The 144,179-nt window shown below is 32.6% G+C and overlaps 9 protein-coding genes, 1 long non-coding RNA gene and 1 pseudogene across 10 annotated transcripts in view; 8 read left to right on the forward strand and 3 right to left on the reverse strand.

Moving 5' to 3' along the window:
* Positions 1–5,323, forward strand: part of LOC133190168 (ras association domain-containing protein 2-like) — a 16,764-nt gene extending 11,441 nt beyond the window's left edge. Inside the window, exons 7-11 of the mRNA XM_061325651.1 lie at positions 407–508; positions 667–718; positions 1,226–1,440; positions 1,625–1,722; positions 3,463–5,323. Coding sequence (XP_061181635.1) covers positions 407–508; positions 667–718; positions 1,226–1,440; positions 1,625–1,722; positions 3,463–3,520 — 525 coding nt within the window. The 3' untranslated portion in view covers positions 3,521–5,323. The remainder of the gene's footprint in view (positions 1–406; positions 509–666; positions 719–1,225; positions 1,441–1,624; positions 1,723–3,462) is intronic.
* Positions 5,324–9,908: 4,585 nt separating this feature from the next.
* Positions 9,909–12,710, forward strand: LOC133190171 (uncharacterized). Its single transcript, XM_061325654.1, has 4 exons — positions 9,909–10,036; positions 10,259–10,435; positions 11,760–11,894; positions 12,240–12,710. The coding sequence occupies exons 1-4, from the start codon at positions 9,943–9,945 to the stop codon at positions 12,401–12,403; spliced, it is 570 nt and encodes a 189-aa protein (XP_061181638.1). The 5' UTR covers positions 9,909–9,942; the 3' UTR covers positions 12,404–12,710.
* A 3,032-nt stretch (positions 12,711–15,742) lies between these two features.
* On the forward strand, positions 15,743–24,423 carry LOC133190609 (uncharacterized). The gene is made up of 8 exons (XM_061326298.1): positions 15,743–15,930; positions 16,123–16,299; positions 16,505–16,639; positions 16,866–17,030; positions 22,438–22,537; positions 23,527–23,695; positions 23,866–24,022; positions 24,172–24,423. The coding sequence occupies exons 1-8, from the start codon at positions 15,837–15,839 to the stop codon at positions 24,345–24,347; spliced, it is 1,173 nt and encodes a 390-aa protein (XP_061182282.1). The 5' UTR covers positions 15,743–15,836; the 3' UTR covers positions 24,348–24,423.
* A 2,298-nt stretch (positions 24,424–26,721) lies between these two features.
* On the forward strand, positions 26,722–34,135 carry LOC133190172 (uncharacterized). The gene is made up of 4 exons (XM_061325655.1): positions 26,722–26,806; positions 27,053–27,229; positions 27,425–27,559; positions 33,715–34,135. Exons 1-4 carry the CDS (start codon positions 26,722–26,724, stop codon positions 33,882–33,884), a joined length of 567 nt encoding a protein of 188 aa, XP_061181639.1. The 3' UTR covers positions 33,885–34,135.
* A 4,112-nt stretch (positions 34,136–38,247) lies between these two features.
* LOC133190170 (uncharacterized) lies at positions 38,248–39,626 on the forward strand. Its single transcript, XM_061325653.1, has 4 exons — positions 38,248–38,347; positions 38,578–38,754; positions 38,996–39,130; positions 39,385–39,626. The coding sequence occupies exons 1-4, from the start codon at positions 38,254–38,256 to the stop codon at positions 39,546–39,548; spliced, it is 570 nt and encodes a 189-aa protein (XP_061181637.1). The 5' UTR covers positions 38,248–38,253; the 3' UTR covers positions 39,549–39,626.
* A 9,692-nt stretch (positions 39,627–49,318) lies between these two features.
* LOC133190169 (uncharacterized) lies at positions 49,319–50,948 on the forward strand. The gene is made up of 4 exons (XM_061325652.1): positions 49,319–49,416; positions 49,702–49,878; positions 50,130–50,264; positions 50,540–50,948. Exons 1-4 carry the CDS (start codon positions 49,323–49,325, stop codon positions 50,701–50,703), a joined length of 570 nt encoding a protein of 189 aa, XP_061181636.1. The 5' UTR covers positions 49,319–49,322; the 3' UTR covers positions 50,704–50,948.
* A 2,517-nt stretch (positions 50,949–53,465) lies between these two features.
* LOC133190757 (uncharacterized) lies at positions 53,466–54,987 on the forward strand (annotated as a pseudogene).
* Positions 54,988–56,148: 1,161 nt separating this feature from the next.
* On the forward strand, positions 56,149–58,358 carry LOC133190756 (uncharacterized). The gene is made up of 4 exons (XM_061326448.1): positions 56,149–56,274; positions 57,452–57,631; positions 57,891–58,025; positions 58,147–58,358. Exons 1-4 carry the CDS (start codon positions 56,181–56,183, stop codon positions 58,308–58,310), a joined length of 573 nt encoding a protein of 190 aa, XP_061182432.1. The 5' UTR covers positions 56,149–56,180; the 3' UTR covers positions 58,311–58,358.
* Positions 58,359–59,554: 1,196 nt separating this feature from the next.
* On the reverse strand, positions 59,555–69,181 carry LOC133190610 (uncharacterized). The gene is made up of 30 exons (XM_061326300.1): positions 69,157–69,181; positions 68,702–68,905; positions 68,277–68,407; positions 68,069–68,177; positions 67,770–67,921; positions 67,555–67,677; positions 67,228–67,339; positions 66,858–67,036; positions 66,578–66,682; positions 66,340–66,420; positions 66,133–66,256; positions 65,550–65,714; positions 65,159–65,392; positions 64,898–65,013; positions 64,523–64,562; positions 64,295–64,392; positions 64,085–64,196; positions 63,810–63,988; positions 63,450–63,560; positions 63,282–63,362; positions 63,058–63,181; positions 62,760–62,933; positions 62,452–62,676; positions 62,195–62,310; positions 62,005–62,068; positions 61,677–61,913; positions 61,276–61,512; positions 60,440–60,679; positions 60,133–60,228; positions 59,555–59,707 (listed from the first exon to the last, which is right to left on the reverse strand). Exons 1-30 carry the CDS (start codon positions 69,179–69,181, stop codon positions 59,571–59,573), a joined length of 4,131 nt encoding a protein of 1,376 aa, XP_061182284.1. The 3' UTR covers positions 59,555–59,570.
* A 4,230-nt stretch (positions 69,182–73,411) lies between these two features.
* LOC133190758 (uncharacterized) lies at positions 73,412–74,353 on the reverse strand. Its single transcript, XR_009721607.1, has 2 exons — positions 74,062–74,353; positions 73,412–73,736 (listed from the first exon to the last, which is right to left on the reverse strand). It is a non-coding gene; the product is annotated as an uncharacterized LOC133190758 (long non-coding RNA).
* A 16,414-nt stretch (positions 74,354–90,767) lies between these two features.
* On the reverse strand, positions 90,768–92,091 carry LOC133190759 (uncharacterized). Its single transcript, XM_061326449.1, has one exon. It carries the CDS (start codon positions 92,061–92,063, stop codon positions 91,041–91,043), a length of 1,023 nt encoding a protein of 340 aa, XP_061182433.1. The 5' UTR covers positions 92,064–92,091; the 3' UTR covers positions 90,768–91,040.
* Between the last annotated feature and the right edge of the window lie 52,088 nt (positions 92,092–144,179).

A 144,179-nucleotide genomic window follows, 5' to 3' on the forward strand; every position in this document is an offset into this window, starting at 1 on the left:
ACCATATCTATCATTCTCTATATTTGCCTTAGCATACACAAGATTAAGATATCATTTACCGGTATATCTCTTCCTAGTTACATGTGTGCTCATATGGCATGTAGGGATGGTCCATACAATATGTATAGTTCAATGATCTATTGAGATTTTACTTTTTACTTTCTTTGATTAAGGAACTCCATTTAGGAATTTTAGATATCTCAAGGTATACAGGTGTATGCATGTAACACATATGCCTTGTTTTACATGTAGAAATGGAGTGATAAGTTCCTACAGTTGTGATAGCTGTAGTTTGACTGTGATTACCACTTTTAGTCAGTGAAGCAATGTGTTGTATTTAATGATGTTTTAAACTTTGATGATAAGTTAACTATTATCATACTATTGTATTGTGTTTATGTCGCAGACAAGAGTCTTCACCCCCGTACTGGGCAGCTGTACTAGTGTTACAGTAGATAGTCAATGTACAACGTATGGTGCCATCAAAACACTGCTGGAAAAATTCAAGGTCAGCTGCTATACTTACTGTTTTATGCAAATATATGTCTTTTCTACTTGTAATGTAAAGTTTATAGTTAAAAAATCTTATGGAAGATACTCTTGATTATCATTATTATTTGAGAGATATATGTACGGTAATAATTTTAAAAATTTGGTTATTGGCAGATAGAGAACCAGCCTGATGAATACTCACTATATCTCGTATCAGAGACTGAAGGTTTGTAAAGCAGATTATAGATCTTCAATCCCAATAGTACATACATAAATCAGATTTGTAAATTAATCTGGGTTGATAAAGGGAAATGCATAGTTGAAGAAAAAATTTAAAACACAATTTTATCAAATAAAAATATCAACAGAAAAAAGGAAGTCCTGCGTCACTGATGACAGTTGATAAGACAAATTGAAAAGACACACACACTCAAAACAGGATATGTCTGATGGGGGTACATTACTCTAACAGCAGTATAAAGAGTTTCTCTGAAGGCAGGATGACCTATGAATCATTGTAGCTGTTAATTGTTCAAATTTTTTGTAGTGTGTTATCGTTGAAGGCAACATATGGTCTTTTTCTTAGCAGAGCACAAACACACATTTTAATTTGAAAGTGAATAAGAAAGTAGGACTAATTTTGCCATCTGATTATCAGTATAGGACATTAAATTACTTTCACAAAGTTTCCTGCATTAGAATGGTGTAAAATAAATTGATGTTCTCTTCCCAGGTGAGACATTGTTAAAGGAAACAGATCACCCTCTGCTGGAGAGGATAGCTAGGGGTCCAGATGAGACCTCCGGGGTCAAGATTTACCTGAAGGACCGTATACTGACCGTCAGGAAGAACTCGCTAGTGACCCAGCCTGTTGTCGAGGAGGAAGAGGAGGAGGAGGGTGTGATAGAACAAGAACCAGTCAAGGTGGAACAGAGTTTACCACACGAGGCAAGTTTAAAGTTTTATGTAAAGGGAGGCAACTACAGCTTTATAAATGAAGGTTTTAAGATTTAAATTTAGCAATAATTTCATTCTGCAAATTTTTGAGGGTGGTTTAATTTAGATATAGACATGATGTAAATTATTTTGTCATTTTTGAGTCTGTTTTTGAAATATACTGTACATTCCACAGGTTGAGCAGTTGATTGCAATACCAGAGCCTGTGTTACGCGGGATACTGCAGAAATTCAAGGATGATGAGGACAGGGAAATAAGAACGATACGAGCCAGGTATGATTTCTATCACTTCTCAATTATTGAAATTATACAGTCATATTACCTATTCCTAGTAGTGAGTTGATTTGGCTGTCAGTATGGAATAAGTAACATTAGAATTATTGCAAATTTTTCATCATATAAAACATTTTATACATGTACTGCAGGCAATGAAATACTTTGACAGAAATAAGAAGAACAGTAGCCCCCCCCCCCCCCCCCAAAAAAAATGAATTACCTTAATAGTTGAGATGTGCATGGCCTTGCCAAAATTAACTTGTTAACTTGATTTTGGAAAAGAATTCTTAAAATCCACTGATACACTTTATATGAGGAGTATTTGCTCATTTTATATTCAACCCAGTATCCTGAATAGGCAAATCTAATGCCCTGTTTACATGGAGATTTTGATTCGAATTAAATGTAACTTACTGCAAATTAAATCTGTCCAGCATTCACATGGAAAATTAAATGTTAATAAGTTTAATTCAAATTAATTTACTCTGAATTAGCTCCTTGTGAACGTTGAGGGAAGCTAATTAGGGCTCCGCTCTGCAGGCGCCCTATAGTGATCAGTCTGTCCGTCCGAGATCTCTTGTCCGGAGCATATCTTCTCTCTTCTTGGCCCAATCTGGCTCATACTTCACCCACAGAGTGTCTTTGGGTAAAGGGTGTGCAGTGACCTTGAACCCAGTTTCTAGGTCTAAGGTCAAGGTCATAGCAGAATTATATGAAAAATCCTTGTCCAGAGCATATCTTCTCTCCTCTTGGTCCAATGTGACTCATACTTCACTCACAGAGTGCAACTGGTCAATGGATGTGCAGTGACCTTGAACGAAGTTTCTAGGTCAAGGGTCAAGGTAAAAAATAGCCTCTCTGTTCAAAATCTTTGTTCAGTGCATGGTTTCTTTCTCTTAAGTCCAGTCAGCCTCAAACTTTACCAATTGACTTAGGGTACAGATTATTTGTGATTTTCCTTCCATATTTTGATATATATGCAACAGTTTTCATAGAGGATATGCAACATTTGTGATTTTTGTGCCGCTTTTTGATAGAGGGTATGGAGCACTCGTGATTTTCATGCCATTTTTTATTATAACAAGGTTGACATAGAAGCCCGTTAGACTCAAACAACACATCCCTTAATAGTACACAAGTGTTCCTCATCAAAATAAACCCTTTCAGCTACTTTACTTTTTCATGTTTGTTACTGAAAGCGGGGCCCTTTGAGATGGCCACCATCTCAATGATATCTAGTTTGAATTAAATTCTGACACATGTGTAATGGCAAAATTAAGTCACATGCCACGTGTTGGTGGTTAGATACATGTATGTACATGTAGGTATACTTAAGCTATTTTTGAGTGAAAAAAAAAATGCTTATCCCCAAAAATGTTTGCAGACACTATGAAATTAGGTCAAATGGATACTGTGCTCTGCATAAGGTGTAGTGATTTGCAAATGACATCGTAATAGCCTAAATGAATAGCCTTCCTGTAGAAAAAAAAAAAAGAAACAAATTTTTAATGCACATTAGTTTACTTCGCACTTACCGTTGTGTGAATGCAATGTAATTTGCATTAATTTAATTCACATTATTTTACTTTGTGCATTCATGTGAACAGGGCATAAAATTGCTAATTTACATGTAACAAATTACCGTATTATCTCAAGCAGAAAAGTTTTGAGCAAATGCTATATTTTTAAACAAACCGTTGTCAATGCTGTTGGAATAAAACTCTATTAATTTACCAGGTATGACCTCTCAAAGAGAAGATTAAAGGAGATGTTAAAAAACAAAGTGAAAATGTGACAAACTGGCCATATGGAATTAGTTGTGTTCCTTGTGTACGAACTTCAGTATTTGGAGTGTAACACGGAGAAAAATAGACTCTCATGATGCCAGCTGCCAGAAGTATGCCAGTCAGAGACTATGGCAATAACCCATTTTTGCCAGTTTCTATCAATAATGATTGATCAAGCAGCTATATCATTCATCCATACATACATGTAATTTAGGGCAGTGAAATATGATGCTCAGGTCCCAATTGGGTCAGAATCACTCATTTACATGTTTCATGCTAACTTGACCAGTTTTCCATCCTTCATTGAGTACATCGATGTATAGAATACATAATTGTGTTCAGATGTATTTACTTCAATTTGAATTTCAGATTTGTTAATGTACAGTGAAATTGTTGAAATATGAGAGAGAGAGAGAGAGAGAGAGAGAGAGAGAGTTTGAGCACTTGTATTGAATGACATTGAGAATGTACTGATGCATCTATACTGTAAAATATCTCCTGTTGGATCCACATCAGGTGATTGTTAACCTTGTGCGATAGTATTGAACTATGAACCCTACAGACAAGTAATTATTACATCTTTGTTCAGATACACAATTATCTAACATATAAAATGAATTGGAAGTTTGTTGAAATAATAACTTGACTGTATGATGTTGAGTTCAGGCAACATTCAAGTTTGTCAAGCAGTATATTGCATGCTCTAGCTTAATTAAGGCCTAATGTCCCTCTGTTTTAATTTCAAACAAAAAATTAACAATTACCAACATTGATTTTCATCAACACAAAAGCATTAGATTCAAATGGAATAAGGTTGAGGTATGAAGCAAGACTTACTTTTTCCAAAGTTAAATTTATGTTTAACCATGTTATGAAGAAAATTTTACACATTAAATAGAAAGAGCTCTAATTTATTATCACAGCATAAAATTAAAAATATTTAAAAATAATATTTAGTGTCATACATATTTTAAAAATTCATATCAGAAAACACAATGAAGCGTTGCTTTCTAAGTCGGAATGTATGCTTGTAAAAAAAAAAATGTGTTCTTCAGCAAGAGTTATCTTTCTTTAATCTTGTTAAGAAAAGTAACACTACTAATAAACAGCTCTGCATACCTGTAGTACATAATAAATTATGCAAGTTTTTTAGTTCTTGTAAAGAAATAGAAATATTTTAATTTGTGTAAAGAAAATAAATTGTGTGCAAATGTTTTAAGTTAGAAAACTATAAATAACTCTCAAATCTTCTAGCAATTAAATAAATACAAGTCAATGTTTGAAACATTTAAACTTCTTACCAAAAGGTGTAATAACTGTGTAAGAATATTACAGTTAATCAAGTAAACAGCTAAATAAGTTACACCTGATGAAACACATTTTCGGATATTTTTGGATTTATTTCTTTGTAAATTATCTCTTTTATCAGAGGGACATTAGATCTAAGTCCAAACTTTTTCTTGTGGAGGCTTCCATTCCATTTTTTTACTGACTGTATTGGAATGGTGTATAGGTAATTCATTGTAGGTGCTCTGACATGAAAACTGTAGATGAAGTACTTTTTTTTTGAGTGTTTAACATCTTTCTCCAATATTTCCATTATTATGAAAAACAGAATGTTGTTAGTGCTATTGTTAGTGTTATCATGAGAGAAATATAAAAAAAAAATTCCTGTATAAAATAGGGTTCTATACATTTTCAAACCTACATAATCCAGGCCACAGAAATCTTTAGTTTCTTAGACCAAAAAATTTCAAAATTAAATGTAGCAAGTTTTTATTTTAATTTTTTGTCTGTGATTTTTTAAAAGCAAGAGTTACCTTTCTTTTTCTTGTCTACTAAATCTAAACTTTTTTATTCTTGTATTAGTTGATATTCAATGAACTTCGACAGTGTTATACAAAAGTCTACTATAAGCTAATTGATAAAATATTGTTATAACAAGAAATACTGTATATTCAATTAGCTTTTTCTAAGTGGGCCAAGCATAGATGCACAAGAGAAATAACTCAATTTTCTTTGTAGAAAATGAGTTATTCCCCTTCTCAATACATGAATAAAATTGATCAATGAGGCAATGTTTGACCTAATGCGGCAGTGCATGGGAAACTTTAGATTAATTTTTTATGGCCTGTCATTGAGGTTATTTCATGAATTAACAAGTTCATACAAGCAAGATAGTGCAGTAATCTGGACTTATAAATTTTACTATTAAACAAGAAAAGGTAACTTTAACTTGAAAATGTGAAATGGAATTATTTAGAAAGCAATAATCCCTTATTATGCAAAATTAAGCAGTAACTGTGTAAATACAGCCATAGAAAATTAGATAAGGAATCAGGATGTGTACTTGGAACTAATTTGGCAGAACAAATAATCCCCATATACATGTGTGACTTGTTCACATTTTGCCGAGAGCGTTAGTGTTTACTGCTGACATTTTGTACCTATTAAAGAATTGAATGCTGAGCAAAAGCAATAAGATGGATGAATCTGAATGTTTGAGGAATGTTTGATAAAAATACTGAGATTTGTGATTGATGTCTTTCTGTTTTTTTTTTTTTTTTTTTTTTTTTTTTTTTTTTTTTTAATAAAATTTAAGAATTTGTTTCTGTAATATCTTCTCTTTGTTTATGTGTATTTACAGTATGTCCTCTCCTTACATTCCTTGTCACTTTTTACAGAACTCATTGAAATTTGGTAAAAAAAATTAAATCTCATAATCCCATTTCTCAAGAAAGTTGTATTAAGATTTTAAGTGTATTTTTTGCGACATTTATTGTTATTAATAGTGAAACAGTAAGCATGTTTCTTTCTCTGAAACTTTGTAGCTATAATCATATGCCTACATGCATCAGAATTGAACGTAGTAGTACAATGGCATGATTTATCAAGCCACCTGACATTTAGGATCGACAACCTTACAGATATCTTGATTTCATTGTAGTTGCTTTTAAAATGTTCTGACCTCAGACTGTGTGTCGTAGTCTGTCCTTTACCATTGTCTTTTCTGAGATTGCGTCCCTTTGATTTGTTATGTACATCTACCCTTGTTGCTAACAGTGAGAGCCTTTATGTATTGTTTGCAATATGGTGATATCAAAAAACTGTACGGAATAAAAGGCTTGCATCATTGTGTTATGAGAATAATAATGAAAAACAAGAATTTATTTTGTGTCTTGTGTTTTTACTAATCATACATTCTGAGTGCTAACTCATGATCACAGAAGAAACACAACAAACCAATGAAGGAAATATGTGGAGATAAGGAAGAGTATTAGAGTTCAAAAGTCCATTAAACATTACAAAATAGGAGCAGAGTAAACACGGACCTCTAAGACATCAGAGATGGGATCAGGTGCCATGGAGGAGTAAGCATCCCCTGCCAACCGGTCACACCCGCCGTGCTCCTTGTCATGATCGGGAAATAACGGAAAAATCCGTCGACAATTCAGTGTGTAAATAATGGCCTAACAATTAGTATGAAAAAATTCAGTCATGCAGCATTTGACTTGATGAAAGATTGTATTTACTGAAAAGGTCATTGTATCGACCATAGAACTTACGAAATGATGACTGTAATTCGTTTCATCAACTTGTTTATCAATACCTCGTTTTAGAAATTGTTCATACGTAGAGCATGCTCTGGCGTATCGAATCAGCTGAGAGATAGAAACTCCCTATGCAGGTGATAAGGGTATATTGCTGCATAAGTAAGTGAAGTTGACGATTGAAAAGTTAAAGTCATCACGTTTATCATAAAGCTTTGTTGTTAGATTACCATTAACGTCTTTTTCTAGTAAAATCTCCAAATATGATACAGATGTGTCAGACTCTGTGGTATCTTTTATCTCAAGCTCACCGGGATATAAGACCTAAGAATGGAAATAACCATTGTTAATTGACAAAACGTCGTCGATATATCTAAATGTCGAGTTGAAGGCCACAGCAAGTGTTTTCTTCTTTTCACTTAAAAGATTTTGAACAAATTCTGCTTCATATGAATACAAAATAGGCCTGCTTATAACGGGGCGCAATTGGTACCCATGAAAATTCCAACAGATTGTTGGAAGACCTGGTCTCCAAAAACCACATAGATATTGTCAATCAGAAACTCGAGCATCTTTTTAATGTCAACCTCAGAGTACTTGTGCATACAATCAGATTGTTTTTTAACAAAGTAATTTTGCAAATGACCAATGACAAGGTATGTAAATTTACGACTTCCATTTTTATTGAAAAAGCAGCTGTCAACGATGTCAGAAAGTCTGGACTTGAATTTATCGTGGGAAAAAATTGTATATAAAGTTGAAAAGTCTAAGTTTTTATGTTGTTGATTTTAGTAAAATTTTGTGATTTCAAATGTTCCAAAAGTTCCTTGGAATTTTTAGGTATCCACATCTAAAACGTTTAAATTCGGTAGGTTCATCATGTACATGTATGCTTATCATATTTTAGTGTCCTCTCTTTTTCTCTCGATTGATTTCTGAATATTCCATTTCTATTCAGACACGTTTGCATCACAATTGATATATATTTCTCTTCCTGCAGATAGCAAATAGTTTCATAATTGCCCATTTTACAACAGTCACATGAAGTGTATCCATATTACTGAAGATCATGTATTGAAGGAATAATAATCATGTAGTTTTTACATATGAAAATATGGGACAAGTAAATCCCCCCCCCCCCCCCATATATTATTATTTGGATTGGCATGAGCTTTCTTAAAGGTACAAATAGAAAGAATGATAGATATAAATGATATATATCAACGTTCCATGGAATAGTAGCCAACCCAGATTCCACAGAACGTCAGATCACTATCAGACAATTTACAATGAAAAATAAAAGTAAAAGCTGGCCCCAGGATCATGAAACGGATTTAAGTCAAATTTTCAATCGCCTGTAAAATGTTTATTAATTATTGAATTAATCACTAAATTTGCAGATAACAACACTTTTAAAGCAACATTGAAAATATTTTAATTTTGGTCTACGACATTTTAGTACATTAAGATTTTGACTAAAGCCTAAGATGTGTCATGATCCCAGGGCCGGATTTACATGTATCATATTGAATAAGATTCTGATCAAATATGGCCTGCCGTCAGTTTTAGAAATGATAAACTACTACATCAAGAACAAATCAAAGCTTAAATCTGAAGCTAGACAAGTGGTAGCATCGTATTGACACCAATAATTCGTAGAAGAAAAATAAAAATAAGGGCATTTAAATTTCTTGCACTAGAAAACATAAAACCTAGAAAACCACAGTTGGTGTGGACATCTTGTAAGCACAAGTCTAATGGAATGTTCATAAATCTAGTAAACAAAACGAATCGTGGACAGGGAAAAACAACGGACCCCTGAACACAAGAGGTGGGATCATGTGCCGAGGAGGAGGAAGCATCTCCTGTCGATCTGTCAAACCCGCCGTGAGCCCTATGTATTGATCAGGTATAGTAGGATTACTCCGTAGTCAAAGAAAGAGGGCGTACAAGGCGAGGACAATCCCCCGCTCTGAGACAATGTGTTTCTCAATTTTCAAAGTTCACGGAAAAGTTTCATATTTCTAAAATTATGTTTTCAGTAAAGTCATCTTCAACACTTTTGATTCATTTATTTTATGAAACGACTTATTAATTGATATTTTTTCTTCGTTGAAGTTGACAGTTAAGCATATTTAGTAGAAAATGGGTTTATTAAAGCCACAAAAAATGATTTTTGAATACGAATTCTAAATTATATTTGAAAATTTTCTACTCACTAAAACCCTAATGAGATGTCCCCTGTATATAATTATAATATCCCTTCTTGATATGTTTAAAGTTTTTACATTTGTAAAAAAAATTATATATTATCCTGTTCAGGCTACAAATAGCATGTTTTTTTGTATTTATTTCCACCTAGTAAATTCAAAATTTACATGATACAAATAACCCTTACTTTTACCCTTCTTAAATAACCAGTATATACATCATTGTTTTAACCAGAGACGTATTAGACGTATATTATACGTCTCTGCTTTAACAAACCTATAACTAACTTAACAACGGTTTTATAGAGCTTAAAATATCCTTTTGTTGCTTCTATTTGAAAATGTTTGAGATTAGTCTAATCTCAAACATTTTTGTGGCCTCTACTCCTACAATTTAAGGTACTTGGAAAAAAATACCCGATGTAGCATTTATCCGTTCGGAACATTTAACTTAATGACTTATTCGGAATACCTCGGTCTGTGTTTTCATTCACAACCAGGGTGTTTCGTCATACCTTACACGCTGGACATAAATCGTTTATCAAACCAGCATTTAAATATAACGTGTTCCTTCTCTAGTATATATAAAAAGACCAATCTAAGCGCACAAACTAAATAAAACTGAAGCTAACTCGACACATCTTAAACAGAAGGGAAATATTGGGGGCCATGGGTTTGCTTTTATCTAAATTAACGACTTTGTTCGAGTCTTTTTCCTCTGGATCACAAGCCAAAATTCTTATGCTTGGTTTAGATTCTGCAGGTAAGATAACAAAATTTTAAAATAAAATAATATTTTTTTTCTTTCAAAATTTTTGATGAATTAAAATTAATATAAATTACAAATTCGGATAAATTAATTCTTTCTTTCCTTACAAATGAAGAAAGTTTCATCTATTTAATTTTGAATTGAAATAGTAAAAAAAATACATAAATAAAAAATAAAAATAAATAGTAAAATTTAAGTAAAGGCATTTTTTTGTAGGAAAAACAACGATTTTGTACAAGATCAAGCTCAATGAGAATGTATGTACCATTCCCACCATAGGATTTAACGTGGAGACCGTGTCCCCAGTAAAGGGTGTGTCCTTTACGGTGTGGGACGTCGGGGGTCAGGGCAAAATTAGATCACTGTGGAACTACTACTACCAAGGAACAGAGGGTAAGCTTCTAAGAAACTTTATAGTTAGTACCCTAGATGCGCGCTTATTTTAGATTAGTGTTTTTTTTTTAGCTCACCTGAGCCGAAGGCTCAAGTGAGCTTTTCTGATCACATTTTGTCCGTCGTCCGTCCGTCCGTCTGTCCGTCTGTCCGTCTGTCTGTCTGTCTGTCCGTCCGTCTGTAAACTTTTCACATTTTTGACTTCTTCTCAAGAACCACTGGGCCAATTTTGACCAAACTTGGTACAAAGCATCCTTGGGTGAAGGGGAATTTAAATTGTTAAAATGAAGGGCCAAGTCCCCTCACAAGGGGAGATAATCAAGAGAAGACAAAAATAGGGTGGGGTCATTAAAAAATCTTCTTCTCAAGAACCACAGGGCCAGTAAAGCTGAAACTTATATGGAAGCATCCTGGGGTAGTGTAGATTCTAAATTGTTCAAATCATGACCCCCGGGGGTAGGGCGGGGCCACAATAGGGAATCAATGTTTTACATAGAAATATATAGGAAAAATCTTTAAAAATCTTCTTCTCAAGAACCACTGGGCCAGAAAAGCTGAAACTTATGTGGAAGCATCCTGGGGTAGTGTAGATTCTAAATTGTTTAAATCATGACCCCCGGGGGTAGGGCGGGGCCACAATAGGAAATACAAGTTTTACATTGAAATATATAGGAAAAATCTTTAAAAATCTTCTTCTCAAGAACCACTGGGCCAGAAAAGCTGAAACTTATGTGGAAGCATCCTGGGGTAGTGTAGATTCTAAATTGTTCAAATCATGACCCCCGGGGGTAGGGCGGGGCCACAATAGGAAATACAAGTCTTACATTGAAATATATAGGAAAAATCTTTAAAAATCTTCTTCTCAAGAACCACTGGGCCAGAAAAGCTGAAACTTATGTGGAAGCATCCTCAAGTAGTGTACACTCTAAATTATTCAAATCATGACCCAGGGGATAGGGCGGGGCCACAATAGGGGGAATCCCAAGTTTTACATTGAAATATATAGGAAAAATCTTTAAAAATCTTCTCAAGAACCACTGGACCAGAAAAACTGAAACTTATGTGGAAGCATCCTGGGGTAGTGTAGATTCTAAATTGTTCAAATCATGGCCCCTGGGGGAGGGTGGGGCCACAATAGGTATTACAAGGGGGGAGTCTGGTAATGAACAGCATGGCCAAAGTTACTCAGGTGAGCGATGTGGCCCATGGGCCTCTTGTTTTATTTGTGTTATGATATCATTCAAGAAAAAGTACAAACTTTGGACACGGTTTGGGCGAATGGATTTTACTATTTCATAATTTAATCTTCAGTTATCTGTTTTAGGTTTGGTATATGTGGTGGATAGTAATGATAGAGAAAGAATGAACGAGTCTCGAGAAGAACTTTTTAGAATCCTTCAAACAGACGAAATGAGAGGAGTTCCAGTTATGGTTATCGCTAACAAACAAGATCTTCCAAGTACGTCTTATCTTAAACTTTATAAACTTCATACATGTATATATCTATTATTTGTCATTGTATGTAAAAAAAATATAAGATTACTTAATCAATAAAATGCTTTCTTTGTTTCACGTTTGCGACCTTGCAGAGAATTTTTTTCTGCAATGATCATTACGCCCCGCAGTAAAAAGCATCGAAAGCCATTTCATTGTTTATATAGATCTATATAAATCATTTGTTTTAATAGTTCAACCCCTTGTTTAAAAATGTATTCATTCATTTTGTATACTTTATTATTATTCTATTAGTTTTCTACTTTATTGATAACATTTCTAACATTTGTACATTCATCTTTCAATGTAGACGTTCTAAGTACCGCTGAGGTGGCCGAAAGAATGTGCTTACATAAACTGACATCAAGAAAATGGTTCATCCAATCCGCATGCGCAACGACTGGAGAAGGGATTTACGATTCTATGCAAGAATTATCAACAATGGTCAAAGAATATAAGAAAGGACTGAAATGATCAAAACACGTTCAATTTATAAATGTGCCATCAAAAGCATCCACTGAAGTGTTCTAAGCAAGCCGTGTGAGTGTAACATGTATGTACGAAGACAGAAGGATGAAAATAAATGTTTTAACATTGGACACAGACTGATCAACATGCATTGAGCGTTGTGGTTCATTCTTTGGACCAGAAATTGCTCATACATGTACTAAAACGTTGTTGCACTTCGCCAGTACGATTTATACAAAAACAATGGTTGAAATGTACTTTGCTTCTCTTTTCCCATTTAACATGCATACCATTGGAAGAAATGTAAATTGTAGTCATCAAAAAATAATATTTATTATTTATATGTTTTGTGTTTGTAAAAAATATTTTATAAAAGTACCAATATTAAACTGTTGAGAGAATAATAATAGTACCTTTGAGTAGAATTTGAAATTATTTTCTACACATAACTGAAAGTACGATCAGCTGCAAATTTATTAATGGACGAGAAAAAATCAAATCGGGCAGAGATTAATGATAATAATTATAATACTGCTGTAGATTAAATTTGAGATATTTCAGACTTCCTTTTTCTTTTAAAAGTACATTCAATCAATGTTCCTAAATTATGTCTAAATTTGTTTAGGCTGAAGATTTCTTATTTGTATTTGTTTCAAAGCAAGACAAATAGACAATAAACTGATTTCATGTAAATGCATCAGAGAAAAATGAGATCATTCATTACATGTATATGATAACGTTGATTATTAAGATGGATTTTAATGGGGGAAAATGCTAATAGTTGAAGATTATACAGAAGTTGTTATGACTGATTGATTATATATTGTTTTACGTCCCATTCGAGAATTTTTCACTGATATAGAGACGTCACCAAATACCGGTGAAGGGCTTCAAATTTAGACCTTTACTCGACACTCAGGGCCATTGAGCAGTGGGGGATCTTTATGGTGCCAACGCCTGCCGTGACACGGGGCCTCAGTTTTTATGGTCTTAAAATAAAATTAATTGATGGTGTGACATTGTTGTGCTTCAGTTAAGGATTTTACAATGAGAAAGGATCATGATTTTTCTATTAACACCCACCCATGTAAATTATGATCTTCAATAGGATGATAAGTTGTTAAAATGTACAGCTGTATGGTAGTGGTACAGTAAAAAAGCTAAAATTTTACGACTTTTTCATTAGAAAAATGAAGGTCCTAGGCCAATAATTTAATTGAAATTTCCATTAATTTCAACAACATTCCCCCAAATCTGCTTGCCTGCAATTCTTATTAAATATTGTACCGCATCATTAATGAAATTATTTATATGAAGATACATGAACAAACATTACTAGTAATCATAGTCAAATGTCCAAATAAATAATACAAAGATCTAGAGAACACTGAAAACAGAGGCGGGATCAGGTGCCATGGAAGAGTGAGCATCTCCAGTAGACCGGTCAAACCCACTGTGTGACCCTTGTCATCATCGGTCAAACGAAAACAAATCCGTAGACAATATAGTGTGAAAAATTGAAAGATGTTAGTCAATATATTCGACCTAACGAAAGACTGTATTTGTGAACAAGGTCATTGAATTAGTCATAGAATATGCGAGATGTTCACTTTAAATGAGATTGTTGGTATCCTTGTAACAACTTAATTCTCAGTAGCCTGCCTCGTTTTAGAAATAATTGCCCGTACGTAGAAAATGCTCGAATCAGTTGGAATACATAAATCCCAAATGCAGTTGATAATAGTTTATTGCTACATAAATTAGGGAAGTTGACGCCACGATATAAAAGTTGAAGTAATCTCATTTATTATAAAGTTTAGATGTTATTTTCCATTATTGTCTTTCTCTAATAATACATCCAAATTAATACGAAACTGTTGTGTCAGACTCTGTGGTGTCTTTTTTCCTGAGTTCTTTATATCGAATCAACGTAGGAATGAAAATGAATATTGCTAATTCATAAAATATATTGTCGCTATATCCCAATTTCCATATGAAAGCCACAGCAATAAACTCCTTTTCATGTAGAAGATTTTGAATAAATTCTGCTTCATAAGAATACAAAAATAGTTAGTTATAAATACTTATAATGGGACACAATTAGCTCCAATGGTAAATCCAATAGATTTTGGAGACCTTGTCTCCAAATATTACATAGATTTGTCAATGAAAACTCAAAAATCTTTTTAATTTCAACCTCGGATTACCAGCGTGTAGAATCAGATTTTTTTTTAAACAAAATAAGTTTGCAGATGACTAATGACAGGTATGAAATTGCAGTCAGCTGCTGAAGATTCTGGGGGACTTGTGGGTGATGGCTAATACACATATCAACCTCATCCGAGAGATGCTCTATTGGCGATTGATCTGGTTTGTTTGGTGGTCATTCATATGGATCCACATTCTATGCATGCGGAATTTTACGACAGACAAGATCGAAATGCGACCAAGCATTATCTTGTCACTCGACGTGCTGTTAACCATAAGGCCCAGCTGGAGAAGGGAGACGACGTAGAGTGAATCTAGATTCGTCATGAAGAGAACCCTTCTTCATTGTTGCATACTGTAGCAAGAGTTGCATGACGCTGCAACCAATCAAATTGCGCCCTCCGTCTTACATCATTCAATGGTAGTCTCATGGTCTACTGGCTCTTATATCGAATTCTCGGAGACTGTTTTTAATGGTTCTCTCATTTAATTTAACTTCTTTGGAAATAGTTGCAGAAGTTACAACTGTCCTACCCCTATCACGCAAATGAGAGAGTCAGATTGGTCTATCTTCCCAGGGTGAAGTCATCCATGACCTACCACTTTGCAGACAGTAATTGATGTCATTGATTGTGTGATAGGCATTTCATCAATCATATTCAAGCATAATGTCCAAAATATGATATGTCTATGCGGGTTAAGTTTTGAAATTTAAACTGCAAAAACTTATGTTCAGTTGAAATACAGCGACCCTTTGCTTTTGCCAGCACCAAGTGTGTTCGAATAAAGTATACTTTTCGTGAAAAAATACAAAGAAATTAATTTCTGAAAATTGATGAACGATTGACTTCATCTGTGTTTTATCTCTAAAGATACCCTTGTCATGAACAAACTCTATGATACAGGTGGTATATTTGCATAATTAGAATTCAACCTCTGAAAAATTGATATACACCCGTATGCGTTTCTTTTTCCCTTTTAGTATAATGTTTCAGGAAGAAAGGTAACTTAAAAATCAATTCATGTAGAGTTTTTCTTCCTGATATATTTAAAATATATTAAAAGGGTGTATTCGGAATACCTCGGTTCTTGTGTCCATAATCACAAGGTCTTTCGCCATATCTTTCATGCTGGACAATGGATCATGTAAATGTTTAATCGAATATATGCACCAAGAGGGATATATAAATTTTGATATTTTTCTACTAATTTGACAGGAAATTAAAATAACATGGGTTTATTTGTATCGAAATTGACGAATCTATTCGAGTCTTTTTCTTCTGGATCACGTGCTAGAATCATTATGCTTGGTTTAGATAATGCAGGTATGATGAATTGTTGAAAGATTTTGTAAAATGTGAATTGTTGCGCATCTATATTTACTAAATTACGAAATTAATATATATTTTTTAAATTCATCCATTAGTTTTTACATTTTTTTTCTAAATTTACCTGTTAAATGTAAATTTTTCTGTTTATTTCCTGCTAAAATCGGAGATGATAATTTTTATTTGTAGGGAAAACGACGATTTTATATAAGCTTAAACTGAATGAGAAGATAAGTGATATACCAACTATAGGATTTAATGTGGAGACCCTGTCCCCTGTAAAGGGCGTGACCTTTACTGTGTTTGATGTTGGGGGTCAGGACAGGCTGCGGTCACTGTGGAGACACTACTACCAAGGATCAGAGGGTAGGTATAAGGACATTCTCTGTATTAATACAAAAAAATTACATATATGTGTCGTACACTTCCTACAAATTGAAACCTAACACTGTTAATTTTATAAGTTTGAAAGGTTAAAATAACCTTTTGGAATACTGACCGATAAGCAGGATTTATATGCCGAGAAATGTCATGAATTTAGTTTATTGATATCTCCTGTTGATAATTCAAGGCTTAGTGTATGTGGTGGATAGCAACGACAAAGAAAAGATAGCAGAATCAAGTAAAGAACTGTTTGGAATTTTACAAGATGACGAAATGAAGGGAGTCCCAGTGGTGATCATTGCTAACAAAAAAGATCTTCCAAGTATGTATTAATTTATAAACAAATTAAAAAGGAATCAAATCTCCATCAGAAATTTTATTTTTCGTTTTAATTAAATTTCTGTTTCAAACTTTTGATCAGTTTTTTTTAAAGTATGATAGAAATTGCATTTTACCATCGAAAACTAGCAAATGTATATGTTACGCTTAAAGCTATTTATACTCATTAGAACTAATAAAGTACACTGTAATCTTAAAACTACTTTAAGATGCTGTAAGTACCTCGGAGATGGCAGAAATGATGCGCTTGCACAGGTTGACCACACGAAAATGGTTCATTCAAGCAGCATGTGCAATAACAGGAGAGGGAATCTATGAGTCCATGAAGGAATTATCAACTATGGTCAAAGACTTTAAGAAAGAGAACTCTGATAAATCTTGATTCCCCTGATATCACATGTCTCAATGAAAACACCGCATTATCCTCTGTAGAGAGCTACCCATTATCAGCTGCTGAAACCATAATTGAAAGTATCATCTAGAATCCATAAAATTGTATACGGCACCAACAGAACATATCATGGATCAATTTTCAGCTTTAATTCATATATGATATCTCTATCATATTGATTATAATTATTAAATTTCAATACACGCTCCAAATTCCGCCAATGTAACAGGCCGGGAAAATAATACATGCGCAACAACAGTCATGTTCCATGCATACCATATGAGTGTAAAAAAAGCATAAGAATGAAATGTGTTTTAGATGAGATACTTAAACTGAATAATATGAGCGGCTGTGTCAGACACTCTCTCTCTTGTTGAGCTGGAAATTGCTCAGATCAATCTTGTTTGCATCTACATGTAACAATTATTCTGCAACTACAAATTAATGTCAACCACTACAGCGAAACATAACGATAACAGTCCTCTTTGTGTATTTGTTTTTCCCCAATTTTACGTTTGGAAGTATTGTAAATTGTGTTTTTAAAAAATATTCATTAAATTATATGTGTGTAAATATCTGATATCAGTATTGTTCGCTAATGTGTATTTGTCCTTTATAAAAAAACAAAAAACAAATAACTTCCTTATGTAATCTTAAACATTTGAGTGCGTTTTAACGAATAATAGATTTATCTGAGTCACATTTTCTACACAATCAAACCTGTCTGACTGAGCTTTGTATTTCTTGAGGCACTAATTTATTTAAACTCAGTCAAAGCTTCAAAAATAGTTAAATTTGACATTGTTTCACGATTAAGTGGACTTGAATAGAAGATACCACAGAGTCTGACAAATCTGATTCATATTTGGATATTTTACTAGAAAAATACGTAAATGGTAACCTAACACAAAACTTTATGATAAACGTGATGACTTTAACTTTACTAATGTAATTTCCCTTACTTATGTAGCAATATACCCCTATCACCTGCATATGAGGTTTAGATCTCCCAGTTGATTCAATACGCAAGAGCATGCTCCATTTATGATCAATTTCTAAAAGGAGGCAAGCTATTGACAAACACGTTGATGAAACAAGGATATCAACAGTCTCGTTTAAAGTCATCATTTCGCAAATTCTATGGTCGAAACAATGACCTTGTCAGCAAATACAATCTATCATTAGGTCGGCTGACTTTTTTCATACTACAGTTTAGGCTATTATTTAAACACTGAATTGCCTATGGATTTTTTCGTTTGCCCGATCATGACAATGTTCACACGGCAAGTGTGACTGGTCGACAGGGAATGCTTACTCCTCCATGGCACCTGATCCCACCTCTGATGTTTTTTCAGAGATCCGTGTTTGCTCTATTCCCGATTTGTATTGTTTCAGTGGACTTTTAAGTTTGATAACTGTTCGTTATCCCCATATTTCATATAAAGCGTTTCAACTAATCATTTTGAGTCACCTTGATTCTCAAAAGGTTTGTTTTACTAACAAGTTCTTATTTTGCATCAGATTTCTTAATACAGTTATTCAATATATAACAAGCAATTTATATCATAACAAATATATTGTACTTTAAATTACCTTTTGTGTATAGTAGATATTCGTGGGTAATTAGTTTAGTAAATTACTGATATTGCAAAAAATCTGATGCTCTCTGTTAGGTTACATTAAGATGAACATCACTATGAAATGTTCTTTGTTCAGAGTGCGTTACTGGAGTACCACTAAAGCTAGTCTCTTGTTAGTTATAAAAAATTACATATCTCAGTTTGTGCTCTTTACGTTCATACGTCTTCCAATGTTTTCCTTCTAATCACATGACTATCTCTTCAATATTCATGAATTGTGTGTTTTAAAGCAGAAAATACATATTTTAACCACAAGCCACGATTTATTTAATGTGATCATTAATGATTTTTTCAATTCTATGATCGATACAATATCTTTGTTTGTAAATAGTCTTTCGTCAGGTCAAATATTGATTAACGTATTTCATTTTCACATTGAATTGTCTACGGATTTTTCCTTTTACTCGATGAAGAGAAGGGGCACACAACGGTTGTGACTGGTCGAAAGGGGATGCTTACTCCCCTTTAATTTATTACTTGATCCCACCATACACCTATTTTCAGACGTTGCGTTGGCTCTGTTCTTAATATGGTTTTATTTCAATGGACTTCTAATAATGATCATTGTTAGTTATCTTCACATTTCAAAAAAGAAATAAATATCTCTTTAAATTAGAAAGATGTGCAATGTATCTTATTTCTTATAGATACTTCTTTTGACCTAAAGTGATATCTCTTAAACTTAGAAAGATTACCTTTAAATGTTTAAGTATAGAGAGAAATGTTTATAATCTGGAGCGGTATCTCTCAAAGAGAAGGAGTCTGTTCGTTCATTTTATTTATATAGTTCATACGGTTAGAAAACATCCCTCTATTATATACCGTTTACCTTAAACACCCAATTTTGTGTTAACGCCCCCAAAATCTACCTGGTTCAAGATCAATAATATACCGCCTGTCAATCATAAATAAAACAATAGCTACTGATCTGATTGACAGGCCAGCTACCGGTGCTACCTGATGTTCTGATATTGGATGTTTCGATAACAATTACCTGACTACGCGACAACCTCTTTTCTGTGCCCCGCTTGATTTGTCGCTTGGGTCCACAGAAACTCAATTCAGTAACAATATAGCGACACCCCCCCCCCCCCCCAATAAAATGAATCAACACAAAATGGAATAAAATAATTGACAGAAGATAATTAGACACTGATGGCATGAAATAAGTTTGAAAATTATGAAGATTCCTTTTAAATTATCACAGGTTTAATCTGTAAAAGCAGATGTTTAAAAAAAACTCACAAATGGTACACGTTACGTAAATATTGTATTTCGTGTACAATAAATTGGGGATTATTTTTAAATTGCACTATCTTCGGATGGTATTTATTTTATTGAAGAAATTTAGATTACAAAAATTGGCAATAATTCTTCACCACGTAGTGGAAGAAATGTCATAATCATAGTTCGAATTTCCTCTAAATTCCTTATTCGTAAATGAACATCATGGGCACCAGTGTCGGTCAGGGAAATCAATAATTTCTAGATTGTTAATGTACTGAAGAGAAATGGAACTTTTTTTCAATATTTACACGTACAATATACCTTGTAATTATTTTTTACTGACAATTAAAAAATCATTGATATGATTGCTTTGTAGCTTACAATCTAGTTTTTTTAATATAATTTTTAGTAAAAGGATATTTCTTTATTCATGATATTTTTTTTATCAAAATTTTCGATGAAAATGTTGAGATTATCAAGTTCGTGCAAAAGCATTATTTGGTTTCATCACTGTTTCACTCAGAATTAGACAAGAAACGTGTGTAATGTTGGCCATGATCACCATAAAGACTTCCTGTATAATGCAATGTGTATATGAATTTTTGGCATCTTGAGTATTAGGGCACTCCAGGTAAATAACATCTGTACTAATAAGACCACTCCCTCTTCTCAGGTAACCGTACGGTAAAAAAATTGGGTCTTCAAATAGCGTTTTTATTACAAATATACGAGGTAAATAAATTTGTTTTTGTTTGTTTGTTTATTGTTTAACGTCCCTCTCGAGAATTTTTCACTCATATGGAGACGCCACCGCTTGCCGGTGGAGAGTTGCAAATTTTGACTTATACTCGGCACTCAGGGCCATTGAGCAGTGAGGGATCTTTTTCGTGCCAACATCTGCTGAGACAAGGGTCCTCGGTTTATACGGTCTCATCCGAAGGGCCGGTCTCCACGTCCCACAGTGGAAATAAATTTGTTAGATGGTTGATATTTAAAATATACCCTAGCCTTTTCACAGAATCCGAACAAGAAGTTTCTGGTAGGCTATATAAAAATGAACATCAATACAACAGACAGGAATCGAATGAATGGAACTTTTTATGGTATTCATTGATTAAATGAGGTTAATAATCATTTGATAACTGAGAGTAATAAATCAGAAATAGTTGTAATTAAGTTGAGTTTTTTTTCTATATGAAAAACAATTATTAACTATAGCTTACTAGACGTTACGCGTGATGTTGGTGATGTTTGACGTTATTTTTTAGGATGCTACGGAAAAATTGACGTAACACTTTTCATAGTGTTACAGCTTGATTGGTACGCTATCTCTTTGTACTTTAAATAGGAGCTTAAAATGTAACGTGTTACACGCTTAAGATACCTTTTATTTGCGCTGTAAAATTCTATATTTTGTACAAAATTTATTAAGTTGTTATTTTATGACTGGAACCGGGTAGTTCTGTTCAATACCTATCGATCCAAACCAAAATTACCCATATTGCGTTTTTTTTTTTTTTTCTTTTGTTTTGTTTATTTGTTTTTTTGTGGTTTTTATTAAATCACTGATGGGTTTAGCTCTGGTACTAAAATTGTAAAATAGCCTCAACATCGCGAGTCCTTTTATTTAGTACATGTATTGGATTGTTGATGGCAAACTTACTTGTGTCACTGAAAGACCTCAGGCTAGGACGCGGCTTAGATACAGCAGCTGCCGTCGTCAAATGGTCGTTTATGGGCTTCTTGACTTGGATGCGCTTTGAAATTTCGTTTTCAATATAATTTCTTCTCAAAAATTTTTTTAAGAAAATACTTTTTCTGCACGCAAATGCTCAAAATAGGGAAGTATTTTATCGAATTCCTATGAGAGCTATCGTTCTTTGACAAACAAAACCAAATAGACGAATTTCCTGATTATGCCTCATCATTGTAAAACGGTTTTCCAGATATCTCAAGTTACAGTAACTTGTAATATCCAGTATCAAAATTTTGTCACTTTAACCAGATTTTACTCTATCTTAAGTATGCTGTTTATCTAAAATATGTGATTTATTTATTTATTTGGCAAATAATTATACTTCACTCACTTGTCTGACATCTTAAAAAGGTCGCAACCTTCACATTTTTTTGTGATCATTAATCACATTTAAATATATAAGTGGAAATAAATGCAGTTTTATACTTCGAATCCATGAAAGTGCGAGGAGATTTAAAATATATACAATGTATATAAACAGTTAAAATTTGACAAATAAATTTCGCTGAAAATAAATAATCTTCATATATATCTTCCTTCCGGTATGGTTAACTAGGGATTATGTTATTGAGACATTTATACGAACCACCTTGATCGGTGTTTTCATTCAGAAGCTGGTGTTTTGTCATACTTTACACGCTGGAAATAAAAAGTTCATCAAACCAGCACTTCAGTGTAAAATGTTCCTGGTACATGTATTTTATATAAGGACTCCAATCAATGCAATAACTAAATAAAGGTAAGATTTAAACCAACAATCTAATTACTATGGTCCATGGGTTTACTTTTATCTAAATTAACGATTCTATTGGAGTCTTTTTCCTTTAGATCACCTGCCAAAATTCTTATACTTGGCTTAGATGCTGCACTTTTAACAAAATTTAAAAATAATTAATGATTTTCTTAAAAGTTTTGTTCTGTGCTTAAGAAAATGTTTTTGATAAATGTAATTTTATGTTTTTGTTGTTGCTTAACATCCCTCTCGAGAATTTTTCACTTATATGGAGACGCCAAAACAAACCGATAGAGGGCTGCGAATTTAAACCTATGTTCGGCACAAAGGGCCATTGAGCAATGAGTGATCTTTTTAGTGCCAGCACCTTACTGCGACATGGGACCTCGGTTTATAAGGTCTAATCCGAAGGACCGATCTCCACGTCCCGCAATGGGATTCGAACCTGCGAAGTAAGGATCGACTCCTTATACTCTAGAGCAAACGCTCTAACAACTGCGCAACGTGGGCGACAAATGTAAATTTAAGGATCGATTTAAAATAGAGGCCTATGGCCCACAATGCTCATTTGAATCACAGCTTGGCCCTTTGAAGAAGATAAATATTAGAACCTCATTATATTCCTGAAATTTTTGGGCCTCTTATTGTGACTCCACCCTAGCAACAAGGTGTTATGACATAACACAGAACTCGAATCTACGCTTCATGGGGGATATCCAAATTTCAAATATGAGTAAAAGGCCTACTGTTCCTTGGAATTTTTTTTTTTGCCCCTACATACATTTATTGGGTAAAAATTAGGGATGGCAATCGAATACAGAATTACTAATCGGTTAACCAAAAGACGTTCCGACCGATTAATCGGTTAATCGTATCAAAATACACATTTTCTTTATATTTTATTTTTTACAGATTTTCTAACCGATTACCATCGTTCCGACCGAGTAACCGGTTAACCGATTACAAATTGCCATCCCTAGTAAAAACCCCTGAGTCCATAATTTGAAGAAAGACTTGACTTAACAAATCCTAGCAATATTTGCATATGAATACATTTTAATGTGCCCCTACTACTACTCTTGAGTAGAAATGAGTAGATAGATTTATTCATTTATTTGCTTGTAGGAAAACCAGCAATATTTTACAGACTTAATCTCAGAGACAACCAAACAACCATTCCTACCATGGGATTTGACGTGGGGACCGTGTCCCCAGTAAAGGGTGTGTCCTTTACCGTGTGGGACCTAGGTGGTCGAGACAGAATGAGATCACTCTGGAAGTACTACTACCAAAACAGAGGGTATAAGTTTCTAAGACTGATTTAGATTTATATTAACTCATAAAGATTAGAATTTTTAATGCGTGTACAAAAGGACACTTGGGAAAACAAAAATGAACTATAATAAATCTAATTTTGACAACCAATATAGGCGATCAATGGATCTCCTTGTTGTCGCGATTCAATACACATGTATCTGTTTTAGGATTGGTTTACGTGGTGGATAGTGGATATCGTGATAGAATCACAGAGTCTCGAGAGGAACTCTTTAATGTCCTACAAAACGAGGAGATGACGGGAGTCCCTGTGATGATTATTGCTAACAAACAAGATCTCTCAAGTATTTAGATCTTAAACTTTTTATATCTTTTTGGTATTATGAAAAGACTTATGAAAATTGGAATCAGATAATTGCAGGTATTACAAGAAAATATAAATCAATTCACTTACCCGTAGAATTTTAAACAATTGAAGATATTTTCAATGTAGATCCTTTAGGTACTTCTGAGATAGCAGATATGATGTGCTTACACATACTGACGCCCCGAAAATGGTCTATTCGATCCGCATGCGCAACAACAGGGGAAGGAATCTTCGATGCTATGCAAGAATTAGCAACGATGATCAAAGAATATAAAAGGGAGAGAGTAAAACAAGTTAAATGAATATAACAAATAAAATATGTTCTTGATTCAAGTGTACCAATCAATGTGAAGCTTATAATGATGAACAAAAAATATATTTAAGATGGGTGTCATAGATTTATACTTTTAATGTGAAATATTCAGTTCATTTTGATTATTTATGCCAATATCAATTGGACTAGTTTGGTAAATTATTTGAAGTTGTTAATTTCCTTCATAATTTATGTCAGAATGTTAAATAAATACTGTCTTGCTTGATTACCAAAGTTTTGTATTGTTAAAGTTAAGTATTGTTTATAAATCTGTTTTCCCCTTCATTTTAATTTTCATGTTACCCGTAGCTATGCAACTAGACACCTTATTGTAACTTACTGAATGCAAGCAAGCAAAATCTCGATTTAATAGATAGGGTAAAACAATATTTAAACCCTATATACTGTACGTGTACATAAATAGGCGTATTCAAAATTTAGCACAATCACTGGGTACATGTATGGAGTTGTTGGCGGTATTCATGAATTAGCGGTACACATACAGTATATATATATATATATATATATATATATATATATATATATATATATATATATATATATATATATATATATATATATATATATATATATATATATATATATATATAAATTGTCAAATTTTCGGGACAACCTGTCCCTTACTCAGGACAAAGAAAAAAGTTAAGAAGTCATAAAAACAAAGGAAACAGAGAAACAAAAACAACTAGCACTACTACTAAACTACCAAACACTTAATATTTACAGTGTTACATGTTTAATTTGAAGTTTATAAATCCGCAGAGCTATGAATTGCGTCCGGTCTATCGGGTGTACTCTGGTGTGAGAAAGGTGAAAAGCTTTTTTCGATCAGGGGAAATATTGAGGATGGAAATATTATTTGAATTTGATTAAATGGACAAAATGTACAAATGAAACTTTCTGAAATCAAAGTTAAAAACGTGTGACAGTACATAAACTATTAGACTGCTTGATAGTACAAAAAAATTTATATATCTATATCTATATCTATATATATATATATACTAGTATATGTTCTGGATCTTACAGCATTTGGAGAGAAAAATGTTGGGGCACTATTTTTTGAATAAATAACATCATGATTTTGGTAAAACTTACTTTGTCAGCAGTTTAGCAAATAGTGCAAGAGGTTTTCTTATTGGAGTTCAAAAAATGAATTACAAAACTTAAGTAGACATATTAAATAGGCAATAAAGGTCTTTAAAAAGATTGGCCGAACTCAAATAAACATGTAAAAGAAAACTGAGAAAGTGTGCAAAAGTTATAGCCTTAGAGCAATTCATAGACATCTACAGATATCCTACCTTATATCCATCAGCCCAATTCGATGTCATGAATTTCAATCTTAGAAAACATTTGTTCAGTATCAAGAAAATAATAATGAACAATTAGCAGCCAAACCTTATTCTCAACACAAACTACCAAAAATCAAGGCCCTATTACTAATTTCAGTTATTATCCCATCACTCTATGTGGTTATGATCCCTTAACATTTTAGAACAAAACCAATACAATCCAAAAGACAAATTATTGAGAGAAAAAAAATTGAAAAATATCCCTAGTTACAAAAGTTCTGGAACTTACTAGTATCAAATTAAAAGATTGGAAATCGACAATTACTCTCAATAATTCATAAAACAATTCTTAAACAAACTTAGACAAACTCTCATTTTGAAAGTTAGATAAGGGAATAAGAGGATATCAACGTTCAAGAGAATATAAATTTTAGCCATCAGCCTTATATCGAAAACCCAAAAGATTTTTGGTTGAATAAATTAAAGGGGAAAATTATAAAATTGTTTTTCAAGAGAAAATTTATATTTGGACAAAAATGTTAGTCGATACAATTCTAAGAACAAATTCCTGATTATGTAGGGCTTGAGAAAAGCCAAAAATTAGAAATCTGATTAAGAGTTTCTCATTGCAGATAAGTCTTGCAGAGGACATAGTTATTTCTCACAAATGTGAGTATGTAGATTTTAGCCCCAGCTTTGATAATAAAATTTTCATAAGAACCAAAAATCGATTGAAACCCTATAAACAAAAACGTGAAATATTGATTCGAAAAATCATTTTAAAGTATCTGAATTTCTCCTTCCTGATATACCTCAAGATAATAAAATATAGATGTGTTCATTCAGAACATTACTTCCTGTATGTTAGTGAACAAAAAGTTATTTTGTCATACCTTCCACGCTGGACAAGCCAGCGTTTAAATAATTTATGTAAATTATACCATGTGATAGACCTGGTATATATTTATGTATGGCTACAAGGATGTATGGATTTAGAGAATAATAATCTGAGATCGTCTATTATTCGACATAGGGAAATAAAAAAGTATGGGTCCACTTTTATCAAAATTAACGGCTCTGTTTTCTTCTGGATCACCAGCCAAAATTCTTATGCTTGGTTTAGATGCTGCAGGTATAATCTGTTTTCTTTTCTTTAAAAATTTTAAAACCACTTTTTTAAATTATAACATTTTAAAGCATTTATTCAATTTTTTTTTAAATCTAATTAAACTGATGTTTTAAATATTTTGTTTGAGAATTTCTATTTTATACACTAATTGATTAATTATTGAATACTTTTACAATAATATCTTCTTGGATGTTAAATTGCTGACCCCCCCCCCCCCTTGATTTAAGTAGAGGCCATTTTCATTTGTAGGGAAAACAACGATTTTGTACAAGATTAAACTAAATGAGAATGTATGCACCATTCCTACCATCGGATTTAATGTGGAGACCGTGTCCCCAATAAAGGGCGTGTCCTTTACGGTGTGGGACATCGCGGGACAGGACAGGTTCCGACAACTGTGGAGATACTACTACCAAGCAACAGAAGGTGAGGAACCGCATTTTATTATCCTATTTGATCCCTTAACGTTCTACGGAGGACTAATACATTTATAATCTTAAATTGGTTAATCCTTTAAAATTGCTTGTATACCGGCAGACAAACATGTACAATTTATAAGCCAAGAAAGACATTTCATTGATATACATTTGTAGCAAATAAATATCCTTTTGTTAAATTTAGGCTTAGTGTATGTTGTGGACAGCAACGATAGAGAAAGAATTGCCGAGGCACGCGAAGAACTATTTGGAATCCTACAATGTGAGGAAATGAGGGGAGTCCCAGTGGTGATAATTGCTAATAAGCAAGATCTTCCAAGTATATATATTTTTTACCTTTTCAGTACCTTTTGAATCAAAATGAGAGTATTATTTCCTGCATTTAAATCGATTTTACTTTCAAATATCCATTTATTAAATTTACCTTGCATCATTCATGTCATTATTTCATAGTACAACCTAACAAAACAAGGAAAATTGTAGCCAAATAGAATTTGGACAAACGAACCTGCCTCGTTTAACTAGCCCGATTGTAAATGAATCTTGAAATGCATAAAATAATCACTGGTACAAGGAACACATGTCCTCTACACAGCACTAACCCAAATCCAAATTATACTGCCCCAAGACCGGCGGGCCATCAATTATTTCAAGCCTTGTTTTCAACAATAATATCTATAGTTATTACTTTCCCAAAAGTAATTAATAAAAGCACTTTTTAGGTATGTTTACAGCTGTCTTTGTTTGCAAATGTTTAACAGGAACAGAATCATGTTAAATTAAAAAGAAAATCAAGAGGTCAAATACAGTTAATCATGACAGAATTAATACGGAGAAGGAAGTCTATTATATTTACTTTCTTTAAATAAAAATGAATTCATGTTTGTATAATTTTTTTCTGTTTATTTGTTATCGATCAACATCTACCATATCAACAAAGTTGCATTTTCATTTAGTCAGTTAATTAGGATCCAAAATTGAACAAGAGGCCCATGGACCACATAGTTCAGTTCAGTATTGAACGGGGGAGGGGGGTAATTTACACTACTTCAGGATGCTTACGTATCAATATTATTAATCATGGCTTTGCTGTTCTTAAACAGAAGAATTTTAAAGATTTTCCCCCATGTTTTCTTACGTAAAAATCTGATCTCTCATTGTACCCCCACCCTACCAATCCTAAATTTAAACAAATTTGAATCTACACTACCTGAGGATGCTTCCATAATAATAGGACTAATTATGGCTTTGCTGTTCTTGAGCACAAGATTTTTTCAAGATGATTCCTATATATTCTTATGCAAAACTTTGACCCTCTGTTGTGCCCCCAAACCCCTGGGGGTCATGATTTGAACAAACGATTCCACAATACCTAAGGTTGCTCCTGTATAAATATGACTAATAATGGCTTAGTTGTTCTTGAAAAGATTTTGAAGATATTTCCTATGTAACATGTTTGATCAGGTTCTTACAAGAGATATATAGGTTTTCCTTTAACTATGTCTGAGTTAATGATTGGAATGATTATTAAGACACCTCTGTCTGAGGGTATATCACACAATACTTAAATTTTCTCTTATCTAGAGACGGGGACAGGGTAGGGTACTACTTGCACCATGTTTCTCCCCTAAGTTCTCATTGATAGATAAGAACCGGATGTCTCAATCTTCTTCAGATTAACTACACCCAGAACTAAACATCAATTCCCTAGGATACCGGTACTTGACGTGGTTTTTTAAGAACTTTTATACTTTTGTTTTGCTCTTACCCTTGTTTTCAATCCTCAACCCTTAAATGTCCATCACGTACATAATACTCTGATATTAATTTAAAGTATTTTACAGTAGAAAGGATTTACCAAGAGAAAGTTTCAAAAATGTAATTAACTAAGCAGTAATTAATTAACAAAGATTACATTGAAGTCTGTGGGGACAAGCATTTTTTTAAAAATAAAAATCAAATAATAAGAATATCAATAAATACTCTGGTGGAAAGATGCATTAAAACATCAGAAATAGAATGACAATTGAAAACGATTTTATTTTTACCAGATAAGTTTTTTTTTAAATTGATTTTTTTTCATTAAGGAGGGATTCTTGTCTGGTTTCTGACTAGATGAAATATTAAAAGTATATTTGCTTATATGTTTTAAATATTTAGATGTAAGAGATTTAAAAGATGATATTTTTCTTTCCTCATCACAATTGTACAACTTTAATTAGAAATGGTAAACTGAGTTTGAAATCTAGCAGGGACTATACTTTTGACGGAATGACGGCGTATGAAAATATCTTCTTTTCTGCCTCTCAAAATAATTAAAGAACAATGAATTTAGTTATAATTTTTACACAATTGAAGACTTGGAGAAAATTTTTAAATGTAAGTTAAATTAATAATAAGGGACTAAAGTTTTAAAATATATCAAATAAATATGATTTTCCAAACAAAGTACAATTTGTTAGCTTTTAAAAGCTTCCAATCTAAGTTCAGATTTGAGCCAAAAATCCGTAAAAAGTGTTTTTTCTCTCTTAGTAAACGGTAAAAACATTTTGTTTTTATATTATTTTGAATCTTTATGTGACAACTTTTCCATATGTGAAAATAAGAAAAATTTAAATATAGGAAGCATATAAAAACAACTAAAATATCTTTAAATTTTAAGAAAAATAGAGAAAATTCGGATTAGCCAATATCCATTTTAGTTAAATTATTTATGTCAATTTGGTAATATCATCTAATAGATCCTATATGGTAATATCTCTTTATGCAAAAAGAAAAATATTTTATTTATTGAAATAGAAGTAGGCATCGCATGATTTGCAACAGTATTTTTTTATTCTTAATGTCCAGGGAAAAGGTACTGACCTTGACCTGACCTTGCCTCTAATATAAAACGGTCAAATTTAATCTAACTAATACCATCACTTAGTGATATTGGGTTCTTGATTCTCTGAAAATTATATTGATTTTTAAATATAAGAAATAAGTGTTCTTAAGAGAAGAATCCCTCCTTAATCAGAACAGAGGGAGATAACTCTTAACAAAATTCAAGGTCATAAATTAGGACACATCTCACTCTTACATGCTTATTGTAATAAATGGGAATTATGTCTAAATATAGTGAGTATTCAACACATACATATCTGTTATATATTCAATTTCATTGAATCTGTTGCTATTAGAGATGGAATACCTTAGCTTCTTTATTGCTGATTCAACATCCAAATTCATCAGCTACTTCTGAATGCCTGACTTTCCCAAAGTTTTGTCTTACTAGATGAAATCCCGCGCAAGCGCGGGGAATTGAATTTATACCACTACCGACTGAAAATATATTATAGTTTCTACTGACAGCCTACAGACTTATAGCAGGAAAACATATTTTGTTCAAAATCCCGCATGAAGTAGATGTACGTCTCCACCACCCCCCCTTTTTTAAAAACTTGAAAAATAACAATTTTATTAATTGACGTTTATTGTGAAACCTGTGTTATGGACATTGAACTTCAGATGCTCTTATTTCATTTCCGTCAAGGATAAAAGCAGCCAGTATGCACATTTTACTGATTGATTTTTTTTTTTTTTGGGGGGGGGGGGGGATTAACAGGTACTTGGGTCTTGGCTTATAAACATGTTTGTACCTTATTGATACGTTAAAAATGTACTTTAATTACTTTTCCTTTTTTACATATCAATAAGGTACATACATATTTATAAACCAAGACCCAAGTACCTGTGTAAAAATGAGCTTTTAACGCCCTATGAATAGGCCGAGTATTTGATACAAAAGACTGTATTCAGAAAAAAAAAACTGGAATGTATTGATTAAAGCACAAAATTTTACATCTTTAGTTGTATTTGAACAATATCTTATTCATTAATTTTTTTTCTTTTCATGTAAGCAAGTTTATTACGAAGTACAGATTGTACTTCGGGTTCGTTGCCATGATGCCCTCAGTAAGGAATATAGCCTATATATACAAATTTTACCGATAAATTTATTAGGAAAACCTACTACATACATGTATAATAATAGTCTTTCGATATATAAATATATTCACAACTAATAGTGTTATCAATGATTTACCATTATTTCAATGACTATTCACACAAAAGCTTTTTTTAGTTATGCAGTAGTAATCGCCTCGTTTTTCTTTTTAACATCGGGCTCGATGCTATATGATGTTCTAGAAGCTTCCGTCAATATTAAGATCAGTGAATGACGAAAATAATTTGCACGTTTCCCTTTATAATCGGTTATCACAAATTATTTCTTTTATATCATTTAAATTAAGTTTTGATTGAATAATTCAGTGATGACGTTTTATGAAATAAATAAACGATTGCTTGTTGTCAGTGTCATTAAAAATTGCCAGTAACTTAGATCCGCCAACCGGAAACGCCACCGTTCTCACGTTTTTGCTATTTCATGGCTGTTTATAGAAATTGAAAGTAGACTTTTGATTTAATGTACGATACTTACTATGCGAATGAAATCTAAATATAGTTTACGGACATCATCTTGTATCTAGTTTATTGTTAGAGGGGTAAGTAAAAACTCTGGTGTACCCGTTTCGGAGTTTATTTGCAAAATTTATTAATTTATAAGTATAGATACACCATTTGGTTTGGCTCGTCCATTCCAAGGGTTGTCAGGTTATTCCACTATATGAAGTCTTCAATGCGTTTTACTCAAATGCCCCTAACCATTACACCTATATATTCCTATGTAAAACTTTGATCCACTGTTTTGGCCCCGCCCTACCCCCATGGGTCATGATTTGAAAAAAAAACTTGAATCTACACTACATGAGGATACTTCTGTATTAAAGGGACCTTGACACAGTTGCATTGTTTGCATTTTAAATTTCTATGCCTCTTCAAATAATAAAACCAATTAAATGAATTGAAATTACATGGTTATTCTTAGAATGCAATGGAAATGAAATTCTTCTTTACATCACGTCAAATACCTGTTTTTGTAAACATGGCACGAGCTCTGTTTTTGTTAATGTTTACGTTTCACCGGGTGTGTTAAATTTGTTAAACTCTGCACACATCAATGAGCACGGACTGACAACACTGGTGAGTTGATTTTGCTTTCTCACACCTCTACTCTGAATCTTCTGGATTATAGTTTTATATTTTTCATTAATACACAACAAAATTTCTACTTTTCTTAGTATTAAGGATAAAGTTTACTTTCTGAAAGTGCAAGAGTGTGTCAACAACCAAACGTATCCCGAAATTCGTAGTTTCAATGATTTCCAGATAAAAGAGGTTTCTGAACACGCTTTTATTTAATTTCCGTGTGAAATCCTACAGCAAAATATAAGTCATATCATACAGAAAAATTGAGAAAATATTAGCTTCAAATCTGTGTCCAGGCCCCTTTAAAATGACTAATAATGGCTTAGCTGTTCTTGAGAAGAAGATTTTTAAAGATATTTCCTAAATATTCCTATGGTAAACGTTGACCCCCTTTTGTGGCCCTGCCATACCCCCAGGGGTCATGATTGGAACAAACTTTAGTATACACTACCTGAGGATACTTCTATCATGAGTAATCATGGCTTTGCTGATCTCGAGAAAATGATTTTTAAAGACATTTCCTATATATTCCTGTGTAAAAATTCGACCCCATCTTGTGGCCCTGCCCTACCCCCGGGAGTTATGAACAAACTTGAATCTAGGGTATGTAATGGAGCTTTCACCTAAGTTTCATCTTTTCTTGCCCAGTGGTTCTAGAGAAGATTTTTAAATGATGCCACCAAATTTTTACGAATTCTTAATTATCTTTCCTTGAAAGAGGATGCGGCACTTCCTGTGAACAAACTTTAATCCTCTTCACCCAAGGATGCTTTATGGCAAGTTTGTTTGAAATTGGCTAAGTGGTTCTTGAGAAGAAGTCGAAAATGTGAAAAGTTTACAGACTATGGACATCAGACGACAGACGGACACCGGACACTCTTTGATCAGAAAAGCTCACTTGAGCCTTCAGCTCAGGTGAGCTAAAATGGAGTCTTTGGTCATTGAATGAAGATCTAATGCAACTAGGGCGATCGGATGCTTTTTTTGACAATATAGGCTAATAAAAACATTATATACATGAGAAAATATCAAATATTTTCAGTAGATTGATCAAAATAAACTTAAATTTAGCCACAATAACAAAAGTATGTGAAGAAAGTAAAATAAAATGCACCAGGAAATGCACAATGCTCTCTAAATGACAAACCTTGAATTGATGATCATATAAATCCGATCTTGACGTTTTCAATAATTGCTGAATTATTTACCTATACTTTCTTAATAATTGACATAAACATAAGGCTAACATAGTCGTCTTCCCCTGATCCTTTTAAACTCTATTTTCTTTGCCTCTTTAGCTCACCTGATCCTTTTTTAGAGCTATTTTCTTTGCCTCTGTAGCTATGCGGAACGAAATAATTATAAATTTTATTTATATTGTAGACGCTCTTAGTCCCTCTGAAGTGGCAGAAATGATGTGTTTGCACAAGCTGACGTCACGAAAATGGTACATTCAATCCGCATGTGCGACAACTGGCGAGGGAATCTATGAGTCTATGAGAGAATTATCAACAATGGTCCAAGACTTCAAGAAAAGCCAAGATAAATCCTGATCATTACACATTTTTCAATTAGAGTCAACACTACATGTGTCTTTTTGAAAGCTACCCGTGTGTATGCTATCAGCTGAAACCGTGACTGAGAGTGTCATCTGGGACCTGTAACGTTAGCATGACTTGCTGATGATGCGTTAGAACCAATGTTGAAACCATTTAAAATGCATGGTGCAATTCTATATATGTGTCAATCTTTGTTGTAAGAAATTGAATCTTTTCATGTTAGCAGATATTTGATTCGTGTGTGTTCTCCGTCTTTATACTTTTTCTTTTATTGTTATTTGTATCAAAGTCTTTCAGATAAATTCTGATGCTTTTTCCTTTAAACACAACTGTTAGTAAGAAAAACTGATCTTTATTGGACAGTGTGATGCAGAAATGAATATTTACCGGTCTACATATATCTCGATAGTACAATCATCGTGTCACACATCAAAAGAAATTTTATTTGTAAAATAAACATTTTATTCAAACAATGAGGGGTAAATCAGTGCTCTTTTATAAAATTCAAGATTCATAAATTTTACAAAGAAAACGCCAGTTTGAGTTAGAAATAAGAAAACTTTATTAAAAAAATTTCAGATGTTCCTCTTATTCATAATCCGACCCTAATCCAAGGTTTTCAAGGTTTCAAAAGAGACAGACGAAATATTTTATACACAGAATGACAGAAGTATTAAAGAAAAGTTTCAAAAAGGCTTTGAAATGTCGAGTATCTTTATGTTTGAATATTTGTATGTACGCTGTATCTAATGGAGCATTATTTGGAAATAGCAACATACGAAGCATCATTTACTTTATGCATTCCTTAAGGTGTTTTCCATGCAAGTTTGTTCAACAATCAAGTTGAATGTCTTGGAAATGCAAGTACTCTTAGGACGCTCAGCTCACTCAGCAAATGTAACATAAAACATCCAAAGCATCCCATTCATGATGCAACGTCCATGTAATTGTAGGACTTACAGTCAAATAACAAAGGATCAGAATATGTAGATTCACATACAGAATCTAAAGAGTTGATAATATGCATCCTATGGGTATTAATTATTACAAATTTTATAAGCATGGGAATATAAGTACTTTGGAGAAATACTTGCGAAGAGAGCTTTATCTGAACACGAATCCTGGAAATATATGAGGTTACACAGATTATTGCAAATTTACAACCTTTCCACGAGTACGAGGGTTGTTCGGAAAGTTCGTGGACTACCGTCATAACCTTTTTACTTAACGTCATATAATATCCAAATTTGGAAGAAATATTTCAACAGTAAATTTAAATGATGTGTATTAAATTTTTTTTTTAAATATAGTGGTTTATTTCAAAGTTATTTAGACTTTAAAAATGCGAGAATCGGATCACGGAGCAGGTCAAAATTTTGTAAATTACAATTAACACACTAAATAATGTCTACAGTCATATCTTCTGTGAAATGACACAAAAAAGAGAAAATTCTACATGTTCAAATTAAGAATTGTTTCATCATTTGTGATTCCAAATTATGACTTTATATTTTGCATCGTTGAAAAAAAATCAGTTTCAGAAGATAGGTAGTCCTCATTGAAAAAGGCAAAAAAGATGACGTAGTAGAAAGTCACGGAGCAGCAGTTAACCATATAATTTTGTGTTGTACTCTGGAAAACTCCAGAAAAAAACTCTGAAAATGCCGGAGGAAGTAGGGAATTTGTCAAAAGCGAGTCTTGCATGTATGTGCACATGGTACAAGCGGTATTTGAAGGATAGACTACTCTGCTTAGACAATGGTGATCTGTGAGAAAACGGATTATCTGTAGAAATCTTATCAAAAACATTGAAAAGATAGTAACGCCATTCTAAGAGTTTGGCGCTTCACAGATGCTGATCTTGTGAAAGCACACTTATGCAGTGAAAAAAATATAACATTGACAAACAAAATGATGCTACTGGAACAATTTTTAGCAAAATAGATTTCAATTGATAGAGGAACGTTTTTAATGAGTGCACTGGTATTGGGCAATACTGTGTGAAATCTATAGGGATACAATGTAGTATTTTTGAGAACCTCGTGTCGGTATGTTTTTGACGTTACAGTGTTGTTGAGTTTGCGCCGTGGTTACAAAACGTGTTGATTTTAAAATTAAATAACATGAATTCTATTAAATCACATAGAATGAAACTTCACACTTAAACAAAATGAATAGTTTTGCATGTGATAATGTGCTCATTTTAAATTTCTCGAAGATAGTATAACGAAGATTGGCATAGTCCACGAACTTTCCGAACAACCCACGTATTTCATAAATTTTAATTCTGAAAGCCCACAAGTATAGTTTTTTTTTTACAAAAAAAAATTGTCGTTTTTTGGTACACACTTCAACAGTAAAAGGACATAAACGTATAAAGCCGTATTAATGTTTTTTCAGTAGTTCTCTGCAACAGCTGTTTACAGACAGTGACCCTATAAAACACAATACAAAGCAAAGAAAACAAAAGAATAAAACACAAATTGTATCCTTTATGTGCAAAAAGAATCTTGATGTTATAAATTAACATTATTGAACTCTTCTTACTTACATTAAAATCACAATAATGAAACATGTGGAGATAACGAATAGTATTCGAGCTCAAAAGTCCATTAAACATTACAAAATAGGAGTAGAGCAAACACGGACCTCTAAGACATCAGAAGTGGGATCAGGTGCCATTGAGGAGTGAGCATCCCCTGCCGACCGGTCACACCCGACGTGTGCTCCTTGTTATGATCGGGAAATAACGGGAAAATCCGTCGACAAATCAGTGTGTAAATAATGGCCTAACAATTAGTATGAAAAAAGTCGGTCAGCATTTGACTTAATGATAAATTGTATTTGCTGACAAGGTCATTGTATCGACCATAAAACGTACGAAATAATCACTTTAAACGAGACTACTGATATTCTTGTTTCATCAACTTATTTGTCAATAATTTACCTCGTTTTGAAATTATTTATACGTAGAGCATGCTCTTGCTTATCGAATTAACTGAGAGATATAAACCCCGTTTGCAGGTGATAAGGGTATATTGCTGCACAAGTAAGGGAAGTTGACAATTGAAAAGTTAAAGTCATCACGTTTAATTTATCGTGGAGAATAGTTGTATAAGGATACCAACTTCCGCCCCAGCCAGGGGTTGAACTCTCGACCTACGGAATCTGTCTCCTAGCAGTACAGGAACAGCGCGCTAGACCGCAAGTTTTTTGACTTGCCTAGATGGCCGAGCGGTCTAGCGCGCTGTTCCTGCACTGCTAGGAGACAGATTCCGTAGGTCGAGAGTTCAACCCCTGGCTGGGGCGGAAGTGGGTATCCTTATAAAAGTGAATTTCTTTGTGCTTTCTATATTAATATTTCTTCACTTAGGGCAGTTATGTTAGTTTAAGAGTTGTTGTAAAATGTGCTTTATAAATAAAAATAAATTTCCTTACAATGTGTATTCGTAACAATCCTCTAATAAAACTAATGTCCAAATAACTGTATCTCACTTCCATTCTCAACGACCGTGTAGTGTAGGGCAGCGCCGCGAGAATTCCATCGGCATCGAAAGTTTTTTGACTTGCCTAGATAGCCGAGCGGTCTAGCGCGCTGTTCCTGTACTGCTAGGAGACAGATTCCGTAGGTCGAGAGTTCAACCCCTGGCTGGGGCGGAGGTGGGTATCCTTATAAAAGTGAATTTCTTTGTGCTTTCTATATTAATATTTCTTCACTTAGGGCAGTTATGTTAGTTTAAGAGTTGTTGTAAAATGTGCTACATATATATATAATGATATTTTTTAATTAATCACACTGTTTCAAAGTAAAACATGTTGCATAAGAACAACTCAATGCAAATATCCACTTTGCATATATAATTATAAATAATCCATATTTTACCCATATAGAGTATAATAATTCCTCTGACGCACACCATTGTATATAATGATAGGAAATCCGTACAAAGTGTTTACATGTATATCCATATCAGTCCTTCGTAGTAGTTTACATAGGTGTTGATCTTTAATGAATAAACCCAAGGCTTTATAATCATGTAACCTTAAGCGTGCTAGGATTTCTCATTAGTTAATGTATTATAATACATAATATCAGCTGGTCTACTTTGCATTTTCTTTCCTGATATATACATTACATATAAATATTCAATTCGGAATGCCTCGGTTCCAGTGTTTATATAAAATAACAACAAGGTTGTTTCATCATAACTTCCACGCTGGACAAGCCAGCATTTAAATGGATCGTGTAAATTTTAACATGTCATTGATCTAGTATATATACTGCTGCAGTGATGTATGAATTTAGAATAAAACAATCTGAGATTCTTCTATTAACTCGACCTAAGAAATTAAAAACAAAAGAATGGGTCTATTTTTATCAAAATTAACGACTCTGTTCGAGTCTTTTTCTTCTGGATCACCAGCTAGAATTGTAATGCTTGGTTTAGATGCTGCAGGTATGATTTGTTTAACTTTTGTACTAAAATATTATAAATTATTACATTTATACAGCTTAATATGTTGCTGAACAAATTGTTTGTATAAATAAATACAATTAAATTAAATGCATTGCTGTAATTGTATCATTTTGATCTATTTGTTTCTCTTTTTTTGAAGACAGTTATTTTTAAAACGTGAATTCAACTTTTTCTTCCTTGATTAAATTGGAGATGATTTCTTATTGCAGGAAAAACAACGATTTTGTACAAGATTAAACTAAATGAGAACGTATGCACCATTCCTACCATCGGATTTAATGTGGAGACTGTGTCCCCAGTAAAGGGCGTGTCCTTTACGGTATGGGACATCGGGGGTCAGGACAAGATCAGACCACTGTGGAAATACTACTTCCAAAACACAGAGGGTAGGTCTACAGATTGCTAATCTATATCAAACAATTAAACATTTTCCTTTCATTATATTGTTGTAACGTTTCAAATTAGAAATAATATATATATTATTTATTATTTTGTTAATAAGTGTTTCAAAGTTTAACAGGAAGAAATCCGAGGAACACTGAACATTTTAATGCTACATTGTAAGAGACAGATTTTCAAAAATATATACACGTGAAGTTTATATCCTCTGTGGATATTTTATTTAAGGCTTAGTGTATGTGGTGGACAGCAACGACAGAGAAAGAATTGCAGAGTCACGTGAAGAACTGTTTGGAATTCTACAATATGACGAAATGAGGGGAGTTCCAGTGATGATAATTGCTAACAAGCAAGATCTTCCAAGTATGTATGAATCAATTCACCTAGTTAGAATATTCAGAATATTGTAAAAAAAAAAAAAAAAAATCCTGTTTAAAGGAAAATACAACCAAATTTTAAATTTTTAATCGTTTTTAAAATTTTGGATTTAATTTTCAATTGATCTTTGAAATATATCGTTATTCAATCAACTTCATGTGTTAATAACTATATTTAAATTATTTATTTGTTTGTTTTTAATACTTATTACAATGTCGTTTAACTTAATTCCATTGTAGACGCTCTAAATACCTCTCAGGTGGCAGAAATGATGTGTTTGCACAAAATAACGTCACGAAAATGGTTCATCCAGTCCGCATGTGCAACAACGGGCGAGGGAATCTATGAGGCCATGCAAGAATTATCAACTATGGTCAAAGACTACAAGAAAGCACTCAAATAAATCCCGGTCATCAATATCTCTATCAGAGCCATCAAAATGTCTTCCTATGAAAGCTACCCGTGTGTATGCTATCAGCTGATACTGTGACCGAGAGTGTAATCTACACGCGTGATACTGTACACGTCGCCAGTAGAGTGCATCATGGTTTCCATATGATGTCTTATCAATAAACAATGTTCGTAGCTTTGAAATTCATGCTACATTTTGGAAACCTTAATCGATGCTGTAAATTACATATACATTAAATCATTTGGATGCTATTAAGATTTGACTCATGTTTTTATATTTGTTCTTTTATGTGTATAATGTGACTCTTCATATGATTAAACATAATGCCCTTGAAATTAAACTTTTCCTTTTTCCTCTTTAAACGCAAAGGAAGTTTTCCAGATATTATGATGCAGAAATGAATATTCACCTGCATATCTATGTCTTAATCACAAAGAATATCAATGTCTTATAAATCCTTCCTGCACATATACATTACATCTGTAAATTCTTGTAAAGAAATTTAAATCCATTGGTATTCTACAATTCTAAATAAACACATTTTAAAAATCATAATGAAAGGAGAAATAATTTTTTGTTTATTAAGCCTCTTTTTTAAGTTATTCTCGAGAACTATCCTCTTCTCCGTAATATAGAATTGTCTGTGTAATTATAACAATTTCTAACTGAAGATAAGGTTTAAAGGAGATTCGAGCAAATTTACTAGACCACATAAGGCAAAAGTGTGTAAGAAATTAATTTTTAGATGAAGATTTTATGAAGAAAAGATCTGCAAATTTTACGGTTTAATCAGTTATCCGAACGCACTTTCTTAAGTTGTACAGAATATATTTTTGAAGGGTTAAGCGGTTTGTGATCAGGATTCACAGAGCAGCATATCTCTCCGTTGATTATATTCCCAAGAGAAACTTAATTTAACAGGAATTAAAAAAAAACTACTGTTCATAAAAGTTGAACATTTCTCAAATGTTGTATATCCTATATCTATATCTCAAAAACAATTTGTAAAAACAATTGTAAAAACTTAGACTACAAATTTACTTTTTCAGCTAGATTCTTGTAACTTATTAAGGTGGTTGGATCCTGTTATCAAAAGTATTGAGAATTTTTTTAAACTATATGTTTAGAATCTACACACATGGCTTTATTAAAAATCAAAACAAAAATGGGTGTCAGTGCGCTTCTTTAGACGCTACGGAGCAATAAATATGACCTTCTTGCACTGTACGTCTAACACGTAAATCAATTTCTCTAAGTTTTTCTTCTGAGATATTTTATCCAAATAAATTATGGGAACAGACACAGTCTTATTTTATCTTGAATAGTCCCATTAAAATTTGTGGCGACAAAAAAATTTCAAATTACATCGTATAGTCATTTATTTGACCTTTCTGCACTTAAAAACATCATTTTCTGGCATTAAAAATTTAACAAGCTATAAAATCATTAGAAAGTAACATTACTAAAGTTTACTGAATTTAATCAGAATGGTTACAATTATCTTATATATTCAGAAAATAAAAAAGGTGGGGGTCTGTGACGTTTGATTTTTAGGTATTACTAAAATAGTGTTAATTTCAAGCTTAAACTGGGCTTTTTTTCTGGACTTCCACAATACATTTGCCTCTATTTGTCAAATATGATATTAGAATTCATGAAAGTTAATTTAACATATAATATAGGACCACCATTAAACATTTCACTGCACAAAATAAATCTGTAAGCAGGCTGCATGGAAAAATAGAAATCCAAACTTAACAATACTGTGAATACTTCGAAAGAAAAAAAAAAAGATCATTTTCTTCTTAAAAACCTTCCGCCACAAAATATAGTTCCTCACTAAATGTTTTTGGTATGGAATTTAAACAGAAGATTTCAATTGAATATAGTTTAATCGGCATTGTAGAATGCAAATTTATTGTAAGAACTAAAACATTATGCAGAATTTTTTTTAAATAGAGGTCAAGACAGAAATCTGCTCACAAATTCAGGAACGAACCTCTTTAACAAGTACTGGACGTTAAAAATGACAAGGCAATGCTTTTTATTTGAAAGTGAAGCCCAAGAAACATTCAAAATTTATAAAGACACTTTCAAATTAAAAAATATGTATTAAAAGTCTCGATTTTGTAACATATTACCATAAACGAAAATAACATAATGCAGACTATCGCAAACGTCACTACTAACATAGACATTTGCAGTGGTAATAAATAACATGTATTTATTTTTTATGATGAAAATAATAATGACATATCTTGTTAGTATACGACCTAGTCTACAATATAGCGCATTTACAAGCATCCAAAATATTTCACTATTTTATTTTTAGTTAATCTAGATATAAATAAATACAAATTATACCAGTACCCAGAAAAAAATAGTCATAACTAGTAGACTAATTGTTCTCGAACAATTAGAGGTCTTTCCACCTTCTTTAAATTTTTTTTTTTTTTTTTTTTTTTACTCTCTGGAGTTAATTTTTATACAAAAAGAATCCATAAATGGCTTGAAAGATAGAAAAAATGAAAATTTTAAAAATTTTGAAATGACCTTGACCTTTGACCTTGAACAAATATTCAAGGTCAACGGTCAAGGGTCACATTGCACTTGACCCCATGCTTCTATGACTTTTAGTTTTAAAGTTATAAGGTTTAATAGTAAGCGAAAAGACGTTAAAGGGCGATAACTCATATAAAGGGTCATCGGATACTTTCGCACTGAATAGATTGAAGTTGTGTCTAAAGACCCTGAAGACATTAGTGAAGGTTTTGTGTCTCTGTGATTAATGGTTTCGGAGGAGTAGCGATAACAAAGTTTTCAGTTAAAGGGGCAATAACTCTCAAAGGGGTAAATGTTAGGGGACAAGTATGAAATATTTGAAATAGTTTTAAGAGGACATATTAATGATACAAAGATACTTAGTATACATTGAAAGACGAAAGAGATATAAAAAGAGCTTAATTTCTCATATTTTGAATGACCTTGACCTTTGACCTTGACATAGATTTCAAGGTCTGAGGTCAAAAAATCTTATCCAATTGGTTTCATGTCTCTACGACTTATCATTTTGAAAAAAAAATATTATTTGTAAACTTCAAAAACTTTCAGGGGCAATAACTCAGTAATGGGGTCGACGAATACTTTCTCAGTGAATAGATTGGAGAGAGTACTCAGTTAGTTGAAGACATTGGTGAAGGTTTCCTACCTCTACGGTTTACGGTTTCGGAGGAGTAGCGATAACAAGGTTTCTAGCGAAAGGGGCAATAACTGTGAAAGGGGTCATAGGTTATATGCGTTGGGTCAAATTTGTTCATAACTTTTTATGACTTTTACGATGAACAAAAAATCTTTTCGATAAACCTTGAAACAAAAAATCAGCGGAAGAAAAATAATAATAATAATAATAATAAACAGAACAATTTCAATAGTTCTTTCCACAGAAAGGTGGAAAGACCTAATTATCTAAAACAAGATCAATAAAATTTACATATTTTGCATGGAATATTATTGACAACTATTGAGTGAGCATTGAAAATACATGTATATAGATTCGAACCAACTTAAACCGGAGAATTCTTGAATGGATTATGTTTTTGATTACAGTATACTGTTATAATAAATACATTTTGGTTTAACTTGGTCTTTATACCAAAAATTGATTACATACTTCAGTTATCCTATTTTCCAAAAGACTCAAACATGGGGCTAAATATACACAGAAGACACGGTATTTTGTAGTAGTGTGCATAGCTAGTGGTGTACGTTGAACTGTTTTGTGTTCGGGGTCTCTGATTCAATTCCCCGAAAATCCAGATTTTTTTTTTTTGGGGGGGGGGGTATTAATGATAGTTATTAATGCATATTTGATGAATTGTTTTTACATTTTTACTAGTTTATTTTAATCATCGTATTTTTCACATAGTGTACACATCAGAAATAAACATATTGATCTCTATATTATTGTTCCAACCTATCTGCTTACCATATATACATTTGAATTTAACGTTATCTGGAATCAACATAGAATTTTCTATAATTTTGGAAAAAGAGACAGGCAAAGAGAAAATGTTGATATTTAAGACGCAGCGATAGTTTCCGAAACGAATAGGAATTCAGACCTTCCCTGAAAATAAAGATCTTGAAAGCAGTCAATTTTGTAAATATTTTGATGTGATTATAATAATATTATTTATACAGAGAAAATGACACAAAACTCAGTATAGAATTTATACTTATTTATTGTGGCGAGTATTGGCCGTGGCACAAGAAAATACAAACATTGTGGGATGCCATTTCAACTGGGCAATCCCACCAAATTCAAACACCATGTGTGTTTCAAATTCCAACCGTCCCGGGTTTACCGCGGAGGGTCAGCACACATACAAACTGTTCAAAATCAACATACAAACTGTTCAAAATCAAAGTCATATCTCAAACTTCAAATATCAATCATATCAACTTCACATATGAAATCTTGTACATAATATATATCAAATATCTCAAACTTCATAGATCAAACATCTCAAACTTCAAATATCAAACTTTTTCATATTTCAAACTTGTACTATATATTACAGCTCTAAAGTATATATCACTGTCACCAAGAGTAAGCTTATTAGCTTAGTTTACACTAGCATTAGCATATCAACAAGGTGACAGTTCAGTACAAGTTTCACACAAATATTCAGTTATCAGTTGACTTGGTGTGCGCAGACGCCACATGGCTGCAAGCTGGCACAGATTGTAGTCACCCCACACATTGGGGGAAGCAAAACAAGTCAACTGTTCCACGACCAATACTGCCCAAGACCCCCTTCCCCAATGGGTACTTGCACACATCTTTATGTATGGATGTGTTCATCCTTCAGCAGACTTGGAATTAATTTTGAATTTCCCTCTATTAAGAAAGGTGCTATAACACATTAAGTAATCAAAACTTGCCAATGAAATATGTGGAGCAGAGCAAACATCTCTGAAACCTCTGAAACATAGAGGTGGGATCAGGTGCCATGGAGGAGTGAGCATCCTCTGCCGACCGGTCACACCTGCTGTGTCCTTATCATGACAGGGAAATAACAGGAAAATCTGTCGATAATTCAGTGTGTAAATAATATAAATGGTCTAACAAATACCAGGAAGTATGAAAAACATCAGTCAGCATTTGACTTAGTGATAGATTTTATTTGCTGACAAGGTCATTGTATCGACCATAGAACTTACGAAATGATGACTTTAAACGAGACTTGATATTGTGATATGATATCATACATATATATATATATAATGTCATGTATCTTACCTATTCCCTAAATGCCTAATAAAGCTTTGGTCTTGTAAAAAGAAACTTCCCTACTATCCTGCCTCACAAATGTATATGCCACCTTGCAATGCATTTACATGAAGTTTACCATTGCTTGTTAATTTTGTTTTGAATTGTCCATTAGCCAAGGCAAGTTTTATATATAGGTTGTAATTCATCAAAACAAATATCTGGAGATTTATAACCAAATAGGGGGAGTTTCATTCATTATCATTACATATAGCATAATTCTCAATCCATGAAAATTGCTAGGAAAGCCAATGCATATGCTGCTATTTGATGAACCAAGTTTCATGTCACCGAAGGTGACACATTCACTCTCTAATTAGCAAATTTAAGCAGAGCTATTTGAAATCCTTAATTACATTTCAAAACCTCCAGTTTCAAGGTTGAATCTTACTATATTCCTATTGATACCCAAATATGTAGTTTCTTGGGAGATTCCCAACACAAATGTGGATTACACAATTATAAGAATAGATCACACTACTTAGTGATGGTTACCAATGGTTGTAGAACTGTCAATTATAATGATATTTTGAAAACATATGCTGGTCTTGATGATATTCCTAGAAAAAGATACATTACCTGATACATGTAACAAGTTAATTCAAATTTATACTTACCAATAACCAGTTTAGCTGCAATGAAGATATCTGGCACTTTGACGGTGCCAATTTGAACCTGTGATTTTTTGGCTACAATTTTATTACAGATGCTTGTCATACTAGTATACTCACCTAATCTTTATTTATGTGCTAATTCCTTTACCTCTGATAAAGAGTCTTTCAATAAACATTATTAATGCCTGTGACACATGTATGCGCATCAGAACTCTATACAGCTCTACCTGACCATATTGTTCCAGTGTAGTACAAAATGCATAGCAAAGTATAAAATTCTTTTAGGTATAGATGTTTGATTATTAATGACACCAATTGGAGATATATTTTCATATGCAATGAGCCTGAATATAACTAGTACTGCTATCAATATGGACTTGATCCAAAAAAGGAAATTATATTTTTCTGGTGTTCTGATTAAAAACAAAACCAAACTCATTAAAAATGTAAACCAAATGCACACCCTGAAGTCTTAGAATCAGCATTATATACATGTACAAAATTACAAAATATAAGCAACTTGCAAGGAGTTTTCAGATCCAAACACCTTAAAATGTAAGCCCAATGCCCGAAGTCAATTAATCAGCATTATCTCTATAAAATTACAAAATTTAAGCATCCTTCTAGGACTTATGAGAAATAATTGCTACATTATTAAGAATTTAAGGTACATGTACTTGACAAAGTCTTTCTTTGGGTCACTTCTGATGTCTAAAGACAACTAAATATAATTAAAATAAATCCATATATTCATTTTGCAACATACAATCGGATGAATGTTCTATAAGTTTTAATTGCTTTACAGAAGTAATTGTAATTTTAACTGGTATTTGGAAGACTGAAATCTTAAATTACATGGTTACTCCAGATTGACACCTACTCCTCGAGCATTTTACCCTTGACATCTCAAATATCCGATATCTCAATTGAAAGTTATTTCTTGTCCCATAAGTTCAAGACAATGAGGTTTGACTGTATTGACTTTTTTGATTTAATAATTGGTCATTAAGGTATACATGTATTCATAAATAAGTGATCACAAAAACATTCTTGTACAAGATGTTGCAATTTCCAACATTTCATTTGCACTCTACAGGATCATAACAAAGATATCCTAATTCCAGTAATAGAAAATGGATGTTTATCTAAAAATATTTTGCATTTTCCTTTTCATTCAAACTTATTCAATGAGATTGATAAATTATGTGGTTAAACAATGATAAATCCCCCCCCCCCCACTTTTTGTATTACAAGATCATTTTTTCCAATTTAATAGCTAGCAAAACGAATCCTCAACGAGAGTACCTAAAGATACGAGATTTGAGAAAGGCCCTTTCTAGAGGTTTACTGCTCCCAGACCCCACACAATTAAGATCCCCCTGTTTCAAGTCATATATATTGAGTTGGAAGCTGTGTAAATCTGTAATAACTACTGATATGCAACTGATCTTATGACTTACCTATATATCAGAGCATCCTAAATTTTCACAACATTAGTCTAAAATTTCATGAATACAATGCACTGAAATCCAGGAAAGCCCTGGAGCATTTAAATAAATATAACAATACTCTTCTCTGGGCAAGATAGGTGGTTTCATTCTCCCTTTTATTTAAACACATCATATACTAAAGATTGTTTAGTCTGAGCCCTGTTGTAAGTAGTGCCTAATAGTTGGATTTGAAATATTCACCAAGTTCTACTTTTACAATGACACAGAACATTGTATCGGTTATATTACTTAGTACCTGAATTTATACAAAAACTAAATTTAATCCTCTCACAAATAGACACCAGCTAATATAAATATATAATAGGTCCAGAACATTCTACTAATATAACCGGACATATGGCAAAGTTAAGGCTGCTGTACAATGTGCACCTAACAATGGCATCTACGCAAAATCTATTGAATTATTTTGACCTTAGTTTTGAACAATTCCAGGCAACTGCAAGTCTTTTGTCCTTATTTAGAGAGAATTCTATGGTAAAATTATAATATGATTTGAATGTATTTTTGAAAGATTATTTTATTGTGACATAATTTTGTAGGATTAACTGGTTAGTTATATCTAAATATATTTTGTTTTCAACTTGACTTTCTGGTACTTTTGTTTGAAACTTAATAGTTTTTTTTTTTTTTGGTAAGCCCCCCCCCCCCCCCTTTTCTTTAGAAAAAAACAGAAATAAATTCTACACCATAAGCTTGAAAGGTAACACTTTAAGCAATGATTTGTTTAGAAGCAATATCTATACACTGTATAAGCAATCTATTGCTTATATTTTGGTCTCATTCTACAATGGCAAAGATTAATCATGATACATGTACACATTCAACTGATTTATGTATTTCAAAGGTGGTGGATGTACCTGATGTATTGGATTGTGATGATACATATATTCAATGTCTGGTTTTCCAACTGGTTCACAGACTATTTGCGATTCTTTTCTTTGACTTATATTGGGGCCCATCCTCACTGTGTCCACAAAAAGGTCCGACCGAGTTTCCATATTGTTGTTCCCCTATTCTGGGTTTGCATTTTCCGATTTCGACGCAGTATGAATCAAAAAGACAATAATTAATGTTGATAACCAATATTTGATCATTTAATAACAATACAAAGGTAAATTAATTATTTTTTGGCATAACCGCGTGTGCGTCGTCTGCTTCGTAAAAATTTGAATCCAACATCATCCGCCTTATTTAATAAACATCAACAGTAATAAAAGCTTTAAAATGGTTGAAAAACAATTCATAAATGGAAAAATATACTATTTTTTAAAATTACAAAGCAAAAATTAGATGTATTCTTTGCAAGCATTTGATATGCGTCTTTACCTTTGAAAGGTTCAGCAGAAAGGTGTGTGAAGAACAAACCCGACCCTTTATATAGACAACACTTGCTGTGTCATCCAAGCCCGACTCTTAAAAGCCAACGTACAAGGGACCTATATACTAGTATATAGGTCCCTGCAAATATACTTTTCTCGTAAAATAAAGGCATCTATTTTGTATACACAAATAGATGCTATTATTAAAGTCTATAAAATATAAAAATACAAAATGCTACATTTTATACGTACATGTCAATATTAATAATAAACCGGCAGTATTTTCGTTTTCAATTAAACTTCCTATTTAAAATAGAATTGTGACATTTTATTTGCATGTATTAATTTTATTGATATATCATTATCCCTTTGCTATATAAGATAAAAATTACACTTAGTGCACTCTAATTTTTTTTGTATAAATCCTTTTCAAATTAAAACATGATGAAACAAAATAATTCAATGCAAATATCCATTCTGAATATATGATTATAAATAATCTAGACGTTGAATAATACCTCTGACGCACAACATTCTAAATAATGATAGGAAATCCGTACAAAGTGTTGACATGTATATTCATATCAGTCCTTCGCTGCAGTTTACATAAGTATTGATCTTTAATGAGTCAACCCAACATTATATAATTATGATAATAAACCTTGCTAACATTTCTTATTAGTTAATTCTATTATGATATATGATAACAATAGGTCTACTTGACGTTTTCTTTCCTGATATATACGTTACATATAAATATAGTACTCGGATCATTCAATTCGGAATGCCTCGGTTTCTGTGTTTACATTAACAACAAGGTGTTTCGTCATACCTTCCACGCTGGACAAGCCAGCATTTAAATGGATCGTGTAAATTTTAACATGTCATTGATCTAGTATATATACTGCTGCAGTGATGAATGAATTTAGAATAAAACAATCTGAGACCTGTCTCTCAACTCGATCGAGGAAATTTAAGAAAGATAAAGAATGGGTTTATTTTTATCAAAATTAACGACTCTGTTCGAGTCTTTTTCTTCTGGATCACCAGCTAGAATTGTAATGCTTGGTTTAGATGCTGCAGGTATGATCTGTTTAACTGTTGCGATAAAAATGTTTCATATTATTACATTTGTAGAGATAATGTAGATGAACAAATTGCTTGTAAAATTAACTACATATTTTTTTTTTTTTTATCAAATTGATCTATTTATTTCTCTTTTATGAAGCAATTGAAGTAATAAACATTACTTTTTTAAAATTCAATTAGTATCATTATTTAATATTATTATTTTATTAATTCATAAATATGATTTTCAATATCTTTTTCAACCTTGATTTCATTGTTGGAAATTATTTTTAATCGCAGGAAAAACAACGATTTTGTACAAAATTAAATTAAATGAGAACGTTTGTACCATTCCCACCATCGGATTTAACGTGGAGACCGTGTCCCCCGTAAAGGGTGTGTCCTTTACGGTGTGGGACGTCGGGGGTCAGGATAGGATCAGACCACTATGGAAACACTACTACCAAAACACAGAGGGTAGGTCTACGGTTTACTTATATATACCCGTTATTATCAAAGCAATTTAAACATTCGCCTTGTCATTAATCTAAACATTCTGTTAAAAAAACATTGTAATCTAATGTTTATTAATTCGCCAGTAAGTGTTCAAAGTTTAAAATGAATAAAGAACTGTTGAAATCATGATCAACAATGAAAATTTAAATGTCAAGAGATATTTGTTTGAAAAATATACGTGTGTAATCTATATCCTCTGTTGGTAATTTCAGGCTTAGTGTATGTGGTGGACAGCAACGACAGAGAAAGAATTGTCGAGTCACGTGAAGAATTGTTTGGAATTCTACAATATGACGAAATGAGGGGAGTTCCAGTGGTGATAATTGCTAACAAGCAAGATCTTCCAAGTATGTATGAATCAATGCACCTAATTAGAATAATATATTTATACTGTTATAATAGAATATAATTAGAATATTCAGAATATTGTTATAAAAAAATCTTGTAGATAGGCAGATACAATAAGATTCTAATTATTTTTTATCCTTTTTAAAATTTTGGATTTTATTTTCATTTGATCTCTGAAACATATCGTTATTCAATCTGCTTCATGTATAAATAACTACATTTTAATAATTTTTTAAATACAAATTATAATATAAGTAATGTCATTCCATTATAGATGCTCGTAGTACCTCTGAGGTAGCAGAAATGTTGTGCTTACACAAACTGACGTCACGAAAATGGTTCATTCAATCCGCATGTGCAACAACAGGCGAGGGAATTTATGAGGCCATGCAAGAATTATCAACTATGGTCAAAGACTACAAAAAATCACTGAAATAAATCCTAAATAATATCTCTATGAGAGCCACCACAGTGTCTTCCTATGAAAGCTACCCGTGCGTATGCTACGAGCTGAAACCATGACTGAGAGTGTAATCAGGACCTAGTATGATGCTGTACACGTCGCCAGTAGAGTGCATCATGGTTTGGCGATGATGTCTTATCAATAAACAATGTTCGTAGCATTTCAAATTCATGCTGCATTTTGAATCATTAATTTATGCTGCAAAATACATTTAATCATTGGATGCTAGTGTGATTTGAATCTTGTTTGTTGTTTTATGTGCACAATATTACTCTACATATCAATAAATATTTATGTTTGTCAACCTGACTTTTGTTTACTTTTTCCCTACAAATGTAAGGGAAGTTTTTTTTCTTCCGAAAGTTGTGGTGCAGAAATGAATATTCACATGTATATTTGTACCTTGATCACAGTGAATATACATTTCTTGTAATAGAGCAAAAGTATGTTTGAAAGTTTTAAATTTAAACAATAACAGGGTGCAACAGAACATATATCTTGTATATATAACTAAGACTGCAAGCAAATAGATTTTGTCTTAATTTTAATATCCCCCCTCTTAAAAGTAGGGCATATACATGTATGTAATATTTATGGATATGCTGTTTTTAAAATTCAAATACCATTTCAAGTGAAACGTGCCTTATATGTATAAAAGAATGGATTCGAGATGCTTAAACATCAAAATTTTAATTGTAAATAAATTCCCTTCCTTGTACACCTATACATGTATCAGTAAATTCTTCCACAGATATTTAAAATCCATTATTTTCTTGGAATTCTACCATAATGTAAGATGAAATTTGTTTGTAAAGCATGTTTGTTTATTATTCTCGAGAACTATTCTCTGCTTCCTGAATATTATTCTGTAATGATGACAATTTCTAACTGAAGATAAAGTTCAAAGGAGATTCTAGGAGATTTTCTAGATCATTTGAGGCACAATGTGTGATCAATATTTTGTAACAAGAAAATTTTATGAAGGAATCTCATCGAGATATGCAAATTTCAAGGTTATGTCTTTTATCCAGAACCCATGCTTTAAAGCAACACACTTACATAAATTTTACAAAATAATTTCTTGTAAAGGTATAAGCAGTCTCTGATCCGGACTCACGGATTTGCAGTTTCTCCGTTGAATTGTATTTCCCACAGAAACTTAATTTGACAGCAAGAAAACAAAAATAAACGTGTATTGTTTATAGAAGGCAAACATTTCTCAAAATGAATAGACGTACTCATTTGAAGACAGTTGTTAAAACTCAGATTTTAAGCTTGATTCATATTAGCTTTTAGGAAGGACTTGACGTAGAAAATGACGTGACAATGAACTTTTACTTGAACGTAAAAAAACCCAAAACATCCAAAAGTTATAAAGACTCTATTCTATTTCATTCATATTAAATAAAACCTCTTTTCTGAACAATATGAAGACAAACAAAATATATATATATATATATATATATATATATATATATATATATATATATATATATATATATATATATATATATATATATATATATAAATCACTGCAAATACCAACAACACTGTATATCCTAAGTGTCGGATCTACTAAATAGATACAAGGTCAAGGATGGAAATTTATATAAAGCACTAAAAATGACCAACGACACGAACAATAGAAATTGTCAAATTTTCGGGACGCCCTGTCCCTTCCTCAGGACGAAGAAAAAAGTTAAGCAGTCATAAAAACAAAACTTATTTCTATTTTCTTTGTTTTTATGACTTCTTAACTTTTTTCTTTGTCCTGAGGAAGGGACAGGGCGTCTCGAAAATTTGACAATTTCTATTGTTCGTGTCGTTGGTAGTGCTATCTATCTATCTATCTATATATACTATGATGAGATATATAATGACATGTCTAGTTAAAACAAATCAATTTCTGACGTGTATTACATAATGAATTGTGATTGAAAAGACTTTTTAATAAGATAAACAAAATATTTGATATTACAATATTATTATAATAATTATATAACTTGAAAGCATCTATTTAATAATTAATTTAACATAGTATGGGTTGTTTTATCATGCTTACTTTTCAATGATATATTTAGCGGAATGGGCATTTTACATTTAATATCATATTAAAGGAGATTTTAAAGGCTCTCTCTCCTCAAATTCTGATATTAGATTATGAAAATTTGCCATTTCCTTTTCTTTCAGCTAAAGACCTGTGGAAAATATATGTTATTTTTGACTATCACACTGTGGGACGTGGAAACCGGTCCTTCGGATGAGACCGTATAAACCGAGGTCCCGCGTTGCAGTAGGTGCTGGCACGAAAAAGATCCCTCACCGCTCAATGGCCCTAGGTGCCGAGTATAGGTCAGAATTTGCAGCTCTCCACCGGCAAGTGGTGGTGTCTCCATATGAGTGAAAAATTCTCGAGAGGGACGTTAAACAATTAACAAACAAAACAAAAAATAACTATTACATTAAAACTAATTCGATAATCAATCAATGCGGGAAAAATATTCCGTAAACCAATTACTCATGACTTTTGCCAATGTATTATCGAAAATCCAGGCACCGTGTTCGTATTTGTATATAACGAAGTGCTTCGTCAGAAATGTACACGTTGGAAGTAGAACAGCATTTAAATTTAACGTGTTGAAAATAACTTGTCACTTAAAGCGTACATAAAGACCAAAGGTTTTTAATAATGGTTGAAATATTATAGGAAACATATTACGCTCGAACTTAGAAACTCATATTTAAGAAATGGGTCTTTTTCTCTCGAGGTTATATTCAGTCTTTGAATCTTTCTGTGAGGAGACACCGGCTAGAATTCTTATGCTAGGATTAGATGCTGCTGGTGAGTTAAGTTATTTAATTTGTCCCCATCAATTTATGATTTCTTTTAAAAAATAAATAACTAAATGGAAGATATTCGAATTAAAGTTTTATACAAAGTTTGATATGGAATTTATTTCACAAATCTCAGAGGATTTTTCCTTTAAATTTTCACAAGAGCAATCAAAAGTGAAAATCTCCTGTTTCAGCTAATGTTTATCTTTGTGTTTCATAAATTTTCTTCGGTTTTTTCGGTTTCCCTTTTCCCTCATTAGCTTTTCTCTTTATTGAAATTTTAAAAAAAAATTACGTTGTGAATGTAGATTCATATTATGTATATAAAATGCAAAAATAAGGAAGCAATTATCAAAATCAGAACAATAAGAGACTTTAATTTAACCTTATTATTATGATTATAAAATATGAAAGAATTAATTTAAATTTGCGCGATTCTCTAAAATGCAGTAGAGGGTGAAAATTTTTCACACAATTAAATAAATATGGTTACGCTTAATGAAATGATGGTGAAATAAATAATAAATTTCGACCCTTTTATTGAATAGTGAATAGAAACCCAGCTAATATATGCATTTATGTGTACTTTGCAGGAAAAACTACAATTTTATAAAAAATTAAACTTAATGAAGTTGTGAATACTATACCAACGATTGGATTTAATGTGGAAACAGTGGAACCAGTGAAAGGAATCTCCTTCACCGTGTGGGATATTGGTGGACAGGATAAAATTAGACCTCTGTGGAAATACTATTTTCAAAATACTGAAGGTTCTATCTGTTCAGTGTACTAATTTAGCAGATTATTTTCTGATCATAATATGAATGAAGAAAATATTTTTTACAATCACATAATTTGGTCAGGTATCTGCATTACTTCTACCTTTTGTTTGAATGTCTGACAGGATTGGTATACATTGTTGATAGTAGCGACAGAGAGAGAATGGCTGAAGCTAGGGAGGAGTTGTTTGCCATACTGAACAACGATGAAATGAGAGGTGTCCCTGTAGTTGTGATGGCCAACAAACAAGACTTACCTAGTACGTATATAATTATGATGTAACTGTCAAACGAAACATTTCAGCATAACATCCGTTGAATCAGGATAAAAACAATATACACCTACATGTAAACTCAATTTATGTTAAAAGCTTCAAACCTGGAGACAATGAATATAAAAATTAATCGTTGATTTTTCGATTATTTAACTCCTTCGTCATTCATTTTTTGACAAGTTCTTCAAAAAATTGTTTTCTTATAGATGCTTTGAAATCATCAGAGGTAGCTGATATGATGAACTTGCATAGTTTGACATCCAGAAAATGGTACATTCAGGCAGCATGTGGCAAAACAGGAGAGGGGGTCTATGAGTCTATGAGAGAAATGGCAAACATGGTTAAAGAAAACAAAGCCGGATCCCACTGAACTTTGACAGGATATTCAGGCTTGTATTATCGGCACACTGCACAAAGAGAACGAGCCTTTGAGATTCAAAACTGATGTGCCTTAGAATATTCTCTCCAACAGTTGTTAAACCATGTCAATCATGTGTATCTATGCAGGATTATTGTACAGTGAATTACATATATGATACCTCGTTATTTTGAGATATGAATGAAAAAAAAAAGATCTCCGAGATTGCAGATTTGTTTTGTATTATTATATATGTATTGCAACAACTATCTATCCTGAAATCTTTTTGTACACGTTGAGTGCATTCTTTTAGCGTAGCTGTGCCCCCCCCCCCCTTTGAAGGCACAAAAAAGAACACTGATACACGTGTGGATAATTGCTTGAAGACTACTCGTGCCATAACTGTATGTGGAGTTGAATAAACAAAAATCATGTATTTTAACGCATTTATGTTTTTTTATGTGACGTATACATGTTTAATTTTGGTATATTCATGTTTTAAATATAATTCAAAGTAAAATACATTATTCATACATTTTTATAGATTACATGTATTAATAAAATATACATAAAATTCATTATTTATATAATATTTATACTTAAAAAAGATTTGTTTGTAAAATGCCTGAAAATATAAAGTACACCAGGAAAATCTTAAACAAATACTAGAATCTGTAACCTCTTTATATGGTATGTATATTCTAGTCTTCATATTAATCAGCAATATTTGAAGATTTTAATAATACAGCTTTTCCTTAAACAGTTTTGAATTGAAAATGTTGAGTAATAACAAATAAATGCCAATTTATTTAACTTTGAGTCATTGAACAATCCATTTAATATTAGAATAATATATTTATTCCATATATATATATATATATATATATATATATATATATATATATATATATATATATATATATATATATATATATATATATATGACGCTCGCCATTTTATCGATTTATCGATCGGAAATCCGCGGAGTGTGTTTACATTTATAACCGAGTACTACCCCGACGTCCGTAGTGACATGCTGGAAATAAAATTATACCGTTTAAATGGAATAGATATTTCATGAATCGAAAATTACTTGTCATTCATTGAGCATATTAAATATACGGGACTCGGGTGCCCTGATAATTAATAGAACGATAATGTGAAGAATAGCGAGTTTTAGCTAGTGAAAATCCATTTACAAAGAAATGGGTCGTTTTCTCTCGAAATTTAAATCTATTTGTGAGTTCTGTAAAACAGAGACCCCGACTAAAATTCTTTTACTGGGATTAGATGAAGCTGGTGAGTATTTTAATAAATGCATTTAAAATTTAATGCGTTAGACACGAATTCAATACCAATACCTATGTTATATACTACAAAAATACAGTATGATGCAATACGTTTTTATATCGGACAAAATGGCGGCGTGTTTACATTGAGACACGGTAAAAATAGGACAGGGATTTGGTAAACTATTTTTAGCATTTAATTTACAAGACAAGTGATTTATAGTGGGTAACAAAGGGAATATGACAATGATTTGAAAAATTCGCTCTGAAATTAAAAATTGAAAGCAGCCTGTGTAAAATAATAATACCTTGATAAACGTAACACAGGGACTATATTAAGTTAGAGGTGTTCGTTAAAAAAGCAGCAAATCCGAAAACTAGTTATTCCTTTTTACGTTTATTACAAAAAATATATATAAATGTTTCAATTTGAATTAAAAATCAGACTCCTTGATTCATTCAAACAGACAGTTATACAAGAGATCAATGCTCGTGGATCAAGGATCTGACTTCAATCAGATTGAAGTTTACAGATTACAAGTGAACTGTTTGAATCGTCTTGCTCCCGAGAAAAGCGAAGACTGACAGTGGATAATCACCATTTATGAAAGAAGTTTTCACATATGAGTCTAAGATAGTAGTTGGATGAGATTCCCGTGCTTACATATGGGGAAAAGAATCAATTAAGGGTTGGAGGAAGCGCGATAGACCATTAAGCAATGTTACATGTACCAGACTGTGATTTTAGGGTGATCACATTGCAAGAAGTCGACACTATTTCCACCTGCAGATGAGTTTATACATGTATGGGCGTTCCTGTGTTATGATGGATTTAAACATAAATATAATTACCATTCTAGCTAGCAAGTAAAATCCTATTATTGTTTTACACTAGGTTTAACGAAGTGCAGCTTACAACGTCATAATGACATAATACTAGCCAGGAAATAATGTCAACAAAACGCCACCACGCCATTTCCGATCAATTCCGAGTCGTATATTGAATATAATAAGCTTAAAAGGTTGCCTTACAATATAACAAGTAACGTTAGTATTACTTTATTCAATTTCTAAATGAAAAAGTGACATGTTGCATCACTATTATGCAAGGTGCGCCATTTTGTCCGAATAAATTATATCTTCTTTTATGGCCTTCTTTATATCATGTTACAATTTTTTTTGCATAGGTAAGTCGACAATTTTGTATAAAATCAAATTCAAAAACATATGTTTAACAACAATTCCAACTATTGGACATAATGAAGAAACTCTGAAACCTATAAAAGGAATTACATTTAATGTGGTGGAAGTTGGAGGGCATGTCAAAGTTAGACCACTGTGGAGGCACTATTGCCAGAATACTGAAGGTAATCAATACATTCTTCTTCTCCTTTTTTCACCACAAATTGAAGCGCAATAAACTACATGTAAAACAATTTCCTATTCCACAATCACTCAATTTTTCATCACCACATTATTTGTTATCGTCTAGGTCTTCCATACTGGGAAACCTGTTTGACTTTTCTATTCTTTGTCTAAATACACACTTTCTTTCAATGGAATACTTGGAGGTGTTTTTTTTTTGGTCAAAATCCTTGCCTTTTTTACTCTTTTTTCTTTGGTCAGGATTGATATATGTCGTAGACAGTAGTGATAGAGAGAGAATCGCTGAATCTCAGAAGGAACTGTTTGACATTCTTGATATTGATGAGATGAGAGGGGTACCTGTTATCGTAATGGCTAACAAACAAGATGTACCTGGTACGTATACTGACGAAATTCAATAAAGAACAAGATACACTCAATTTCTTTTTACTATTTGTAAAAGCACTTAAGTTTTGTTTTCTTTGATTTTTTTTTTTTTTTACATTTTATCTATTAGGTGCAATGAAAACAACAGAAATTTCCAATTTGATGAGTTTGCATAAGATTACATCCAGAGAATGGTTCATCCAAGCAACATGCGCAGCAAATGGAGATGGAATATACGAATCCATGTTAAAAATGGATAACATGGTCAAGGAAAACAAAGAGGTCTCAAACTAAATTCGTAGGGAAAAACTTTGAGATAGCAAACAAAAATAAAGATTTGTACTCTTTGAATTATTTGTCACTAAAATATGGTTGTTCCATCCACTGAATTTGAAAGTTGTTTTCACGAGAAGAGAATGGACTCTGAGAGTGAAACGTATCATGATAGCATAATTATGTAAAATGAATAACGAAAACAACTACTGAAATATAATTTTTAATTCATGTATAACAATTAACTTTATAAATTGTTTGAAGGCCTAAAGAATACTAACTTGGTTTATCAGACTTTCCAGACAAATCTTCAAAGGTTAAAAAGATATCGATATGCCCTGAAACTTGAGTTCTATTCGTACGATCGTTAAGACGATTTTTTCTAAGAAATTTAGATAAACTATCTACATGCAATGGGCATGTGCATATAAGTTCAAAGACAATGTGCAATGATATGAAAACCATTCCTGAAGTACAAAATTGTGCTTTTTGTGTGGGTTCATATGCTTCAATCCTTTTGTCATGTAAATTCTGAATTAAGTGGCAGTAAATGCAAAATTGTTGAAAATTTTGTATTCAAAATTTACAATATGAGACTTTATACTTAATAAAACTCAAATATTAACTTAATAAAACTTCATGTATCGTCAACCACTTTAATGTGCAATGTTCACATGTAGCCGAGATTTTTAAACGTTCGGTTTTTTCGGGTGAGAGGAGGTTCCTAGTTTAATATGCACGTTACCCAAAGGAAATGATGGTCGTACGGAGCGCTAATCCTGATACACAAACAGTATACACAGGAAGTTCAGGAGTTTTAAATGCAGAAAAAAAATAGCAATCGTAAAACATTTTCGTAGGCTTGTATATACATGATTTATAAAGTATTTGTAGAAATGACTAGTCATTCGTTGATTCATGACCAATAAACATTATGTCGAGACTAAATTAAAATTAAAATTTTAAATGAAATATTAAATTGAAAACTTAATATGTTTTAGAAGGTATACATGATGATAAGTTGATGACAAGTCAAAATGTGATTGTATGTTTCTATTGCTTATATCTTCGCTCTTGAAGAGTAAAGGGGAATTACTGTACAGCATATATTCCACAAACAGTACAATTTAATAGAAGCTTGTGCCACAAAATTTGACATTGTTTCATCTGAGAAGCTTTCAAGGGATCCAATATTTCAAACATGAAATAGATACTGGCATATCTGCGTGTATAACTAAAGTTTTTCAATATTTTTGAAGAAAAAAAAAGAGATTTAAAGATTTAATAAGATTCGTTCCCTATGATGTCCATTGTAATCTCATCATCTTTCCTTTTGTACTTGCGGAAGAAGTAAACCATCCCACCTCCTAAAACGAGGCCAAATATGAATACACCAAAAGCTGTTCCCAGGAGTAGAGCTGTAAATAAATGAAGTCGGCTTAATGACTGCCTTGGAATATCAGAAAAATTGTTTCAGTCAGAACAAGAGGTCTTTGTGAAATACACCAGAACTTAGCGCACCTGTTATCTGCTCAAATTGACTTATTTTGACCTTGTGGGTTTTTTTTTAACCTTCAGACAAGAAAAGACAAATCCTTTGAACATAAGCTACTTTTCTTACAGGTTCTTTTCAACACAAATTTTGGCCTTCAACTCCTTTTGCATTGATTTCCCAGCTGATCTTTAATTAGGTTCATGTCACATCTTCTGACTACCTAACTTTGTGTCAATGAACTTCTAACATTGCTACATTACAAAGTTATAGACCAGAAAGGAATTTTATACTTTCCATCTCTGTAGTCTTGATCTTGTGTCTTACGTCTAGAAATATTTTATGATTTACCTAAATTTGAATCCGACTTTTGTGGAGAGATTTTACTGACAACAGTTGATGATGAAGAAGTATTGCTGGGTGCAGTTGTTGAAGGATTGTATACTCCTATAAAGGAAACAAAGTTAATTGATTCAGTCATCGATAAAAAAAAAAATAAACCTCTGCTTATGAGAGAATACGACTCTCCTTCTGACAAATTTATATAACTGTCTCGATTACCTCATGTGAGAGTACTATAAAATGAAATAGAAAGTGGTGTTGTATGCAGTTACGTGAAGTATAATAATTGCAAAAAAAATTAAAAACATCAACTCACTAATGTACAGATTACAGAATCCACTAGAAGTGACGTATCCGGGTCCAATCTGCTTTGGCGTTGAAGTCATTAGTTCACATTTAGTAAAATTACCACAATACGCAAAAGTACGGCAGTTAACACTCTCCTCTTCTATACAAAGTTTTGCACATTGGTCAACAGATACTCCATCGAATTCCAAAACTTTCCCAAAGTTCATCTGCTTTCCCTCCACAAATTTAAAGTCATCGATGTATTTACCTTATTTATAAAAAAAAATCACCAATATATTTATTTTAATTGTAAAATAAAATAATCTCAATCCTTCAGATACATAATCACTTTGTACTAATTTCAATATTTGCAAAATTAGGTTTCTAGGATATATTTCTGTTAAGTAACGATTGATTGATTGCATGTTGTCAGCCACCCCATTCGAGAATTTTTTCACTCGTATAGAGACGTTACCATATACCGATGAAGGACTACAAATTTAGACCTATACTCGGCATTCAGTGCCATTAAGCACTGAGGGATCATTATCATGCCAACGCCTTCCGTGACACGGGACATTGGTCGCATCCGAAAGACCCGTGATTTTTGCTTCTAATGCCGGGTGCTTGGCGAAGAAACAGTCACTACCTTTGTTTATATATTAGGTTTGGCGCGGCGCGGCAAAAGAGAATCGAACCTGGGTCTCTCGATCACGAAGCAAACGTGTTGAGATACGAAAAATGTACCCTTTTTTGCAATTAGAGATATATCCCTGTTATTTAAGATGATGTAACAATTGTAAAAATGTCAAAATGTTCTATAGATATTGTGGTATATATTCACAAAGAAATCGAACTACTCACGTGAATAGTGATTACAACTTGGAGTTTTCTGAAACACAGCCGTAGGAGCGTCCAGTTCATGTGTATTTTTTAATCGACATGTTTTTGAATTAGCGCAGTAATCAAATGATTTGCAGCTGTCTGTAACAGTGCACTGTTTGGCACAAAGGTTTGGAGTAGGAACCGCCATTATGACATCATCAGCATTTGTTGGAAAAGTTGTCCCAGGTTTTGCATTATAGTGATCCAAATATTGTCCTTCCAAGAAAGTAAGACACATTGTAAGAGAGAGTATCATTTGTTAATTGCCAGAAATGTAAACTAACCGTGGCAGTAAACCAAGGTCCTTCTGACATATATGAAAATACAAAATAAAGATTTATTATTAAATGTTGTTTTACATATCCTCTGTATGTCCCTACTTGTATAGAGGTCACAGAACTTGTGAGACTGAACGAGGGACTGGTTAAGATCTGGGTGTACTGAGCTGAGGAGGCACAAACTCTGTCCCGAACAGTACATAAATGACTGACAATCAAACAGTTCCTCCATTAGACACTCCGTGGCACAGTCGTCAACCGCAACACCTCGAACTGTGTATTCACTCCTCACCATTATTGAGTTCTGTTTGTACACCGTGAAATGCTTCATTGTCTGTCCTACCAAAGTAAAAGTGAGTATTGAGTTTGTAGAGGGGATTTTATTGCTGCAAAAATGTTTACATTTAAAGACAGATAAGTTAATTCCTACCTCCCTGAATAACGTCACTTGAGCTTGGTATAGTGTCTTTAATGGTAGATGCAGTGTATATTTTCTGAAAAAAGTAGTCAAGTTCAAAGTTATTTATACGTTTCTGAAGATACACAAGAAAACTTTCCATCTCTTTTTAAAAATAAAGTAATGCATGTATGTCCAATGATATGGTTATTCAGTGACTTACTGTGTAATTGCTGGTTTTAAGTGTAACGCTTAATTGACCCACGTAAACTGCGTTTTTCAGATTGCTATAAGCCACTAGCAATGTAGGCGCAGGGGCAACAGAGGCGTTTACAGTTTCTTGTCAATATAAAAAAGTATTATCAGTATAAATGGAACATCTGAATGTAACGAGAAGTTAGAAGTTATGACACTGATATTGATATAGAAAAAGTTCATCAAAATGAGGTCTTAGAAGATTCATGGTAAAGAATCACTCACTGGAGTAATGCTGACATGTTGTTTTGGCTGACGGTTGATTCCCAGTTGAGACATGGTGATTACTTAGGTAGCACTTGCCAATGTCTGGACAGAAATCAAAACTATTGCACTGAAACCGATTGATTGACAAACACGCATTGGCACATTCATCGGCAGATTTCAGATTTGCAAACACAGCATTGGTTCCAAGAGTTTTTGTGGTTATTGGTAATTTTGTAAATTCCGCTGATAAAGGAAAAAATCCAAATTGATATAGATACTCATTCACATTTTCAATAGTCATAATTTTCAGTAATCGTAATACTCACTTAAAAAAGGTGGCCTTCCTAGGATTGTCGCGGAGACGTAGATATGGTAAGGGTCATAGTTGAGAGAAATTTCTTGGAAGCGTAATATTGAAGCACCTGATGTTCGAGACATCATTTCTAGAGCTTCTAATTGAAATACTTTCTCATAGATGTCCAAATAAGGATGGTACTGCCCTTTAAGAAAAAAAAATATTCAAACATTATTCAAATTTTATTATTTTGTGTAAAAAAAAAAAAAGCAACATCATTTTTTGGAAGTTTTAAATTTGGTACGTAGTACTTTATTTTCTCTTCCTACCTGGAAATGTGATTTGAAAATGGTGTTGATCTTGCGACGAAAAGCATTTCTTGATGTCGAACAGCGATAAATCGGGTTCGAAGTACTCAAAATCAAAATAATTTGTTGTGATTACCAATGCTTTCTGTAATTCAAAATCATAAGGTAATCAATAAACTAAAAGGTTGAGATATTACTTTGGTACAGCGAATACCCCATGATAATTAATATTGTGTGCTACATACCTCTACAATAATCAGGTCAGTTTTAACCAAGTATTGCTCAGTTACACCTGCATCACTACTGGCACTTTCAGCCCATCCATTCTGTTAAATATAAATTTAAGAAAAATGAATTCATCTCTTTATTTACATGAACTATATTAAGAAGTCTAAGATAGTCTGAAAACCTACCACAATAAAGTAGTATTCGACAATAGCCGTGTACTTCCCAACAAGACCAGGCATTGTAAAATTCTGAAGGATAGCTTCATACACGTTAGTCAAGAAATCTCTGACGGTTCTCTGGAAAAAAAAGATATTTAAAGCTTCAATTTTAGTCAATTACTGGGTAATATATTGAAAAATGTCATTATAGGTCTTCACAGAAAATATGAAGTTATATATATATTCCTCAATTTATTCATAAGACAAATATTATAGAGGAAAATGTCAACGGCTTAACGAAAAGTCAGAGGAAGAATGAGGAAAAATAGAGGTAACAATGAAATTAGATATGCATAAAATTGTCTATTTTTCCAGACAGGTTCATACCTGGCCAATGAAACGCATTTGCGGCGTCAGATGAAAAATGTCCATTGGACTCTTAAGTTTCACCACATACGAACCATCGGTGATTAATTCGGCAAAATCCAACGTACTATCGAATGCCCCTGGTTGTATGGCAGACATCGTACAATTCTCGTAAAACCTGTCCAATGCATACTGAATTCCTAAGTTCATAAAAGAACACTAAAAATAATGCAGGGGAGTTGATCGATTTCAGATTTTCTCAATAAGTTCAAAATGATTCATGAAATAAAACTTACCTGTGTTAAAGTCGTGTATAACAGTCATTGGATTAGTAGAGTAATAAGGGTTTGTGGGTTTTGAATTATGGAAGTCGTATCTAACTAGTTTATAGTCTTGGCTGTACCAAACCTTCAAAATTTGCAAAAAACAGAAGTTCAATGGTCAAAATTAGAGAACGGAATTCATTCTTTTCATCTTCATGAATTGCACTAATGCAGTTACGCTACCTTTGAAACAAAAACTTGTCCATATTGTGGTATGACAATCTCTTGGTTGTAGGAAAAAAAGGTTTTGATAACAGGGACTGTTGTTGGTTGGATCCAACCTAGACAATAACCAAATTTACAATAAATATGCTTCCTCGCACTGTAGACATTTTCTTTATGTTAACCCGAATTCTTATATCCAAGGAGAATACATATATTACTTACATGTAGCATATAGGTATTACTTACCATATGTGATAGTGAGATCGACACCAACATAGGTCTTCAGCTGAAAAAAGTATTTTTAATTTGAGGTTCATTGGTATTGAATATTTCAACAAGCTAATCTTTTGAAAAGATAGGTGAGCTAGCACTGTAGCCATCATAAAACACAGAAGTAGATATCTGAACCCTTGGTTTAAGTTGCTGAATCGCATACTGTAGATTACTGTTATTTCAATTTTGAGGTGAAAAATAAGAGGTCGCTAGAACCTACGGGCACCTAGTTTAAAATAATCCAGTGTGGTACTGTAATTTTTCATTATTGATTTGATTTAAGAAATGATAATAAAGAAATAGCGATATTTCTCGATAAATTTAGATTGCAAATATATGAATCTTTACTGGGACTGAGTCTATGATGACTTGGACCATGTATTTTTGAGCTAAAATCGCCTTTCTCAGGGAAGCATAGGCATCATATAGCGTTTTCTCCACGACAACAGGGCCATTTACAGTTCCTACAGAAAAAAAAAATGACTGAAATGATTAGCCACTTGTATATATTTTATCTTCCATTCCATTTTTTTTTTTAGATTTAATCCATAAGTTGTTTTGTGTAAGTTTATCTTTAAGACTTGAATTATTTTCCAATTTCTCTCGTACTAGAAAAGTGATCACATCCACTTCCATTAACAAGATGAATGGAGCCCTCTGAGATGTGTCGTCTGCTGAGTCGACATGAACCCTGTATATCTCCAGGACAAAAGTCAAAACTGTTGCAGGTAAAGTTATCAAACTCCACACACAGTTTGGCACACATCACTGGATCAATGATGTTTTTGAACATAAAGTCATCCGTAAATTTCGACCTTTGACCTTTCGTGTACGTAAACTGTGCTGAAAAGGTACAAATTATTCTTATAAATAAGTTTTGCACATCGCCACCCAGAATTATATTTTTTTTACCCATGGTTATTTACATGAAATGTTTGAAATAATAGGCATACAAAGGGATAATTGTATCTTAAAATATTGAGCATTGATATCATCTAACCTGCAGCAGACGTTCTGTCAAGGAGGGTTGCCAGGAGATAAACGTCTGCTGTGTCATACTCCACACGGACGTCCTGGATACGCAGTGGCGACACTTGCATAGTTTCACCCAGTTTTTGTCTTGCCCCGTATATGAAGGACTTCGCCAAAGCGGGTTGTAATGCGCCTATATCATCATTATGTACCGTGAATGTTTATTGCATACCTATCTATTGTAAGTAACTTCTACAAAGTTACACGTACGTGCCCTAACTCGATGCATTTTTTTTATTTTTCAATATTCCATCCTTACTATATTTGCATGTAGAGTACGTACTAGATCGATATATTTGAAGAAATGTGTAGTATTTGTTGCCTAGAGTGATATTTGTGATTTTCCTGGGTTCTTCATGTTTTAGAAAGTCTGTTGTATCATATTATTATATTATAATCTGTAGGGGTCGGTTCTAGAACAAGAACTTTTTAAAATAAAAATCAACCATTCATTGGATTGGAGAATATGTGACATGTGAATTAAATATATTTTTATATACGTCATTTACAAACTTAAAGAAGATGAAGGATACAAAATTTACAATACATACCAGGAAATCTTATTTTGAAGTGTACTTTGGCGGTTTGTGAATAGCAAGAGGAAACGTCGAAGTTCGAGAGGTCTGGGTGATTGCCATCAAAGTCCATGATGTTCATAACTTGATGAAAGTCCTCCTAATTAAGAATTCATTATTAAATCTTGGTAATTACTAAAATACTTTATATTAATATCAAATTCGTCATTTTTTTTAACTTACGTCTTCTATGTCTATCGTTATTTTTACAGGAACGTCACGGGTAGCCGCACTCCCATCATTTGGGTAATTGGTGTAATCATCCTTATAAAATAAGACGTATCATTTCTTTGACCATTTTTAACGTTAGAAAAATTGATATACTCAAATTTGTTTCCAGTTCAACGTTGTTGACACTTAAGATTACAAATAGATTGACTTGTTATGCAATTTATCTAATTTTAATGGGAAAATTATTTACTGTAAGAAAGTAGAATTCAATAGTAGCATTTGAAGTTCCAAACCCCTGTACAAAGTAGGGTCTTCTTGCTGAGAACACATCGCATGTCATTTTACGACACAAACGCTAAAAGGAAGATAGATATAGTATAAACGATCATTAAAACAACAAAGTACTCTACAGGCTGAAGTCATCTTTATAAAAATTTCTTGTGTTTGGTTTTCTTTGCATTGGATGTTATGAATAAAGCTTTAAGATCCTGATTCTACTGTTTATTCTCTTACTCCTAATGCCGTCTTACCTTTCCGACGTAAGTAAAATTTGAATCTAAATCAAATAGCTGTAGAGGATTTTTCATGTGTAACACAAACGACCCGTTGGTTATTGTGGCTGACATAGTTTCAGCTGCCCCAAAGGCTTTACTTGACAGAGGCAGTACAGTACAGTTCCCATAGAAGTTATCCCTGACGTACCGCACACCTGACAAACACGAAATATTTTCATTTCATGCGATTTATATAAGATTTCCACTGGAACATAAAAAGACTTTAAATATTTATATTAAATTACAATAAAAATATCAAGAAATATGAAAAGTTTACAACAGGTTGGCTATGTTAAAGGAATACGATCTTTGTTTTCATTTTTACAATGTTGAAATTACGTCAAACCTCCATTGAAGTCGTGCACCTCCGTCAGAGGGTTAGTGTTATAAGTTGGTGGGCCAGATGACAATGGTTTATAGTCGGTCCTCACCAACTTGTAGTCTTCGTCGTACCAAACCTTCTCGCCAAAACAGAATCCAAGAAGAAATGGTGTATACGGACAGACTAACGTGTTATCACATCAATTATTCTAATAATTATCTAAAAACAGGTGATATTGCCTTGCTATACTGTTGATCGCCTTATGATATGAATAATATAGTGAACTGGTTATCATGATAGAAGTATTTATTATGGGCGTAAGGAATTGAGACTCTGTAGATTGAAACTTACATCAACCGTGGTCACCAAATTAAGTATTTCATTAATAACTTCCATTCTATAGTAGAACTGGGAGGGTATCTGAGGCAGTCCCCGCGTACTTTTTCTTCCTGGACAAATTACTCCAACAGGTGTCTGTAAGGTAAAAATTCAAGAAGCAATCATCACACTATTCTAATTAATTTCCCTCCCTGATTTTTTTTTTTTACTATGAGGGTTAAAGGTACCTCAAAAACAGTTGTGATATCATCCGGAAGTGACGGGTTAAAGCTGTAGAAGTCATACACGTGATGAATCGGGCTTGTTCTTCCGGGACCCTGAACCTCAGCACGGACAGGCACACTGACAAAGCTGGATGATGTATTCCAAATGCTTTCCGCTACAAGCAGACAGTCTTATGTATTTGAAGGTCGATATACTCACGAAAAATCAGTTTAGATTTATACTAGGTTGTTATAAACACAAAAGAAAGAAAAACAAAGCTATTGTAATAAATGTATTTAGATTCTCAACACAGTTTTCATACCTGAGAAGTAGTAATCGATTGTATAATTTACTTTTGCTCCAGACCAATGGAAAATAGACCTCCAGTGATTTACTATGATTCCCCGTATCGATTCCTGGCCGAGGTATGTCTGAAATTGAAACAGGGTTATTTTGTCCATTTCAAGCAAAATGTTCATTATGATACCCCAAACATGGACAGAAAAACTTGAAGTATCAACACACTATACCTCATTGTATTTACTGCCAAACTTCAATGCATAATTGCTGTCTAAAACATGCAACCTTCCATCCTCTCTCATTTCACCGAAAAGAGATATTGCCATTGATGTACTAATATTTCCAACACTACAGAATCCATCTGAAACAACAATTGTACCAAACATGTGCATATTGTATTTTAAAAGAACTAAATGAATCCAATAAAATTATTAAATATGGGGTTATTGTTATAAAGAACTGGTAAAAATATTCAATCTCCTTTATTTCTGTGTGAGTGCACTGCATATGTATTATTAATTTTTTTTGTTATTTTGTTTCTTTTTGTCTGTTTGGTCACTTATTTGTTTTGTGTTTTAGATGTATATATATATTAAGCATGATTTAAAAAAAAGGATAGAGCTCGAGTGAACAATATTTGACGACGTCGACTTACTGGTGACGTAGAAAATCTCATCGGTATCAAAACTGTAGATTATACTTCCTTGAACAGCATTCTTAAGTGTATCAATTCTCACGCGGTTACCCTCATAATCAAAGTACTCAACAATATCCACCGTGGTATTTTTGTCCACTATATTTAACTCAATTCGAGTCTGGAAAAGGGAGGGAATCTGAGGAAGTTCGGGCTGAGGTGATGCTACAAAAGGCAAGCAGCTAAATCAAAAGCAAGAACGGCTTAAAACAGAATCCAGTGACAATCATTAAAAAAGTCTAGAACACAACGTTCTTTTTTTTTTCCTTAATTTGAAATGTCGTTCAGGAAAGCGTTGGCGTCAGTAATCGTGAAGATTTTACTCCCTCTACAGATTTCAAGATTTCCTTTTTTGACATTAAGTTCTTTCAAGTGCTTTACGTAATATTTACTTAGTAATTAAGTATTTTGTTTACCCTTTATCTGTCTCTTGCAATGCATAATTTACTATCTCTTTTTTTCTTAGGTTCATAATTATTTGGATCATCGTGCTCAAAATAAGCTATTTTATTCTTTTTGGATCTCCTGTATAAACAATGATGTTAAATTTAAAGTAAGATAAATGTAATTTCTGTGCTGAGGTAGCCGTGTGTACTTATTCCGTACCTGTAGTTAATGCATCCGCGTCACAGAAAGAAACCAATGTGAGCGTCAGTATAGGCAATAGAAGCAAATATGAGAATTTTACCTACAAAAAAGATGTATTAGTCAAGCTACGTGATATTTTTATAAAGAAAAATTTATCTATAACACTAAAGTAGAACATTGTAAACAAAACCAACAAACCGTCATTATAGTAGGTCTTCATCCGTACATCACATGTGATACTGTACGGAGATAATTTATCAGAGTTTGATAAAGATTAAAGTTGTCTGATTAAATAACAATAGTTATAAACATTATCACGTGTAAGTACAAGTATTCATTCTTTTGAAATTATAATATACCTGTTGTGGTATATTCATTTACCCTGCTTTTTGCAAGTATTTTATCCCCTAAGACAGCTTATAGGGGATACAACTTTTTTGTGTACAAAAGCTCGGGGTAAGATTGAAAAAGAACAGAATCACCAAAAGGCACATATTTCTGCTGCATTATAATAGGCCAAATCCAACTCATATTCAAGCTTAAAGGTGAATTACTGCTCAGATATCTTTCATAATTACAACTGAAATTTCAGGTGCAAGTTAATAATACAGAATATTAAACGGATGTATTGAAGTTGAACTTTGTGTGCGTGCATATAGCCATGTTATTTAACATGAGCATGCACATTGTAATCAATCGGCAATCCTCGGCTGATTCCGCTACGCTCCATACAAACTGTACGAGCCACCCGAGGCGCTCCGAGTGCATTATAATTATTGAAAATGAAGGAAGCTTAAATTAATATAAAATAATTGAAAGTGAAAGTTAAAACGAATATATATTTAAAAAAGAATTCTAAAAAACAGTCATAATTAAGCATGCCATTACTGACAATGAAAGTGTTGAGTATTATGGGTTAGCGAGCTTTCAGTAATTATAATATTTGATATTTCTCAGAACATCCAGTTGTCATCATAACTTCAATTTGATGAGCAAGTAAACATAATTTAAGAAGGCGAAAGGTCATATCATTAAAGAAAAGTCATCGCTGAGAATATTATTGTTGTGCAGATGTTGGAATCGATGTTTTAGGATGTGTGTTTTGCCCTTAAATGTTTTAAGATTTAAATAAACTGTCATATTTTCTATAAAATGCTTTTTAACTCAGTTTGTCGTATATAATGTGTCACGGAATAAATCCAGAACTAATTTGATTTAATCAGTATTTTATTATCTAAAGCCTGTTTACATAATTGGATTGGACATCAGGCTTGGCCTATACAAGTTCTCTCCAAGAAAAAATCCAACACTGCAATTGGCACCATTTTAATTTATGGAGTGCTTCATAGAACAAAAAACCTAGAAAATATAATGAATTAAACACACTCTCACAACACGCATAAGACTATTACATTATGCATAACAATATCTTTAAAAAATACTTAAAAAACAAGTCGAAAATTGACCGAATCACAAATTCACTTCCGGTTCGGACAGGAAGTGCTGCAAGAAAACAAAAATGTACTTTAGATTTAACTTCAGATTTTGTTTCAGTGTTGTTTTGCTTATAAATACCAGAAAATATCGCCAAATTAAAGTGTCGCGAAAATATAGTGTTATACAGTACACGGTGCAGAGATTAAAACATGCATATTAAGGAGTCACTTACTGGTCAGCAGTAAGGCCAAGATAAGTCACCTAAACGGAAACATTTGGATATCAAAAATAAATAATGTCACATGATTACACAAAAAAGTTTATGATTGGCAATTCACGCCAATTGTATTTTTCCCCAAGTTAAAATCCAACAATAAGTATACAATGTACATGTATATACATGTACAATTTTACTGAGTTTGTCTTGCTCTGTTTCTGAATTAAATACATGACTTTAGGTTATAACCGTCTCAAATATATCATCCTACAGTGAATCTCTACAACAGCAAGCTTACAAAAAGTTAATACATACCAATAGTAGTTTTAAAAGGGTCTTTAACATTCATAAATGATAGCTGACGTTCAAGAAAATATCCCTTTTCTGAGTAAAGGGGGACTTAATGTCAAGTTTTCTCAATTCTTAATTCATTGCAAAATTTGAGAATATTAAATATGGATAATTGCAAGTGTTGTTTATAGATGCATTGGCGATTTTATTTTTTAAACAGAAAGTTGCCGCAAGAATAAATACATTTAGTTATACATGTAGATGTATCTCATACAATAAAATGAGTCAAGTTCCTTATAATAAAAAGTCATTTCAGTTTTGACTAATTAACGATACGCTTTAATGATAAAAGTTAAACTACTTTTATTGTAATTTTTGCTTAAAGAATGATTTATTTCGGGGGAAAATTACCTTTTTACATTTTATAGATATTGGTAAAATAAAATGAAGGCAGATAAAGATCTGTAGCCAGGCAATCTGAGCTGTTATGCAACTCTGAACTGTTTTCCTGTAGATATTTATAACATCTTACTTCATTTAAGTTCAGTCCATCCATGCAATCTGATACTTTTATTTATACTTTTGTAATTTATGTGTTGTTAGGGTGTAACAATTTATTTTTGGCAATCTTCAAGAGAGTGTGATAAGTGTCAACATGATATCTTATATCGAAAACACCCACGCACTATCATAATATCTTCTTACTTGCACTTACTTAAATTACAAAACATTTTGACAACTCATTTCTTGCCATATTTTAATATTCATCGTAGCGTTTATCTTTTCAGTACTACTGACACATATCTATAATCTCGTAAACAAGTAAGACGATTATGTTTTTAGATGCATCATACGTGTGCTGTCAGTTTATTTATTTGCACAACTGTATCGCCAAGATATCCGATTTCCGTAAACAACTGATGCATATTTACATGTATTATGTACGAGTACATCTGGGAATGTACAATGTAATCCTCCCGCTTTCAGATCAGATTTGACAACTAAATGATGTCCTTGCTTTTAGTGTAAATCTTTGATGATGTAGTTCCAATAGCGTACACACATGTAACTTTTAAAAATATTTAGTATAACAATTTTACTGGAACTATCCATTTATTCATATTATTACCTGAGCCCTGTATTTTTATCGTGCAATGTTGATTCTAATCTGACCTGACAAGTCAACATAATTTTCTGACTGGTCGACATAATGTTCTACTAGTCAACATCATTATCTGCCAAGTCGACATAACATCTGACAAGCCGACTTGTCAGAAAATTTGGTGGACTTGTCAGATAATTATGTCGACTTTTCAGGAAAACATATTTACTGGACTGAAAATTATGTCGACTTGTCAGATATTATGATGACAAGTAGATGTCATTTAGGGATTTAACATACTGTAATAACAAGATATCGAGTTCCTGGTCGTGATGTTTTTTATCTGACAAGTCGACATAACTATCTGACAAGTTGACATAAATATCTGACAAGACAACATAAACATCTGACAAGTCGGCATAAGCATCTGACAAGTGGTGGCAGAAATATGCCAGCATACATGGCAGTACAGATCCCAAGAATATTTATTATACTAGTATTTTTTTCCTTAAAAATCCGCAAGTCGTTGCACTATTAAAGTGAAAAATGTCTAATCTGACATGCAATGAGAGACAAATTTTTTATCGGAATAGACAAGGTGTCCGATAACAGAGTAAAGAACATTGAAAACAGTACAATGGGAATTTTAATTAAAGGTCGGGATTCACAGTGAAACGGATTTCACAGGTGTCGGATTAGACAGTTTTTCACTGTAGATAAAACTTACATGTACGAGCCGTCCTCCATGATGAGTCACCTTTTGTAAGACCAGTTTTCCAGAATGTTTTAGGCAAACATTGTTTTTAATCTTGCATTTTCAACAACCATATTTTGGGTAAGAAGAAAAAACATAAAAAGTATTTAACTATTATTTTTCTTTATCGAATTATGCTCAAAGAAATAGGAAGGTAAAAGGTCCTTTTTGTCTCCTTGTTTCGGAAATTGTCAACTGAACAATGCAATGCACTGCTATACATAAAATATGTAAAACAAGGTGTTGGGAAAGGGTCATTTCATGTAGTAAAAGGTAAAAATCGAGAGTTTAAACAGCATTTTATTCATCAATGTTAACGTTCACAACCCTAAGATACATTTACATGTATGTTTTTTTAACAAGCAAACACTTTTTCTTCGCTGATGTTATCTCACAGATTGACCGCAAAATGTTCTTGAAGTATAGTAGATTTACAGCCCTCATGAATGAGTTCAGCAATAGACATTGCCATTAAGGGACCAACACTGTTAGACCCGAAATCTGAAGGACATGTCAAGGACATACAGAGGTCATTCTCAGGAGGCATATAGTTCCATGTACTCTGATACAGTATCAAGCTCCTTCTCTTCTTCACGCTGGCGAAAGACTGAAAAACAAAAATATGCATCGAGGTATAGATAAGACAAATATATAAGGTTTCGCAGTCGTTGTCAATTGATAAAGTTTTTCTTGTAAAGCATTTTTTAGTAATGATTTTTCCAAAGATTTTATAGACGAAGAACTTTGGAGATTACGTGTATTTTTTATAAGTAAATTCATCAAAATAATTTTATTGATATTCAAAACAAATACAAAAACATTTTTTTTTCACTTAATTTTCGTCGAAATAAAAAAAAAGTTTCTAGACAAATTTCAATTTTGAAATTTTAATAATAGAAAAAAAAAATTAGAAGCTTATGTCAGACACTTACTTGCGGCGTGTAGTTTATGGAATAATTCCACTATTACCAAAATAAATGAAGATATGAGGTACACCACCAGCCAAAAGAGTATCGATGTTCTCTCTGCCATCGTGTCTTTGTTATGGTATTGTGCTGATGCTTGTCCTTATTTATATGGGTGACTGACGCAGTGTCACAGGAGAGGTTATATTAAAAAGAGTTAGATCTGACGTAATTATAGCAGCAAACACAGATGTAAACAGAGATTGTTTACAATTAGGCACGTTCTCGTAATGCATAGAGTTTCCTTTATATCACTAACAAGGATGTAATTTTATCCTCCCGTCATTGCTGTTATGAGCTCGAGAAGTCACCAGTTATATTGCTGATGAGTGTTTGACTGTGTGTTATCTTCCTTTGATATCTCATCCCTGACAAAGAGACTTATAATTATCATTTTCACATTACTATCAAACGCAGTAAATGTATCTGAGAAAATAACATTTACGTGTATTACATGTATATGTTGATAACTTGAAAAATGGAAAACTTTGAAGTATTATAAACGTTTGCATTGTATTTGCCAACGTTTGTCAACAGTGAAAACTTACCTACTTGTAAATCAAAAGAAGCTAGCAACGACTGAGACGGCAAATGATGTTTTGTACATATTTTGAGGTTGTTACAAACATTAATTTTGATTGTAAAGCGAAACGAAATACCCTGTACCTGTAAGCGAGGTATTAGTATAACTCGGGCCCGTAATTTTATTTGGTGGGAGGAGGGGATAGAAATTCCTTGAATAGCCGAACAAAAATAAAACATTTAAAAAATAAATTTTAAAAACAAGAAGTCTCTGATGAGATTGTAGCTCTACTGGTTTGTACTTAAAACAAAGGAAGAGAAAAGTAGCACTTCTGCTTGAAACAATGCAACAGCAATAAATAGAATAACGGTTCTTAGTTAAGTCTTTTTTGTGGTAAGATTTATTGCAATCAGTCTAAAACTGTTGGAGGAATAGCCTTCTGAAAGAATTTCACAAATTTCTATTTTTAGTAACAATGACAAATCAAAAACCGATATACAGAATTATGCACCACAGTGTAGTCTACTTGTGTGGAAAGTAATATTGAAATCAGACCAAAACTGTAGGAGAAGTAGCAGTTTGAAAGTATATCTCAGAAATTTCTATCTTTAGTAACCATGGCAAAACCATTATTTGAAATCAAGAACCAATACACAGAATAATTCATCTGAGATTGAAATCTCCCCATGTGTCAAGTAAAACTGAAATCCGACTAAAATTAAAAGGAGTACATGTAGCGTTTTGAAAGTATTTCTCAGAAATTTCTATTTTTAGTAACCATGGCAACAACGCTCTCCAAAATCAAAAACTGATGCATAGAATTATACATGTTGATATAGTCTACAAGTGTGCCGAGCTATACTGAAATTTGACTAAAACTGTAGAAGTAGCATTTCACAGAAACTTCTACTTTAAGTTACCATGGCAACACTGTTCATCAAAATTAAAACCCAGAATTATGTTTCTCAGTGTATCTACTTGTGTGCCAAGTTATACTGAAATCAGACCAAAACTGTAGGAGGAGCAGCGTTTTTTGAAAGATTTTCACAAAATTGTCCATTTTTAGTAACCATGGTAACACCGTTCACGAAAATCAGAAACCGGTGCAGAGAATTATGTATCTTCGTGTATTCTACTTGCATGCCAAGTAATATTAGAGTGACTACTGTGACGGACAAACGGGAAAATTGACAACAGTAGAATTTTTGCATGACACACGCAAATTTTGTTCAGTTCTTGAAGATATTAGGTTTCAGAAAATTACAGGTTTCAGAACCTAAAAAATCTAATTCAATGGAGAAAAATAAAAGTAAAAAAATCTTTGTATAACCCATCACAAAAATATTGCTTCACTTTTTCCTCTTTATTGTACGCATGCGCTGAAAAGTTGAAGAATTTACAAAGGTTTCAATTCCATAGATATAAATGTCGGATGACTGAGAATTTTGATACAATCTTCAAAAAAGATTATCATAACTTATTCCTTACTTCTGCTTGCCCCAATCCAATGTTGTTTACAAGTTTCACGCTAAAAATAAAGGACGCGTGACCTTGACATTGTTGACATTGACGATAAAAACAAAGCGATAGATACAACATTTGTTTTTCCGGCACTTATATTTTGCAGTTTTTTCAGTTTTTCAGTTTTTTGCAGTTGAGTTGTCAAATCTTCGTTATATTCATATTTCACAGAAATCTTTTGTTTTGTGATACAATTTTCTTATAAGAAACACATGGTTTTGACTCATTATGCAACTTTAAGAGGAGTAGCATTTTGAACAAAATGTTTACAGACAGACAGAAGGGCTGAAAGACGGACGGACGACGGACACCTTTCTATCGCATAAGCTCTTCTGTTCTCTGAACAGTATCAGACATTATTGTTAAGGAGACACAGCTGTTAATTAGCTTTGTTTTTATTGTATGATAAATATACTAGTAGGCAAAATTTTAAAGGGCCACCTCCTCCCAACCCAACCCAGCCCCCTCCGATTCCTAACTGTGACTGATTATTTTTAGCATGGATAATGTCATTGTACACCTATTTCATAAATTTAAAAAATACCCTCTAGTCACATTGTATATATTATGACTGTTGCATGCATATATGAGTTAGTTTATTAATACAAAAAAAATATGTTTGAAGTTTTAACAGGGAAGTAATTAAAACATTGCACTTCCATAACACCAGTAATTTTAAAAAAATAATTGATGAAGTCACTTTATGAACGTGACAAATGTGGCACATTTCCCTTCACCTAAAAACCACAGTCATGAGCACTTTTAGAACAGTCCTTAGGCACGTAGCATCTTTTCTGAAGGGGGCAGACAAAAGAATTAAGACAACTACTCATCCTTACAACGTCGGGGGTCCTGTTGCCGTTGGACCCCTGACAAATTTCATTCGATATCTTCGGGCTTGCTTCTCGCATTGAGAAGCACTAATCAAATTGAAGTAGATCAGAGGCCTGTTCAACAGAGCGAACGTCTGCGAACATTTCTGTCGGAGGGATAAGGAATTTTGGCGAGCACTCGCGGACGTTCGCTCTGTTGAACAGGCCTCTGTTATCACTTAGAATGCACGTTTTACGCATTGTTTATCACCGAAAGGATTCATGTGTTTGGTTGAGAGATAAGAAAAACAATCAAGTTTGTAATTTTCCCGAAAGACGTCGCTGCAATAATCCCGCAAGATATCGAATGAAATTTGTCAGGTGTCCAACGGCAACGTGTTGACTCAGGACTCCTGACGTTGTGAGGATGACAACTACCCTGAAAAATTTCTGACTAGCAAAAAAGTCCAACTTTCTCAACAAGGCAAAACATTGAAATTAAACTAAAAAATTGAGCATGCTGATGAAAAGATTTAAGGACAGTCTTTTTACGAACATTTTCACATGTACTAAATAACAGCAAAAAATTATATTTGGAAAAAAGTTCACTCGTACATGACATATCGCAGGCGCCAAAGCGGAAGTGCAGAGAAGCGTGTAGTTTTAAGGTCAGTATCAAATTTCGCAATTAATTTAGAGAAGTAAGAAAGTAGATATGACTTCGAAGAAGCGGGTTTCCGCTATTCGTTGCATGCAAGGTTTTTTTATGTGTGTGTGGGGGGGGGGGTGCACAGGAGGGTGTGTGTGTGTGGCTAGCTGTGGATAGTAAATAAAAATAAAAGGATTTGAATGGTCCAATCCACACTTTGCAAAAGTTAGTCCCTTTGCGGTGTCAATAAAAAGGTCAAAAGGGAAAGAAAATAATGATGTTTCTCCTCTTTATGCCACCAAACATTTGGGCGTGCTCTGATAAATCCACTGTGTTTAATTTTTTTTCTTTCAATATAAGGGTAGCCCCACCCTGTGGCAATCAATATTTCAAGATGCACAGATTTTTTCCTGTCAAATGCAAAAGTAACAATCCAGAAAACTATAAGGGCTACTGTGAGGATTCTATGGGTTTTTCTCCAAAAATGGCGGCCAAGGGACATAACTTTTGAAAAGTGTGGATTCAACCATTGGTGATCTATATTTTTGGTCTCGAAAAAAAAGATTGGACACCTTGTGTTTTGTATAGTATTAAACTAGCATACTGTATGAAAGTGTGGATGAAAAAGAATATAATCGTTCTGTTTTATTTGTTTTTGTCTTTGATATTACACTTTTTATATAACGACTTCAGTGATTAATATCGTGTTTCACAAAGAGTATTATTTAATACCTACATGTATCCGTAAAACTAAGATGACAAATAAGTTCTGGTAAGAAATTTAGAATTTCCTAATCATGCCAATTATCTGTCGGACACAAGAACTACTAACGGATGTTGATATTGAGGTTATAAATATTAGGTCGGATGTAAGGCCAGCATTTTTTTTATTTTTAGGTTTACAAACCCGCTGCTCGAGTTTTTTAATTTTCATGAAAAAAAATTGAGAAAAAGAGGGTTTTTTTCTTTCCCGATGTCGAATTTGAGTAGGGATCAAGATTTCAAATTTACAAACTCGTACTTCCACATGGCGGGTAAATAAAGGTAGACCTGCATAGTCCATAGCATCATCATAACTTGGTTTAGTGTAAAATTTATCGATAGGAGTGCCATTCAAAACGTTCACCCGTTCAGAGGAAAAATAAAATGCTGACGACTTTGTTGCACAATGGCATGTTGGTGAGATAATTATGTATCCGTATTCAAAAGTAACATTTTCTCCCAGAGTATAAAAGACATGGTAGCTATAGCCAGAGACATTGTTTGGTCTATGTTACAGCCTACAATCTAAGCAACATTCTTTAGAAAAGGATCGCTTATGCATCAGATGTATTGAATAAAACTATGGATGATGTGAAGTCCATTTGAAGGTGAAATAAACAATAGCCTAAAGAAATGAAATATTTCAATTATTAAAGAAAACAAGTATATACAGGCATATAGTATCGTTTTTGAATGTGGCAGCCAGAAAAATTATTTTATACTTAATTGAAGAAATTTTGACCCCTTCCCCAATACTCCCTGTGATGGGAATATTTACTTAAGGGTCTCGAGTATATTTTAAAAAACAATTTCTACACATTCATGTAACACGCATTTAAAAAAAAAAATGAAGAGATATGTATATTAAAAGAGTTTTTAAAAATTGATATTTTAAAAATTTGTATTTTGACCAACATCTCAAAATTTATATCACTGCCTGGCCCCAACTGGCAGACGCTGAAATAAACAATTTAAGGTTCTACCTTCCTACTTGTAACCATTGTGTGACCAGTGGCAAGGAGCGTGTTAGGAGAGTATCAAAAAGGAAGCAAAAATGAATGTACAAAAGTCGATAATTTATACAAACATTTATTTTTTTTTATTTCCTTCTCTTACGTGTTCGTAAACCTAAAAATGAAAAAAAAAAATGCTGGCCTAAGTAACCTAAATATTTCATTTGTCTTTGAAAATTCTGTCATGCATCGAATGAATTTTACTTTTTAAAAAGTCTAAGAAAGAAAAAAAAAACTCTACAATATGCAGTTTTCTTGCGGAATCAGTGGGCTTAATTTAGGTCAATCTACTCCAATATGTGTTAACAAAACTTCCTACTGCGCAATGAGTAGCTATATTCCAAACTTTTGACCTCTGGGTCAGTGCATATGAGAAATAGTGGCTGGAAGACAGTAATTCAGAAAGCAGTATTTTTTCAGTGGCCTTTAAATTATATTTGTGATATGACCGTTGACTAAATGGACTTCAAGTATTTCTCGGAAAGATACGAATGTCGTGTCAGAAAATTTTTAAGTTGTAGTTGGTCTTGCTGCATGATTTATTAACCTAATATTTTTACGCAAACTTTGAGGATAAACTTTCAGAAAAAATGGAGCGAAGACCCACTCATATGGAAAAATTGTGTCATAATACGAGAAAATGATTCTTTTGCCCTCTAAAGTCTGCGTATGCTATTTTATAGACAAATATATGTAATTTCAATCTTTGTGAGGTTTTTGTAAATAGTGGAGATTTTACACATGAAATATCAAAGAAAATTTTGTTATAATTAAGATTTAATGTTTCACCTTCATATTTGGCGACGTTCACGGTAGTTCAGTGGGTAGAGCGCCCGCTCCGTGATCGATAGGTCGTGAGTTCGAATCGCGGCCGCGACAGACCTAAGTCGATAAAAAATAGGTAGCAACTGTTCCTTCGCCATGCGCTCGGCACTTTGAAGTGAAAGTTGCGGGTCCTTCGGATGAGACATTAAAACCGAGGCCCCGTGTCACGGCAGGCGTGTGGCACGATAAAGATCCCTCACTGCTCAATGGCACTGAGTGCCGAGTAAAGGTCAAAATTTGAAGCCCTTCACCGGTATATGGTGACCTCTCTACATGAGTGAAAAAATCTCGAATGGGACGTTAAACAACATACAATCAATTAATCATATTTGCTGCACCATAGGCATTTCACTTACTTTGTTCGCCCGTCTTCTTCAAAGCGACACCGTGACGCACAAACGGGAAAATTGACAAACACAGAATTTTTGCATGACCCGTGCAAATTTTGTTCAATTCCTGAAAGTGTTAGGTTTCAGAAAATCACAGATTTCGGAACCTAAAAAGTCTATTTTAATGGAGAAAAAAAATTTTTTGTATGGTCCAACACGAAAACATTGCTTTACTTCTTCCTCCTCACTGTATGCGTGCGCAGAAAAGTTGGTAAAGTTACCGTGGTCTCAAGTACCAAAAAATAAATGTCGGTAGACCAAGAATTTTGATACACTCTTCAAAAAAGATTATTAGAACATATTTCTCACCTTCGCATGCTCCAATTGTCTTATTGAATGTTGTTTACGCTAAAAATAAAAGTGGCGTGACCTTGACATTTACGATAACAACGAAATTAAACAGATTTAACCTTTGTTTTCCCGGCACTTATATTTTGCAGTCTTTTCTTGCTTTGCAGTGCAGTTTAGTTTCATATCTTCGTTATACTTATAATTTTTATAATCTTTCGCTTTATGACACAGATATGTTAAAAGAAACACATGATTTTGACTCATTATGTAACTTAAATTCAACAGAAATGTAACTACATTCCATACATGTTTGTAAATATTACTTATTTGTTTTCAACTCTCATACCGGTATTAGATTTAGTTTAGTTTAGTTGCATGAATATAAAATGCTTACTGTTTATTTGTACTTTAAAAAGTACATTTACATTTCGGATTAATTTATTGTTGAGAAGGAGATTCATACATGACATCAAAACTGACATATTTTTATAACAATCAAGATTATTGTCTCTATTTAACCAGTGCCGTATGAGAAGAATTTTTATTACAGTATCCATAAATCTGAACCGCGATATTCACTATTTTTCTGTTAGTGTTTGTTGTTTAGTTAACTATACCTATTCTACTTTTTAGTTCCTGTCAACATTTGTAAACAAATTTCTTTTTTTGTTCTTTTGTTTTTTTTTCTTTTCGAACAATATATAACTTACAAAAAAGTAAGACTACTGTTCAATTCTTCAAATATTTAGTGCAGGTCATGCATATCGAAAGTTGTGCATGTAATTTGAATTAGATCGAGCTCAGTATGCTTACTTCGTCTTCCTTTCTTTTGCGCATGTCGTCTAGATTATTCCTTTCCATTTCGCCGTAAGTAAAGAGCAGACGTGCTTATTTTCAGTAGTATCAATCAGTTGTCATCCTGCAAGTCTAGAGTAGATAAAGACGAAAATGCTCCTGCAGCGAGAAATTCTAAGACAAAGCTTCCGTATTCAGTCGCAGGTCCAAGAAATCGGCGAGTTGCGACAATGACTCGTGCCAGGGCTACCTCCGCCATATTGCACCCAGTGACGCGACACTGGGAGGATCAAAATTCAATCCTGTCACATAATTGTGCTAGCTTATGGGAATTGGGTCATTCGCCAATTAGTTCTATTAATTTGAATCATTTGTTATCTTCATATCCTAATGCCGATGATGCTAATTGTTTATCTTTAGGCTTTAGGTTTGGTTTTCTTTAAATTTTAATGGTCCTAGAAGGAGGGTGGAGTTCAAAAACTTGACTCATGCAAATCAATATAAAGAGCAAGACACGCTAGTGAACAAAAACGGCCCTTTATTAAAAATCAAAAATGATATAATAGAAAAGTAATAAGGATACACACTTTATTTCTGTATAGATATTTTTATCTAACATTTATAATTACTCGCTATTACCTCTGAAATTGCAATATATTTCAGTGCATTTAGCCAGATTTAAGCACTATGACGTCATTAATGTCAATTTTGAACATTACGAAAAGAATATTGAGCGTTTATAACTTATTGTCGAAGAACATAACTATAAAAAAAATATTTATAGTGCATTTCTTTAACTTTCAAGAGAATACAACACAAAAAGGAGGTATATTTCAATCTTCCAGGGAAAATGACCCTTCGAAATGGCGAAGAATAACACGTTATACGAGGGTTGTCCATAAAGCTCGTGGGCACATGCTAAAGTTTTCATCATGATGACAACATTGTCAATTGTTAACATTTTAACGTTGATCTTGATTTGGTAATTGTATAAAAATTAAAACAATACACAATACCGGTATTTCACGAACGTTTTTGATGTAAATACTTGGTACAATACATGCCGCACGACCCAATCTGACGTTAAGCTAATTTCATGATAAAGTCTTAAATAGGAATTTTTTATTGTTCATGGACATGTTAGTTCTTTGTAATAGTAAGATCATATGCAGAGAAATCTTCGTCATTAAAAATGGGCGGAGGGGAGCGGAGTCCATTCTTCATGACGAAGATTTCTCTTAATATGATCTTACTGACTTAGAACAGAACCCCAGCCAATCAAATCAATGATTCAAAAACAAACTCCTCCAATGATAGTGTCATAATAGTGTCATGCCTGAGGTGACCTCTCATTCTATATATAAATACATATCGAACACAAACACACAATATCGAACACGCGCCGTTTCAAACTGGACCTCCAAACCATTCAGGTTAGCATGGACTTACATGTAAATGGAGTTGTTTTTGATTTACACGGAGACTGGGATGGTGAGGATATTAAAACTACCGAGGCAATGAATATCCTTGTACCAATTTTTTTTTTTTTTATTTTTTTCTGTATAATCGTGATTAATGCGATATTTTAACCATCGTCGGATACCCACGGGTGATCTCCTCTTGTACTCATTACCGGGTGATGAGTAAAAGACGAGATCACCCGTGGGTATCCGATGATGGATGTCAACATGTTTCCCTGAATTTTAACCCTTTTAAATTAAGCGATTTAAAATCTTAATTATTAACTACATTTAGGTCACCAGTAATGACGATTCCAGCAGGACTATAGTTGTAAGGTGAAGAAGAACATAAACGCGTCGGAGGATAATGTTTCAGATATTCGATATCTAGGCCCTGTAGAGTTTCCTTGCAATCAAGAAGTTTGGAAGCAATAGTCAATGTATATTTGTAAGAAATACAAGGTGTGGATTTCAACTTGAAATATGGTGGAATAAAATACTAATTCTATAGTATACTATATATCGGCAAAACAACTTGGGGACACCCCCCTCTCCTTGTGCCCCCACCCCGCCGTTCCTAAGGCCGTGCTCTTTACATAAAGCTTTCTTTTTTTTCAATCAAACCAGCGCATTCAATATCTTGTCTACCACTGATGACCAATGAAAACTATCTTCTTTCAATGATCTTTCGAATAATGACACTAACCAAGAAACACAGCTAGTTTATGATTATTATACATGTACTTATTGATGATGATTATCCTACATGATAAGCAGATATTATACATGTACTCAATTTCATGGTGTTTAAGTTCTGAATAAATTTCCTACATAAGAAATTCATACGTCAATATTAAAAAAATAGCAGATTAAAAGATAAGATTTCTTTTGAGAAAGGAAATTAAAGAAAAAAGAAAGCTCAATTTAACTGCATGACATTAATTAATGTCATCAATAAATGGATCAATAAAACAGGTACATATTTAAAGCAATGTTCCTCATGAACTTCGACAGAAACAACGAAACATACAAAGACACTGAGCATTTTTTATTTTTTGAAGTTCACAATGGAAAATATTACAAGCATTAATGTTCCTGCAACAAATGGAGGAAATCCAATAGCAAACTTCTTGCAAGTTTTCTTAGGATTTCCAATTGCTGTGTTGAACGCCTTTGCAGCCTTGGTACTCTATCGTAGTAGAAACATGATGTTCAGTGTACGTGTTCCTGCCATCAATATGGCCATTTCTGACGCACTTATAGGGATTAGTCTTTGTACCCCTGACGTGGTGAAAATATTCGAAAACTTTTGTATAACGAAGAGGTACTCCTTACTATCACTGTATCAAGTATCAACCTTAATCATAACATTTATGAATACAGATCGTTTTCTTTCCTTGCGCTTTCCATTCAAGTATTCAAAAATAGTGACTCGGAGGAATGTGCTTATAGTCTGCTTGGCTTCTTGGTCCTTCGGCGTAATAACGCCAATCCCAGAAAACAGTTGTCATCGACAAGATCTGAACGATCGCAGTTCATTTCAGTGGACATCTATATCATTTTCAATCCTCATTTTGATAAATTTATTAGAGTACTGTTACGTTATTCATTTTGCAGTAACTGCTACTGTCGGCAAAATCAACACTAAGTGCATTCGAAAGGTTTCTCTATACACTGGATGTTTTGTATGCTTTACGGCTCCGTACACTATTATACAAATTATACATACAGTGTCGATCAGTCCTACACCTGTGTTACTTGCCTGTAAGAAGATTTTTGCCAGAGTGACATTTTTGACTTCTTTGATCAATCCAGTCTTGTACTGTATTTTGTTCACGGAATGTCGCCTTCAGTGCATGATTCTGTTGTGCTTCTGGAATAAATCGTTTCTAGATTCATACATAAGAAAAGTAAGGGAAAATATGTGTACGTATTCTATCCAAACAATATCGCATTCTGTTTCTTCAGCAAATCAAATAAATAGATTGGATGGTTGATCTAAGTATTTTTTGGAATTTTTAATTGTGATAGTATTGTTACGTTCATGCACATAATTAATGTAAAGCTGGTGTAATTTGCTGATTCATATTTTCGCTTAATTCCTTATCAAAATATATTTAATATTTATCTAGCTACCTTTTTTTGAAGGTTTATTTGAAGCACATATATAGCGTTTATCAACTCCCCCAGTTGAAGTAACCAAAACCTTAATTGTTTATCAAATTCCAATATTGAATGTTACATTCCCTTTGACATCTTAATTTTCCATGTTAATTTGTTTCATTGTATCCTTTATTATGTTTTTAGTTTAAATTAAATCAGTTTGCACTGATTATCTCAAACACCACGCTTGCGTCTAAAAGAATCTTAGAAAGTTTTCGATTTCTGAATTTTATATGTAAGGATTCTGTGAAAACCCGTTAGAGTAAAATATTAAACTGATTTGAAATCTGGAATAAATATTATTAATTCCAGTTAAGTGTGCCGTTTTGCATTACGTCACGATCTTTTTCGACAGATGCACCCAGCGTAAACAATTCACGCCCCGATGTGTGATTGGTCAACTCATTTCATCAACATTGACACGGAAATAGTCTGTGGCAACCAATCAGAGATAAGGAGAAACTTCCAGTCATAAAGCTTGCGGTTAGGATGCGTCTGCTATTTACCTTGAGTGCAGCTGTCATCATAGGTTGTGACGTAATGCAAAACGGCACACTTAACTGGAATTAATAATAGCCAAAAAAGTAATTAAGGAGTTATTAAAGAAAAACGAAAAAGGGAAGATAAATTGGAAACAAAACATCAAAATGAAACGAAGCAAACCAAAACGAAAAAATAAAAAACCAAAGAAAAAATGATGAAATTTTCCCTATGTGATTTTGTTGTTTATTCTGCACTCGTATAGTAGTAGCAATTTGCCTTTTTCTTGTTGTGTTTGATGTCATGTAAAAACATACTTATTTTTATTCAATCAGCATAAAATATAATTGTTCAGAAAAATTTGGGTTTGTCTCGTTATTTAAAAAATATAGTTTATTTACTACAGGTGACATTTTCCTCATCTTTAAGTGTACGATATTAAGGAATAAAATTGTAATGACAATGTACGCTGTCCTCATTCTTTATTGCATGCAATTTGGTCATGTTATTATCAGCGTTGTTTGTGTTTTTAGAACATGACTTTTGGTGTCTTTATATTGAGTTGGTTAAGTTTAGAAGAAATCTTACTTTATTTTAGTTTAAGTTTACCTAAGTTGAAGGTTCGGGTAAGGATTTCTGATCAGATGTTGTCGTCCATCGTCACAATTGGTCCGTCAACATTTTAAAACATCGTCAACTTCTTCTCCAGAACCACTGGACCAATTTCAAAGTAACTTCACAAAGCATCCTTGAGTAATGTGGAATATTTATTTGATCAAATGAAGGACCACCGTCTTTTCCAAAGAGTGACATTAAAATATTTACTTTTTCACCTGCTTTTTCTGCGATAACTCTGAAAGTTGAGCGTAATAATTTCTTGATATTTACTGAATGTTAATTTTGCTAAGTGAAATGTCAAGTGACTAATATGGATGTCCATTTTTAGCTGTCATCGAAACTGACGTCAGTGGGTGGGGACTATGGAAATTGACATGGAATGTCTTGTGTATTTCAATCCTGTTAGAGAGCACTTTTAATATATATTAACATTTTTATTTTACAAATAAATGTACAATAATGTGCGTTGCAGAGGACAGAGCGTTTGCTCCAGAGTTGCGAAGTAAGGAGTTGATTCTTATGTTGAGGGTTCGAATCCAACGTGTGACGCGGAGTCCGGTCTTCGAATTCGGGTGAAACCGTATAAACTGAGGTCCCGTTTTGTAGTAGACGCTGATACGAAAAAGATCCCTCACAGCTCAAAGGCCGTAAGTGTCGAGAACAGGACAAATTTGCAGCCCTCCACTGGCTAGTGGTAGTTTCTCAACATGAGTGAAAAATTTTCGAAGAGGCGTAAAGCAAACAAACAATCATGCGTATTAAAGTGGTAATTTTTTTTTTTTTTTTTTTTTTTTTTTTTGGTTTGAATGGAACGGTCTTTTTTTTTTTTAATTGAGAATCAATTCTAACATAATGACACGCTCATTTCTTTTGAATTAACTGAAAAGGGGATATAATTAATGAAGTTGGGAGAGAGAGGTCCGAGCGGGAATCTCAGGTATACATTTAACAATGAATATGTACATAATTACAAGTATGTATATTAAATTGTCACGTTTTAAGTTATCGTAGAATTTGTATCGATAGATCGATCAAACACGCGTTTACATGAGGCCTGTTCAGCAGAGCGAACGTTCGCGAGCGCTCGCGAACATTTCTGTTGGAAAGATAAGGAATTTTGGCGAGCGCTCGCGAACGTTCGCTCTGTTGAACAGGCCTCTGGTGTGTAATTAGACTGTCAATATGATTGGCTATTGTATTTATGGAATACTAGTACCTGTCCTACATGCACGCATACCAATGAAGCATCTTAAAAAATTACATTAGAACATAACCCTTATTCAGCCAATCAAATGTTTCCAATTCCCATGAAGAATCGATTCTTCATTGTGAAGAATAGTTTTAATTCTGGCGGATTTTTTTTTATTGCTTTTATTTCTTTTATGGTTTAAGACACCCCACTCTCTGAATCTAGCAATCAAGTTTTTCTGCAATTGATATTTTGTGAAGTTGGGAGAAAGAGTAAAAGACTTTCTACTTCTGTAAAACTCATGTATTGCAGCAAAAAAGTCAAAATTACTTGTATGTGTTTGCCATGTCTATTGGGGATATCACAATACGTATATAGGTCGAACACGTATTAAGTCAGGTGTTTATGTAGACTGCCAATCTGATTTGGTATTGCATTTCTACTTGTTCTACTGGAATACTAGAAAAAAGCATGTGAGAAAAATTAAGCCAATCGAAGTTTCTCTCTCTCCGCCTTATCCAAACTTAGTGGTCGTGTAATTATGTAAAAACCAACGTTCAAAACAAAGCTCAAAAAGTTTCATTCAAACAGAATTTTTTACTACTTCAATGTGCCTCATTGTAAATGGCAAAAATTGGGTGAGCGTCCTAAATGAATCAGAAAAAAATGATACTGTGTAAGAGCTTTATGAGGTAGTGTAGATTCAAGTTTCTCCAAATCATTGTCATATATAAAAGTTTTTATCAGGAATATGTAGGAGAATGTCTTTTAATTCCTTTTTTTAAAGAGCCTGGCCATGACAAATAATATTTATATTCAAGTAACTTGCATGATAACAAAAATATCCTGCATGTCAGCATGAATAAGTCTTAAAATTGTAACGGAATCGTAACAAAGGTTCCCCAAGCCCCCACCCCTCCCTTATAGTGCCCTATTTTTTCAAAGCTTCATTAAATAGGTAATACCCATGTATTTTGTATTTGTAATTAATTTTCCAAAATGTATTTCATCGGGAAATAACGCCGGTATAGCCGTTAGCTAATCAGATTTCAGCACATGTACATAAAAACGTTTTCCATATTTTTTTCCAATATATCTTCCCATATATAGTATGTCATTTTATATACACCTTTGTATTAAAGAGAACAGAATTTAATTGAAAAATTAAAGAGTTGCAGTCATTAAGGTAATAGCCAAATCAAAATTCAGCACAAGTGCATGCATATCCTTGCCTTTATTTTTGATAGTACCATAATTAAGGAACATACAAGGGGTGATCAAAAAGTTCGCAAACTATCTCTATATTTACAAAACCACAATTCAGATCGAAATGAAATTTGGCAAATATATAGTCATAAACATGTTCTATAAATAGCAGATGTTACGTTATATTTACTCCGTTTGTGACGTCACAATGTAAAAATGGCGTCAATATTTAGATGACGTGACAAAAATGGTTGACTCAGTCGCAATCGAGCAACGAACGGCTTTAAAGTTTAACATATACCTTGGGAATTCCTTTGCAGTAGCATATAATAATTTGCACAAGGTTTATGAAGACAAAATACTTGCCAGAAGTTCAATCATTAATGGATTGATTGTTTAAGGGAGCCGACTGGGGTTTTCTTGTGTGAAAGCTATAATAGAGAAACTCTTTAAATTTATACCATATGTACCTTACATCGACTTTAGTATACATGCCAAGTTTAGTGAAAATCTACCGTCTGGTTATTTTTAAGGACCATCTCAAAGTACAGGTATATTTACTATAGGATTAAATAGGAAAATACCATTTTTTCGCACTTCGGAGCAAATTATACCAATGCTATTATAGACTTTTTGCTCAAATTGTATTTTTTGATGGGTAATACTACATTGTACATTTTATGCAAGAAACTCAAAATTATACCGTCTGGTTTTCAGAAGGGGCATCTCAAAATGTCAAAATTCATGATATTTTCCTGTTTTATGGAGTATACAACAAAACATGACAGATACCACAGATTTGCATTAAAAATAAAAAAAATTGTTTGTGAGATTCTCAATTTCCTATGTTTACAATTTCAAGAGCATCTATCTAACGCTTTTTATTTTATGACATAATTTATGACCCCGCTGAAAGAACTTTGATTATTCAAAACGTCAAAAACACACTATTACGACTTCTTTTCTACCCATCATTTGATAGATCGTTTAAAAAAGTCAGTTATTTAAAAACGTAATTAGATTTTTAACCTGATATTTCCTAAATTTGTTAATTTTTATAAATTATGTAAAAATAGTTGCTTTAAAATAGCAAATACGCTTTATTTTAATATGCTGCGCGAAGTATTGTGCAATGAAATTAATTAAGTGAAGGAAGGGAGACGGTTTAAAATGAAGTTTGTTCTGGTGCCCAGCAAAAGTAAGTTGGGGAAGAGAGGTGTTCTAAGTTGAGGAATTTGTTATAAAAGATCGCCAATTGCAAGTTATACTTAGAAAAGTAGTTGAATATCTTAACAATAATATAATTATGAAATCCCTAAAATATCGTTTACTTTAGACTTTAAACATATCAGATATGATAAAAAGAAGGCACCCATACTTTAGTATCCACAATGGATAAACGACGCACCAAGGCAAATGGATAAACGACGCACCAAGGCAAAGGAGTCGGGTTGCGATGGTCACCATGCTCATTGTAGGAAAAGATATCCTTATCCACCCATCCTATTGCCGATATTTGTCCATTTATGACAAATGGACCTTTCTCGTTATAAAAATAATTTGCGTGGTAAGAAATACAAGACTCTGAAAAATCTTTTAACTTATGTGAACAGAACACTATGGAGCATGTCACGTGACCGCCTGGATCACGTGATTCGCGCATGGGCAGAAAGGTGGCAGATGTGCTTTTAAGTCGGAGAGGTCTACTTTAAAAAATAATAAACACTGAAACCTAATTTTATTTCTTTTATGGAAATTATTCAATTAGTTCGCGAACTTTTTGATCACCCTCGTACATTGTATTATACTTAATATCTACTGGTATTATATTCTTAAGTTCGTATTTTTTTTTTTTTTTTTTTTTTTTTTTTTTTGAAAATCAAATATCCTCATTATAACGACGCTACTAAAATGTGTTTATTTATGAAATAAAATAATGTGAAAAATTGCAATAAACTTTCATAATTTTCATATCACTTAACAGATTATCGTAACATTTTATTCATATACTTCGATAAATTCACGCCAACGTCTATCAGTACTCTCAGTAACTTTGATTTTAATCTGACAGTGTTTTCTTTCTTAAAAAAATATTGCTGCTTTTTTCAGTAAAATTACTTTTCTCTACTATTTCTCTTTTTATAAAATAATCAAACATTAAAACATATGAGAAATTCCTATATAAAAATTATCTATTTCATAAATATATAATATACTTTGGCACCGTTTACATGGATTACAGATTATAGATCATCGTTTTATCCAGAATACATTATCAGGCCAATAGGTATAAGCGCCGATTTTCAAGGGAACTAACTGTTGGTGATCCCAGTAAGGCATCAACCAGTTGTCAGTCATAATCTCTATGATTTCCTTTGCGCTTGGGTTATTCTTATGCAAAACCCATTCCATTAAAATACCTTTAACATTCACAGCTTGAAGAAAATTCTTTGCCGCTTTTAGCGCTTTAAGTTCCGTTCCCTCTATGTCCATTTTCACAAAAACATCTTTGGTTTTAATCAGTGGAATTAAATCATCCATGAAAATTGACCCGATGATAATCTGCCGTGACATTTTGTCGTTTTTCAAGGGTTTCACATACGATCCTCCGATATTGTTTTCTACGACCTCAATCGTAACATTTTGACGTTGATCCGAAATGGCGTTATGTACCAATGTGACATTTTCTTTCAGTGAATTAATTTCTAAGGATTCGGATAAAAGTGCAAGATTTTTGTAGAAAATGTCCACTGATACGACCGATATTCCCAGTTTAGCTGCAAATAGTGTATACACTCCAATGTTACATCCCAGATCTACGAACGTTATATGTGGGTTCTTTGTCAAAATATCCCCAGTAGCATTAAGAAAATCCTGCTCCCAGGTAGCAAATTCATGAACAAAGGCCGATATCATTGTGTCTTGCTTCGGGTTGTGGGTGCATATTTTTATCATCCCTCTCCAGGTCTGGAAAGGAACACATGGTGCACTCTTCAGCTTTTGGTACTGAAAAATGTTTACGGCATTATTTTCAGAATTGTAGTCGATGGCTGTTTTTGTCAGCTTCAGAGACTTTCGATCAAACTGATGAACATAAAAGGAGTCATGAATCGAGCTATCTATGTAATCTCTTATTGTACGTCTTTCGGTTTTCACTGACCTCGTGACCTTTTCGTCTCCTCTGTCTTGCCAGTACAGATTTATCAACAAGAAAACGGCGACAGAACACAAAATTCCTAAAGTAATTATGACAGTTCTTCGCCTCCGTAGCATAAACTAAGGTATCTCGGTACCTGTCACTTTTTAGTATTGATCAACGTACTGATCTAGGAACTTTTCTGCAAAACATAATGCTTTGTTACAAATGTCACATAAAAATTTTGACACATGTTACAAGCAAGTTTAATGAGTCACTTACGGAAACATAATACCTTGTATTACTAATGCATTTAGTATAAAACCCGTCAGAATTAAAAACATATATATAACACATTGACATAGAATTAAATTATGCATGTTTTTAACCTGTGATTTATTAATTTATCATTGTATAAAGTACCAATCTTGATATGAAAAAGGTTGCAACATTAATAGAAATATGAACAAAAGTTATTTACGCAGTTGACATGTTTATATCCTCAATTATACTGCCAACAATTACAATGTAGCTAGGGATACAGCTTTAATCTCCCTTTACATGATTTATAAAAAGATAATCCCTTCCAAGTTGTAGGGATATTTTGATCTGTGATAGTTATTCATGATATATAAAAGCTTACCAATCAGGTGAATATGACTTCCGTTATGTATACCTTATAAAATTTATGTTTGTCTACTGTTTATGCAGGTAAGCGTTACCTGGCGGGGCTCGCCACGGGGTAGAATTAAAACCTTAAAAGTCAAATATCGTGTTTATCAGTTACAGGCTACACAAGTGAACAGCGTATGAAACAGTGACCTGAAATTGTTTTAACTTTTTTTGTATGCATTAATGAATTAGTATTAACCATGTAATTTACGTCTTTTAAAAATTTCTATGCTAACGTTAGCCATTCACTTAATTCGTTGAAATGCTATCATGAACCTTCAAATATTATTCAATATTTCATTTTGTGAAATTGAATAAATTTTACATTCCTATAACTTTCCTTGACACACTTTTATTTAATCAACATTTCTCCTGGAAGCTAACAGAAATGCACTTTCAATTATTTCACATGCAAGGATGATGAAGAAACATGTTAATGTTTGATTACAATAACATATTCATTTGTAATGATTATTGTCTATCTGCAGTGATTTTAGCAGTACAATTAATGATAAACATTGCGCAAACTTAGAATTTTTTAATCATTAAGGTCTGTCACAATTTAAGGAGAACCAACCCTCTGCTACGAGAGGTAGCTTAACTCTAGAACTGCATGATGAATCATTTTCTTCCTTGATATCCATTTTTTTTATCTTCAACGACTATTTGTCTCTAATTAGGTATTGTATGCTAAATTTTCTCGTGTTTTATTTTTATCTTCATCACGTCTTAGAGGAAATTCCATTTTATGAAAGAAAGGATCACTTTTTCCTTAATATGAGAATTATCGTAATACAGAGAAACATTCGTTTGCTTATTATCTTAATTAGAAAATACTGTGTTTATTCAGTTTCCCCTATTAACCGCCGAAATATTGCCGACTCGGCGTTAAACAATAACATTAAATCAATCATTTTCCCATTTCATCTCATTTGCTATCTAAACATCTGCCTGACGAAAAAGACCTGAAAGGACTTTTTTGCTTGAAAAGTGAAATGCTATACGTAGAATCAAACTATTCGTAAACTTCTACGTATTTAAATAATTTTCAAAATAATTTACGCTTAGTGGAGAATGGGATTTGATTCTAATAGATTATTACCTGCTTATCAGCAATTTTGTAATTTGTGGTAAATAAAACAATGATTACATACTGTAATAAATACAATAAGTTAATTTGATATCGAAATTTAATAGTTTATAGTTTATTCCGTAGAAAGAAAGGGTGCATAGATGCTACCTTCTCGTTAAAAGTTGAAAGTACAAAATCTAATTCTCCTAGCAACCCAAACTTTCGAAATAAGAAGGAAGAAGTGCATCCACCTGATGACGTGTTTGATATTTGCAACAGGAAGTATAAAAACCTCCATTTTAATGTGTGTTTGCATGCCAGTCTATGACAATGAAAACTGTTATGTGCGTTCTTTTAACTATGGCCAGCTATGAAATTGTTCATGGTAAGTGTACATTTTCCAAAATCACCGAGTATACGTAATAAAAAAAAATCTCGAATAATTGAATAACACTTATTAGGTAATATCTACAAAGGTTCTCGGCAATTCAAAAAGTAGAATTTTAAACTTTTATGATGAAAAATGTTACTAACAAAGGTCCTGATAAAAATGAATGATTATCAAAATTTCACTTCATAGATACCAGTACTAGTGTGATTATTCAAACAAAGAAGGTCTGGAAAAAAAGACAAACAAATATATTTCAGCATAATCAGTCTTTAGAATAACAGATGTTTCATACAATTAAAAATTCTCATCTTTAATAATTGTTGAAGAATCAAATATCAAGATAGCGAACAGTAATCATGCTCAAAAGTCCATTGTTGGAGCAGAGCAAACAAGGTCCTCTTAAAACATCAGAGGTGGGATCAGGTGCAATGGAGGAGTAAGCATCCCCTGTCGACCTGTCATGCGCGCTATGTGCTCCCTGTCATGAAGGAAAAATCCGTAGACAATGCAGTGAAAATAATGCCCTAAAAATATGTATGAAAAACGTCAGTCAACATTTGCCTTATTGGTAGATTGTATTTACTGACAAGGTCATTGTATCGACCACAGAATTTGCGAAATGTTGACTTTAAATGAGACTGTTGGTATTCTTGTTTCATCAACTTATTTGTCAATAGCTTGTCTTGTTTTAGAAGTTGTTCGTCAAATATGAAGATTAATTAATGCTCTTGCGTATCGAATCAAAAAGGAGACATAAAGTCGATATGCAGGGGATAATGTAAATGTAATATTGCTACATAAATAAGGGAAGTTGACGATAGAAAAGTTGAAGTCATCACGTTTATCATAAAGTTTTCTTGTTAGGTTACCATGAAAGTCTTTTTCTAGTAAAATATCAAAATATGAACAGATTTGTCAGACTGTGTGGTATCTTTTATTTCGAGTTTAAAGGGATGCTAGTATATAGAATCAATATCATAGAAATGAAAATGGTTATTGTTCATTGATAAAACGTCGTCGATATGCATTGTATCTATATGTTGAATTGAAAGCCACAGCAAGAAACTTCTTTAAATGTCAATTCAGCTTCACATGAATACAAAAATAGGTCTGCTAATAACGGGGCGCAATTTGTACCCATTGAAATTCCGACAGATTGTTTGAAGACTGGATCTCCAAAAACTACATAGATATTGTCAATCAGAAAACTCAAGCATCTTTATATCAACCTCGCAGTACTTGAGTGTACAATCAGAATGTTTTTAAACATAATAATTTTGCAGATGACCAATGACAAGGTAAATAAAATTACGAGTTCTATTTTTATTGAAAAAAAAACCCAGCTGTCTATGGTATCAAAAGGCCTGAACTTTAATTCATCGTGAAGAATGGTTGTATAAAGTGTGGAAAAGTCATACGCTTTGATGTTATTGATTTTGGTAAAAATAAATTGATTTCACATTTTCGTAAAGTTCCTTGGATTTTTTAAGTATCCACATTTGATTTTCACCACTTCTCGAATATATTGTAGTGCACTACTCCTGAAATTTCTCTTTCACTGCTGTTAATATTGTAGTGAAGAGTAAAGAAAGATGCTTGATAGAACATTTATTAGAACCCGCTATGTATCTTTGTTTGTAAGGATTTTTATATAGTTTACGAATCCAGTATAGGTATAGTAATTCAAATATATTATATTAGAAATATTAAAACTGACATTTGATTTTCCTTTATGCATAGCTCTGATCCTTCGACATATCTGGCTCCAATTTTTCCTAATATTTTTTATATTTATACTTATTTCAAATCTCAGCATTTCAATGTACATATATTGTATTTTTTTTTCTTGGATATTTGTCTTTTGCACTTTCATTCTTTTCTTTTTTCTTTTTTTTTTTTTAATTTAATTTTGCTTTTTCCAGATTAATTTATTATTATTCATATTATTTTCTTCGCTTTTTTTCCTTGCATATTTGTCTTTTGCACTTTATTTGTTTGTTTGCACTCTTTTATTTTTTCATTATATTGTATAGTGTGTATACATATTAAGTAATAACTCTTGTGTATTTATCAATTTATCTCTCCCTTTTTGCCATTTCTAGTTAACAAAAGAAATTAATGTAAATTAGTATGAATTATTTCATCATGATTGTAAAACATTGTCAATTCTTAACATTTGTAACCCTGACCTTTTTGGAGAGGACTTATATAGGTCATGCCTGATGTCCAATCCAATTATGTAAACTGACTTTACATAATAAAATACTGATTAAATAAATTAAATATCTGGCTCCAGTCTTTGGCACCCCTTTTTCAGCTTTTTAATGCTTTTTTTTTAATTTAAATGTTTCGGATTTCCAACGTTTCGGCATGAGTATCACTGCAGAGACATAATTTGTGGAAATGCGCATCTGATGCATCAAAATTGGTACCCTATTTGATTTACATTTGAAGAATTTCCTCCTTAAAAAGAAACTATGAGTAAAAATTGGATTAACAATTGCTGAATTTAATCAAATTCCTCTAAAATACAATTAAAATAATGAATTTTCAAACAAAGACAATGTTGTTATCCGCTTTGTCAGCTAGTATCAGGAGATATTGATCGTGTAATCTATCTAATTCTTTTTTCACTTCAGAAGGATAGATGGTTTCATATTGCCCCTCAGCCGCTTAATGGGAGATTTCAACATCCATCTGATACTTTTAATCCAATCTGATATAGTGTCAATGTCTTCTTTTTTCATAATTAGCCTTTCGTCTTGGGTAATCTTCCACCGAATTCATAATATTAATGAAATTATGACGTTAGTTCAAAGATCGAGGTTTCTTAAATTTTGGCCCTTTTAAAATATGTGATTTGAGGTCCTCATTATTAACTATGTTTACGTCGCAAGTACCGGTAATTAGCTTTCATTGTATAGGCATATATGTTAACAGTAATTTGATTCGTTTAATATTATTAGTCACATTATGCGCAGCACTCCTTTTTGACATCATAGACAGCTGCTTTTTCAATAAAAATGGAATTCTTAAATATACTTACCTTGTCATTGATAATTTGCAAAATTATTTTGTTAAAAAACATTCTAATTGTACACACAAGTACTATGAAGTTGATATAAAAAGATGCTTGAGTTCCTGATTGACAATATCTACATGTATGTAGTTTTTGGAGATTAAGTCTTCCAACAATCTGTTGGATTTCCCATAGTTACCAATTGCACCCCCTTATAAGCAGACCTATTTTTGTATTCATATAAAGTAGAATTTACTCAAACTCTTCTACATGAGAAGAAGAAATTAAAACATTTGATGTGGCCTTCAACTCGACATTTAGATATATCGACGATGTATTATCAATTAACATTTGTTACTTCCATTCAAATGTCGACTCAATATATCCCAGTGGGCTTGAAATAAAAGATACCACAGAGTCTGGCACATCTATTTTATATTTGGATATTTTACTTGAAAAAGACTTAAATGATAACCTAACAACAAAGCAATAAAAGTGATGACTTCAATTTTTCAATCATCAACTTCCCTTGCTTATGTAGCAATAAACCCTTATCACCTGCATATGGGGTTTTTGTCTCCCAGTTGATTCGATACGCAAGAGCATGCTCTACGTATGAACAATTTCTAAAACGAGGCAAACTATTGACAAACAATTTGATGAAACAGGGATATCAACAGCCTCAAATAAGTCATCATTTCGCAAGTTTTATGGTCGATACAATGATCTTGTCAGCAAATACAACCTCTTATTAAGTTAAATGCTGACTGACGTTTTTCATACTAATTGTCTACGGATTTTTCCGTTTTTCTCGATCATGACAAGGAGCACACAGCGGGTGTGACCGGTAGGCAGGGGATGCTCACTCCCCATCGCATCTTATCCCACTTCTGATGCTTTTGGAGGTCCGAGTTTGCTCTGTTCCTGGTTTGTATTGTTTAAGGAGGCTATTTACACCACTATTTGATGACGTATCACAGAGAAAAATAAACATCCATTGTTTTGTCCGTTTTCTCCTGGGGACGAATTTTACAAGGTTCGCTTTATTGATGATTTAAATCTTTAAAACGCTTTAAAAAAAAGACTAAACATGCGATGTTGTAAAAAATGAAAACAAAGTAACGGATTCATTATGAATCATAAAGGGAGAAGGGTTATTTTTAAGTAGAGACTAAAGAGAATGACAGTCCAATCTTCGCTACACAGGTAATGTTAAATGTCATAGCGAAAGCAGCAAGCTCTGCAATTGACAACATGTAAGTATAGAGGAAATTTGAGTTGAAATCTACAACTTTGTTGAAATAAATTATTGACCACTGTTGACTTTCGCTATTACAGTACTGCACTCCTGTTGATTTATTCACTTGTCTTTATTTCTTTTAAAATATATATTTATTCTAGAAATTTTAGTCTTATTCTGAATTCATGAGATGTTCAATTGTTCCTTAGTGTTTTGAGTCTTGAGGAATTAGGAAAGATAACACTTGCAAGTGGATTTTTTATCCCAGTTTTTTTTGTTTGTTTGTTTTTTTTTTCAATTGGAATTTTTATTTCCTTAAAACATTTTCATTCAATTTGTCACTTGTTATTCACTAACATACATTCCTTGTCTATTTATGACTTATTTTCCAAATTATTCATGCACAGATTAGGAATAAAATCACATTAATTCTTTTTTTGGAGAAAATCATTTTTTCTAATAAAAATAATACAGAACATTATGAAGAGTTGTCATTTTGTTTACTTATCTGAAGATGTTATTCATCACTTGACACCGTGATTTCTGCAAATCTATCAATAAGAAACTTGAAATAAAACATTGAACTAAAATCAGAAAAAGGTTAAAAATCACTAAAACAAATATTTCCCCTATCAATACTGATATTTGATAGTTGAAATCTTCATAATAAGTGATGCTGTAATGAATTTTAAAATAAACTGTGGGTGTAATGAGCTTCCTTAAATAGACTTTGTTCGTTATCTCCATATTTCACTTCAAAATAATTTTCTGGAAGTCGTATCAGGGAATACCTTTAGAACGGTCATGTATTGAAAGAGATATTTTAAATAAATATTTTTTTTATACTTTTGTTCAAAGTAAAAATTTGTGTAATTTGTTTGGTAATGGAAGGATGTAAGAAACATGATGAGAACACGGTAGTGAAAGTTTGTCGAATGTACATGTAAAATAGAAAAAAAGTACTTTCAGACTACTGAGAAGCTTCGTTTAACTTTTCAGCAGCTAGATGCAATATAACTTCTCTGAACAGCTCACACTTATTATTCAACACTAAAAAGGAATTTTACACAGAAGGAGAACAAATAAATATTTCTTGTGAGGAAGGATACATTGTACCACGCGACCGGGTACCCGTACATCACTTACGTTGTGGAGAGGGTGGTACGTGGAATACTTCAAACCTACCTCCATGTAAAAGTACGTTATTTCCTTCAATTCTTTAATATGAATGAATCAATTGTGAAATTCATGCCCCCTTGATCAAGGATTGAGTATGAAATCCGGAAAGGGCCATGTAGTGCACTATCACATCATTGCACAATCGATGCTTGGATCGATAGATGCGAAGACGATGGTGAGAAAGCGCGACAGTGCGATGTCGATGATACTATGGCACGATGAAGCGATGACAATGGCGTGATGGTACGATGACGATGATGCTGTGTTCATTATCTCTCCATTGCGTTATCGCACAATCGTCATCGCCTTGTCGCGTCACCGTCATCGTGCCATCACTTCTTCGTCATCGTACCATCACATTATTGCGCCATCGACCCTTAACTCGATGCTCGATTGTGCGATAGTGAACTACGTGGCCCTATCCGGATTTCAGTCTTTTTGTGTCGCCTGCAGAGCAGAGCGGCACTAAGGGATCACTTTACCCGGCGTCTGTCTGTCTGTCTGTCCGTCTGTCATACCCTATATCTCAAGAACTGTAAGAGGTATGGATTTGATATTTTGTACATATATTGCTTGGCACTATGGCTTTTGTAAATTACCGTAGTTACCGACCTCGTGACCATTAATCTACTTTTAAAAATAGTTCATAGTGCCGATATACAGCAAATTTTTTACATTTAAGAGGTAAGTCTATGCTATTTAGCATGTGCACTGTTTGTCATAAGACAATATGAAAAATAACAGCATTACAATCCACTTGACCTTGACCTTTGACCTACTTTGCAAAAAGAAATCTCAGACAGTTTGATTGAACTTATGAATTTTGAATTTTGAGAGGCAAGGTTTAGATAATTAGCATTTATACATATTTTTGAGCTCATGATAGTGTACTTTGAAACCGTATGATATTCAGTTACCACACAAACGTATAGTTAAATACTATGAAAATACACTGGGATCGGTATTCAGTAATGGATCATGTAGACTGAGAATTGCAGTAAGGACAGACTGAAATCAGTTTTGAATGATTATTTGAAACAGGTTAAGCTCATGAAAAAGTACTTTGAAACTGTCTGATATTCAGTTACCACACAAACTGATATTTAAATACCTGGACATGAAAATACATCGGGATCGGTATTCAACAATGGCTTGTGTAGACTGATAATTGCAGTAATGACAGACTGAAATATCTTCAGGAGGATTGTTGGAAACACGTATCAATAAAATGACAAATAGTTATTTCTAATAATTTCAATTTAAGTATTCATTTGAGGGTTATGGAACCATATTTTCTTTGATTGTCAGATTCTATCGCAGTCTTATACTAACCGTGGATGCAATTTTATTCTTTGCAGGCAAATACATGAACTATCAGTCTATCATGCTTATAGTAAATAAAAGCTGACCACTCTTAGATTTATTTACACCTTTAATGAAGCTACAAAGCAGGCATCACATGCGTTCCTTGGAACACACTAGTTTTATGATCCTGGGGCTTGGACACTTAACACACTGTTTGCATGATTATAATGACCAGTAAGTTATCTACCTAAAATATGAATATTCTTGTTCACTGGGGTTCAGGGTCCAAACAGCATGGCATCGCTAAGTATGTTATATTTTGAAAATCCTTCTCTTTAATGTTGGCCATAGAGAAGGCAAATGTTTGCATAGTTTTAATGAGCAGCTAGTCCCCTTTCCTAACTGAAAGGTCCAGGACTCAGACCCAAGGGTGGGACTAAGTTGGTCATATCGTTGAAATTCATTATACTTTTAAAAATCCCGATTCTGGAAATCTAGCAAGCAAACTGTATCGATTATGAGAATAAGCTATGAACCTTTTAATTTTACTAAACTAGAAATTTGAATAAGTCTCACAATGAGGCTTGAAATAGACTAATTCCATGTTTAGATAGTAATATTCTTGCTGCTGATGCACAGTTAATTTAGTTTTAAATCAAAATGTGGGGCTACAGTGTAAGTGATGCCAAATATTATTTTTTAATTACAACATCGGTTCAATTCATTTACACAGAACAACAGACTTTATGCTGTTTATTTATTTTGAAAATGCGTTCTATTTTGTTGATAGATGTTAGCTTTGAAACTGTTCAAATTTGGAACAAAAGGAAAACAAACTTTTATGAATGTTGAAAGGATTATACAAGAATGTTAAAGCATGTGTTACTATGGAAGGTGTATTGAGCAATGTTTTTGCATTATACTTGGTTTAATGGAAGGTGAGATACTTTCATCCTTTTTGAGCAACTTTTAAGAATGTAAATGATTGAAAATGATTTTTTTTTTAAATTCTGAATGTGTACATCTGGAAATTTCACATTTATGGTGGCATATTTATGCCATCCACATAATTTTTTGTCAACGTAAGATATCGCATCAAGTCAAGATAGCAATCTCGTCAGATCAAGACAACTTGCTGGTTTTGTCGAGACACACCAACTTCTATGTCGTCTAGTTAAGATAAGTTATCACATTTTTTTGTGATAGGTATGTCGACAGATCGAGATAATTTATCATGTATCATGACTAAGATTAATGTGTTGACAAGTACTGCCTCTTCGATAACTGTATATGTACATGTACATATACTAGTATATAAATAGATAACGTGTTACTGGTGCCTCGGTCATTTTCCAATGAAATAGGTGGATATCTTCTATCAAAATGTTACTCTAATACGTATTGCACGCATAATTTCAAAGGAATTGTGTGTTCAAACCGTGTCTTTAGTTTCAGTAAAATAAAATAAAAGTACGTGTTAACCACAGCAATGAGCTTTTAAAATTACATGTAATATTTGCAATTATTAATTCAATAAATTCCCTATTCAATTAAATAAGCGATTTTTGTTTTTAACAGAGATCAATACTTGGCTATAATATTATAATCGGTAGTTTTTAATAAATGATTGACTCTTTGTATTAATTGTTATACTTATGCCATTCCAGTAACTTAGAAAAGACTAAAAATGGAAACAACAAATCAAATAAATAGGTTGTTTTGTTTCATATTTAACGGGGAAAGTTTATGAAACGGTTTATATTCAAAAATCTTTAACTCTTAAAAATTTTATTCCTCCAATAGACAAATACAAAAAAAAAATAAATTGATTCAATAGCAGTGATGAATCAATAAAAGAGATCGGCACAGTTTCACTGGAAATCGACTAAAACACCCGTAACACGTCATATTTATAAATACATACATACATATATACAGTTATCGTGACAGCAATTACGAAGAGGCAGTACTTGTCAACGCAACAATTTTAGTCAGGATACAAGATAAATAATCTCGTCATATCGAGATAGCTATTGCAAAAAAAATGTGATAGCTTATCTTGACTAGACGAGATAGAAGTTGGTGTATCTCGACAAAACCAGCAAGTTATCTTGACTTGACCTGATAGTTATCTTGACTTGACGCGATATCTTATGTTGACAAAATTTATTTGGATGGCATAAATATGCCACCATACACATTGAATCTTTTTTTTTATGTACGCAGATGACATGGTATTTTTTTCAAACTGTTCTGGGTTGATTGGAAAAAAAAATCAATGTAAAAAAATATTCTATGCAATATGGTATGTCTGAATTTTGAGAAAAACAACAATTTGAAGCTTTAGATCTTCAATTTGTCAAGCAAATTATTTTAGATTAAGTAGGAGAGTACATAATATTTCGTATAGATAGTTCAAGTAAATGCCCCTTCCCCCCCCCCCCCCCCCCCAATATTCTTCTCGCAATTTACAATTTTACGGAGGGAAGCTCATACTAACTAAAGTTGTTTTTTTCAAAAATTGTTTAGGAAGTCTAAAACGGCCGTCACGTCAATTACAAACAGATAGGTTTTGTCCATGTAATAACATGGAGAGACAACATAGACTTCCCTTGTATGCTTAAATTGTGCTGAAGATTTTATTTCAATCTAACTTAGTTATTTATGCTTATGCTTATGAAAACCATTGCCAAAAAATAATCAAATCGTCTTACTGGAAAAACGTTTCAGTTCTTAAATTTTGCGACTGTTTAATACTGAAAATGTAAAAGAAATGTTCAACATTGGTAAATCTATTTACTTTAGTATGAAAACTAGAAAATATTATTCATTGTCTGTTACATTCTCCTGTTAACCTACTTGTACATGTATATTTGTTTGTTTTTATTGCACTAATGAACTTTAACGCTCCAGATTAATAAAGAATGGAACTGGTTACTGTCAAAGCTCATAGCTCTTAGTTTTAAAATATAGTTCCCATAATTAAATACATATAATTTATGTACTAATAAACATTTGTTTAAAAACAGGAGTAGTTTGTTACCAGTACGAATTCAGAGGTAAAGATTATGATGATCATATGATAGTCACACCATCAAAAGGTCTTTATTTTCTTCACGAATCTCCGTCAATCAGTTGTAAAACAGGGTATAGATTTCGCGGCGGGGATCCTGTCTGTGGAGAACGGGGCTGGATCTTTGGAGGAATGTTGTTTTTTTGTGATGGTGAGTATTATATGCATATTTTGTTTCGAATTGCTGAATTTCTCACTGTTGAAATTGTTATTGCTTATAAAAAGTTTATATATCAGTAAACTTTCGCGTTTCATATGTAACGCATTGTTTCATTTCTTTCTTTTCATACTTACACTTTAAACTTTACTTCCTCATGAGTTCAATTTATAGTCATGATATTTACCTCACCTCGACAAAGTCAAAATGATCTTATGCTGTATCCCCGGCATTAATTGACGTCGACATCCAGGTTAAAGTTTTAGGAGCAAGTCCATTCCCTAGTACTTATAAGCCCTACGTGGACCAAAGGAATAGACACTAACAAAAGTGCTTCGAATACTGGATCTGACCTACATTAGCCGGATGAGTGACCAGGTCAAAGTTTTAGGAGCAATTTTATTCCAAAGTAGCTATAAGCACTACCTTGACCAAACTTGTATGGATGATACATTTAGGGATAGACGCTACGAGATTTTATTCGGATGCTGGATCTGACCTTAATTTTGTGGATGAGTGAACAGGTATACGTTTTTGAAGCAGGTCCATTCCCAAATAACTATAAGCCTTACTTATATCAAACTTAAAGGGATGATGCATCTAGGGATGGACACTACCAGACCTGCTTCAGATGGTGGATCTGACTTAAATTTTCCAGATGAGTGAATATTACCCATTATCTGAATCTAACTAGCATGGATGATACATCTAGAGATGAACACTAACAGACTTGCTTCGGATGCTGGACTGAATACATTTTCCGGATGAATGAAGAGGCATAATTTTTTCGAGCAGGTCTATTCCCAAGTAACTACGAGAGTTGTCACAACTGCTATAAAATCGTTAATAATCGGAAGTTTTCAGCAAAACTTTATTTACTAATACATCTAACCAATTTGACTTTTGCACTTAAAATTCATTCAGATATATGCATCACTGTATAAAATATTTGAATAAACAGAATGTTGGGTCTTGTCTACCACTGCAAGGCAAGAATTTACCGACGTCGTTATGACGTTTCTTTTCGACTCGTTTTGAATCTGAATTACGCAAAACGAAATGAATATAGAAATAACATTTAGATAAAATTCAAACAACTTTTAATACTACAACTCTAAACAAGGCGGTTTAAAGAAAATGGCATTAAAGATTATAAAAAGGAAGCACGTGAGAGGTTGAAAAGATATACAGATGAACTAAAAGTGAGTGTCGAAAAGTCATAACTACGTCGGTTACATTCTTGCTGTTGTGTTTATCTTGATATTTTGCAAAGAACTTTATATAATCAACTGAAATTTTAAGAAAAAAAATCAAAATAGATAGAGGTGTTAGTATTTCAGGTTTTGTTGATAACATTTGATTATTAAAAACTTTATAGCATTTGTGACATTCATTTTGGATCAACCCTCGTATAAGTTTACTTATACCAAACTTATGGAGATAATGCATCTAGGGATTGATACTACCAGATTTGCTTACTTATACCAAACTTATGGAGATAATGCATCTAAGGATTGATACTACCAGATTTGCTTACTTATACCAAACTTATGGAGATAATGCATCTAGGGATTGATACTACCAGATTTGCTTACTTATACCAAACTTATGGAGATAATGCATCTAAGGATTGATACTACCAGATTTGCTTACTTATACCAAACTTATGGAGATAATGCATCTAAGGATTGATACTACCAGATTTGCTTACTTATACCAAACTTATGGAGATAATGCATCTAAGGATTGATACTACCAGATTTGCTTACTTATACCAAACTTATGGAGATAATGCATCTAAGGATTGATACTACCAGATTTGCTTACTTATACCAAACTTATGGAGATAATGCATCTAGGGATTGATACTACCAGATTTGCTTACTTATACCAAACTTATGGAGATAATGCATCTAAGGATTGATACTACCAGATTTGCTTACTTATACCAAACTTATGGAGATAATGCATCTAAGGATTGATACTACCAGATTTGCTTACTTATACCAAACTTATGGAGATAATGCATCTAAGGATTGATACTACCAGATTTGCTTACTTATACCAAACGTATGGAGATAATGCATCTAAGGATTGATACTACCAGATTTGCTTACTTATACCAAACTTATGGAGATAATGCATCTAAGGATTGATACTACCAGATTTGCTTCAGATGCTGGATCTGGCCTATATTTTCCAGATGAGTTAACAGGTTAAAGTTTTTGGTCCTGGTCCATTCTCAACTATCAGCCTACTTAAACCAATCTTGCATGGATATTGATCTTGGGATGTACACTAACAAGAAAAAAAATTGTATGAGATTTGTCTTACTTACAGTTAACATTCGTCGAGGTGAACTCTCTAATCTTTGATTACCTATATTTTTTCCTGGAATTTTTTATCCCTCAGACAAATTAAGTTTTTCAGAATTTTTATAATGATCTCCTTCTGTAAGTGAATTCCCTGTCTGAATGTTACTATTAAAAGTGATCGAAAGTTGTTATCCATGCTTGACTGGTTCGCTGCATTTCTGGGAAAAATTACCTATGGAACTTCTTGTTCATATCAACCAAGTAATCTGTATTTATGCTTTTATATAGAACTCTTGTATTTATTTTCAGCTTCATTTACTTGTAAGCTTCCTAATATTCCCCATGCCATCCCACATATTCAGAAAGCAGGTTATTGGGATGGAAAGACTTTAGAATACCATGAAAGAGTTGCCTTCGAATGCGACAAGGGTTACAGAATTAGAAATTTGACACACGTCACATGTGGATTAGATGGAATATTTGAACAGAATATAAATCAAACATTTTGTGAAGGTAATATACAAAATATGACTTTTTTCTTTAAGAGCTGCTTGTAAAATATAATTTCAAATCGAACTAAGTTCTTAAAAATGACTTGGGATAGGAAAAAAATCGTTTCACTCTTATTTGTTCTTGGTGAGATATTTGTACTTTATCAATTATTTATGTTTCATTTTACATAAGTTGAACATACGGAAAGATTTAAGGGTCATTTATTTATATCCATGATAAGATTTTAAAATAACATTTTTCTACTCCCCCCCCCCCTTATGAAACGAGTTGTAATTTAGAGCAAACTATTAATCAATTGCTAATGCACTCTTATTTGCATTTAAAAGAATATGGCCCAATTGCCATTTTTGTTTAATTAAATAAGTGTAAAATGTAGGCGGGAATCGTTAGCGTGTAAATTTCTATATTTAGTAACCATGGCAACACTGTTCATCGAAATTAAAAACGAATAAAAGAATAATGTATCTTAGTGTAGTCTGGTTGTGTACCAAGAAGTATTGAAATCAGAACCAAAATTTCATGTAGGAGGGGTAGCATTTAAAAAAAAATTTTGCATATAAACACAGGTGGATTAACAGCTAGACGGACGACGGATACCTTGTTATCGCATAAGCTCTAGTAGATCTAAAAACTTGAATCCACACAATTTTGGAATAATTGTATACTTGCATTTCAATATGATTTAACTTGGTCTTGATACTCTTGGTTTTCTTCATTTTCATTGCACACATAAACAAAACAATGATTTGAGAAAAAAGAATTATATCTGCACTTCCCGGAAATGCTTGCATATTGCGTGTAATATGACTAATCATATCTGGGTCATGATTTGAACAAACTTGAATCTGCACTCCCTGAAGATGTTTGGATATAAATATCACTTTATATGCCACTGTTGTTCTTGAGAAGAAAATTTTAAAACGTTTTTCAGTATAATTTTACCTAAATTTTGACCCTCTATTACGGCCTCACACATGATTTAAACAAACATGAAGCTACACTATGTAAGGAAGCTTTCTTGTATGTTTCTTATTTTTCTGGCTCATTAGTTATTAGCTCATTAGTTAGATTTTTATATTGGCCCTACCAAATTTTTTACTATTTCTTATCTATCTCCCTTTTAAAAAGTGTTTCAATTTTATAAATTTAAATTTCCTTTACTCAGACTGATGCTTTATGGAAAATTAGATGAAATTGGCCCAGGGGTTCTGGAGAAGTCGAACATATGGAAAAGATTAATGACGACATACAGACTGAGGCAGGACACTCTTCGATCAGAAAAGCTGTATTGATTATAGAGTGAAAATACATTAATTAAGCAAACATACTAGGCACTTGTTATGATGAGCAAGGGTGCGTCTTTCAAAATTGTGAATTTCACAGCCCTTGAGTCAGGTACTCTGGTTTTAGGGCGGAGCTCTGTTAATTTTTTAAAATGCATTATTCTTTGAAAATCTTCTCTGCTCATGGGTATTTAACAGACAACATAGTGCATAGTTATGATGAACAAGGGTGTCTATCCAGAACTGTAAAATTCATGACTCCTGGGTCAGGGGTTTGGTGTGAAAGAGAAACTATATTGATTATATAGTGAAAATGTGTTAATGCTTTTAAACTCTCTAGTTTGCTCTTGGGCATCTAGGATACACATAGTTGTAATGAGCAAGGGTAGTTTCATCAGATTTGTGATTCTGAATGACTTGGTCAAGTGTTCTGGTGCTGGACTGGGTTCTTTTTATCTTTTAGTAAAATTTGTTCTTCTGAGAGAATATGTCCCTTTTGCTATTCACCTCTGATAATTGATCACTGTAAATAATATAGTCGAAAGGCATTGGAATAAAAGAGTCCTACAAAAAAATAATGTATAATACAAAAAGTACTTTTATACTAATGTATAAGAGACTTGTAAGTAATAGGTAAATGAAAATGAGACAAAAATATTTTTGTACATTAAATGTTCTCCAAAGAGAGACGATTGTGAGAGGGAATGAAATGGGTTTTAAGTGCTCAAAAGCTTTTGTTTTGTTTAGTCTGCATGGTGTTGCTACATATAGGAGTGTACTAGCACTGACAAGTACAGGCAAGAAAAGAGATCTACTTTATGATTTGTATCAGTAGTAAACCAACAATTTTATTTTTCCCTGATCATCCTAATTCTCTTGCTTTTGGGCAACATAGCTTTATCTTTCAGTTTATTTTGAGAAAAAGATAAAATCTTGAAACTAAAACACGTTTTTGAAGAGTAAGATTAGTTCATCAACACAAAATATAAATATAGGTTAAGCCTCATAAATAGAGAAAAGTAACTATTTTCTTGTTATCTAATGAAGACTAATTTTTGAATACATGTTGCATACATCTATTTCAAATGGCAAATAATAATCATTGTTATGATTATACACAACTGCGCACTTTTTAAGCTCACGTTGTTTTTTTTTTTTTTTTTGTACAAATTAAGGTCACATTTTTCTCGTAATAAAAATTAACATTACCGAACTTCAGTACGACGACATAACCCTGAGATGTATTACATTTCTCATGTCAAGGGTACATGTGAGATAATAATAAGATAAACAAACACTTTTAAATATATCTTGTTGTTTTGTTACACAATATTGCATTGTAACAATATGAAGTTCATTTGTGCGAAAAACCATGTGAGTTTAAAAAGTGCGCGAAACTGTATACTCCTTTACTTACAGAGAAGACGTGTCACTCGGGATCGATTTTACAATCCTACATGATGTTAACACCATCAAAGGAAGTTTTTCATATTAATGAAACTGCGTCCATCAGTTGTGAAGAAGGTTATTTCCTTCTGGGAGCAAATAATGCAACTTGTGAAGAAAATGGATGGGTCATTCCTGGGAGGATGTTTAATTGTAACGGTTAGAGTTTCGATTTTTAATAGTTTAAAATGAATTTTAATATTATTTAAATTCTTGGAGCATTCCTTTTTTTTAAGCACGATGCTAATTAACATTTTAGACATTTACTGCCGTTGCTGGCACTAAATTCCGAAATGTCCGATGAATATTGCCTTATGTAATCGAAACACACCGCAAACATTATAAGTATATAAGTATTTACTTTAAACATTATACAAATGGTGCATATTTTTGAGAGTAGTTGACGTTAGTGGAGTTTGACAAGATTTGTCCAGGATATCAATTCCTACTGAATGTCCGAAGGGAGTACGCAAGCCAAGACATAAGCACAGAATAAGGCAGTCAATCACATGGTTTATGAGATATGTGGCATACCACTGTTGTCGGTGGAGTGCCACGAGATACCCGTTGACTACAGGTAGTGGATAACTAATCATGATTTGCAAAACATTTTTATTTATTAAAGTGATCATCTTAGACCCAAGTTATTAAGTTAACGAGACCCTGAGTGCAACGCCTAGAGGATAGACGACGTATCACCAACCACCAGCCCGATGCGATGTACGTAACATTATATTGACGATGGATTCATATTAGAATCTGTCCAAGATGGTAGAACGAATGGAGAAGCTCTTAGGGAAAAAAGGGAGGCTAGCCAGCATCAATGTACAGGAAGATTCAAAATAATATAGATGTGCACACAAAGGACTGACAATAAAGTGGTCGGTATTTAAGGATGGTGTCATTTGACGTTTACTGTTGAAGGCCTTAAGACAGTTTTCCAAACAAAAGTAAAGCAAGGGGTTTTACCTCGAGTGTTGGGGTTAAGAACATTGAATCGTGACAGACATTCTACATTCAATTGCATATTAACCACAGAGGCCGTCGACGACAACGCCAAGACAGGCCAAATAATCAAGACAGCCACGAATGACGGAACCAGCTAGTTGTCCAAACTGAAAATAGAGATCTGTGTTTTCAAGGGGGGGGGGGATCAAATTTGAAAAATCTGAAAATTGCAGGTGGAGGTAGATCCGCACATGAAAATTAAGGAACTTGTGGAGTGGAATGAAAACAACTTTTATAGTAGATATCCGTTGACCACAGGCAGCGGTTTCCAAACAAGGATAAAATCTTTTGTGTTAACATTTTTATTTATTAAAAATGGTCAACAAAACCTCTGTTTAAAAAACCTCTGGGCTCAACGACTCGTTTAGTGGGGATATATCACCAACCACGATGCACACCAATATTCATCAGTGTCTTTATCAGCTTACAATCACCACTGTGTCCGTCTATGGCGAATTGTAAGCGCATAAATAAGACGGATGTAACATAATCGTTGTTTTATGTGTAAATGTACCTATTGCGAAGTGTGTGCATTGCTAATTCGGAGTGTAACATAATACATCGTTTAATGAGTCTTAGCCAATAGGATTTCAGTATTTAACAAGTAAGTATTATAATGTGATATACTATCACAGGCTACAAATTTTCACGAAGTCAGTGCTTAACAAGGTTTATATGCTACCCAAAGCAGACAATCAACAATATAGTGGACACACAAACGTGAATCTTCCACGCACTACTTCTCCGTGTTTTGTCCAGCATGCAGGAACAGTTTGTTTCCAGATTCCAAAACAGGAATATTAATATTTTCCTAATATTTTTGAAATAATGATTGTACAAATTACTTCGTGGAATAAAGATGTTTGTTCATTTGTAAGGTTTTCCTTTGATTTTGATTGATTAATCTGTTTAGAGAAGTCTCATAAATCAACACAATCTTATAACAAACCCTTTAAAAGATTCTCCTTCTACCGTACAGGTTGAATCCTAATATCATAGAATGTGGGATGTTGTTTGACTGAAATAATTTTGAGATTTTGAGGGAAAAGTAAAAATACGGGGGAAAATAAGATAAAGAATGAAATATATGGAGATAACGAACCGTATTCAAGTTCAAAAGTCCATTAAACAATACAAAATAGGAGCAGAGCAAAGACGGACCTCCAAAACATCAGAGGTTGGATCAGGTGCCATGGAGGAGTGAGCATCCCCTGCCGACCGGTCACACCAGCCGTGTGCTCCTTGTCATGATCGGGAAATAACGGAAAAATCCGTCGACAATTCAGTGTGTAAATAATGGCATAACAATTATTATGTAAAACGTCAGTCAGCATTTGACTCAATGATAAATTGTATTTGCTGACAAGGTCATTGTATCGACCATATATAGAACTTACGAAATGATGACTTTAAACGAGACTGCTGATATTCTTGTTTCAACAACTTGTTTGTCAATAATTTACCTCGTTTTGGAAATTGTACATACGTAGAGCATGCTCTTGCGTATCGAATCAGCTGAGAGATATAAACATAGTATGCAGGTGATGAAGGTATATTGCTGCATAAGTAAGGGAAGTTGCATGACGATTGAAAAGTTAAAGTCATCACGTTTATCATAAAGCTTGGTTGTTAGATAACCATTAAGTAAGAAGAAACTAAACACCAATTTTATTGCATCTGAAAAGTCTCTCACTTAAAAAATACATATTGTAAGTAATTAAATCTTTATTTTTAGCACATAATTGTATTCTACCGACCATTCTTCATGCAACAACTCAACTTCATAAAGCTTACAATAATTTGAGAGGGGACGTCTTTGAATACAAGGATAGAGTACAGTTTGAATGCAACAAAGGATACAAAAAAAGAAATTTGTCAGAAGTAACATGTGGCCCAGATGGAAAATTACAACAAAATATAGATGAAATTATTTGTGAAGGTTGTTTGAATAAATATACATACATGTATGTAATACAATCAATTCAAGCTGTTTTAAAGTTTTACCAATATACTTCAACTGAATAAAGTCTTTAAGCGCATAGTTGATTTTTCTCCTTAGACACCTTGAAATGAATGTTTTTGGTATTTTTAGTAATAAGATGCCCCAAACCATATCTCAGCAAAAATTTAAATATAACAATTTACAAGGAGACATACCATTATGAAGAGGAGATAAGCTTCCGTTGTGAGTTCGGCCTCCAACTCCATGGGATCGCCAGTGCCGTATGTGGCAATTTCAACAGGTTCAATATCACAATGTTACCCATATGTGAGGGTATGATTTTAATGCATATATTATCAGTTAAAATGAATTTTGATTCAATTGAAGAGATTGATCTAGTGTACTTTGATAAACCAAATAATTGTTTCATTTTTTTCGTATGTTGAAGATGCTTTAATTTTGGACCATTTTACTGCATCCAGTATCACGATTGGAGCTTCTGTAGGAGGTTGCATCGCTTTGATGCTTATCGTATTTGGGTTGATTGTCGTTTTAAGGTCTTTATGCAAAGCATTTTCTTATCTTATAATTCTTAGTCACAAATTTGAATACAATTTAAGAGGGCTGGGGGGTTGTGGCCATTTTCAGACTATATTGATCTCCTTTAGAAGAAAAGCTCCATATAAAGATATACAAAAATGATCAAATTTTAATACTAAAATGTATGAAATTTTTCTTTACCAAATGATAGTTGACAGCTTAATATATCATATCTAAAAAATTAAGTTATATTTGATGGTTAATTTATTGACCCCCCAGCCTCCTTAATTATCAGAAAGCACATTTCTAACCATCTAAAAAAAAAAACAACAATAATCAAGAATATCAACTTTATGATTTCATTGATTTAAAAAATAAATATTGATCATTCGATTTATATTTTTTTTTTATGAAGAAAGCACTGTTCTAAAGAATCTAATTACAATAAATCGAACACTGCCTTGAAGGAAGATCACCAGTATACCGGCATTATTCACCAGCAACAACCGAGAGAACCAACACAAGACAGTGAACCAGTATACATGTCAATAACCGGTAATTTATGATGTCATTTTATTTTTTCCCGGTTTTTGAAAACATAATCTTATATGAATAAAGGGTTCCAAAACGAAATTAATTTCTTCAAATGAAATGAATAGATTTGGGCAAAGAATCAATACAAAGCATATTAAGATTTATAAAGACCTTAAGATATAAAGATTTTGTCGAATTAAAAAAAATGTTTTTATATGTTTGTTAAATAAACTAAATAATTAAGAAATATTTATTTTCAATCATACTTGACTTCTCTTTCAGATTAAAGGTGCTCACATCCTAGTTAACACTAAGATCAGATGAGAGGGGCACGATCTTATAAATTTTGTACCTGTGCTTTATATATAGTATTGGTATTACGCATAATTTCTTACTAAGTTTGAACTATGGAAAAGAGAGAGTTGAAGATGAAAACACAGATCGTGAAATGAATGTCAGATAAAGTGTGCAGTACCCATTGATTTATAGAGGGCTTCCTACTTTTACTGCGCAGAACCCAGTACTGATGAATAGCGAGCGTTAACTAGCTTGTGAACAGAATCAAATTAAAGAAGACAAATATATCTTAATCTTTGTTACTTTATTCGAAAGCTACCCATTAAATAAGGAAAAGTAAATCGTTACTTTTTATTTTAAACCAAAATGAGGTTGATGATAAAAATGACTTGTGTACTACATGTATGTAGAAGGTGACAATATATGAGGTAAAGTACATGAACTCATCTTTTTTAACAAACAAAAACGCTCTAAACACCCATACAGCAAGATTACGAATCGGCGAAATTAATAAAAACGTCTATTTCCACTCTTTACTACTAAATAGGTTTTATTTGTTTTGGAGTAAAACAAAGAAATACTATCACCAAAACGATTATGACAAACACAAAGTACACATTCACTTCGGCTAGTGAGTGTCGGCTAGTGAAGCGTGAACAGCAGCTTTTTTGAGACACTACCATTCTAATCAACATTTAGGTTATGAGTTACCTTTGATGAGAAGGACTCTGATGGTGAACAGGAACGATGATACCCACTGAAAGAAAGAATTTTCATTAATGTTCTGTTCTCTTGTATAATAGCTTGATGTCTTTGGATGTCTGAGTTGTGTGATGTTTGTGTTTCTACTTCCTTCCTGCAATGTTCACTAGAAACAATATCGATCAGCTGAACATTGCCCTTACAATCCTAGAAACCCGAGTATTAGTAAGGCTTGAACCAACTAAAGACAATGTTTATCGTTCCACAAAACAACATGCCACCGCTTCTCTGTAATTTAAGGACTGCTATACCTTCTTAGGAACGTATATAGGGACACTAACCGAGACTTTTACTTGTAGGAGTAATCGTATGGTCTATAATTTGTCAGAAAAAAGTTAAATATGGTTTATTTTGCAGAAAATCACTTCGCTGGGAAAGAGGGATGAATAATGGAAAATAGTAGGTAGATGGGCAAGGGTAAGAATATGATGCTAAGAGGATGATTTAACAATGTGTATGCAAGTTCCAAATATTATCTACGACAATGCCAATAGTTGTATTTCTGTTCAGTAAAAGTTTATTGATTGAAGAAAATATAAAGAAGAAATTGTGCATTTAACAGTAATTGGCATTATAGTTGTTTAAATAATAAACCCTGACCTTGAGAGTTGAACATTCCATTTTTGATTCTAGAAACCTGACGGTTCTGACGGATAGCCGGGATAGGCGTAACTTGCAGGAAACACACTATTCTGTAGAATTGTTTTACACCTTGCATTTCCTACAGATATTTCCAAACTGTTTCTTCAAACTTTTCAGTTATAAACAAACCTTGCAGTGCCTAGTTATCGAACATCTAAAACAAAATCCTCTTAAGTAGTATTGCTCTTCGTCATTCATTACCGGTGATGATAATATAGCTGGAAAATGAAAACCTAAAAGCAATTATCTTAAACGGATCAAAATACAGGGAACCCCGATCTTTCAATTTGCAACAAAACTATATATCTATAAATTCTGTTGAAGATTATGCCAGGCGTTGAGTCAAACATGAAGGAAAGGACCTGAACACTTTGTCAGAATGGATTAAGTGTTTTAGATATATTTTAAGGAATCCTATTAAAAAGTTAAAAAGGCAACATGAGAACCATCTATCCTTTCGTTTTACTAAGGTAATGAAAGAATAAGAAAGACATGAACAATTTGATATGGTTACAGCAGACGCAGAGAAGGCTTGTAACAATATCGTCTTTATTTGTAAGATTCATTATCATAACTGTATTAAATAAAAACTTTGTTTTAATTCTACGTCTGGATATCCAACTTACACCAACAGTTCGCTTTCAAAGGATAAAATTCTTCAAAATCAAATTTCAGTGTTTATTACTTTTAACATTCCTGTCAACGAAGGTGAGTTCGTTCTACCCTTCCTATACTTAATTCTTAAACTTCATAAAAGTCCTTACAAACAAAGATACTTGCTGGGTCGGTCTAGAAAATGCTCTATCAAGCCCCTATCTTTACTCCTTACAAAAATATGAACTACTGTAAAGGAGAAACTTCAGACGTACTGTGCTACAGCATATTCTAAAAGTGAAGTAAATAGATGTGGATTCTCAAAAACTACAAAAACAACTTTTAGAAAATCTAATATCACCAAACTTTTCAAAAGTCAATATCAAACTAACGAATTTTCTACATTTTTACAACCATTCCTCACAATGAGTTAAAAACAACATACACAACTGCTTTTTTCAATATAAGTGAAAGTCGGAAAATTTCGTATCTTGTAATTGGTCATCAACAAAATTACTTCGTTAAAAATCACTCTGATTCTATACACAAGTACTCTGAAGTTGATGGAGTTCGTCATTGACAACATTAATGTAGTCTTCGGAGACCATGTCTTCCAATAAAATGTTGGAAAATCCGATTGACACTAATTGTGTTCCTTTATTATTCCTATAAAGCAGAATTTATTTAAAAACTTCTACAAGAGAAGAAAAAATTTGCTGTGGCCTTTAACTCAACATTCAGATATATCGACGACATTTTGTCAATAACCAAAGTTACTTCTATTCATCTGTCCCTTCGATATATCCCAGTGAACTTGAAATAAAAGACACCGCAGAGTCTGTCATACCTGTTTCATATTTGTATGTTTTACTGACTATAGAGATAAGGACTAACTAACAACAAAATTGTATGAAAAAACGAGAGGACGTCAGCCTTTCCATCGTCACCTTTCCTTATTTATGTAGTAATAATTCGCTATCACCTACATATGGTGTTAACCACTCCCAACTTTTTCGATACTCAAAAACATGCTCTGAGTACGATTAATTTTTAAACTGAGACAGGCTACTGACAGATGAATTGATTTTACAGGAATTTCAACAACGACGTTTAAAGTCAGCATTTCATAAATTCTATGATCATTATAACGAACTTGTTAGCAAATATAACCTTTCATTAACATAACGTAACCTATCATTAGGTTAATTTGGCTGACGTGCATATCAATTGTTAGGTTTTTGTTTTTATACTTAATTTGACCAGGGTATGTTCCATCTACCTGATGAATAGATAGGGCTTACGGCTGGTGTGACCAGTCAACAGGGAATGCTTATTCCTCGTAGGCACCTGATTCCACTTCTGGGATATCCGGGGGGGGGGGGGGGGGGGTCCATGTTTTATGCCCTGTTCACAGATTTGTATATTTGGTAGATTTTTTAAAAGATCGATCACTGTCCGTTATCTTCATCTTTTTCATTTTAGTTTTAATTTAATCTTCTTTGTTCTTTATTTCTACATACATTCTCCAAACTACACTTTATTAATTTAGTTTTCTCCGTTTTTCACGAGATCTGAATTGTTATTATAGCTTGTTTGTTTGTTTAAAATCAACTCAATTTTTCTAAAACGCAAATATACAATATTATGAAAAAAACGAAAAGTGATCAAGTTTAAATATACTATTAAACAAAAGGAATTGAGAGTTGCTAGGGCTAACATGGACTCTGAAAACACTACAGATTGAAAAGGGTGTAAGCATCCCCTGTCGACTGCAGCAAGAACTTTGTCTTGAACAGCCAATATTCGACCTTACTACGGGTTTTAAGAGAAAACAAGGTTTTTAAACGATCAAAAAAAATTTTAAATGTTCTTAATGTGAAAATAATTTACAACATACTTTGCAGCATAGAATTATCAGTAGCTTGCCTCGGCTTTGAAACTGACTGTACGTAGAAAATGCCCTTGCATATTGAATCAACTGGGGGACATAAAGAGCATATGCAGTGATAGTAATATCTACAGTTTTGTAATGACTTTTTAATCGTAAAGATTGTGCTTGTCTTTCAAATAACTTTAGAAAATAAATAATAATAATTTATTTTGCTGTCAGTATTGCTGTAAAATATTTCAATTAATAAAAGAATGTGAAAATATATTCTACCTTATTTTATTTTTATCAAATAAAGTTTCTTCCTAAATGACTGCTAAAGAGATCAATCAAAACCAACCATTAGTTACTTTCTTAGATTTAAAAAAATATCATTAAAAAATTATTTATCACAAGAGTTGCATCATGAACCACGAATTACGTGTTTATTAACACCACACAGATAGATCACCATATACACTTACTCAGGGCTCGGTAAATTATAGATAAATTTTACGGAAAGAAACACGAAAACGTTTAGTAAACGTTTTCGTGTTTCCTTATAATAGCGAGCGCAGCGAGCGGCGAAGCGCCGCTCGTCACTGCGAGCTCTTAAAGCAACGCCTGGGCGAAGAGAAAATTCGGGCTTTACACATTGATCCAAATGAATTTTTTTCCGCAGTTACCTGTGGTCCCATAATGCTTAGCGAATTGCATCTCGCCGCAAACAACATTCTCGCGGTAGCAACAAAAATTCGACAAAAAATAAAATCACCTTGATATAATGGATATAAAGCAGATAAATAGTAGATCAAACGTTCTTGATTAAAATTAGCACTATTCAGATTTCGTTTTGGTAATGCAACATACATACGACGTCATATGACGTCAGAGTCTAGACGTAGGAAATGTCACGTGCTGTTTGACGAGCCCGATCTAAATTAAAACTGAAAGGTATCTGCGCTCGCCCTAACGGTTGCACCGTCAACATATTTCATATATATATATATATATATATATATATATATATATATATATATATATATATATATATATATATATATATATATATATATATGATTTCATATATAATTCCATACAGTTAAAAAAAATGAGAAGACAGCGAAATTTTTTTCATATTAACAGTCTTCTTTTTTTAACAGAAAACATTGCACTATACAAACAGATAGAACAAAGTTCTACCTTTCATAGTGCCAACAGAAATACATCTGCTGCTGAGGCAGTAGACGGGAACACGGACCAAAGATGTGTTGGTAACAGTTGTGCAAGAACAGATATTAAAGACATTGTTTGGTGGAGAGTGGATCTACAGAGTGTTCGAAGCATATATAGCATAACCATTTTCTATCGCAATGATAGTGATGACTATGGTGTGTATATCTCTATGCAGCTAAACTTATGTGTTTTTGTAAATATGCAAGCAATGAATATCACCTGTTTTGAAAAAAAAATGTGTATTATAATTTTTTCATTTGCTCTGTAGTAAATAATCTTCATAAATGATTTCTTTCAATCAGTCTCCTTCACAATTTTGTGTTTTAATGAATTGTGTTTAAATCTATTCACAAAGTTACATTACGGCAAGTTTGCCATACCGGTTTCTCGCTGTATATTTCTAACACAACTGGACCAAAAGAAGGATTTCTTTGTTACAAGAACAACGACTCACTACCTTCACTTCTTTCAGAACACGTGTGTATCCAACATGGACGATACCTCACTTATTACAACGAGAGAGGCGACGGATTAATTGTTCCCCCAGGATCCAGGCCAAGAGTAGCAATAGCAGATCTTTGTGAAGTACAAGTATATGGTAAATAATTGTATTTTTGTAATTTTATCTTTCTTTATATTTTTAATTCAAATGCACAGAGTCAATAAAGAAATATACAAATAAAGTACGGATTTCCATATTCTACATAATAAGCAAGCCAAGGTAAACTTTCGTATAATTAAAATCTTCACTTTTGTTTAACTAAGTTGTAGGAACTCTGGTGTATACGGAAAAAACTGCAACATACCATGTCCAGTCAACTGTCATGAAGGGAATTGTAATATAGTGACCGGAAGTTGTCTAGGCTGCGTAGATGGATGGTTGGGCCAGCGTTGTGACGAATCTATAAAACTCCGAGGTACATTTGAAAAAAATAACTTTACTCTAAGAATGAATGACGCAGATATTTATTTAAAATTCTTTCTTAAACAACTTTGATATGTCCATCTTTGGGGGGATGAATTTGTTGACTTGCTTTTAACAGCAGTAAGATGTCCCAAACCTTATCCTCAGCGAAATGTTAAACATAACAAACTTAAAAGAAGAATACCATTACGGAGAGGAGATACACTTCCGTTGTGCGTCCGGCTTCCGCCTTCGCGGAATCTCCCATGCTATGTGCAGTGACACCAACAGGTTTAATATTACAATACTTCCCATCTGTGAAGGTATGGATGTGTGAAATCCATCTGTCATTTTTTTTCTTCAAGTTATTCCATTGTAATTTAATTGATCCACAAATAAATCTTAACACTATATGAATGTAAAATAGTCGAATCCTTAATAATAAAGCTTATAGCCAAGATTATTATAACTTCACCTAGTTAACCATAGTTATATTTTAAGTGTTAGAAAAAGGCCCAGTCACTCCTATACATGTACATTGTCCTGTGTCAATTGTTACGATTGCATAACAGTTGGAAGCTGTCTCGAATTAGCACTCATTTTCATTTTGGCAATCTGTTTAAGGTATTTCTGTATATCCTTTAATTTAAAAAATATTCTCCTCATTTTCTTTTTAAAATCTTGTTTTGAATCATGTTTTCGTTTTTGTAAAGATTAACCAATAAACACATCTCAGTAACAAGAATAAAACAGCTTAATGCCCGTAATATTTTAATATTCGCGACTCGGCAGGAAAAAATACTCTACAAAAGCATCCACTTAAGAAAAGACAACTGAAACTGTTCTGGAACAGCATCATTACACAGAAATAAACCCTCGAAGGGAATTAACACGGGAAAATAAACCATATTTTACCATTTGAATTTATATTAACATCATTGGTGAGTTGCATTTTTTTATATTGACAGCTCTTATACAATGCATGATCTATAGTACATATATATGTGGTGTTTTTTTTTTTTTATGAAGTTCCTATTCCCCGTACTAAGGCTGGGAAAATCGATGGACTTATTTTTTTTCTTATATTACTCGGCTGAAAGTCATGTTCAACATCAATTAGGTTTGTGCTTTCAATTATTATGTAAACACTGCAGCATTAATTACTAAGAAGAAAGCCTCCATACTAAGGGAATATATCATGTTCAATGCTTTCTATGAATAAAAATAACTGATTGTATGTGTTTTCACATTTCTTGTCTTCTATTCACAAGTTTCAAAATGAATTGTTTCCCGTCTGCGTTAGTGTAGAAAATGATTCTCAAAAACTTTGAAGAACTTTTAGATAATTTAGAATCACCAATTTTTGCTGAAGTCAATAACATTAAACGTACGACTTTTCTACACTTTATACAACCATTCCTCATCATAAATTAAAAACTAGGCTTTTTAGTTATCAAAGACAGCTCTTTCTTCAATAAAAATGGAACTCGGAAATTTTAGTATCTTGTGATTGATCATCAACAAAATAACTTTGTTAAAAAAATCATTCTGATTCTACACAAAAGTACTCTGAAGTTGATACAAAAAGTATGCTGGACTTCAAAGCATTCGGACTTTGAAAGCAATAATGTAGTTTTCGGAGACAAATTCTCCCAACAAACCGTTGGAATACCGATAGGCACTAATTGTTCTCCTTAATTAGTTGACTTTTTTATATTCCTATGAAGCAGAATTTAGTCAAAAATCTCTACATTAGGAAAAAAAACACTTGCGTCGGTTCCAACTCGACATTCAGCTATATATATATATATATATATATATATATATATATATATATATATATATATATATATATATATATATATATATATATATATATATATACTCTTACCCTATTGCAATCTTTTTACTGAGGTCTGATGGGCTTTATATCAAACTCTCTGGGCAAGAAAAAATGTGTGGTTGAATTTCTTTCATATTATACATAAAGAGATTTTATATCTTAGAACATAATATCAAAGCTTCAAACAACTTGAATATGCAGAAAAATTTGGTCTTTCAATTTTGTACTTCATTAAATATTACATATGGAACTAAGTTTTTCCCAAAGTAGATTAGACTGAAACAACCTAAATATAAGAAACACATAAATTAAGGATAAAGTTTCTTTAATGTTCTTAAAGGTTTTTTATTTATTTATTTTATTTATTTATTTTTTTATTTATTTATTTATTTTTTTAAAGTTATCTATGATTAGAAATTTGTGCTTGTGCCTTTACATCTTAAATAAAATACACACAGTATATCATAAAAAAAGTGTATTCTTTACTGAAAGTTTAGACCCTGTGTATAACCCTTTCGTGGTCAAACATGTAAATTTGAAAATATTCATTGTCGATAATTGTGCTTGAACTTAATGATTTCCTTGTATGTACACGTTTTAAGTTCTACATTTACAATTTTTTAATCACAATTTAATTGTAGTTAAAGCTGCTAATTCACTTGAAAAAATTCTTTCTCATTTGAAATTAATTTTTAGCATATCAGTTAATTCAATGATTTATTTTTATTTGTTAGCACTTATGCACTTAGTGTTTTTACCAACTTTTCTTCAAGGTGAGTGGAACATCTTCTTAAAAGCTTGTTACTTTATTTGAAAATGACCTGAATGGTAGAATACCGAATTCTGTTTTACATAACTCAAACAAAGCCTTCGTAAATACTGTAGCAGACGTGATATTGAATTAAGTTATATATGTATTAAATTGAACTTTTATTATTTCCAGAAAGTATCATTTTATGTAGACGTTCTGCTATTCGCAATATCCTTTGCTTCTGTCACCAAATTGTGTTAAGATACCTTGAATATTCATTTGAAATGCCCTTGAAAAGCCCCAAGAGAGTACGTTTGACTGTCTTAAGTACAAGTGCATGTGGACAAGAGACCCACTCCCACCCCAATATATGCAATCTGGCACAATGGTTTTTTATGTGGTTTGATTTCTGAATTATTTTCCTGGCACACATCTACAATGTGTTCGGTATGAATGAAATGAAGACAAATTAACGTAGAATAAAGTTTAAATTTATTTTACAATTGTACACATCGCTTTAATAAAATGTTTATTTTACTTTATTGTTTTGGGTTTTTCCTACAGATCACATTAAAAATGTGAGCTAGAAGAATAATTTACAAAACTTAACACTTTTATAAAAAAAAAAAAATCCTAGGGCCAGGATATATATATCGGAAGGGGACCCTGTTCACATATACTGTAAATCACTTTTTATTCGCGAGAACTTTTTTTTCGTGTAGTTACGCGAGACGGTCTGCAAGCCAAAATTTTATTCTCGCGTAAATTTTCATTAGTATAGATTATATACACCAATACACAAAATTAATGAAATTTTTTGTCTTGCTTAGAAATACCCAATACCTTTCTCGCGAAAATAAGGTGTCGCGAAAATTTGTTGATCTACAGTACTTGTACTGAGTGTCATTGTGTTCCAATACTGGAACCGATGTTTGATGTCTATTTCTTTCGTGGAACCAAGAATCTTGCTGTAAGGTATAGTCAGTAATCAAACTAAGTGTTTTGGCATTCCATAGCGATCTCTGAGCTTCAAAACCTGACATAATATGTTTGTACAGTAAGGTATGATATTGCATCCATTCATTTTGAACGCCAGAACACGTTTTAACTAGAAAATCATCAAATTCAAATTGGAACCCGAAACTAAAGATCATTAAATAAGGTCCATAAACACCTTTATTTATTTCATTAATTGCGTGTACCCTTTTTTTAACCTAAAAGCGCTTTACTGCCCATGGCTGAAAGAAATAAATGCCAACAGTACAGAATGCACATCACTGGAACACTGTGTATATAATACATTCAATAGGACCACAGGAGAGTGTATTGGTACAGGTAACCAGTGTGAGAGGGGATGGATGGGGCAGGGCTGCCAGTATGGTAAGAAAATTAATTTAGATACAGGCAATTAATTTTAAAATGAAGTTGATCGATCTAGGAATTTTTAAGCAATGTTTCAAATAATTTATATGTACAATACGACTGACCAAAAATTACATTTTCACTTTTGATGGCAGTTAATCTTGCAATGAATCATCTCAAAGCCGATCCAGTGTTTGATGGAAATTTGACTACTCACCATTTTATCGATGGTGCTACAGTTAATCTTACAGGAGTCTTTGTGGTGTCTGCTATCAACATATTCACTCATTCAACTGGTATAAAAAAAATAATGCGGGCTTTGTTATCCGTTTTATTTGTAAACATATTTATATAAAAATGAAAGAAGATTTTTTACAGATATCGACAATTGAAGACCACGTAGGCAAAGTATGTTATAATGGCTCTCTTCCTTCTTGGTCCTCAACCGTTTTTCTTGACGAACTCACAATGACGAACTCACTGTTGATCAATTTTACATCCTCTACTGACATCAGCGAAATAGAAGTCTTTGGGGGTAAGAATTTTGAAATATCTGTTTTATACAAAATAAGATTTCTTTAATAATGAAATATAAATATAATGAACAGAATTCAATCTCGAAAGTCCCATGAAAAGATACGAATTTGGAGCAAAGTAAACACGGACCTCAAAATTTAGAGGTGGGATCAGGTGCCATGGAGGAGTGAGCATCCCCTGCCAACCAGTCACACCCGCCGTGTGCTCCTTGTCATGATCAGAAAAAAACGAATTAATGGTTATTTGATACGGAAGCCCGTTGAGGCCAGTTCTGAGAAAAATATTTTTTATTGCATTTAAACGCAATTATTATTGCGTTTAAACTCAAAACATTGCGTTTAATCGCAATAATCATTGCGTTTAAACGAAAAGGATTGCGTTTTATCGCAATGTATATTGCGTTTAAAAGGCGAAACACTTTGCGTTTAATCACAAAAGATTGCGATTAAACGCAATCTTTTGCGTTTAAACGCAATCATTTTGCGATTAAACGCAATACTTTTTGTATTTAAACGCAATAATATTTTTGCGTTTAAGCGCAATAATTTTTGCGTTCAAACTCAATTCTTTATGCGTTTAAACGCAATAATATTGCGATTAAACGCAATAATTATGCGTTTAAACAAAATAATTTTGTGATTAAACGCAATAATCTTTGCATTTAAACGCACTAATCTTTGCGTTTAAACACAATAATCTTTGCGTTTAAAGGCAATAATCTTTGTGATTTAAGGAAATCATTTGTATCAAATCTTGCAGAATACAACGGACCCACATAAACTGACATATTATATTTCTTTCTCTTTTTTTACTTATAACGAAATTGTGTGATGTCTAGCTTTATAGAATCAGATTCCTCCGAACTAACGCTCTCTGAAGGGATAAATCACTGGAGTGAATTTATAGAGGAGAAAAATAATGTCGGGTTGTAAAAACAGACAACCTAAGAACGAAACATGGATCTTCTAAATAAAAGACTAAAGAAGAAAAAATAATTTAAAAACTATCCCCCACGTTGCGGTCACAAAGTTTAACTCATGTATAAATGTGTTCAGGCAAGGACTAATGAAATGTTGGAATTACGTAAAACATGATGAAGAATTTAGACTTAAATGTATATTCACAACCTTTCCTACGGTTGCATACAGTAAACACAAGAACATAAGTGATGGAATCATTTTGAGATCAAAATCAAATGAAAACAAATTGACAAGTTTTTATTAATACCACTGAAACGTACTTAATTAATTGTGATACGTAAGCAATTGATCAAAGGCTTCATTAAGAGTTTTGGGTTCTAATACGTTTAAGACATTCTGGTTGTTAGGATGCCATTGTTTTACTACAATTTTCACAAACTGGAAAATTTTGCAAAAAGACACAGAACCAAATGGTTCTTTAAAGTATCGGATCCTAGTAATCATAAGCTTTGGCTTATCGATGTCTAATTTTGAAACTACAGTATCATTATGTTTGAATGCAAAACGAATCCTTAAAAGGAAGGATTATTGCATTTAAACGCAAAAATTATTGCGTTTAAACGCCAAATATATATATATATATATATATATATATATATATATATATATATATATATATATATATATATATATATATATATATATATATATATATATATATATATATATATATATATATATATATATATATATATATATATATATATATATAATGACTGCATTATATAATCAAAGTTGTACAAATTTCTTTTAATTTTTGTCTCATTTAGTAATTGAAGAATTTCTGAAAATTTGTGTGTGTTTATGTGTATAAGAGAGGAGAGGGAGAGAGTTTAAAGTCTGGCTCTAATGACGTTTAGATTTGATCATATATATTATGACTGACTGTATTTATGTTATTTGAATGTTAAATCATTTTGGGAAATGAATGAGGAAATAGGTATATATTTAGACCTATTTTATATTTGAGTTATAAAAGTGATTAAGATCGTGCTTCAGATTTCAAATTGCTCTAATATTTAGGATAATTTCAAAACAGTTAACATCATAGAGTGTGTGTGAGGAGGGAGGGGGGGCGGAGGGGAAGGGGGATTGAACTATCAAATATTTGGAATTACTTGAGCGATTTATAGCAATATTTCATCGATTTATATTAAGGTAATGTTGTGTTACCTATTCAGTCCACTTAAATTGTCTCATTTAGGAAAGAATGTTGCATTTTCGAAAGAAACTAACCAGTCGAGTACATACAAGCATGGAGGAATGTCTCTTACATCTGATAAGGCTGTGAATGGTTGGGATAGCGGTTATGATTTCTCGAAGTCTTCTTGTACCCATACAGAACCTTACAAATCAAACCCCTACTGGAAGGTGAATCTAGGAGGCTTTTATGCTGTAATGTCCATATTGATTATAAACAGTGACGATATTAACAGTAAGTTTTAATATATTGTTTTTTACAGACTTAAGGTTTATTTTGATGGTGACATTTTTTCCCAGAAAAAATTAGTAATCTACATGTATGTTATGTAATGTGTATATGTATGTTTGGTTTTGTATATTATGATATGTGTTGACATGTTTTTGGTTGGTTTGTCATATGTTAATAATTTATTTTTTATTTAATGACTACTTGATTCTAATCTAGCGTTTTCTTCTGAATCAAACAGAGCACTTTGTCTACCTTATGATATCAGCTATCTATAATGTAAATTGGTAGGGAGACGTATTGATGGGTTCACTTTGTACGGTAAAACAAGCGATGGAAAAGAAAAACTTATCTACAATGACACAAATGCATCCTCTTCTGGGAGAAAAGAAATTTTGATTGACTCCTTTCACATGCCATCGGAACAAGTTACTCAGATCATAATTAAAGGGGAACACATAAGCCCAGAGAAAATACTAACTTTATGTGAAGTCTTCGTATTTGGTAAGTTTATCACTAAACTGAGAAATATAGGAGTTTCAACTGTTTTGAAATAAATTCAATTGTGCCATTCTTTGTGAAACCTCCCGGTAAATACAAACGTCGTGATGATCCAGACAATATTCGTGGTATACTAGTATATTATGCGATCTCGGTTGGGTGATAATTATGTATATTTATCATAGACAAAGAGATTATCAAAAAAAATTGAGAGGCATTCATAGAAAATGAGGTACGGGAGTCGGACGAGGTTCGAAACATTAAGTCTCAGTCCCTATTTGATATAATAGACCACCTAAGTTTTGTATCTTGATTACACTTGCTTCACTATGCTTATTCAGAGTATATATACATGTGTATATAACTACTGAATTATAATGCTTTCCTTAATTTTGGAAAGAAAGAGATATGTTTGTTGCTTTACAGAGTTTTATTCGGCATTATATAGCAACATCAATAAATCTAAAAAGTTTTCCTTGACATGGTTAAAAAATTCATGGATTTAATAATAATTTCCGGGCTATAATAAATTATAGGTGTCGGAAAGGTGAAAAATACGCTTAAACATACTTACAGGAAATACAAATGAATCAAGTAAAAATAGACAGCATACAATGAAATAAAACAGACTTTTTTCCCCTATAAAAACCATCGACAATGTGAAACCAACAGACATTAACCGAACTAAAGTTAGGTGGCGTGCGAGTCTATGAATGCCTCTCAATTTTTTTTTGGTAATCTCTTTGTTTATGATATATGTACATAATAATCACTCAATCAAGATCGCATAATATACTAGTACACCACGAATATAGTTTGGATCATCCCGACCTTTGTATTTACCAGGAGGTTACACACCCAGACTTCGTATTTTTCAAGATTTTTTATACAAGACGAAGATGGTCTAAAATGTAAGATAAGGGAGTGGGACGAGGAACACCAAGTTTCACTCCCTATTTTACATAATAGACAACCTAAGTTTTGTATCTTGCTTAAATTATTTTTTTTTCAATGCACTGTTTGTATTGATTATTGTCATAAGACGATAATGATGATTGCGACCTAACCAGATGGAAGAGCGTTCAGAGGTCTAAAACATTTCTTTTAGAGGGGTGAATTGCTTCTAACCTTTGTGTCGCCCAAGATAGATTTTTGTATCTCCCTAAATGTATCAGTGAAACGAAGAAAAAGATTATCAACGAAAATTATTTTAAATGATAAACTTCAAATGAATTGTGCGTTCTGTAAAATCACAAATGATTTAATATCCTTTACGTTCAGCATGCATTCCAACCAGAAATGCCTCGGCCAATTGCTTTGGATTTTGTCCGGAGAACTGTCATCCAGAAGAGCTTTGTCTGAATGAGAATTTCATGTGCTCTCGATGTATTCCTGGATGAACCGGTCCTTATTGTGATCAGCGTAAGTTAGGACACATATAAACATTAAATAAACATTAAATCAGTCCGTATTTGATAAATGTTTTTACAATTAATTTTGAGAAAATTTGACCCAAATCGATATATATATATATATATATATATATATATATATATATATATATATATATATATATATATATATATATATATATATATATATATATATATATATGTATGTATGTATGTATGTATGTATGGACAAAGAAAAAAGTTAAGAAGTCATGAAAACAAAGGAAACAGAAAAACAAAACACAACTAGCACTACTACTAAACTACCACATACTATGTATTTACAATGTTACATGTTTAATTTGAAGTTTATAACCAGTGGTAAAGAAAGAAATCCAGACCGCTATGAAATACGTCCTGTCTCTCGGGTGTACTCTGGCGAAGTGCGATTTACATCATTGAACGAACTAATTATCGCTAATTAATTAGGACCAAGTAGTAAATCGTACACTGTCTTACTCTCTCGAAATAGCGTAACTATACATGATAAAAAGAAACCAAAAATAAGTAATCTGGAAGGGAAACCTTACAATATGAATTTGGATTTATTATACATTTGGAAATGTTTTAGGACTGTTTATCAGATAAAAAAAAAAAACAAAAATGTAAGTAATAAATATGTGTGTGAGTTTTTCCAGAATTGATAATGCGAATTAACGGTAAAGTTAACACTATATAGAGAGTAGTAGTGCCAGAAAATTTGACAATTTCTATTGTTTGTGTCGATTGTTCTTGTCGTTGGTCATTTTTAGTGATATATATATATATATATATATATATATATATATATATATATATATATATATATATATATATATATATATATATATATATATAATGTTTCTTACACAGCTATTCTGTGCAGCAGACCAAGCACGGTACCAATGCATATGTTCATTTATCCTGACCAGGGTTTGTATTTTTACAACCAAACAGTAGAATTTCACTGCGCAAAAGGATATGACCATAACGGGTCAAAACAGCTGGTGTGTCGTAGTCAGCAGTCGTTTACTGGACAATTACCAATCTGTAAGGGTATTTGAAATTAATGGCATCAAATTACATCTTTAAAATTATCATAACAATTTAAATCCTTATTATTCAGCAAACACATATACAGTACAATTGTTTGAAAAATACTATTAATAGCAATGAGAGCCGTCATCAATTAAGTTATATCAAGAAAGAATATCCTAGATTTCTCTTTTGTCTCTCTTTCAAAGAACCTGTAGAAAATCCATTTATATATCGGAAGATAAATGTATTCTACTGTTGACAATTGAAAACTCTACATGTACCTGAACATATTTCATAGGTGTGGCTTCATTTTAAACTAAAATTTCCTAATTCTATAGAAATGTGAGATAAAATCATTAAATATTTCTGTAAGGATTTATAAAACTTTCTACTGTGTATATATACAGTGACTCTTTAATCAGGTTGCTAGTTTTATAAATCTTTTTGAGTAAAATTTTTTTTTTTTTTTTTTTTTATATATATATATAGCGTGTTTGAATTAATATAAAATTTTAGTTGATGGCCTCTTTATATGAATAGAAAACGGCTATGCTTGAAAATGTAACTTTCATAGTTTAATAAACAATCATTGCTGAATGCTTCTCTTATAGCTTTAAAATGTGCAAGGCCTTTGTTAAGTGACAGATTACACTTAATCAATAACAAACAGTCGTATGTTTATGGAGAAGAGATATACGTCTTTTGTGAGATCGGCTTTCGTCTCCTTGGGACCACTCGTGCTTCTTGTGGAGATGACAACAGCTTTGACATTTCAGTCCTTCCTGTTTGTAAAAGTATATTTTTTCAGTACTTTCTGAATTTTTTAACAAAGTTTTGTAACAAAGCTGATGTCTCATATTAAAATTTTGTAAGAGACTTGAAAAAACAATCAATCAATGACAACTTCAAAAGATAACCTTCTTCCGTAGTACATGTTAACTTTGTAGTTGATAGATAAATTAAAGTGTAATTAACATCCTATACAAATTATGTTTGTTGGGTATACCAGGGACATCAACGATAGTTGGAAATGTGGGTTAATTTATGCAAATTATTCCACGTTTCCAACTATCGTTGATGCCCTGGCATACCCAACAAACTAGACAGTGATTTCTTATATATATATATATATATATATATATATATATATATATATATATATATATATATATATATATATATATATATATATATATATATATATATACACATTTATACGATGAGTTGATATCGAATGTCGAATATTCGGTGTTTTTCAGATTTCATAAAAGTACTGTGATTTATAAATATTGATTAGAACAGTGCTGGAATTATCCCTGTTTAATTTATAGGTGATCAATTTCGATCGCCTGATTTCTTTCACTACTTTCTTATCTTATAGATTTACTAAATTGTTGTTTTAGTAAGGTGTTAAAGAATTATACAATGATGCTTTATGCATAATACAAAATGTGCTTTCATAGTTTTTATTAGTTAAATATGATCGGATCTAGAATCGAGGACAACAAAATTAAAACCTTTTTAGAATGTCTAAAAGACGTGAAGAGTATACTGATCAAAATAAATTTAATTGATCATTGAATGAATGTCCGATAGAATTAGTCTGTAATGAATATTGTAAAGGGCTTAATTTCAGTATGAATGATTATCTCGGGTTGTACATAATCCCGAATTTTATATTCATTATCGGGAAATTTATTAATTACCTAGGAAAATTGTCTATGGAAATATTTGTTAATTTTCTAAGAACATTGTATCAAAGATTATAGTCATATCTCTTATTAGGCTGATAATTGTAATTAATTACACGTATTGAAATCTAAACAGTATACGACTATCTTGCTTTTGGTAGGACAACTGGTTCCTAAGTTGGAGCTACTATAAATTAACATGTATCATTTGTTAAAATTATACTTTTCTACATTCAAATCAATTGTTTATTTCAAACATTGACAAATATCAAACGGAATTCCTTATTGTACAACTACAAAAGTCTTCATACAATTTTACTTGCTATATAAGAATACCTACGCTAAACCTTTCATGAGAGCAGGATGATGCATATTCAAAATAAAACAGATTTTATTTATTTTATCGAATATTCGAATATATTGGAATACTTTCATTGATTATTCGACTATGATTGACATCCCTTATATATCCTTATATATATATATATATATATATATATATATATATATATATATATATATATAATTGCCAATTTAGCAATGTCCAATACTTTTTATGTTCTAAAAAATAACTTGTGCTAATAGCATAAAAAATAATTAGTTTTAATAATAGCCTCCCCCCTCCGAATATACGTTTTTTTCACAAGAACATAATGATAATAATAAAAACCACAGTTTATTTATTAGAGTAAAAACATGTATGAGAACTGAATTTTCCTCTGATCATCTAATCGGTGTACCTGACATTGGAATATCCCTATTACACCACTGTCAGCTCCAAATGTGAAGATTCTTTTCTAAATAGTTCATAGTGCCGATGTAAAGTCTATTATTGGCATTCAAGAGGCAGGTCTATGCTAGCATGTGCACTGTTTGTCATAAAAACAATATGAAATATACCAGCGTTACAATCTACTTGATCTTGACCTTTGACCTACTTTGCAAAAAATACCCCAGACAGTTTAATTAAACTTATGTCTTTTGAATTTTGAGAGGCAAGGTTTTGGTAATTAGCATTTATACATGTTTATGAACTCATGAAACTGTTCTTTGAAACTTTATGATATTCAGTTATCACATTAAGTTTTAGATGAATATACATCGGGATCGGTATTCCACAATGAATAGTGTAGACTGTCAATTGCAGTAAAGACAGACGGGAATTTCTTTGTTGAAATCATGTACTGACAAGTAAAAATGATGCAAAGAGTAAAATCTGCCGCAAACATTATGTAGCATTTTTAAAAAAGTTTTTTCACAAGTAACTTCGAAGGAAAGCACAAGATGTTCAAAGCTGTATGAGTTAATATTTTTTATTTCAGAATACAACACCCCCCCCCAATAAAAAAGAAAGAAAGAAAAAAAAATTGCAACCAAAAAAAGGATTTTCAGTGCTTTTGTTCATCAAATTGATTCATCAATAAGTAAATCAGCGACATGTAAATGATGACAAAAATTGTAGGCCTCTACAGATGAACCATGTGCTGATACCCTGATCCTTGTCATGTGATGTAACCAATGATTCCTGCAGACTATGCAGCATGGCGCAATGATGGACAACACAATAAAATGCATTGTGTAGAAAAAATAGCCGTGTTTCATTCGCAGCTGTAGCATATACAAAATTATTGTTACTAGTTTTACAAACATTTCATTTTTTATTCATCACTTAAACTACTATACTTATTATCCGGATATGTGTTCATATCTTACACTCTCCCAAGCCGGGGAGTACCTGTTGTAAACCCATTTTAAATAATTATCTGATGAAGAATAAAAATTAAAATAATACATGACAACAACATTTAATACTTTATTTAAATCAAGTTTTTAAAATATTTCAATCTGATTTTTAAACATGTTATCATCAACGAACTAATTTACCGAACGAAAAAAAAACACCTCATTTCCTCATGCGCACTTTCTAACACAACTACAAATAGGTCGGCCGCTTCTGCGACCGATAATAAAATGATAATTATTTTCAATAATTTCAATTTAGCTATTCATTTGAGGATTAGGGAACGCTTTTTTTATAGTTTGTTTTCTTTTTGGAATGAACTATAATGCTAGTAGTAAATAAATAGCTGAACACATTTATTTACATCTTTAACAAGGCTACAAGCAGGCGACACATGCGTTCCTAGGAACACTCTAGTTATACTTTATTACATACATATGTAGATTTAAATTTAATAATGATGAAACAAGGAAGTGAGAGCCCCCCCCCCCCCTGTGGACTCTATTTACCCTATTTAAGAATTTCTCAGTTTTACTCGGTGACAATCTGTGATATGCTGGCAGACGAATAGAAACACAGCTGGAAAGTCAAACAAACATATGTTCATTTTAAAATTCAGTCTTGCAATGTTAACGCAAAGCATAAGGTCAGTTTTCAATGTTTTTCTTTCGCTAATAATTCCCAATTAATTTATTTTTAGATGCAGATTTGAAATACTATTCCACTATTCTCTTCATAACACTTGGAACGTCAGTTGGAGGGATTTGCATTTCTTTTATACTATTTGTAATTGGACTAGTACTTTACAGGAGGTAAGCTATAAAATCAATGTGATCATGAGAAAAATGACAAAAACATGTGTTCAAGTATACTTTTTCTTGTTCTTTTTCTAAGAAGAGAAAAGAAGTTAAATTATTCAAATTCCCAATACGCTTTCATGGAATACCAAAGGTTCACTGGTAATAATCAGTACCAGCAAATGGATCCAGTGAGAGAAATGGAATCAGTTTACAGCAGTGAGTGAATCCAAATATTTCTTTTCTTATATGAATTATTAATAAAAACAATTATCTGAAAAAAGAATTAACAATCACATCCATTTCAGACTTTGCAGATACGTATACGTCTCCTAACCAGAGACAGATAAGAGGGGAAGCAGATAATCAGTATGAGCAAATATCACCAATACAGCCTACAGCTTAAGAAGAATGTTTATATCATCATTGTTGTATATTCGCATGATGTGCTTGAGACATACATACCTCCGGTCGTTCTCCAGTCGTAATTTGGACTAATTTGTCTTTTTCGAACTGATAAAGATTTGAAGTGTTAAAATACTTAATGTTATGTCTCGTGGCTATTGTTTCTTTATTTTATATTTTTATTTTAAATTGTAGATAATAAAATATATATGAAATACTATTTTACATTAGAATCTCTTTTCAAACTTATAATTTTTTCATGAATTTATGATTTTCAAAAATTTATCTTTAAAATTTCGGATTTTTTCTTTGTAAGAGTGAAAAGTCCCGAGATATTGAGTATCAGTTGATTAGTCGTCAAAATTTTCGGATACAAACTCAGTAAAGTTATGCCGTGTCTGTTGAATGAAAAAATTAAACCAACATGGGGTTTTATTTCTGCATATTCCTGATTATACGTGCACCTAAATAATACCTTTGAAGTCTTAGTTTTCAACCAGGATTTAAAAAAAATAAGATGATTTAATAGCGTGTGAAATTGAGGGAGTAAACTAGAAAATGATATCTTTAAAAGCAATTTTCCTACTATATTTTTTATCCATAAAATGAAGAAGGGATTGGATAGGCCACGGTACATCTATTCCTTGTAGAAATTCCCCTGGTGGGAAGGTTTTCAAAAAAAATTTAGTCATAAACATAAGTTTGTCCAATTTTCAAAAAGAAAATCTGTACATTTTGGAAATATTGTGAATCCATTCGGTTACTCTAAACTTTTAAGAGAAAAAGGAACACATAAAAAAATCCTAAGTAAGAAGTCAACACTTAAAGAAGTTTGAGTGGATTATATCATATAAATGTTATTGTGTGAAACATAATGAAAATAAAGTATGCAACTTGTGACAGCTTTCTTTCTCATTATTTTGCTAATTATTGAATTTTTTGAATAAATTTTTTGATCGGACTGTCTGATACTTTTTCAAAGAATTAAGAGTCGTAAAAGAAAGATATTATTTACCACAACCTCAGGTGTGTAAACCATATACGGTACCAATTTTGATGCACCAGATGCGCATTTCGACAAATTATGTCTCTTCAGTGGTGCTCAAGTGTGTGTGGTGAAACAAGGATCAAAGTTTCGAGAGAAAAAAATCATGTACAATAGACATTTATCCTTTACAGATAAAGACAAATATAATCTAGTTAGAAATAAATTGTGTAGGAAAAGAACTAGCACTTTTATTATGTAATTGAGACGTCAACGCTTTCTTCATTGGATGTAAAATGCTGTTTCATTTACAAAATAGAAGCTTTTGTTCATGTCATGTGAGATGAAAATTAAAAAAAAGCAGATTAACTGGGCTACGATCTTCCCTAGTGACCTTTTGAAGTTTGAAGGTCTATAGGCGAAAATTCAGAAATATGTAAACACTAGATGAAATATGCACAAGCGCGGGAATTAAAATATTACCACTGTTTACGGAACAATTCCAGTATATCTTATTGTTCCTACTGACAGTTAGTGAAAGTCTTATAGCAGGTAGAAAAACTTCCAACTAACCTTAATTTGTTCAAAATTTTGCAGTTACTGTAGGAACAGAAGTAGATATACGTCACGTCCCTACTTTTTTGTTGTAGCTTGCATAATCTTGCTTTCCACATCTTTGCAAAGGCCTAATATTTTAGAAACAGAAAATATTGTTATCAGAAAAATCCAGTGAAATTCAATTATTAATACACAAATTTTAAATAGCTTCAATAAAATATAAAACCTAAGAATGCATTACTTTTACGACGCATCTTTGAAGTCGAAGGAAACCATATTGATTTATTGACATCTTATTTATGACGAGTGTTATACATACATATTATATGTGTGTTATCGTGTGCTCTGTTTCTATTTCAATCAAGATAAAAGACGCGAATATGCATAAATTTACTAGCACAATTTCCTGATTTTTTTTTTTGGGGGGGGGGATAATTTGTTATTCACATCTTGTGTAAAAGCCTTATTTTTAATACAAACGGTAAACGGTATTTAGAAACGGTATTCAGAAAAATCCAAATTTATTGGTTAAAGCACAAATCAAATTTAGTTAAATGTGAAAACTTACAGTGCACTACTTTTACATTACATACCTGAACAATACCATATTTATTTTACATATAAGCAGGTTATTAAGCTTCAGGTTCGTTGCCATGATGCTCGGTTTCGATAACAGAGGCGAACATGCACATTTTACTGATAAATTCTCCTTGAATGCTTTATACCATAGATATGATAAAAAGTTTGTCTCGTGTTGCATAATATCATACATGTGTATAATTCTCTCTCTATTGAAAAATAACTCCGAATATTGTTTTCTGTAGTGTACGTTACACTTAAGGAACATGATATCAAACATGGAGAAAAAAGTAAGCAAATGAAGGAATAAATTAGGGAAAATGTTTTCTTTTTCATGCATCAGTACCAAATTTAAAAAAAAAAAAAAAAAAAAAAAAAAAAAAAAAAAAAAAAAAACCATATCCATCTTGAATATAGATTGATATCCGGGCCAGCAAACTTAAATTCTACTTACTGTGTACAAGGCTTTTTTCTATTGTTCCGTTTTAAATTTTCACAGACAGCTTTGTTAAATAGATTATACTGTACTTTTCAAATTTGCTCATTTTGAATTCGCTTACTTGCAATTAGGACGAAATGGGCGAAAAAATGAACAGTTCAATTCTGTTGTAGGGGGGACAAGAAGTAAAGATTGAATGAATGAAAAGTCAGAATTACACAAGTGGTCTTCCAAAAAAGGTCATTTTGATGTTGCTCGGGGGTAATGTACCATCTTATCTCATTCTGTGCACTAGAAGAATAATGGATCGGGCAACTGGGTACTGATATCTAGTATGGTTATAAAGACTATATCAATAATTCTTGGAATCAAGCCCAAAGTTTGCTACTAGGAAGTCCAGGCCCTTTTTTCATTGCAAACAAACTCAACGATACCTAGATACTGAACATTTAAAACAAAAAATACTAGTACTCTTAAATGTGAATATGCTTGGCACATTATTATTCTTGATGTAAATATATAGTAGAAAATGATAATCTGAGAGCAAATATATTAAAAGGTCTGGGATTCACAATCTTTCAAATGGCAACAGAATTTTGTTTTTGTTATGAATTCTGTCAAAAGATATACTGTCCGATCGACAAGATATGAATGAAAAGACTTTGACACTAAGTCTTTGTGAAAAATACAGAGTTTTTATTAAAGGAGCATTACATATCATGTAATCATCTGTCTTCTTTAGACTTGAAGTAATGAGAAAAATTACAAAAACTGCATAGAATTAAGTAATAGTTCCAGCAAACATAGCTTTAAAATCTCCGTTTGTAAGGCTCATTAGTAAAAATGAATTTTAGAAGACCTTGCTTTTAATCCACATCTGAATTGTTCTAAATGAACAAAATAATCTTGCAATGAGGTAATATCAATATCAAAAATTTATATTTTACTAGTTGGCCTGATTGCGTAGTACTGTAGATTCCTAAATAAACGGGAGAAATTAATTATCGCGTAATTTCGCGAGAAGCTCCACTCGCGATATAAAATTACATCGCTCTTATTTTTAAGGTGCTTAGATTTGTTGATTAACCGAACACACTGATTTGACGTCTAAGAGTCATTTCACGAGATTAAGTTCTCTACTAAAATATTATTAAAAAAATATATTTCTAACTAAGTTATCTTAAAAATTAAGCATCTACCTTTTTTCAATATCATTTTGTAAATATTATCTATGTTAAAGCACATATATTTCCATTTCTATTTGTTTTCTCTGTGATAACTCTTTGAAAGTTAGGAGAGTTGATTTCTTGATCATTCTAAAGGAATGCAAATTTTTCCAAGCGAAAGGTCAGTAGCTAAGAAGGCCCAATATGCATGTAATTCTCGTGCGGCTGTCTTTGTGTCTGACTCTAAGGAGGCCTAATATGCATGTAATTCTCATGCGGCTGTCTTTGTGTTTGACATCAGTGGGCGGGGACTATTGAAATTGACATGTGAAGCCTCGTGTAATTTAAATCTAGTAGTCTACATTTTTAAAATCTAAATTTACATTTTTATTACAAAATGAAATGGAAATATAAGGAATCACTGTCTAGTTATGCAAATTATCCCACGTTTCCAACTATCGTTGATGCCCTGGCATACTCTACTAACTAGACAGTGATTCCTTAAGTATTCTTTCAAATAATTGAAAGACATCGAATAGAACAAAATCTGAATTATGTCGAAAACTCATTTCAGATTGCATATTTTAAAAAATTGATTATTGATCTGATATATTTATAATACCAGCAGAGTGAGGACAAAATAAATTAACTGAAGCCATAAAAAAAATTTAAAAAATAAAAAATTTAAGGAAAATTTGCAGTACTTACTTCATGACTTTTTAAACAGGAAATATTGAAAAAAAAGTTTCATGCTATTTTTTTCTAAGGAAGTTATCAATCTTCCAATATGTCCCCAACACACCCACACCCCCATCCCCAAAAATGAAAGCTTTTAGTACAAGCTTTTCCTCTCTCGACTTAATATGTGCATCTTTTCGTGAAATACGAGAGTTAATAATGCAATTCTTGTCATTTTGAATGAACCTTTACGATACAACATGGTGGAAATATAATGTTTGTTACATATGGTTGGGCACATATAGTTTCAAGAAGATTATCTATTTAAGTAAAAATAAACACTCAAAAATATTTTGTGTTTATATGCCCAAGATATATATATTGTACCTTAAACAGATTGCCAAAAAAATGAGTATTAATTCGAGGCAGCTTTCCACTGATACTGCAATCATAACAATTGACACAGGACAATGTATAGGAGTGACTGAGCCTTCTTCTAAAACTTACAATATAACTTGTGTTGAACTCCTATGGTTAACTAGGTGAAGTTACAATAATCTTGGCTATAAGCATTTATTATTAAGGATTCATCTATTTTACATTCATATAGTGTTAAGATTTATTTGTGGATCAGTTAAATTACAATGGAATAACTTGAAAACAAAATGACAGATGGATTTCACACATCCATACCTTCATAGGTAGGAAGTATTGTAATATTAAACCTGTTGGTGTCACTGCACATAGCATGGGAGATTCCTCGAAGGCGGAAGCCAGACTCACAACGGAAGTGTATCTCCTCTCCGTAATGGTATTCTTCTTTTAAGTTTGTTATGTTTAACATTTCGCTGAGATAAGGTTTAGGACATCGTACTGCTGTTAAAAGCAAGCCAAGAAATTCATCCCCCCCCCCCCCACACAAATGATGGACATATTAAAATTGTTTAAAAAAGTATTTGAAATAAATATCTGCGTCATTAATGCTTGGAGTAAAGTTATTTTTTCAAATGTACCTCTGACTATAGATTCTTCACAACGCTGGCCCAACCATCAATCTAAACAGCCTAGACACCTTCCGGTCACTTTTATCTTATGTCAATAAAGAATTATGTCTTCATCACGTTCGCACAAACTTTACTCCGTTCTCTTGAAATTTTTCAATGGAATAATTGAAGAAGCTAACTTGGATCCTTCAACTGCAGAATACAAGATAGTTTTTTTTGTGATTATTGATGTTGCCCAGCACAGCTGGGCTCTTTAACCCACCTCGTATGACGGAATTGAATATATCTTATAGGGATATGCGGTCAATGTGTGCCCTCTTCAAATTTTATGCAAAAATCATTGTGTCGTAGAGAAAGTTGATAGATGATATTTGTTAATTAATTCCCTTTCATACAAATCGTTTTCTGGGAAATACTTAGGAATAACAAATAGCACTCATTAACATCTTTCAGTATCTCCTAATGAGCACAAGGGAATTTTTCAAATGCAGTGAAAAAGGTGAAGATAACGAACAGTGATCGATATAAAAAAAAAAAATCTACGAACAATACAAATCTGTGAACAGGACATAAAACACGGACCCACTGAAATTCGAGAGGTGGGACCAGGTGTCTGGGAGGAGTAAGCATCCCCTGTTGACCGGTCACTCCCACCGTGGGCCCTATGTTTTGATCAGTTACACGGAACATCCCGTAGTCAAATTTAGTATAAAAACAAAGACCTAACAATTGGTATGAAACACGTTAGATAAAATAAGATCCTATCCAATGATAGGTTGTATTTGTTAAGAAGGTCATTATAACAACCATAGATTTTTTGAAATGCTGACATTAAACGAGGTTTTTGAAATCCTTGTAACATAAACTTATTCAATAGCCTGTCTCGATTTAGAAATTGGCCGTACTCAAAACATGCTCTTAATATGGAATAAGTTGGGAGACTTAAACATCATATGCAGGTGATAGCGGAATATTACTACTTAAATAAAGAAAGCTGAAATCATACAATTTAGTTGTTAGTTGCCCTGTAGCAGTGCATTTATTTCCCAAATGTGCATTTAATAAAAACATTCTGTGAAAAACTTCATTCATAGGAAGCCTAATGGCATTAAAGCTTTTTTTTCGGGCAAAAGGGAGGAGGGGGGAGTAAATATAGAAAAGAAAACATCAAGGAGAAATGTGAAAACTATCATAAAATTGATCATACTTTTGGTTACACTTTGTTTAATAGCAGTGTATTTATTTCCCAAATGTGCATTTAATAAGTTCACAAAAGCATGTTAGAATGTTTTTGGAATTGAGTACCATTCCCGCTGAATTGTCTTCCTCATTTTTTTTCATAGAAGTTGACATGTTTTGAGCCAAATCTTCTTTTTCCAAAGTAAATTTTACCTTAAATGTTTTAAACTGAGTTCAATAAGAATTGTATCCCGGCTGCGTTAGTGTAGAAAATGATTCTCGAAAACTCTGAAGAACTTTAGAAAATTTACAATCATCAATTTTCCATTATATAACATTAAAACGTCCGACTTTTCTACACTTTATATAATCATTCCTCACCATAAATTAAAAACTAGGCTTTTTGATATCACAGACAACTGCTCCTTCAATGAAAATGGAACTTGGAAATTTTCGTATCACTCTGATTCGACACAAAAGTAGTCTGAAGTTGATATAAAAAGTACGCTGGACGTCATTGAAAACATTTATGTAGTTTTCGGACACCAGTGGTTTCCCAACAAACTGTTGGAAAACCGAAAGGCACTAGTTGTGCTCCTTTATTAGTCGACTTTTTTATATTCCTATGATCCCACTCTGGGACGTGGAAACCGGTCCTTCGGATGAGACCGTGTAAACCGAGGTCCCGTGTCGCAGTAGGTGCTGGAACGAAAAATATCCCTCACTGCTCAATGGCCCTGAGTGCCGAGTATAGGTCAAAATTTGCAGCTCTCCACCGGCAAGTCGTGACATCTCCATATTAGTGAAAAAATTCTCGAGAGGGACGTTAAACAATAGACAAACAAACATATATTCCTATGAAGCAGAATTTATTAAAAAAAAAAAAAACCTCTACACTGGAAGAAAAGAAAACACTTGCTGTGTTCTTCAACCTCGACATTCAGCTATATCGTTGTTTATGAATTAAAATAGTTATTTCCATTCATTTGTCGACTCAATATATCCCAGTGAACTTAAGATAAAACACCACAGAGTTTGCCACATCTGCTTCATATTTGTGAACTTATTAAATGCACATTTGAGAAATGAATATCATAATATCAAAGCTTCAAACAATTTGAATATGCAGAGAAATTTGTTCTTTCAAATTTGTACTTCATTAAATAGTATTAAATATTATATATTGCGTATCTGAGCTTGAAAAATATAATACAAGATTGTATGTAAATATAAATCAAAATTTTCACGGATTTTGAGCTTGAGTAATCTCACGTTTATATAGTTAAATTAACTTTAAATTTGTCTGTTATTTAAATGTGGAGTCGGTAAATAAATCGATTATTGTTTTGAAATTCTAATATCTTTGAAACGCGATTGATTTAAATTGTGTAATTTACAGGAATGTCCTTTCTTGATATAAAGTAAAAAAAAAAAAAAAACAAATAGAAAGATCTTTTTAATTTTGTTACCTGAACTTATTAAAAAAATACGCCATATATGACTTTAAATTTTACACATGGAACTAAGTCTTTTTTTTCCCAAACAATCTAAATATAAGAAATGTGTAATTTAAGCAAAGTTTCTTCAATGTTCTTTAAGGTTATTGTTTTTTTAAAGAAGTTCTCTATGATCAGAAATCTGTGCTTGTGCCTGCATCTTAAAAAATAAACACAGTATATCATATAAAGAAAGTGTATTCTTTACTGAAATTTTAGATCATAAGTATAACCCTTCCTTGGTCAAACGTTAATTTGAAAATATTCATTGTCGATAATTGTGCTTGAACTTAATGATTTCCTTGTATGTACACGTTTTAAGTTCTACATTTACAATATTTTGATCACAATTTAATTGTAGTAGTGAAGCTGTTAATTCAGCCGTATATATTCTTTCTCATTTGAAATTAATTTTTAGCATATCAATTAATTCAATGATTTATTTTCATTTGTTAGCGCTTTTGCACTTAGTGTTTTTACCAACTTTTCTTCAAGGTGAGTGGAACATTTTCTTCAAAGCTTGTTACTTTATTTGACCTAATTAACCTTATATGTAGCAGAATACCGATTTCTATTTTACATTACTCAAACGAAGCGTTCGTTAATGCTGTAGCAGACGTGATATTGAATTACGTTATATATGTATTTAGTTGAACATAAATTATTTCAAGAAAGTTTCATTTTATGTAGACGCTCTGCTATTCGCTATGTCCTTTGCTTCTGTCACCAAATTATGTAAAGATACCTTGAAAGTTCATTAGAAATGCCCTTGAAAAGCCACAAGAGAGTACATATGACTGTCTTAAGTACAAGTGCATGTGGACAGGACACCCACCCTCTCCCCAAAATATGCAATCTGGCACAATGGATTTTTTATGTACTTTGTTTAATAAATTATTTTTCTGGCAAACATCTATATCTACTGTCATTGTGTTTCAATACTGGAATCAATGTTTGATGTCAATTTCTTTTGTGGAACCAAGAATCTTGTTGTAAGGTTGAGTCAGTAGTCAAACTAAGTTTTCTGGCGTTCCATAGCGATCTCTGAACTTCAAAACCAAGCATTATATGTTTGTACAGCAAGGTTTGATATTGCATCCACCAGAACACGTTAGAGATAGAGGATCATCAAAACCAAATTGGAACCCAAAACTAAAAATTATTAAATAGGGTCCATAAATACCTTTCTTTATTTCATTGATTGCGAATACCTTTTTTTAACCTAAAAGCATTTTACTGCCAATGGATGAAAGACATACATGCCAATAATACAGAATGCACATCACTGGAACACTGTTTATATAATGAATTCAATGAGACCACGGGAGATTGTATTGGTACAGGTAACCAATGTGAGAGGGGATGGATGGGGCCGGGCTGCCAGTATGGTAGGTAAATTAATCAAGATACAGGCACTTAAATTAAAAATGAAGTTGACCGATTTAGGAAATTTTTTAAAACAATGTTTAAAATGATTAAAATGTACAATACGACTGACCAAAAATTACATTTTCACTTTTGATGGCAGTTAATCTTGCAATGAATCATTTCAACGTCGATCCAGTGTTTGATGGAAATTTGACAACTCACCATTTTATCGATGATGCTACAATAAAATTTACAGGAGACTTTGTGGTGTCAGCTATCAATATATTCACTTACTCAAATGGTAT

The sequence above is a fragment of the Saccostrea echinata genome, unplaced genomic scaffold, assembly GCF_033153115.1.
Source record: "Saccostrea echinata isolate AGI-Se365-2 ecotype Australia unplaced genomic scaffold, CSIRO_AGI_Sech_v1 ptg000022l, whole genome shotgun sequence".
Classification (NCBI taxonomy): domain Eukaryota; kingdom Metazoa; phylum Mollusca; class Bivalvia; order Ostreida; family Ostreidae; genus Saccostrea; species Saccostrea echinata.

What these genes read in the sequence shown, in the direction of transcription:
- LOC133190171 (XM_061325654.1), top strand. Translation starts at nt 9,943, where the DNA reads ATGGGTTTGCTTTTATCTAAATTAACGACTTTGTTCGAGTCTTTTTCC. An exon ending in GCTTGGTTTAGATTCTGCAG is followed by an intron (nt 10,037 to 10,258) that starts GTAAGATAACAA and finishes ATTTTTTTGTAG; the next exon opens with GAAAAACAACGATTTTGTAC. An exon ending in TAACAAACAAGATCTTCCAA is followed by an intron (nt 11,895 to 12,239) that starts GTACGTCTTATC and finishes CTTTCAATGTAG; the next exon opens with ACGTTCTAAGTACCGCTGAG.
- LOC133190609 (XM_061326298.1), top strand. Translation starts at nt 15,837, where the DNA reads ATGGGTTTATTTGTATCGAAATTGACGAATCTATTCGAGTCTTTTTCT. An exon ending in CTACTACCAAGGATCAGAGG is followed by an intron (nt 16,300 to 16,504) that starts GTAGGTATAAGG and finishes TGATAATTCAAG; the next exon opens with GCTTAGTGTATGTGGTGGAT. An exon ending in TAACAAACAAGATCTCTCAA is followed by an intron (nt 24,023 to 24,171) that starts GTATTTAGATCT and finishes TTTTCAATGTAG; the next exon opens with ATCCTTTAGGTACTTCTGAG.
- LOC133190172 (XM_061325655.1), top strand. Translation starts at nt 26,722, where the DNA reads ATGGGTCCACTTTTATCAAAATTAACGGCTCTGTTTTCTTCTGGATCA. An exon ending in GCTTGGTTTAGATGCTGCAG is followed by an intron (nt 26,807 to 27,052) that starts GTATAATCTGTT and finishes TTTCATTTGTAG; the next exon opens with GGAAAACAACGATTTTGTAC. An exon ending in TAATAAGCAAGATCTTCCAA is followed by an intron (nt 27,560 to 33,714) that starts GTATATATATTT and finishes TTTATATTGTAG; the next exon opens with ACGCTCTTAGTCCCTCTGAA.
- LOC133190170 (XM_061325653.1), top strand. Translation starts at nt 38,254, where the DNA reads ATGGGTCTATTTTTATCAAAATTAACGACTCTGTTCGAGTCTTTTTCT. An exon ending in GCTTGGTTTAGATGCTGCAG is followed by an intron (nt 38,348 to 38,577) that starts GTATGATTTGTT and finishes TTCTTATTGCAG; the next exon opens with GAAAAACAACGATTTTGTAC. An exon ending in CTACTTCCAAAACACAGAGG is followed by an intron (nt 38,755 to 38,995) that starts GTAGGTCTACAG and finishes ATTTTATTTAAG; the next exon opens with GCTTAGTGTATGTGGTGGAC.
- LOC133190169 (XM_061325652.1), top strand. Translation starts at nt 49,323, where the DNA reads ATGGGTTTATTTTTATCAAAATTAACGACTCTGTTCGAGTCTTTTTCT. An exon ending in GCTTGGTTTAGATGCTGCAG is followed by an intron (nt 49,417 to 49,701) that starts GTATGATCTGTT and finishes TTTTAATCGCAG; the next exon opens with GAAAAACAACGATTTTGTAC. An exon ending in TAACAAGCAAGATCTTCCAA is followed by an intron (nt 50,265 to 50,539) that starts GTATGTATGAAT and finishes ATTCCATTATAG; the next exon opens with ATGCTCGTAGTACCTCTGAG.
- LOC133190756 (XM_061326448.1), top strand. Translation starts at nt 56,181, where the DNA reads ATGGGTCGTTTTCTCTCGAAATTTAAATCTATTTGTGAGTTCTGTAAA. An exon ending in CTATTGCCAGAATACTGAAG is followed by an intron (nt 57,632 to 57,890) that starts GTAATCAATACA and finishes TTCTTTGGTCAG; the next exon opens with GATTGATATATGTCGTAGAC. An exon ending in TAACAAACAAGATGTACCTG is followed by an intron (nt 58,026 to 58,146) that starts GTACGTATACTG and finishes TTTATCTATTAG; the next exon opens with GTGCAATGAAAACAACAGAA.
- LOC133190610 (XM_061326300.1), bottom strand. Translation starts at nt 69,181, where the DNA reads ATGCATTGCAAGAGACAGATAAAGG. An exon ending in AAATGCGTTTCATTGGCCAG is followed by an intron (nt 63,561 to 63,809) that starts GTATGAACCTGT and finishes TTTTTTTTCCAG; the next exon opens with AGAACCGTCAGAGATTTCTT. An exon ending in TCGAATACTACTTTATTGTG is followed by an intron (nt 63,363 to 63,449) that starts GTAGGTTTTCAG and finishes TATATTTAACAG; the next exon opens with AATGGATGGGCTGAAAGTGC.
- LOC133190759 (XM_061326449.1), bottom strand. Translation starts at nt 92,063, where the DNA reads ATGCTACGGAGGCGAAGAACTGTCATAATTACTTTAGGAATTTTGTGT.